Below are 144179 nucleotides of genomic sequence, written 5' to 3' on the forward strand. Positions count from 1 at the left end.
GCGTCACTACCCTCAGGAGTTTCCTTCAGAAAAAGTTTCATTGCTTTACGACTTTTGTAAAATAGTATGGTCCACTGAGGATTGTTGCGGGTCATGCCCTTAAAATAGCCGAACAAATAGACTTACAGAAGGATTGATCTTGGCTCTGTTTTAGCAATGAAGAGACAGATTCTCAAACAGAAACAGATCCCAGGAGCTGTAGGAATGAAATGAAAATTCCATTTTGAATGGAATTCAAATGGGATTCGTTCTTGACAAATAATCACCATCATATGTTATACCTTTTGTATAGGACTTTTTTCACCTATGGATTGCCTACAAACAGTATCACTATTGGTAGTGTTAGTGTACCATAGCCTTTGATCACTTTTCAAATTGGCTGTAATAACGTCAGCTTTGGAGAATTGAGTGAACTGAGTTGATGATTGTTGTCTCTAGTAAAGACTAGATTTAGGTAAGTTATTATTAATCATAAAAGGAATATAACAGGCAAAGTCAGCGTACCTAACCTTAAATAAGTAAAGAAAAAATATTAATGAACAAGAGTATGCAAAGTAAAGTGAGGCATAGAGAAGTCTCATATTCCAACAGTGTTGGTATATTAACCACATCTTTTTACTCAAATGTTTTGACATCTCAGGGTCTTTACCATCTCTGGCTAACTCCCAGAGATAGTAAAGACTCACTTGGAAGCACGTCTTTCAAATGCAAACCAACTAACATAGAGCCCATACTCCAAGAACCTGCTTTATCAGGCTGTCACTAGGCTCCTATATTCCAGCCACTATTCCCCTGCCCTAAGCATCCCGTGGTCAGGTACCAGGCAACTAGGGATAGTCCTGGCCTCAGAGCCCACTGAAATTATTCAATCTAGGCAATCCTAGTTTGGGAGAGAAGGAGTTATAAGAACAGAGAGCTCTCCCCTAGGAAGACTCTGTTTGGAACAGAACATCAGGAAGTCCAAGCCTTGAGGGTACTGTTGAAATGAATGAAGATTTTTGTGGTAAGCAATTAAGAGGAGGCTGGTAGCGCCACAAGAGCAGCAAGCTAAACCACAGATGACTACCTAAAAATCTAATAGAGAGAACCAGGAATAAAGACAGCTGGGAAGAGTCTTCCTGAGGTTATAAGAAGCTTCAAAGATTGACCTCAAAGATTACCTTTGCAAAGGGGCCTGAATTTAATTGAACCAGACTATGGAGAAATGTATGCCCCAGGGTGCCACTGAAAATCATAGAACAGTCAGTCAGCATCTCCTTAGTGGAGGCTCATGGCTAAGTGTGACACAAACAGAGGCAGGTAGCTTAACAGAAAAATCAGGGAGAAAGACAGTTAAAGAAAATATTGCTGAAATCACTGTCATATCAAGATGTCTGTGCACATACCAAAGACTGTCCTCTGAGGAATAACATCATAGGCTGCACCCTGCAGGAAAATGGACTTAACTGAAATAGTCAAGTAAAGTTGTTTAAATAAACAAGCAAGCAAGAACAAGCCCTGGACGGAGTAGAGACTCAATATCCAGAGTCACTATAATGTATGTGATAGCCTGAATAATCGTCCCCAAAGACAACCAGGCCCTAATGCCTGGTACCTGAAAATGGTACCTTATATGACAAAAATGTCTTTGAATACGTTATCAAGGATCTTGAGATGGGAAAATTATTTTGGATTATTTGAGTGGGCTCTAAATATAATCACAAGTGTTCTGATAAGAGGGAAACAGGGGAAGATGTGGCTCCAGAAAGAGAATGGAGATGTGATGATGGAAGCAAAAGTTTGGAGTGATTCGAGAAAGAGCATGAGCCATGAATTCGGGTGGATGGCAGAAGCTGGAAAAGGCAAGGAAGCAGATTTTCCCTGAGAGCCTCCAGAAGAAATCAGCCCTGCCAACCCTTGGACTGTAGCCCTGTGAAACTGGTTTCAGATTGCTTCCAGAACTGTAAGAGAATAAATTTGTTTGCTTTTAAGCTACCAAATTTGCAGTAATTTGGTACAGCAGCTTTATTAGTTTGCTGGAGCTATAACAAAGTACCACAAGTTAGGTGGCTTAAACAATAGGAACTTACCGTTTCACATTTCTGGAGAGTGGAAGTCTGAGAGACTGTCTGTGAGGGCTATGAGAATCTACTCCATTCCTCTTGCCCAGCTTCTCATGCTTTTCTGGCAATCTTTAGCATTCTTTGGCTTTTTTAAGTACCACCCTGATCTCTGCCTTCATCTTTAAATGGTGTTCTCCCTCTGTGTGTGTGTGTTTCCAAATTTTCCCTTTTTATGAGGACACCAGTCATATTAGATTAGTGTATTGATCAGAGTTATCCAGAACTAGTAGGATATGTGTGTGTGTGTGTGTGTGTGTGTCTGTGTATATGTGTGTGTGTATATCTGTGTGTGTACATACATATATGTACATATATACACACAGACACATACATATAAAACTTAGCCTTGTAATTGTGTGTGCCAATTCTCCCTAATAAACTTTATTTATTTATTTATTTATTTATTATGGTGAATTGGCTCACATAGTTACAAGGCCAAATTCCATGATAGGCCATCTGGAAGTTGGGGAAAAGAGAAGCTGGTAGTGGCTCAGTCCAAGCTCGAAAGCCTCAAACCAAAGAAGCCAGCAGTGCAGCATTCCATCTGTGGCGAAAGGCCCGAGAACCACCTGCAAGCCACTGGTGCAAGTCCCAGAGTCCACAGGCCAAAGAACCTGGAGTCTGATGTCCAAGTGTGGCAGGTCTCCGTAACAACTGTTTCAGCACTGACTGAGTGGTTAAGACAAATATTAAAAGCCAGTGCCCTTATACAAAGGCTGGAATGTAGCAAAAGCCCACCAAGAGTTTTGCCTAGGCCTTTCCTGGGCCTTAAAGCATGACAAAATAATGGAGTAATTCTTAACAGGACCACTTTAGGATTAAACAAGTTTTACTGGGAGTCTGAAGAAACTCCCCAGGCCTCCACAAACAAGTTTATTGGAGGTCTGAAGGAACTCCCCAAACCTCTGTGATTTAGCAGAAGACCAGATAAGGGTAATCACCCCAGCACCTAAACCCATTTAGATTAAGTAAACTTACTGAGGCTCTAAAAGAAGGTCTTCAGGACTCAGACCTTTGTTATAGATTAAAAGAAGTTAATCACTTATGATGTCTTTAAATGAAGGCACACTTACACATAGACTTAGAAGATATATAAAACTCTGAAAAACTTTGTAATTTTGAGTTGGTCTGGCAATAATTTCCAGGCCATGTCCCCGTAACTGACTACAGAAATAAAAACTCTCTTTCTCCCCAGTTCATCTGCATCTCGTTATACTGCCGTAAAAAATAGCAGCCCAAACCTCAGTTTGGTCCAGGAACACACGGACAGGAGAGGCAGAAGGAAGCCTCCAGTATGGGAGAAAGTAGGCAGCCAGAAGCCTCAGCGAGCAAGGTTATCCCACCTTCTTTCGCCTGCTTTGTTCTAGCTGCGCAGCCTATTGGATGGTGCCCACCCGCAAAGAGTGTCCCAGTTCACTGACTCAAATGTCAATCTCCTCTGGCAACACCCTCACAGACGCACCCAGAAACAATGCTTTACCAGTGATCTAGGCATCCTTCAGTCCAATCAAGATAACACCTAACATTAACCATCACAGTTAGGGTCCATTCTAATGACTTTATCTTAACTAATTGCATCTGCAATGACCCCATTTTCAAATAAGGTCACATTCTGAGGTACTAGGAGTTAGGATTTCATCTTGAATTTTGAGAAACACAATTCAACCAATAAGAGTAGTCATAGAAAGCTAATGCAATATGTTATCTAAAATGTCTAGTTTAAAACAAAAAAATTATAAGATATGCCCCAAACAGGAAAGTGTGATTCTTACACAAGAGAAATATTTTGGGTAATGGCAACTGCCTTTTCTATGACTTAGATGTTGGATTTCACAGACAAAAATTTCAAAATAGCTGTTTTAAGTATGCTCAAAGAAATAAAGCCATGCTTAGGGAAGTAAAAAAGATATGATGATGACTTCTTATGAGCCGGAGAATACCTATATAGTGGTAAAAAGTATGTTTTATGAAAGGAACAAAATAGAAATTTTAGAGTTGGAGAAGTGCAATAACCAAATAAAAAATTCACTGGAAGGTCAAACAGTAGGTTTGGGCTCCCTGAACAGGGAATCAGTGAACTTAAAGATACATCTATAGAGACTATGCCATCTGAAAAACAGACAGAAAAAAGAATAAAGAAAAATAAACAGGGACTCAGAGAAATGTGATACATCATTAAGCACACCAATATATGCATAGTGAGAGTACCAGAAAAAAAAAAAAAAAGAAAAGAAAAGAAAAAGGAACAAACAAATTTGAAGAAACAATGGCTGAGAATTCCCAGATTCAAAAAACATTAATCTGCTCATTTAAGAAGCTCAGTGAACTCCAAGTAAAATGAATGCAAAAGATCCACACTCAGACACATCATAGCAAAAATGTTGAAAGACAAATAGAATCTTCAAAGTAGAAAGAGAAAAACAAATATTTATGAGAGAAACTCAATAACATTAACAGCTGATTTCTCAACAAAAACAACAGAGCTAGAAGGCAGTGAGAAGATATATTCAAAGTGCTGAAAGAAATATACCGTCAATGAAGATCCTATATTCAGCAAAAGCATCTCATAAAGACATTCCTAGATAAATACAAAGTGAGAGAATTTGTTGTAAGCAGACCCACCTTCAAGCAATAATAAAGGAAGATCTTCAGGCTGGAAGCAAGGGACTTCAAACAGTAATTTGCATCCACACACATACTAAAAAGATGGTGTGACTGCATATTTAACCCCTTTCTACTATTAACTGATTTAAATAACTACTGTATAAAACAACATTATATAATTCTATTATTGGACTTATAGGAATGTAATATATTTGACAATAAAAGAACAAAGGAGGAAAGCAGACTGCAAAACTATATTGGAGTAAGACAATGACACCAGATGGCAACTTGAATCCACGGGAACAAATGATCACTTCTCAACCTCTTGGCTATGATTAAGTGCACAGGAACAAATGAAGAGAACCAGAAATGATAAGTAAGAAGGTTAACAACAAACGCTTCAACATATATTTGCTTTCCTTTTTTCCTTATCAGCTTATGAAACATAAAATTATATAAATAAATAATTATAAAAATTATATAAAGAAATACAATAATCTATTGTTTGTAACATATATACATATAATGTGAACAACAATAATAAAAGGAATAAGAACTAGACCTATATTTGGAATTAAGTTAGCATAAAATCTGAAGTGAATTCTGACAAGTTTAGATGTATATATATTGTAAGTACTAAAACATCCACCAAGAAAATAATTGCAAAAGCATAGTGAAAAAAATAAAGGAATTAAAATAATATACTATAAAATATTCACATAATGCAAAGGAAAGCAGTTAAGGAGGTACAGAGGAACAGAAAAGGCATAAGACAGAAAGAAAATAAAATTAAAATGCCAGATATATTCTGTATCAACGATAACATTAAATGTTAATGGATTAAACAATCCAATCAAAAAGCAGAGATTATCAGAATGTCTACATACACACACACACACACACACACACACACACACCCCTATACACTGTCAGAGACATACTTTAGATACAAAGATACAAATAAGTTGAAAGTAAAAGGATAGGAAAAGATATATCATTTAACAGCAACCATAAGAGAACTAGAGTAACTACGTTATTATTAGACAAAGTATACTTTAAACCAAAAAATGTTGCTAAAGACAAAAAGGGAAAGTTTATAATGTTAAAAAGGGCATCCATTAAGAATATATCAGTTATAAACATATATGAACCTAATGACATACCCCAAAATACATGATGCACGAAAACTGACAAAATTGAAGGGAAAAGCAGAAAATTCAAGAATAACAAGTGAAGACTCAATATCTCACTTTCAATAATAGATAGGACAAATAGAATACCAACAAGGAAATAGAAGATTTGAACAACACAAAAGCCAGGTAGACCTAACAGTCATCTATCTACCCAAGATCGAAAACACATTCTTCTCAAGCATGCATGGTTATATTTTCCAGGATAGATCATATTCTAGGTTATACAACAAGCCTGAAAAACACATATTGGACATAGTTGAGTGGAACATAACATTTTAAAGCTTTTTTCCACAGCTGTTTATCAATATGTTAATATTCAAAGTTTTACTTTGCTGCACTAGTGGGATAGGATGCAAATATTTGCCCTTGTCTGCTGGTACATAATGTAGTGAGGGAGACTTGTACGTGCTTGAGACACGCAACTAAGCTGGATCGTGGTCTAATGTATCTAACAACATGCTTAATGGAATGGTGTTTCTTTTCTTTTTATTCTTTTTACTTTACTCTTTTGGAGTCCTGCATACTGTCACTTAAATATTTATTTTGATTCTGTCCTCTCATCAGCTACTCTACTCCTTCCAAGCTCGATATTTATAGGGTAGGAGGAGGTGTGTATTGAAAAGGGAAAATAAAGACCAAAGTCTCAAACCTGTAGAGCCAAAAAGAATCTGTGGTTAAAACTCTACCTATGTACAAAAGGAATATTAAGCTGTGCAAATGCTGCTGTGGTGGCCTCATGATGTGGTTGTTGCTGGTAGAGGAACTGAGCCCAGCTGAGGGTTTGTGTACAGGCTGCAGGTGCCTGGGGAGCACTGTGACTCCACAGCACAGAAATAAATGCCTGAGTCTGTGTTCTGGGAAGAGGAAATGTGCAAAAAGCTGTAGCGTTCCGTAGTGACAGTCGTGGCGCTTAATCTTCCATTCTGTTTTGTCCCTGATGCTATGTAAAACAGGTTGATGAGCTGTCCCCAAGGGTTTTGGTGAAACCACTGCAAATTGTTCGCAGTGGCAGAATAATTGCATCGCAGCGTAGAATTGGCTCCCTCCTGAAGAATCAGGTCTGGAGGACTCTGCTCCACTTGAATTCCTATCACACCTGGTGAGAAATGGAGAAAAAGTCATAGGTGATGGGCAGCTTAACATCTGAAGAACCCTGAAAATGCTCCCACGGAATGCGTGAATAGAAAGATTGCAAGACTTATTAACTCCTTTCCAATCCTCCCTTCAACAAGGCTGCAGCTGCTAAATCCTATCAGATTCCCACCTTGGACAGCCCCAACTTACAGCAAACCTGGGCACTGAAGAGCCCCAGCAGAGCTCCCAATGTCCTCTTCATGATGCTTTGCCTTCTTGCTCCGGGCATTTTCACCACAAGATATATTTAACTAAACCTTGGGGAGGTGGGTGTCATGACTTGGTTCTGGAATTGTTGCTGCTCCTGCAACCAATCAACTTCACTCAACAAAGCCTGCTCACGCCCAGATGCTACTGAGTTTTTAAACAGCATTCTGTGACAGGAAGCCCCATTCGCCGGCTTAAACCTGGCTGAGAACCGGGGTGGAAAGGGGTGAAGTGAAAGGAAAAAAGAAAGGTCATTATTCCATAACCTGAGGGATGTTTTCTAATAATTCTAGATATAGTAAAGAATGTCAAAGATCCTGTGAGAAGGAAAGGGAGGGGCCTCCTCGGGACGACAACGTGCCTCAACTGTAATACTAATTCGAGCCTGGAGAGGATCACAGAATGAGCGTCCACATTTTAAACCCCCAAAACGAGAATGTGTTCTGACAAAAGAGTCTTTATTAACCAATGAATTAATTTAGGTGAAAGTCATTCCAGTCATGTAAAGTAATAAGAACATACATGTTACGTATTATAAATGTAATAATTTTTATTATTAGAATATATGAAATATGTGGATTAGGAATCTCCTGAAATAATCAAGAATTGTGGCAAATATTGTTATAAGAAATGACCCTCGTAAGACTAAATTGTGAGAGAAAAAATAAGATCAATTCAAATATTTTTTTCTACATATTACCCTGGATGGGCAACATGTTTTATTTTCCTAATTCCTGTTTTATACAAACTTCCTTTATAGCTCATCTTACAGTCCAGTAAATCCTTTTTTCTTTATTTTTTTCTGTCTCCCTCTTTTCCTTCCACTTTCTCCTATCATTACCTTTCGGTTCCATCTTCTTCCTTTTCAATCATTACCTTTTATTTCCGTGTTCTTCCTTTTCTCTCGCTCTCCTTTATTTATTTATTTATTTATTTATTTATTTATTTATTTATTTATTTATTTTTGGTTGAGGGTAAGGGGTTCTAGTTACAGGAAAGGGACAGAAGAATACTAAAGAGAAGATGGCTTTCAACAGTTTAGAAATAATTTTGGACCTGTGAAATGAAAGTTCATATTTTTTTCTTAGGAAATCTTAGGAAACAAAAATTTTTTAAAATCTGAATTCCCTTCTTTGGAATTGTGCACTTTCCCTTTCGCTGTATATGATTCTGTTTGACCCAGGAATATTTTCTGACAAATACAGATGAAGATAATGATAAAGATAAATATAAAAATTATAGATATATATATGTGCATTTCAAATATAACCTGAATTATATTGAATTATATTGAATATTCATATGTCATTTATCTTGTTTTAGAGGACAGAGCTACAATTGAAAAGAATACTCAGGAAAAATATATTTCTTATGTGCTGATAATGATTTAGTTTGTCCTTACACATAATTATTCTTCCCTCTTCACTATTACTGGCCTTCATCCTTATACTCAATATATTTCTCAAATCTTTCAACAATTATTCACTACTAGATCCTTCAGAGTCATCCCTCAATTTAAGAAAAGCCTATAGTGCCTCCTGATGTGCTAAAACCTTGACAAAGACCACATCTTCCTCAGCATATATGAACAGCTCAGCCCAGCTGTCTTTTCCTAGGGCTGTACTTGTGGGTTAACTTGAACCAACAGAAGTGTCCACAAAATGGAGAGTACCATAAATAGGACCATGAGACCCCACGGTGGCTTTTATGAAAATAAATACTTTAAGTGTAATTTTATGTAATTAGCACATCCATTTAATTCATACCTATGAACTGAAAAAATATGAACTCACCAATTTGATTCAGTATTGTTAAGCCAATATATTTAAGAGTGTTTGAGACCTTGGAAATTTTTTTAAAAAATGAATTGGATACAGTTTTTCCTTCAGAGAGCTTGTGATATAGTGAGGAGACAAACTTCTGTCTGAATGTAATAAAGGTTTACAGGATATCATTTTTGAAAAGCATCCTTAAACACCACATGAGCACCAAGACAGTAACAATTACATCAAACTTCTATTACAGGATGTGAGTTGATGGGGGATGTGATGCTACATGCCTTCTGTGGAGGTGACAAGACTGGAGAGCAACAAAAGCAAAGATGGCCAACTTTGAAAAATGACCCTTTGTATTAAATACAAGGAGGAGAGAAGATGAGCAAGGTTGTGGACAGTATGACCCTTAGACTCAGGCAAGAGTCCCGCCCAGAGCCTCATATTTTATAGGGCCATTCAATCACACACACACACACACACATGCACACACACACACACACACACACAAATGTACTGAAGAACACAGGCTCTCTCTGTCACTCAGGACCAGACACACTCTGTAACTTAAAAAACTACTAACACCATTTTTCAGGTTTGAGAAAAAGACCTCTTCACATACCTTGACCTTTGTCCTTTTCGAATATTAGAAATATTTGTGGGTTGTGCTGCTGCGGCCATAGGAGGCAGACTCTGTTTATATGAAAATAATTTGTTTGTGTTTTTTCCCCAGACTCCATAAATAATAATAATTACCTGTAGATGGATTTGGAGGCAAAGGGGATGAAAAATGAGAACGCCTATATTTTTACTGAAGTAGAAATAAAAGGTCTGCAGGCACAACATTGGATTAACTGCTCAAGAACGTTTCAGATAGTTACTATTGGCACTGTGAGGAATGGTATAGAAAAATGAGTAAATATGATCTTATAGTAGCTCAGGTTTTAGGTTTTTGAAGAACCTCTGTACTGTTCTCCATGGTGGCTATACGAATTTACACTCCTACCAACAGCGTACAAGGGTTCCCTTTTTTCCATGTCCTTGGCAGCATTAACACTCTTCGTTTTTATATTTTTTGGTTCCATACTTCTTAATTGACTTCATATGACTCTGATTTGGAATTGGGGTCGAGGGTGGAAGGGTTTCAGGGAAGAGAAGGAAAAAATTAATTAGCTAGCCCCATCTTTCCTCTCAGCATGGAGGCAATAGATTTGTACATAAAGAAATACTGTTTCCCAAGGATGCTGAGGATCTGTTTTCTTGCATCTCTTACGTACTCATTTGTGGTTCTTCAAGGTACTCATGAATCAGCATAGTATTCACTATAGTTGCTCATGATGGCTGGAACACTTTGTAATATTAAACAACATTACTTATAAATTGCATACATTTATCCTAGATTGAATCTGCATAAAGAGTAACACTGATTAGCTTCTTTATCAACTAGATGGATGTTGAAACTAGCATTTATTTTAAATACTGTAATCTAATTAAACTTAAAAAGAAATGAATTCTAATTTTATTTAAATATATTTTATTAAAACTATCCATTGTTAATTATTATTTATATTTTTCTTTTTAGGTTTAATAGATTATTCTAATGGTTTAAAAGAAAATTAGCTGTTTTTAAAAGTTATGAAAATAATTTGTTGGTGCTTTTGCCCCAGAATCCATAATTAATACTAATTATCTGTAGATAGATTTGGAGGTAAAGGGGGTGAAAAATGAGAACACCTATATTTTCACTGAAGTAGAAATAAAAGTTCTGCAGGCACAACATTGGAGTAACTGCTCAAGAACGTTGCAAATAGTTACTATTGGCACTATGAGGAATAGTGTAGAGAAATAATTAAATATGATTAAGGAATCAATAATAGTTATTGGACACTCAGCAAGTATTAGAGAAATTGAGTTGAAAGAGAGAAAAACAGGAGAGAGGTAATCTGGGTAGAACTGATAAAGGGCAGGTCATCCATAGAACAACCAACCCCAAGATTCCACATGGAACTTTGCCATGATGTTGTGTTTAATTTAGATTGCCCTTTGCTGGGGACCATCAGATTAAAAAAAAAAAAAGTCTTTTTTCCCCTTTCTACTTATATTGTCTTTGGAAAGATTGCCTTGCACACATCCTTAAATGTCAGTTTTAATTAAGTCTCCCTGTCTCCAATACTTTCATCAGTGAGCTGAAGTCTTTTGAAGAGGCTTCTTTCCTCAAAGGACTGTAGCTCACTGAAGTCAGGGTAGTAGGTAAAATAATCTGTAGATAATTCAACTTGAAATAAACTCTCATTCTGGGTTTCTGATTGCTTGAGAGATGAGATTAATAACTAAAAGCAAATTGATTTGCCTTATACCAATCCACATGGCCAAGCTTAAGTCATCTCATTCCATCAGTATCTCAAATAACATGGTGCAAATCACCTCCTCCAGCTTGTTACAAATCCTATAGTCTAGTTTCTTCTAGAATCAGGTACAAGCTCTTTCCTTTGCAAAATGGCAAATAAGAAAATAAATTAAAGAAACCTAAGATGTCCATAGAAACTAAATGCTAGACAGGATTCTACTTTCTTTGTACTGTTTGCTTTCACAGAACACGTCAACTTCCTGAAAATAACTGAGGCTGAGATCCTTAGGTGTTTAAGCTATATTTCTCAGCACTGAGGGAGCAGCATGCACCTTTCCAGGAGATTCCCCACAGACACAATCTGACCATGGGGTAACTTGATCCAGGTTGAAGCTATGGAGAAATGGCAGGGATTTAGATTTCTTCTTCTTAGGGATCTTGTAGAAACTGTTAGTAAGAGATGCTCCCCTAACAAACTTGCCTGCATCTGTTGTCTGAGATTCTTTATACATCGCTGTCTAAAAGAATGCTCAGTCAGAAAGGACACCTCTTTAACCTGTAGAGAAGGAAGAAGCTTATTCTAATCTTTTACGGAAAAGCCATTTCCAATTTAGGCAACAACGCCCTCCAGCGGACAAATAGAGGGCTAAAGAGAAATTCACAATTTTTGTGAACTTCCTCCACATCCTTCCTGCTCTTCCAGTGTTGAATGCAAAGATTTATAATAATTTACAAAGGAGGACTTATGTTTGTGAGCCTGAAACTTATAAGGTGGAGGATTTTTAAAAGAATAACATAAAAATAAGAATAAAACTGGGTACAAAAATAATTTCAGGTGAGAAATAAAATCACAGCAATCTATAAATTTTAAAACACAAATACCATAAATATAAAATTCAGAAATTTATGTATTTTATTACTTATTTATCTGACACACTTCTATAATACTTTATTTATTTTTAAAGTTTTAAATTTTCAATTTTTGTGGGTACATAGTAGGTGTATATATTTTTGGGGTACATGAACTGTTTTGATACAGGCGTGCAATGTGAAATAATCATATCACAGAGAATGGGGTATTCATCTCCTTAAGCACTTATCCTTTGTGTTACAAACAATCCAATTACACTTTTAGTGTAATTGTACATTATTTTAAAATGCACAATTAAATTATTTTGACTATAGTCACCTTGTTGTGCTATCAAATAATAGGTCTTACTCATTCTTTCTATATTTTTGTACTCATTAACCATCCCCACCTCCCCTCTCATCCCCCCACTACTCTTCTCAACCTCTGGTAACCATCCTTCTACTCTCTATGTCCATGAGTTCAATTGTTTTGATTTTCAGATCCCACAAATAATTGAGAACTTGAAATGTTTGTCTTTCTGTGCCTGGCTTATGTCACTTAATATAATGAGCTCCAATTCCATCTATGTTCTTGCAAATGACAGGATCTCGTTCTTTTTTATGACGCAATAATACTCCATTGTGTATATGCACCACATTTTATTTATTTATTCATCTGTTGATGGACACTTAGATTGCTTCTAAATCTTAGCTGTTGTAAACAATGCTGCAACAAACAGGAGTACGGGTACCTCTTCAATATACTGATTTCCTTTCTTCTGGGTATATACCCAGCAGTGGAATTGCTGAATCTTATGGTATCTCAGGTTTTAGTTTATTGAGGAAACTCCATACTGTTCTCCATAGTGGTTTTACTAATTTACACTCCTACTGACAGTGTACAAGGGTTCCCTTTTCTCCATGTCCTTGCCAGCATATTTTTTGTTTTTATATTTTTTGGTTCCATGCTTCTTAGTTGACTTCATATGACAATAAATTTGTAGTATTTCCTATATAGAAAAAATAAGATAATGCAGTCTTTACTCCAAAGATGTTTGATCAATTTTTTAAATTCACAGTGCATTATGCTAATGTCATGTAAATTTTTAGGAATATAGTCAAATTTGAGAAAGTTACTATCAAGTTACTATGTGCTATGAGACTTCACTACATTTTAAGTTTTTTTATTCTGTAATAAATCCTAAGTATTATGACTAATGACGCTCATTAACTAGTTTATTAAGTCTGTATTAGTTTTCTGTTGCTGTATAACAAATTGCCATGGACATAGCAACTTAGAATAACACCTATTAATTATCTTACAGTTTCTGCAAGGCACAGCTAAGCTGGATCTCATAAAGCTGTAATCAAAGAGTCAGCTAAGGTCAGAGTCTTGTCTGAGGCTTGGGAGTCCTCTTCCAAGCTCATTTAGTTATTGGCAGAATTCATTTTCTTGTAGCTGTAGAACTCATGGCAGCTTGACTCCTCTAGCAGGAGGCTCTCTGCTCAGAAGAAACCTAAGCCTTTTAAAAGCCTAACCCTTTTAAAGAACCCACTTGATTGGATAGGGCCCATCAAGGATAATCTCCCTGTTGATGAACTCAAAGGAAACTAATTAGGGACTTTAATTACATGAGCAAAATCCCTTCACCTTTGCCATATGACCTAATTAAAGAAGTGACATTCATCAAATTCTAGGTCCTGCCAACAATCAAGGGAGGAGATTATACAAGACGTGTACACCAGAGGGCAGACATCTTGGGTGCCATCTTAGAATTCTGCCTGCCACAGTTGTTAATGTCCTCATTGTATTGGTGTAGCAAGCGTGTTACTTTATCTTTATAAATGTAAACATTTTGTGACCAATTAGAAAGAAGTTAATAAAAACCTTAATGATTGGACAAGGTCTTTTCCTTCCAAAGGAAAAATATAACCAAAGGTAAAGAATCCAGTTTAGATAGCATAGAGTGTGCAGATACTGCAGAAGTGGGCAATGAAACTAGAAAAGTATATCAGAAGCCAGGCACGGTGGCTCACACTTATAATCCCAGCACTTTGGGAGTCTGAAGTGGGAGGATTGCTTGAGCCCAGGTGTTTGAGACCAGCTTGGGCAACATGGCGAAGGCTCATTTCTATTACAAATATAAAAATTAGCTGGGCATGGTGGCACCTGTAGTTCCAGCTACTCAGGAGGCTGAGTCAGGAGGATCACTTAAGCCAGGAGGCAAAGGTTGCAGTGAGCAATGATCATGCCACTGTACTTCAGCCTGGGCAACAGAGCAAGACTCTGTTTCAAAAAAGGAGCAAAAAAGTATATCAGAGCCAGTTATGGAGGTGGAATACAATTTTAAATACTGGAAAGTTGCTGATAATAGACTATCATGATATTAAGTTAAGGAAACAAAGGTTTGTGAATGAATCATTAGCAAAGAGAGGCTAAATAGTGTAATGTAAAGGTAGTTATCAAACATTTTTGTTCAAAGCCTGTGAAATATTTCTAACTAACATCTAAATATATAATAAAGTAACTATGAGTCATATAAATAAATCCAACTAAATCCAAATTAAATGCATCCCTAATTCAAATTCACTTTAGTCGGGTTCCAAATAAACTTATGGTCACTTTGTCACCAAAGTAGAAATTGGAGTAGGAAAACAAGGGTTTTAACTAATTGTGGTTAAAATATCCTACTTTTAGAAAAATATACAAAATATATGACAATGTGGGCACAGTGCTAAAGTCTTTCCCAGGGCCTTGAAAGGTACCTGTTCAAGAAAGAGACTCTGAAGCTTAAGCTTCATTAACTTTACATTAAATCTTTCTCCAATCATAAAGAAAGTATTTCAGAATGATTTATCAGCTATATGTCTCATAGAGAAGATCTTACCTAATATAAAAAGCTAATATGTTACTAATTTTATTTTACATATGAGAAAATTTAGCTTTAGAGATGCTAAATTAAATTATTCAAGTCCCAATGCTATTAAGAGACAGAGCAGGATTTAGAACCCAAGTCCGTATAACTCCAGAGCCTAGTTTTATCGTCTGTGGTCAACTCAGGTTGCTTAAATGATAATTGAAGCCTTTTGAGTAGATGAAATTTCCCATGGACCGTGTTCAGATTGAGTAGACAATAGGGCCTACAGCAGAAGGAATAGTGATAATATGAGATGGTTAAAGAATAACATCAAAAAGACATTGCAAAGGGGCTTCCAGAACTTGGATTTAAAGATGAGAGTTGCCCAACATACCTCTCAAAACATCCTTGTTTCAACAGAAAAATCACACATCGTATCAAGAACATGGAAAATCTCAAAATGAATGAGAAAACATGATCAACAGACACCAACACCTAGATGACCCAAGTGTTAAAATTATCTGACAAGAGTTTTAAAACAGGCATCATTTTCAAATGCCTCAACAAGCAATTATAAACATGTTCAAAGTAAATTTTTAAAGTAGAAAGTCTCACCAAAGAAATAGAGGATAGAAAATGAAAGGAAAGAAAATTTTAGAACTCAAAGTAAAATAACCGAAATTTAAAACTCATTGGATAAGCTCAACAGCAGAATGGATAGGTCAGAGAAAAGAAGCAGCGAATTAGAAAACAGAACAAGAGAAATTGTCCATCTGAGCAACGGAGCGAAAATAGACTGAAAAAGATGATCAGAGCCTCAGACGTCTGTAGTTCTATAATAAAAGTCTTAATATTTTTGTTATCAGAATTCTATATGAAGTATAAAAAGAAAATAGACCTAAAAAGTTCTCAAAGAAATAATGGCTGAAAACTTCTGAATTTGTGAAGTCATAACCCTACAGATACAGGAGGCTGACAGCATCCTATTCAGAATATACCTAAAAAAATTATGTCAATACACATCATAATGAAATCTGAAAATTAAAAAAAGAACAAATCTTGAAAGCAGCCTAAAGAAAATGGCAACTTACCCAAGGGAAATAAACAATTCCAATGACAGTATATTTCTCAATAGAAACCAGGAAGACCAGAAGGAAGTGGCCAGATATTTTTCAAGTGCTAAGAGAGAACTGTCAATCAGAATTATATACATATAAAACTATCATTCAGTGGGAGAAAATTTTTGCAATCTACTCATCTGACAAAGGGCTAATATCCAGAACCTATAAAGAACTCAAACAAATTTATAAGAAAAAAACCAAACAACCCCATCAAAAAGTGGGCAAAGGATATGAACAGACACTTCCCAAAAGAAGACATTCATACAGCCAACAGACACATGAAAAAATGCTCATCATCACTTGCCATCAGAGAAATGCAAATCAAAACCACAATGAGATACCATCTCACACCCGTTAGAATGGCAATCATTAAAAAGTCAGGAAACAACAGGTGCTGGAGAGGATGTGGAGAAATAGGAACACTTTTACACTGTTGGTGGGACTGTAAACTAGTTCAACCATTGTGGAAAACAGTGTGGCGATTCCTCAAGGATCTAGAACTAGAAATACCATTTGACCCAGCTATCCCATTACTGGGGATATACCCAAAGGATTATAAATCATGCTGCTATAAAGACACATGCACACGTATGTTTATTGCAGCACTATTCACAATAGCAAAGACTTGGAATCAACTCAAATGTCCATCAGTGACAGACTGGATTAAGAAAATGTGGCACATATACACCATGAAATACTATGCAGCCATAAAAAAGGATGAGTTTGTGTCCTTTGTAGGGACATGGATGCAGCTGGAAACCATCATTCTCAGCAAACTATCTCAAGAACAGAAAACCAAATACCGCATGTTCTCACTCGCAGGTGGGAATTGAACAATGAGATCACTTGGACACAGGAAGGGGAACACCACACACTGGGTCCTATTGTGGGGAGGGGGTAGTGGGGAGGGATTGCGTTAGGAGATATACCTAATGTAAATGACAAGTTAATGGGTGCAGCACACCAACATGGCACATGTATACATATGTAACAAACCTGAATGTTGTGTACATGTACCCTAGAACTTAAAGTATAAAAAAACAAAAACAAAACAAAAAAAACTATCATTCAGGAGTGAAGTGGAAACCATGACATTCTCCAATAAAGGAAAACTTAAAAAAAAATTGTCACCAGCAGAACTACCCTAAAAAAAAGTCTAAAGGAGCTCTCTAAGCATGAACAAAATTAAGAACCTTGGGACATCAGGAAATAAAAAGAACAAAATAACCAAAAATGTGGGCAAAAACAGTTGACTTTCCTTTTCCTTGTGAGTATCTTCAATTATGACTGATGGATCAAGCAAAAATAATAGCACTGTCTGATAAAGTTCTAAACATATATTGGGGAAAACATAAAGAAAACTGTATTATGAATTGGTGAGGACAACTGAATGTAAAGGGAGACAATGTTTTTATACTTCATTTAAATTGGTGGAATGATATCACCAATAGACAACTGTGTTCTCTGTTTATAATAGCCATTAGAGCAAACACTGAAGAAAGCTACACAAAAATATACATCCAAGGCATTATAGGTAAATTATATGGAATTTTAGAAAATGTCAAATAATCCACAAGAAGTTAAAACACAGGGGAACAAAAAACAGAACAAACAAACAAAAAATTAAATGGAAGATTAATCCCTAAAATATAAATTACATTAAATGCAAATGATGTACATATACCAATTAAGATACAGAGACTGGTCTACAAACAGTAATGAAAAAAGAGTTAAAATACAGAGAAAGTGAAAAGAGTGGAAATATGATCCAACTACAGCTGTCTACAAAAACCTCATTTCTAACTTAATGACATAGGCATGCTGAAAGTAAAATATATATCATGCAAACATTAATCAAAGGAAAGTCAAAATAATTATATTGATATCAGGTAAAGTAGACTTGTAAGCAAAGCAAATTACCAGAGACAGAAAGGAACATTATATATTATTGAAAGGGTCAGTCTATCAAGAAAGCATAGCAATGCTAAATGTGTATACACCAACCAAAAGAGCTGAAAAATACATGGAAGCAAAACTCATAGCAATGAAAGAAGAAACAGATGATTCTAGAATTATAGTTGGAAACTTCAACACCCCACTCTCAATAACTAATAGAACAGCTTGCCAGAAAATTAGCAAGGACATAGAAGAACTCAACAACTCCGATAACCAACAGGATCTAATAGCCATTTCTAGAACACGGCACCTACCAGTGTCAGAATAAACAATCTTTTCAAACACCTGTAGAATGTATACCAAGTAAGCCTTATCTTAGGCCACAAAACAAACCTCAACAAATTTAATGTAAAAGATTTGAAATAATAAAGACTATAACCACAATGGAAAACAATTATAAGTGAATATCAGAAAGATAGCAGAAAAATCTGCAAATATTTGAAAATTAAACAACATACTTCCTAATAATCCAAGGATCAAAGAAGTCTCAAGGGAAATCAATCATATACTGAACTGAGTAGAAATGAAAATACAGTATACCAAAATTTGTAGGACATAGTCAAAGCAGCATTAAGAGAAAAGGTATATCACTAAACGCAAATATTAGAAATGAAAAAAGGTATCCAATCAAAAATCTAAGTTCCCACCTCAAGAACCAAGAAAAAGAAGGAAAAAATTAACCCAAAGCAAGTTTAAGGAAGGAAATAATCAAGATAAAAGCAGAAATCAATAGAACTGAAAACAGAAAACAACTGGAAAAAAAAAAAAACATTAAACAGCCATTTTTAAAAAGATGGGTAAAACTGACAAACTTGTAATAAAACAAAGAAAAAAAAGACAAATTACTAATATTAGGAATGAAACAGAGAATGACAGACCCTGCAGACATAAAAAGGACATTTGGGCAAAAACTAAGGAACTAGGAATAAGGTGTGGGCTTTAGTTAATTTAAAAAAGAAAGAAAAACTGAAAATGTTTAACATCATTGGCTATTAGAAATATGCAAAGTAAAACTACAATGAATTCTCCATACCTCTTAGAGTTGCTGAAGTATTAACCAATGACAACATGAAATGCTAGCAGAAATGTGGAGAAATTAGATTACTCAAACATTGCTGGTGAGAATGCAAGATGGTACAGCAATCTAGAAAATACTTTGGCAATTTGTTATAAAACTAAACATACACTCACCCCATGTCTCATTAATTGTACTACTTGGTATATATTCCAGAGTATGAAGACTCACCTTCATACAAAAACCTGTACATGAACACTTATAGCAGCTTTAATCGTAATAGCTCAAAACTGGAAACAACCCACATGTCCTTCATTAAGTGATTGGTTAAACAAACTTGTATATCCATACTATGGAATTCTACTCAGTAATGAAAAGGAATGAAATATTAATATACACAACAACCTGTATGAATCTCCAGATAATTATGTAGAGTGAAAAAATAAATCCCAACATGTTCATTAACATCCTGAATGATTCCATTTATATAGCATTCTTGAAATGATAAAATTATGGAAATGGAGAAAAATTAGTGGTTGCCAGGCATTAAATAGTAGATGGTGGCATAATGTAAGTTGCTATTGCTATAAAAGGGAAACGGGATCGTTGTAGAGATGGAAATGTTCTGTATCTTGACTATACCGACATCCATATTCTGGCTGTAATGATATCATTGTTTTGCAAGATAATATATTATTAGAGGAAACTGGATAAAAGGTATGTGGAAAATCGCTGTATTACAATCCAGGTGTGTTGAAGACAGCTGCAAAACTGAGAATTCTCCAAAATAACTTTCATGTAGAAAACTGTTTATTACATGATAAGAAACAAAAATGTGATAATTTGAAGCATACATTTATTATTAAAACTCAGTTGTAACCTCTGCATTTGTTTAGAACTTAGGCCAACAAAATATTTTTTATCATTGACGTTGTTTAGAATTCCTGGCATATGGTAATAAAAATCAGATTGGCTATTAATCATTTTTATATTGTTTTTAAAAAGCTCTCTAAAGCACCCCTTTATTACCCGCAACTGGAGCAAACCACTCCCATTGCCTGACCGTTGGTATGCTTCTGCTAATGACAATTTCTGGGGTGTAAGTCATTGAGCTGATGGCAAAGTCAAATACAGTCATACCTCTGAAATATTGCTCATTATAGACCACCATAATGAGGTGAGTCATGCAAACTTTTTGGTTTCTCAGTGCTTGTAAAAACTATGTTTACACTACACCATAGTCTACTAAGTGGACAATAGCACTATGAAAAACAATGTACATACATTAATTAAAATGTACTTTATTACTAAAAAATGCTAACGATCATCTGATTCTTCAGCAAGTCATATCTTTTTGTTGGTGGAGGATCTTGCCTTAATGTTGATGGATGCTGACTGATCAGGATGTGGTTGCTGAAGGTTGGGGTGACTATAGCAATTTCTTAAAATGAGACAATGAAGTTTGCTGCATCAATTAATACTTCCTTTCATGAAAGGTTTCTCTGTAGCCTGCAATACTGTTTGATGGCATTTTACCCATAGTAGAACTTCTTTCAGAATTTTTGTCAAGCCTCTAAAACCCTGCTATGGCTTTATCAACTAAGTTTATATAATATTCTAAATCCTTCGTTGTTATCTTAACAATGTTCACAGCATCTTCACCAGGAGTAGATTCCATCTCAAGAAACTACTTTCTTTGCTCACCCATGAAAAGAAACTCCTTATTTGTTAGTTTTATCATGAGATTCAATCACATCTTCAGGTTCCACTTCTAATTCTAGTTCTCCTGCTATCTACCATTATATTTTTATTATCATCTGGATCTTTTAAAACTGACATTTAAAAATTCTGAGCTCCAGAGGGTTCCTTAAGAGCATTTCAACTCGTTCACTGCCTCCAGGAAAGAAAACAACTTAACCCTACCAAACCCATGATTTCCCTCCTATTCTTAAAAGCTTTCTACAGCAGTGTCCTAGATAATTAAAATAAACAAGAACCATCAATATCAAAATTATTTCAGTTACTTATTCTACAGAATTGTTTACTTCTGCAGTTACTTATTCCACTGAAGTCTTGAACCTTTCAAAGTCATCTATGAGTGTTGGAATCACCTTCTTCCAAACTCTTGTTAATATTGATATTTTGACCTTCTTCCATGAGTTACAAATGTTCTTAATGGCATTATGTAGAAGATATTCAATTTACTTTGCCGAGATCCATCAGAGGAATTACTATCTATGCCAATTATGGCCTTGTAAAATATATTTCTTAAATAGTAAGACTTGAAAGCCAAAATTATTCCTTGATCCATGGGCTACAGAATGGATGTTACATTAGCAGGCAAGAAAATATTAATCCCCTTGTACATCTCCATCAGAATTCTTGGGTGACCAAGTGCATTGTTAATCAGCAGTACTATTTTGAAAGGAATCTTTTTTTCCTGAGCAGTAGATCTCAACATTGGGCTTAAAATATTCAGTAAACCATGCTATAAACAGATGCGCTGTCATCCAGGCTTTGTTGTTCCGTTTATACAGCACAGGCAGAGTAGACTTAGCATAATTCTTAAGGGTCCTAGATTTTTCAGAATGGTAAATGAGCATTGGCTTTAACTTAAAGTCATCAGCTGCATTAGCACCTAACAAGAGAGTCAGGCTGTCCTTTGAAGTTTTGAAGTCAGGCATTGACTTCCTCTCTCTAGCTCTGAAAGTCCTACATGGCATCTTCTTCCAATAGAAAGCTGTTTTGTCTACAATGAAAATCTGCTGTTTAGTGTAGCCACCTTCATCAATGGTCTTAGTTAGATCTTCTGGATAACTCCCTGAAGCTTCTACATCAGCACTTCCTGCTTCACCTTGCACTTTTATGTCATGATGATGACTTCATTTCTTAAACCTCAGGAAACAACCTCTTCTAGCTTCAGACTTTCCTTTGGCAGCTTCCTCACCTCTATCAGCCTTTATAGAATTGAAGAGAGTTGGGGCCTTGCTGTGCATTAGGCTTCAGCTTAAGGGAATGTTGTAAGTAGTTTGATATTTTATCCAGAACACGAAAACTTTCTCCATGTCAGCAGTAAGGCTGTTTTACTGTCTTATCATTTATGTGTTTACCTGGAGTAGCACTTTTAATTTTCCTCAATAAATTTTCCTTTGCATTCACAACGTGGCTGTTTAGTTCAAGAGGTCTGTCAGCCTATTGATTTGGCTTTTGACATGCTTTTCTCACTAAGCTTAATCATTTCTAGCTTTTGACTTAAAATGAGTGTCCCATCATGATGGTTCATGCCTATAATCCCAGCTCTTTGGGAGGCCAAGGCAGGAGAATTGCTTGAGCCCAGGAGTTTGAGACCAGCCTGGGCAACAGAGTGAGACCCCATCTCCACAAAAAGAAAAATAAATAATATGAGAGATATGCAACTCTTCCTTCCACTTGAACAGTTAGAAGTCATTGTAGGGGCCAGGTGCGGTTGCTCACGCCTGTAATCCCAGCACTTTGGGAGGCCGAGGTAGGCAGATCACGAGGTCAGGAGATCAAGACCATCCTGGCTATCACGGTGAAACCCCATCTCTGCTAAAAATACAAATAATTAGCTGGGCATGGTGATGGGCACCTATAGTCCCAGCTACTCGGGAGGCTGAGGCAGGAGAATGGCCCTTGAACCTGGGAGGCAGAACTTGCAGTGAGCCGAGATGGTGCCACTGCACTCCAGCCTGGGAGACAGTGAGACGCTATCTCAAAAAAAAAAGAGGTCGTTGTAGGGTTATTAATTAGTCAATTTTCAATATTGTTATGTCTTAGGGAATAGAAAGGGCTGCAGAGAGAGAAAGAGAGGGGCAAACAGTCACTTGGTGGAGAAGTCAGAACACACACAAAACATTTATTGATTAAGTTCACTGTATCCTTAATCACCAGAAAGAAATGGTTCTCTCTGCCTATAGCTCTTTTTAGCAGGAACCTTAACTTTGCTATTGCCATCTTTCCGACATACCTCAATGTAACTATTTTCTCGAAAAGGGCTTCTCTGACCACCAGCGGCATAATCTCCACCCTGCCCAAGTAAACACAATTTTATCATCTTTCATATTCATTTTTAAAATTTATTGTCCTTTTCAAGTGTTGAATATTTGTTTTAATTGCTTTATTGTATGTATACATCTTCCCTGTTAAATTCTAACTGTTCACTGCTGTATTGCCAACAGGAAAGTGTTTGCCTACCTAAGATGCTGTTACCACATGTGTAGGAGAAAGTAACTTCTTTCAAGGGTGAACTCTCACATTTATTCTTGCAATGTAGTTCATTAATTTTCACTAACAATAGAAGTTCATTTATATCATGGAACATAATAGCTATTAAAGTAGCACTAATCAAGCACCTTTTTTCATAGCTATATCCAATTTTATTTTTAATTTTTTTACAATTTCAACTTTTATTTTAGGTTTGAGGGTATATGTGCAGGTCCATTACATGGGTATATTGCCTGACACTGAGGTATGGGGTATGAATGATCCTGTCATTCAGGTAGTGAGCATAGTATCCGATAGGTAGTTTTTCAGTCCTAGCCTCGTCAGAAGACCCCAGTATCTATTGTTCCCATTTTTATGTCCTTGTGTACCCAATGCTTAGCTCCCACTTGCAAGTGAGAAAATGTGGTATTTGGTTTTTCTGTTTCTGCATTAATTTACTTAGGAATTTGGCCTTTAGGTGCTTCCATGTTGCTGCAAATGCCATGAGTTCGTTCTTTTTTGTAGCTGCAGAGTATTCCATGGTGTACATGTGCCACGTTTTCTTTATTCAATCCACCTTTGACAGGTACCTAGGTTGATTCCATATTCTTGCTATGGTGAATAGCACTGCAGTGAACATGCGAGTTCATGTGTCTTTTTGGTAGAATGATTTATTTTCCTTTGATATATACCCAGTAATGGGAGTGCTGGGTTGCATGGTAGATCTGTTTCAAGTTTTTTGAGAAATCTCCAAACTGTTCTGCAAACTGTTCACAGAGGCTGAACTAATTTACATCCCCATCAACGGAGTGTGTGTTCCTTTTTCTCCACAGCCTAGCCAGCATCTGTTATTTTTTGACTTTTTAATAATAGCCATTCTGACTGGTGTGAGATAGCATCTCATTGTGGTTTTGATTTGCATTCCTCTGATGATTAGTGATGATGAGAATTGTTTTCATACAATTGTTGGCCACTTGGACATGTCTTCTTCTGAGAAGTGTCTGTTCTTGTCCTTTGTCGAACTTTTTTTTTTGAGACAAAGTCTCGCTCTGTGGCCCAGGCTGGAGTGCAGTGGCACAACCTCGGCTCGCTGCAAGCTCTGCCTCCCAGGTTCACGCCATTCTCCTGCCTCAGCCTCCCCAGTAACTGGGACTACAGGCGACTGCCAGCATGCCCGGCTAATTTTTTCTGTGTGTGTGTGTGTGTGTGTTTTTTTTTTTTTTCGGTAGAGATGAGGTTTCACTTTGTTAGCCAGGATGGTCTCGATCTCCTGACCTCGTGATCCGCCCGCCTCGGACTCCCAAAGTGCTGGGATTACAGGCGTGAGCCACCACGCCCAGCCTTTGTCCATCTTTTAATGCGGTTATTTGTGTTGTTCTTATTGACTTGTTTAAGTTCCTTGTAGATTCTGGATATAAGACCTTTGTTGGATGCATAGTGTGCAAATATTATCTCACGTTCTATAGGTTGTCTGTTTACTCTGTTGATAGCTTCTTCTGCTAGGCAGAAGCTCCTTATTTAGGTCCCTCTTGTCAATTTTTATTTTTGTTGCAATTACTTTTGGGGACTTAAGCCAAAAATCCTTTGCCAAGACTGATGTCAAGAAGGGTATTTCCTAGGTTTTATTCTGAAATTTTGATAGTTTGAGGTCTCACTGTAAATCTTTTGTTTTTAATTCCATTTATTTATTGAATAGGGAATCCTTTCCCCATTGCTTGTTTTCCTTGGCTTTGTGGAAGATTAAATGATTGTAGGTATATGGCTTTATTTCTCTGTTCTCTAGTCTGTTCCATTGGTCTGTCTGTTTTTGTACTGTTACCATTATCATTTTGGTTACTGTAGCATTATAGTGTAGATGGAAGTTGAGTAATGTACTGCCTCTGTCTTTGTTCTTTTTGCTTTGGTAATTTGGGCTCTTTTTTGGTTCCATATGAATTTTAGAATAGTTTTGTCTAATTATGTGAAAAATAGTGACGGGAGTTTGATAGGGATAGTATTGAATCTTTAGACTGCTTTTGGCACTATTGCCATTTTAACAATATTCATTCTTTCAATTCATGAGCATGGAATGGTTTTTCATTTATTTGTGTTGACTCTGATTTCTTTCAGCAGGTTTTGTAGTTATCCTTGTAGAGATCTTTCACTCTCATACCATTTACCATAGACACAAAAAAGTTAAATACCCAGGAATCCATCTAACCAAGGAAGTGAAAGATTGATCAGTTCCAGGAGTCTTTCGGCAGAGTCTTTAGGATTTTCTAGGTATAGAATCATACTGTCAGCAAAGGGAGATACTTCGACTTCCTTTTTTCTTACTTCAACATCTTTTATTTTTTTCTCTTGCCTGATTACTGTGGCTAGGACTTCCAATACTATGTTGACTAGGAGTGGTAAGAGGGGCACTGTTTTCCTGTTCCAGTTCTCAAGAGGAATGCTTTCAGTTTTTACCTGTTCAATATGATGTTGGCTGTGGGTTTGTCATAGGTGGCTGTTATTAATTTGAGGTATGTTTCTTCAGTGCCTAGTTTGTTAAAGGTTTTATTATGAAGGGATATTGGACTTTATCAAAAGTTTTTTCCGTGTCTATTGAGATGATCATATGGCTTTGTTTTTAATTATGTTTATGGGGTGAATCATATTTATTAATTTGCATATGTTGAACAAATCTTGCATCCCAGGAGTGAAGCCTGTTTGATTCTGGTGAATTAACTTTTTGATGTAGTACTGGTTTCGGTTTGCTAGTATTTTGTTGAGAATTTTCACATCTAGATGCATGAGGAATATTGGCCTGTAGTTTTCTTTTTTCTTTGTGTCTTTACCATGTTTTTGTTTCAGAGTGAGGCTGGCTTTATAGCATGAGTTAGGAAGGAGTCCGTCTTCCTCAATATTTTGGAATAATTTCAGCAGGATTGGTACAAGCTCTTCTTTGTACGTGTGGTACAATTTGGCTGTGAATCCTTCTTGCCCAGGACTTTTTTTGGTTGGTAGATTCTTAATGACTGATTTAATTTTTTTCTTGACTGAATCTTGGAAGATTGTGTGCTTCCAGGAATTCAAGCACTTTCTCTAGATTTTCTAGTTTATGTGCATAGAAATGTTTATAATAGTCTCCGAGCATCTTTTTTATTTCTGTGGTATCATTTGTAATGCTGCCTTTGTCATTTTTCATTGTGCTTATCTAGAACTTCTCTTTATTTCTTTGTTAATTTAGCTAGCAGTCTACACATCTTGTTGTTGTTGGTTTTTTTCAAAGAACCAACTTTCGGCTTTATTTATCCTTTGTATGGATTTTTGTGTCTTAATTTTATTTAGTTCTGCTCTGATTTTAGTTATTTATTTTCTTTGCTAGCTTTGGAGCTAGTTTGTCCTTTTTCTAGTTTCTCTACGTATGATGTTAGATTGTTAATTTAAGATCTTTCTTATTTTCTGATGTTGGCATTTAGAGCCATAAACTTTTCTCTTATCATCGATTTTGCTGTATCCCAGAGATTTTTGTATGTTGTGTGTCTGTTTTCATTTATTTTAAATAATTTTTTTGATGTCTGTCTTAATTTCATGGTTTATCTAAAATCATCCAGGAGCAAGTTATTTAATTTCCTTGTAATTTTGTGATCTTGAGAGATCTCCTTAGTATTGATTTCTATTTTTATTTCACCGTTGTCTAAGAGTATGATTGGTATAATTTCAAATTTTTAAAAAATTTATTGAGACTGCTTTATGGCCAATGAGAAGAATGTGTATTCTGTGGTTGATGAGTGAAATATTCTATAAAATTCTGTCGGATCCAATTGGTCAAGTTTAAGTCCAGAATTCCTTTTTTTTTTTTTTTTTTGAGATGGAGTCTAACTCTGTCACCAGGATGGAGTGCAGTGGCACAATCTTGGCTCACTGCAATCTCTGCTCACTGCAATCTCCATTTCTCAGGTTCAAGCGATTCCCCTGCCTCAGCCTCCCGAGTAGCTGGGACTACAGGCATGCACCACCACACCTGGCTATTTTTTTTTTTTTGTATTTTAGTAGAGACAGGGTTTCACCATGTTTGCCAGGATGGTCTCAATCTCCTGACCTCGTGATCTGCCCATCTCAGCCTCCCAAAGTGCTGGGATTACAGGCGTGAGCCACCGCGCTCAGCCCTAAATCCAGAATTTCTTTGTTAGTTTTCTGCCTTGATGATCTTCCTAATATAGTCAGCGGGGTGGTGAAGTCCCCCACTATTTAAGCTCCTTTATAGCTCATATATCTGAATGTGTTACTTACCCACGAGTTAGTTTGTGATGTCAAGAAAGAAAGCAGCTTTGTAGCCCAGATATGGCAGAGGTTGTGAATGCAAACTCCTCATCACACAATTTGGAGCCTGAATATTTAGTAAAAGAAATAGATGAGAACAAGAACTTGTTGATAAGAAAATCTTCCAGGAAGGCCAAGATATCTGTTTGGAGTTTCAAGCTTTTATTGATGACAGAGTTTGGGACATAAATATTGAGAACTGGGCTTTACATCAATGCATCTCTCTGACTTATCTAAGAAGTACTATCTGATTGATGTAGGCTTCAATGACCAATCTGAATGGAGAACAAGCTGCCCTCCAGCTTTAACATTTCTTATGGTGATTCATTAATTTTTCATGTGCAAAGTGACTCTTATGGTGAAGTGAGAACTTGGCAGGGAAGAAAAATTAAGTGTCTTTACAAGGGATCTGTGGAGATAAGTGAAGATCACCTAAATGAGAAAAGCAAAGGCAATTTATTCAAAGCTTGCTATACCAAAGGAGTCAGCTACCGTCCCTTGTGTTTGGCAGAGACTTAAAGATAGGCAGAGGAGTAGGGAAGCTTTAGAGTGGAAGAAGCTTCAGGTGTGCCCTGGTTGGAGGCTCTTGCATGGGGAAGATATAAGCAGGCTCACCAAAAATTGACGTATCCTATGCGATTGGTTAGTTGTGCATATTTAGCTTTCTCTGGTCCTTCCTACGTTGAATAAATCTCAGAAAATTATGCCATGTGAGAGAAGTCATACACAAAGGCCACTACCTACTGTATTATTCCATTTATATGAAATGTACAGAATAGGAAAATCCACAGAGACTGAAAATAGGTTGGTGGCTGCCAGGGGCTGGGAGGAGGGTGGGCAAGGTAACTGCTTAATGGTCATGTGGTTTCCTTTTGAGATGTTAAAAAGTTTTTGAAACTACACAGAGATAAAAGCTGCACAACATTGTGAATATATTAAATAACACTTACTTGTTCACTTTAAAAGACTGAACTGTGTAGCATGTAAATTAATTGAAATAAAACTATTATTTATATTAAAATTGATAAAAATCTGAAGATCAGAGAATCATAGTTTAACTTCAGATTATTACATCAAGTTTTGTGTATTTAATTGCTTCTATGTGGAGACAGTGTCAATTTAGAAGACCTCTTAATGCGAAAACATTCCTCAGTCTCAAGATAAAACTTGTGGTTAGAGCCCCAGCTATAGAGTTTGGGTACTGGTTGCAGGTGCCTGTTGTGCACTGTGTCTCACAGCACAGAGGTAGGTGGCTGAGTCACTAGGCTGAGAAGCTGTAATGTATAAAGTACTACGTCCTGATGATTTATCCAGCGAGGCATTAAGTCTTCCACTTGTTTGCTCTCTCTGACTTGACTGAATTAACAACAGAGATGTGAGACCTTTCCCAGGGTCCTGCCTAAACCACTGGAGGTTGTAAATAGCGCTATCAGTGAAACTGCAGTTGAGAACCAAGTTGTCTCCTTCTGGAACACTCAGAGCTGCAGGAATCTGTGTCACCTCCTGTTTACTGCTCACCCCTGTTCAGAAAAAGAGCAATGGACTGGTTAGTGGGTAATGATTCCTTAGAAATTACTTTTAAATTTATTTTTTCAATTTCCACAGAAACTCCCAGCAAATCATACAGGCATAACAACTCCCTTTCTTTCTCCCTCTTTCCTGAGAGAAATGTCCTGGAGTCGGCCTGTTCTTTGCTCATTTCCAGTTCCCTCTAACTCACATTGCAACTGCAGCCAAAGGATGAGCAGGCCCAAGAAGGTCTCCATTCCTTCTGTCATGTAGACTCACTGAAAACCGAAATCTTATGTCTGAAATATGGAGAATGACTCACCAGATAAACGCTCTGCTTTGTATCTCATATGTTCAAACATCTCTACAGGAAACAGAGTTGGCCCAGCCAATCTGAGACAAGTCTCTCTCTCTCTTTCTCTCTCTGTCTCTCGCTCTCACTCTCTCCTCTCTCTCTGCTTGCTCTCTCTCTCTCTCTCTCTCTCACACACACACACACACACAGATCTGCAAAATGTGGGAGGTGGAAATGGAATGAAAGGAATGAAAACACTGCCACTTCAGGACCAAGCACAGTACTGCTAGAGAAATGCTTCTTTCTCCTCCGCTTTCACTTCCTCCTCCTTCTCCTAAAGAAACAAAAATGTTTGAATATCAGATTTGTAGAATGCAGCCAAATCAGTGCATAGAGAGAAATATATATTCTTAAATGCTTATATTAGAAATGAGAAAATATATAAATGTTTTCCATACTGTTACAGCAACTTTCTCCAGATTCCTATGACTGCTGTCTCTTCTTGCCATTTCAGTGCTTAAGGACTGGTTTCCTGTAACTCGTATTTTTGTGAAAAGGCCCTTTCTATCATCTCTTACTTGTCAAATTGCAAAGAGAGTTCAGAATCATAATGTTAATATTCAGTTTTGTTGGTAATGTCAGGAAATGGAAGCTCTGATATTCTGATAACTGTAATATAATTAACAAATGTCTACCTATGCTGTTTACATATTATTGAATGCAAAATTTCCATTTGGCCTGGAATTTTTCTTAAGAGATACTCTTATAAATACACTTATAGCATTGTATGTTGCATGCAATGGTTAAAAAATGTGGAAAAAATTTAAATATTCTTTCCATATAGATAGTCAATACATTATGGTAGATCTGTCTTGTGAGTTACTATACTTGCAAAAAAGTACAAGGTGGGTTACATTTTCTGAGTTGCAAATGCTTCTCTCTCTTATTCGATTGAATCACAGCATTTTACATATAGTGTGATCCTATTTATGATTTTTAAAAGTATGTTTATTGTGAGTTTGTATTTAAATGTATAGAAACAGTGGACATGTGATGAAACTTTTAACAGTGATTAGGAACTCGTCAGGAGCAAATCAATGAAGTATCACGTTTTATTCTATATTGCCTAGATATTTAAATAATTACATCTTGATTTACAAAGTGATTCGTCGTAAAAATGGACTACAGGTGCATAGAAAACTAGGGAAATGTTGAAATAAAAATATTAATATAATGATTTCATGTTAGCAAACTTTCAAGATTCATTTATTTTTCAATGTATTGTGCTACAGTTGAAAAAAATTGAGAGAGCCCAGACATTTCTCAGAAAAATAATGCTCAATTTATGAACTTGACACTGGACCTTTACCAAGAATGAAAATGTTAGATTGGAGAAAGATCCAGGATCTTCTCTCTCCGTGTCTTGTCTTTACTGGTGCAGTTCTTGATTTCATGTACCTTTTCCTTATTTTTCCCCTTTCCTTCTTCTCATTTCATTTTCTACCTTTGTCCATTAATCTCACATTTTCTTGTGCAATGCCCTCTTTAAATGGAGGTTATCTCCCCTCTTCACCAGGGAGACAAGTGTGGTCCAATCTGCCCACAGTGTAGTAACACATGGTGGTGCCTTTGAGGGTTATCTGGTGCAGGTCCAGGGTACTAGACTTGTTGTCCGCAGGGATGGGCAGTGATGTGGTTTGGGTCTGTGTCCCCCAGCAAATCTCATTTCAAATTGTAATCCCCAATGTTGGAGGTCGGGCCTGGTGGGAGGTGTTTGGATCATGGGGGTGAATTTTCCCTTTGGTGCTTTTCCTGTGATGGTGAGTGCGTTCTTGTGAGATCTGGTCATTTAAAAGTGTGTGGCACTTTCCCTGTCCTCTCTCTCTTCCTCCTACTCCAACCATGTGAAGTGCTGGCTCTGCCTTCAACTTCCGCCGTGAGTGAGAGTTTCGTGAGGCCTCCCCAGAAGCCAGACAGATGCCAACAACATGTTTTCTGTACAGTGGTCAGAACCGTCAGCAAATGAAACCTCTTTCCTTTGTAAATTACCCCATCTCAAGTGTTTCTTTATCGCAATGCAAGAACAGACTAATACAGGCAGTGAAGTCATTTGATTGATCATCTCGTTCTTTAAACCTCCAATCAGCTACTGTGGGCAATGGTTATCAAACTGTTGATACCAGAGATTGTGTCCTCATTTACTCCAGTGATAGAGTGGGAACAGGGGATATTCACTTCTTGTTTCAGCACTGCCCTACTCTTGTGGCTTTAACATTACACATAATCCCTGAGGAGAAAAACGAGATTATCTCCAGACCCTCAAATAAAGGCAGATTTTTAAGATCAAGGTACAAGGGGGCTTCAAAAAGTTTATAGAAATATGGAATTAAAAGGTAACAATTAAAAAATATAAACTTTATTTCTCAACGTAAGCTCCAATAAATTCAAGACAATTTTTTTTTTAGCAGAAATAGTTAGCCTTGGCTAACTTTCTCAAAACACTCTAATAATAAGTAGATGTTGTCAATGCAGGGTTTTTTTAATATTAATTGAAGAAAAAATAAGTGCCCATTAAAGATTTTTTTGAGATTAGGAAACAAAAATAAGTCAGAAGAAAACAAGTCAGTATTGTGAGATGGAGGCCTAATGATTTCCCATTGAAACTCTCACAAAATTGCCCTTGTTTGATAAGAGGAATGAGCAGGAACATTGTCGTGGTGAACTCTCTGGTGAGCTTTTCCTGGGCATATTTCTGCTAAAGCCTTGGCTAACTTTCTTAAAACACTCTAATAATAAGTAGATGTTGTCATTCTTCACCTCTCCAGAAAGTCAAGAAGCAACAAGCCTTCAGCAAAAAAACAAAAACAAAACAACAAAACAACAAAAAACAAACAAACAAACAAAAAAACCTGTTGCTACAACCTTTGCTCTTGACCAGTCCACTTTTGCTTTGACTGGACCACTTCCACTTCTTGGCAGTCACTGCTTTGATTGTACTTTGTACTCAGTATTATACTGGTGAAGCCGTGTTCATTTTCTGTTAAAATCCTTTGAAGAAATCTTTAGGATCTTGATCCCACTTGTTTAAAATTCCATTGAAATATCTGCTTTTGTCTACAGCTGATATGGGTGCAACAATTTTGGCACCCACTGAGTGGAAAATTTGCTCAACTTTAATTCTCAAGTCAGAATTATGTAAGCTGAACAAGTTGAGGTGTCTATGGTGTTGGCTATTGTTTCCACTGTTAATCGTTAGTCCTCTTCAATCAGGGCATGAACAAGATGAATTTTTTCCTCACAATCAATGTGTATGGTCTGCCGCTGCATGCTTCATTTTCAACATCATCTTGTCTCTTCGTAAAATGAGTTATTCATTTGTAAACTACTAATTTCTTTGGGGAATTGCCCCCATAAACTTTTCAATGATTTCACCATTCTTCAACCCCAGCTTTACCTTAAATTTGGTGCTTGGTTTTGTTTCAATATTGGCAGAATTCACGTTGCTCTGATAGGAGCTCTTTCCAAACTGTTTTGTCCTTCATCCTTCTTAGTGCCTCAAATTCGATACTGTGCGCAATGTCATAACAAGTTAGCAGGAGTTTATTTTGATGCAAAAATTTAAAAGTTATGCATAAGTTTTTTGTAATATGCACTTTTCATGAACTTGTTGAAGACCCCTGGTATAGTACTGAGAAGTAATTTTATCTATGACTCCTTTCCCCTAGAAAGAGCCAAATATGGCTAGGGTTATGTAGACTCACTAGTTAAGAGACAGGACTCCCTGGATCTGTCTCTTATTTTCCCTCGGATTCAGTAATATAGGAAATTCTATAGCAAAGTAAACTCTTCTGTGAGCTTTCACTGAGGGTTATAAGCTAAAATTTGTCCCTCTAAAATTTATGTGTTGAACTCCTAACCCCAAGTACTTCAGAATGTGACCTTACTTGGAGTTGGGTTCAAGATTATTTCTTGATTATAGAGGTATCTAAGTAAAATGAGGTGGGCTCTAATGCAATATAAAGGGAGAAATTTGGACACAGATATACATAGAGGGAAGATGATATGAAGACACAGGGGTTTGATGGCCATCTACAAGCCAAAGAGAGAAACCTGAAACAGATCCTCCTTTCCTTTATTCTGTTGGCATCTTGACTTCAGACATTGCCTCCAGAACCATGAGACAATAAATTTCTGATTTTTAAGTCCCCAGCCTGTGGCACAAACTGATACACTGGGTATGATATAGTGCCTCACACTGAGGATGTAACCTCCTCAAAAAGTAAACAGCTGTTCTCTGATCAGTTGCCCTTAGCATCTTGGGTGAAGGAGAGTAAGACAGTGCAGGCAGCAGGTTTCTCTTCTGATTTCTTGGTTTAGAACACCATCCTTTCTTAGGCCTAAAACTCTTACCCATGGTAAGAGTCAGACAGTCAACTCTGTCATGAGCTTCTTTATATTCAGGAAAACCCCTCCAAGGCTTATACCATCATAAGAAGATGGAGAAAGCCCATCTAAATAACAATAAAGAGCAAATGAGGCTCAGATGCAGAGAGTAATGTGTCCAAAGTGACCAGAAAAGTATAATCAGAGCCTGATCAGGAAGCCATGTCTCCAGATGCCCGAAATGCCTCTAGATATCATCTGTCTCTAGGAGAGCATTTATAGACTGCATGTCTTGGTACAAAGGAAACAAGAGACTTGGGATCACACTCATCCTTACACCCCAGAAACCCTATCCCTGACCCACTTTTCCCCATTCTCCATGAGTGTGCCTGGTGGTGACACATACTAAGAATTGACATGCAGAGAAGAGAAAAGAGAAAAGAAAGGAGGGGACTGTAAGAAGGAAGGGAGCAGCCTAGAAGACTTTTTCACATTATCTTCTCAAGTTCAAGAGAAATGAAATAGATTGAGAAAAAAACAGTATCTTCCCCAAAAATATCTACTTTTCTCTATTCCAAAAACTTGAGAAAAATACATCAATTCAACTTGAAAGTTGTATAGCTACTTCCTGTCTCCATCTTTCTGTATTGTCCTATTTTGAGCAGAAACAAAACTTTTCATAATGGATTGAGACAAGGCCAGGAATTATTGAATGTTGGAAGCTATGCACAGACTTCTCTGCTTAGAACAAAGAGAATAAAATGTATAATTTGTCACAGTTTCTGCATGACTTCACTACCGACTGTGAGCCAAACACTCTTTCCCCAACTGAACAGGCATCTTATTGACAGACGCAGCAACCCCCTCTTGTGACTAAATACATGAATGCTTTTGTTCAGGTCCTGGGCAAGTCTTCCACTTGCTTTTGTAAAGTTACTTTACAGATATGGAAAAGAATCACTTAGATGTGCCTGTGATGTTACAGGAAGGACCTCACCAATTTTGGTCATTTGTGGTTTCAGAATGATCATCACGTGTGACAAGCCATTTTTGCAATATTAAGTGTTTGCCTTTTTGTATTATTATCTTTAACTACATAATTTTTCCTTCATTCAGGCAGTTGGGTGATTCTCTGCTTATTACTTTCAGGAAAGGAGGTATAGCTGGATGCAGCAAAAGATTAACCGCGGTCATTAAACAATTATGAATATTTGCATGGTCTATTCCGGAATTATTATGAGCATGTTAAAGGCAGAGTTTAGAGCACTATAGTGCTATCTTCTGTAATAAACAGAGTTTTAACAGTATTGGAACCAACTTTCTTTAATAGGAAGTTAAAATGTTGTAAAGAATCCAGAGAAAGTAAAAAGAGTAAATAAAACAATTAGATAAAACATGTCTAAATTTTAGAACATTGAAGGAAACACTAAGATAATTGGCTTATGGCCTTTAAAAATATATAGAAGTTTTATTTTTTAATTGACTAAAGAATGAAAAGGCTTTTATTCATAGTGGAGAGTCTCATATATTGTTTTAGCCTATTTTCTTCTTGGAAAGTCTGCAACTAAAAGTCTTGTCTACCCCTAATCCTCTCTGCTGCCTTTCAAATCATAGATAAATTTCCTTCTGTTGTTGAAACAAAAATCATTGCCTTCTTTATCATCAAAACACAGTATTTTCTACTAATTATGATAAGATATAGTTTAATCAGAATAGGCATAACCCACATTAAGGCGTTCCTAGGTGTGTTTCCTGGTTCCCTTAGCACTGTTATCTAAGTTAACACAAAATCGATTGCCTGTCTATATCATCCATCCTCCTGAAATGCAGTACTCTCCCAATTGCAGTGTTTTTCAAAGTTAGATCTCTCGATCTAATGATCAAAATCATTAGACAACTTTCTAAAAAAAAAAAAGCAGACTCTTGACTCTGTGTCAGACCTATAGAATCAGAATCTATGGAAATAAAGCATTTTTAAAATAAAGTCTTCATGTGCTTCTTAAATGTACAGTAAAATTAGAGAAGTGCTGTCTAGTTGGTTAACTCTGGAGTTTTATGTGTTTTTCTTCATCTTATTTTATGATACCTACAGCATTTACTTTATCTCAGAAATGCCTTCATCTCAAAACTTATGTAAACCTCGGTTTCCCAATCTGAGAAATGGGTTAATATTACCTCATAGTTTGTGTGACAATAAAGATGATGATGAGTATGACAAAATTGGCACCAGGTAAAGCAGGAATCCTTCGGTGATTTTTGTATCCCTTCACCTGAATACGCTGGGCAAACTGTAAGGCTGTAAACCCAAAGGGTTAAATACAACAAAACCAGATGATGTGGGTTAAAGAACACTTGGGTCTCTCTTCCTAAATCAGGAAGCTTCTACTTTTGCTCTCTTGTTTCCAGGCCTCCCTGCCTTTCTTCTCCACAAAGCGGGGAAGGGAAGAGCTGATTCTGTTTTTTAGAGTCCATTTATAATTAGGGCATTAGTCATTACTTTGACTCAATAGCTAGAACTCCATAATCCACTCTCTCAAAATTATATCTCTTACATTTTTAAGTCCCTGCCTCCCTGGAATAATAAGCAGATTTAAATAGAGTGGCCAACTCTGCCACTAAGTCTGGCCAATAAGGCAAGGAAAATAAATAAGACATAAAGATTATAATGCAAGAAACAAAATTTTCTTCATTTGCAGATGCCATAATTTGTGGACTTAGAAAATCCAAAATAATTTATGACCAAATGATTAATATTAGTAAGTGTAGCAAGTTCAATAAACATAAGGTCAATATGTAAAAACCAATTGTATTTCTATACACTAGCAACAATTAGAAAATAAAATTTTTAAATCTTCATGAAATGTCTATACATGGAAGTAAATCTAATACAGGATATGCAAATCACTACATTGAGAACTAAAATCATTGCTTAAGACATTAGATGACATTAGCAAATGGATAGTCTATAATTTTGACACAATGACTCAGTATTTTTGAGGTAGCAATTCTCCCCCAAATTATCCATAGGCTTAATGTAATACCAATCAAAACTGCAAGGGAAATTTTGTAGATTTGGAAAGGATTTAGAATTTAGAAACTAATTCTAAAATATGTATGGAATCAGAAAGGACATAGAATGGATAAAATAATAAGGGGAAGAACACAAATGAAGAAAAAACACTGATGAGTTTCAAATTCTACTCTAAAGCTATATTAATAAGCACATTATGAGATAGTTGGGAGGCTGAATTAACAGAAGAAACAAAATATAGTGCAGAAATAGATCTGTACGTGTAGGATCACTTGATTTATGATCCAAACACCACTGCAATTCAATGGGGGAAAGGAAGATCTTTCCACTAAATGGTCATGGGGCAATAGGAACCTTGACACCTTTTGCATAGCATCATGAAAACTGATTTGAGGTGGAAAATGGGCCTACATGAAAAAAGTGTGTGTATTACTTTAAGCAGGCAAAGATTTCTCAACAGGGCACAAAATATACTAACCAATAAAGAAAAATAAATAGTTATTTGGACTTTATCAAAGCTAGGAATTTCTGTATCTCAAAGAAAATCATTATGAAAGTGAGGAGTCAAGTAATGGATTAGTAGAGAATTCACAATACATGGTTTCGACAGGGGCTTATATCCAGAATCTATGAAGAATGCCTACATGTGAACAATAAAACAAGCAAACGACTTGAACAGGTACTAGACAGAAAAGAAAATCCAGATGGACAATGAGCATATGAAAAGGTGTTCAGCATCATTACTCTTCAGGAAAAGCAAATTAAAACCACAGTTTTATAAGATACCACTGCATGTCACCATAATGGCTTAAATTAAAAGACAAACAAAAAGAAATCTGATACCATTTTTTGGTGAAGACAAGGAGTAACTAAAACTTCCATATATTGTTCATAAGAGCATACAACTTGGTAACCTTTCGAAATACATTTGATAATAACCACTAAAGCTAAATATATGCCTATTTTATGGCCTAGTTAAGTCCATTCCAGTGGAATTATCCAAGAATAGTGAGTTTATATGTCCACCAAATAAAATTTAAATAAATGCTTATAGCAGCCTTTTCCATGACGGCACAAAACTGTAAACAATCTAAAAAACTCAAATGTCTATTTCAAGAAGAATGGAAAAATAAATTATTACATATTTATACAGGGGAATTTTACATATAAACTTAAGAATAACTTATGCATACAGCAATATTAATGAATTTCAAAGACATGACATTGAGAGAAGAAATTGAGACAGTAGGATATAGGCTGTACAATATAATTCCAGTCACACAAAGTTTAAAATCAAGTGATGAAAGCCAGAATCGTGGTTACTCCAGGTGGGGAGTTGGGGAAGGGCTGTCGGATTGGAAGGGGCAGGTGGGAATCTTCTGGAGTAACGGAAAATTTCAGTATGTAGGTCTGGATGGTGTTACCCAGATACAAAGAAGTGTAATATTCCATTGAGCTGTAAGCTAAGGTTTTATTCACCTCATTATGTGTTGTACCTCAATTTCAAAAAGAAAGAGACGAAAGCAAAGAAACAGCATTTTTAAATGTTCAGATAAATGTGAGTACCATCACCTGAGAATGGGGAGACCTGACTGGGGTGTCAGACAGTGCTGTTGGGTTTTGTAAATATATGTGAGCATTATTTGGATTAAAATAACATTTATTTTAACGAGAAGGGAGGAAACACTGCTGAAAATCCTAGACAAGATGAGTACTGAAAAATATCTGATAGCCTTATCAATACCAAAACCGCTGGTGTTAAAGTGAGAACTTCCCTTGGAGTGACCTTAACAGGGGCCAGATTTGAGTGAGACTGAAGAATGGAAATTAAGAGAATGAGTACAGACAATTCTTTCAGGTAATTTGATGACAAAGGGATGAGAAATATAGAGATGTGACTGGTGGAGATGTGGGCTTCAGGAATACTATATTAAAATGAAAAAGATTTACTTATATTAATGTGACCAGATTATTGTAAGACAACACAGACACATACACACATTTTTTTCAGCAGAGAGTATATGCACCTGTGCAGTCTTTTTCCAGGTGGTCCACAACTGGAATCCAGGACTCTGGCGCTTCTGAATTTATGTGAGGGAAGTTCTGGGATGTTAATAAGAGTAGACTGACCCATGAACATGCACAAGGGACTGTCTAGGATGCCTCGACAGAGTGAACAGTAGTCCCTGCCCTCTGGCTTTGTCTCATGACTTCATTCTCCAAAGGACCATTTGGAAAAATGTCCTGGGTATTAAATAAATACTCATTCAGGAGGAAGAGCAGCAGAGATGCCTCTGCCATCATTCCAGATCCCCAGCTGCAGGGTTTTGATACAAGTTGCAGGTGCCTGGGGAACACTGTGCTTGCACAGCACAGAGATAAGTGGCTGAGTCTTCAGGTTTGGGGCCTGTGATGTGCAGAAAGCTTTCCTTCTTCGTTAATGTGGCTTTTAGCCTTTCTTTTTCCTTTTCTTCCCCAGCTGAATACAGGCTGAAGAGGAATTCAGGGCCTTTCCCAGGATCTTGCCTATACCAGAACAGCCCTCTTAAGCCGCTGACTGTGTAACTGCAGTTGAGACTGCTACTCTCTCCCTCCTGGAGGCTCAGGGCCTCAGGACTCTGCGTCACCTGGTCTTCTCCACTCAACCCTGTTCAGGAAAACAAAATCAGAAATTATACAAAGCTTTTAGTTTAGCAGCTTTGAAAACTTCCCACAGGAAAACTGAATGAGCTGAGATTAAATCTTCATCTCTCTTCCTCAGCTTTTCATGAATGGTTCTCATTTCTTAACCTCCAACTTACAGCCAAGCTGAAGCCACAAGACTATGAATGCACACTCCAACATTTTCTCCATGCTGGTATCTCAGCGTAGAGACAAATTATGATAATTTCAACCTTCTTTTCTCAGAGGAGCTGCTTCTGTATCTTAGTTCATATTCTCGAATGCAGGAAAGAACCTTTCTGTTGGCTGCTCAACCAATCAAATGCAAGTCCTCTAGTAATTTTCATGCTTTTGAAATTAAAGGCAGTTGTAGGATGAGAGTAAACTGAGCCACTGCCACCTTGTGGCCACAGTACAGTCCCACAGTATCCACTTCATGCCACCTCCTAAGAAAAAGATTCTTCATATTTGGTGGGCATAGTGTATATGAGGTTTAAAGTGGCAATAAGAAAAGCCTTATTTTATTTGGACTCTTAATTGTCTAGATTGTTTTTTGAATGGTCTTTAAGGCTAAGCTGCAACCAGAGGTTATAAAGGAGTTGAACCCAACTGGTAAGTGTAATTCTGTGTCTCACTAAAAAATATTTCTCACTAAAATACACAAGAACCTCAGCAGGTGAAACCTTAAAAATACTGGAGCTCTGAAAATAAAAGATGGGGTTGAGGGGATCAAATAGCTTGTGGATATGTCTAGAAACCTCTCTGATGCAATGTGCAGAGAATTTGGAACATAAATTAAGAAGTCTATGTCTTCAAATAATTTTCTGTGTGACTACAGGATTGAGACCAACTGTGACCGAAATTCAGGGTCACAAAATTGGTAGATCTTAAAAGGAAGGAAGTTTTGAAAAAGCATGGCAGAGAGAAAAAAGAGGTCTCCATTTCTGGACCTCAGAGAGACCTGAAAGTCACTGTGTGTGTGTGTGTGTGTGTGTGTGTGTGTGTGTGTGTGTGTGTGTGTGTTGCGAGGGAGATTATTCCATGCAAATTATAAATATTTTACACAATATAAATAATACACAGCAAAAGTAAGTCTTTCCTCCTCATCTGTCCTTCAGTATCACAGTTCTCATTACAGAGGCATCTATGCATCTGTTCTTTCAAACACTCTCATACATGTACATACTCAATATTTTCAGACAAACATACATATCATTCTGTGCCTTGTTTTTTGTCCACGCAAAATGGCCACATAATATTCCATTGTTTGGCTGTCCTGTATTATATTTAAACAGTTTTGCATTTTTGTATTTTCATTTCCAATCTTTTACTACCAAAGATGATGCTGAAATGATTATCCTCATAAAAAGATGCTTGCCAACATGGACAAATATGTTAATAAAAATTATTGAAAATATGTAAATGACAACAGAGAACCCATGCATTTTTCATTTACTAAATATTGCCAAAATGCCTCTAACAAGCAGTAGCATTATACACATTTACGATGTGCGAGTGTCAGCTTCACTTCCTTGACAACACAATGTATTATTAAATATTTTTATCTTTCTGAAGCTAATAGGTGAAAAATGCTAATTCAGAATACCACTTCAAAATTTTCTCTATTATTACTGAAGCTTGGATTGAAAAAATAATTTTAAAATCCATTTGTATGTCTCTCTTTCAATAGTCTATTGAAAATTATGTTTAAGTGTTAGTTTTGGAGGCAGAATACCCGTGATCAAACTCTAGCTCTATGATTTACTTTCTATGAAAAATTTGCTCAGAGATTTTCTGTGACTTAGTTTTATCATTGAACTTAGTTTTATCATTGGATGGTGGAGAAAGAACAGTACACACCTTAAAGAATTACTGTGAGAATCATTTGAAATATGTATTGAAACCAACGGATATATATTGATAATGATAGATACATAGGTAGATAGGTAGATTACACACTACCTAGATAAAAATTAAAATAGTGGCTAAGGCATAACAAATAAGTAACATTAGCTATTATAGTATTAGCACAATTTTCTTTTGGAAAGTTAATTTTTTGTTGGTTTACTAAAGCTTTTTATATATTAAAGTCACATTTTATGTGACTTTATATTTTGAAGCTTTTTATTCCATTTTGGCATTTGGTTTTTGCTTTTTTATTGTATTTTTGCCATGCAGAAATATTTGCTTTCATATACTCTTACTTATGGTATATTCAAATGTATTCACCTTTATAATGTCTTCTGAAGTTTTGGTCTTGCTTAGAAAATCTGACCCACTCTAAGCTTACTTTTTTAAATCCTGAAAATTTCTGGTATATTTTTTATTTAATCTTTTTAAGCCTATCATTTGGAGTTATTTTGATCTAAGGAATAAGGTAAGGGGTTATTTTTTTCAAGTCGCTAGACAATTGACTCAACATTATGTGCTGAACAATCTATTATTTTCTCCCTGATTAATAATACCTTTGCAATATAGTAATTTTCTCTATGTAATTTGTTTCTGTCTTCTGATCTGTCAATCTATCTAGTTATGCTTTCACTATTGTCAAAATTTTTTAATTATTTCGGCTATATTATTTAATGTATGATTGAACTTGTCTCCACTCTATTGCCCTTCTGTTTTAAGATTGTTTCTTATTTTCTACATGTTTAGTCTCCATTTAAATTTTTGAATGAGCATGTCTAATTTCAAATAAATGTATGAAAATTCCAAGGTAGTCATAATTTAAACATACCCACTACTATAGAAATAAGAGTTGCTGAATTAAAAGAGTAGTTACCTAATGAAAATTAACCTCAAAATATTCTGACATAAATCCTAAACTGTTTTTCCAAGAATATTGAAATTAGCAATACTAGGCTAAGACATCATGGCAAAACTAGTATTCCCTAATTAGTTTGATTCTATAACACACCACTGGATTTTATAATTGAGGTATGTTTATCATATGCCAATAATTTTGTAAGTAAATTTTGTCATTAAATATGTGGTCATCTTGTTGAATTATCCATCACTTATATGAATTCTCTTTGGATTTGTACCAATAGCAGTCTGCTCCTAGTCCCCATTAACTTTGATGCCCCTCCAACCCTTCTTCCACTCGGCAGAAAAAAAACGGTTACACAGAACATGCTGTACTAACAGTATAAACACGTTGTTCTTTGACTTTTTTTGAGAATAAGATAATTTCTCAGTTATCTACAAATCATTACACTAGTTTGCATATAATTCATCATTCACTGATTTGATTTATTTTACTCACATTAGCAAACTCTGACTCTTACAAATCATTTTCAATAGGCAGTTTTTCTCTGTTTCTGAATATATGTACCTAAGAAAAAAGTTGAAAAGACCAAAGATAAACGCAAGATCAGGGCAGGGCTATTTATAGTGCAAGGACAATTTATATTTATTAGTGCAGGAACTAAGAGAACCTAGACTGAATGTGTGATAGATGGGTAACAGAGCCACAGAAGGTGATTTAGAAATGTGAGTTTTACACAAAGTCTTGTTTAATTTTTAAAAATATTTTTATTTTTTCTTTTGAAACAATTTTAGAATTAGAGTTTCAAAAAATGTACAGAGAAGTCTCACATATTCTTCACTTAGCCTACCCAATGATAACAACTTGTGTAGCTATAGAACAGTATCTAAACCAAGACATTAACATTGGTATAATCTGTAGAGTTTATTTAGGTTTCTGAAGTTTCACATGCACTAATTTTTATGTGTATGGTTCTATGCAATTTTATCATATGTATAGATTCATGTAACCACTGCCACAATCAAGAATCACAACGGTTTCACAATCACAGCTTTCCTCATGCTACTCCTTCACACAGCCACACCCTTTCGCTCCCCACATCATTAATCCCTGACAATCACTAATCTGTTACTTACCCCTACAATTTTGTTATTTCAATAATGTCATATAAATGGAATAGTACAGTAGCAACGTTTTAAAATGGGCTTTTCTCACTCTGCATGAGGGATAAAAGCATGATATCTATGCAAGTTATTATGTTTATAAACATTTTTGTTCCTCTGTATTGCTATATTGTTATGAATGTGCCACAGTTTGCTTAACCATTCACTCCCTGGAAGACATCTGGGTTGTTTCCAGATTCCAGATTTGGGCTGCGATGAATAAAGCTGCTATGAATATTCATGTACAGGTTTTGGTGTGAATATAAGTTTTTGTTTCTCTAGGATAAATCCCAAAGAGTGTAATTGCTGGGTCATGTGGTAAGGCATGCATAATTTTATAAGAAATTGCTGAACTATTTTCCAGAGTGCCTATATCATTTTATATCCCTACCAGCAACATATTAGTGATCCAACTTCTCTCAATTTTCAACAGCATTTGATGTTATCTTTATTTTTTATTTCAGCCATTCTGATAGGTATATAATAATATCTCATTGTGGCTTAATTTGCATTTCACTGATAAATGATAATGTTGATCATCTTCTCATATGCTTATTTGCAATATGTATATCCTCAAAGTGAAATATTTGTTTAATGCTTTTTTCCCTATTTTCTAACCGGTTTTTTTTTCTGTTACATTTTGGGAATTCTTTATATATTCTAGCTACAACTCTGTGTCAGATACCTGGTTTTTAAACATTTACTCCCAGTCTGTAGTTTATTATTTGATCTTCTTAACAGGATCTTTTACAGAGCAAAAGTTTTAAATTTTGATGAAATCCAATTTGTGTGTGTATGTGTGTGTGTGTATGTGTGTGTGTATGTGTGTGTGTGTGTATGTGTGTGTATGTGTGTGTGTATGTGTGTGTATGTGTGTGTGTATGTGTGTGTGTGTATGTGTGTGTGTATGTGTGTGTTTGTGTGTGTATGTGTGTGTGTGTGTATGTGTGTGTGTGTGTGTGTGTGTGTGTGTGTGTGTGTGTGTGTGTATGTGTGTGTGTTGTGCTTTTGGTGTCAAATCTAAGAACTCTTTGCTTGGCTCTGCATCTTGAAGATTATCTTTATTTTTTCCAAAAGTTTCAGAGTTTTACATTTTACATTTAATTTCATGATTCTCTTTGAATTTATCTTTTATGATGTTTATTTTAAAATAGATTTTTGGAAAGGTGGAATGGGTCATTATTTTCATCTTAATAACCACAGCTATTCCTTCTCCCCAGTCATAACCCCTGACAATCACTAATCTGTTATTAATCCCTACAATTTTATTTCATGAATGTTATATAAATGGAATTGTAGAGTGGTTATTCTGCTTTGAATAACCAAAATGTACATCAAAGACTTTTAATAGTTAAAAGTTTAAAACCTTTTATATTTTGAGGCTGAAAAATTTCCTTTTTATCTCACTATGATTACTCTACCTGAAAAGTTAATTTAAAAATATAGGACCCACATCAAAGCCTTTTCAACCCATCATCTTTGGAAACTTCTTGTAATTTATTACAGGGCAATTTTTTATTATAGATTTGGAAAATAGTTTTATATCTGTCTTATTACTGAGAATAACTGGAAACTTTTCCTAAAATTTATGTTCTTTTAAACCTTAATATTCCCCGGGAAAATTGCCCATCCATTTTGGTCATCAAAATGAACTGAAAACTAGATTTTCTTTCTTCATCTATGACTTCTTTTCTGATATTTAGGCACATGTTTCCTGAAGAAAAGACTAATTCTCTCCAAATTATCCCAAGAATGAGAAATCGCTCTTTTTGTCATTACTTTTTGTGAAAGTCATATGCTTTCATCTATTTCTTTCCACAATCACAGTTTCAAGGCCAAATGGCCTGGCTCCCTGGGATGTAGTCATGCTTCTTCCCCAAACAGGGTCCTGATTTTGCTCTCATGGGTGAATTTTGAAAAGGCCAATATTACAATTGAGGATAATACTTTCTAAAAGTCTCCTTAAGGGTTAAGAATCAAGAAGTTTTTATTTCAATTGAAATAATTCAGCCTTTGGAACCAGAGACAGGAAATTAGAAAAGCAAGCTCATTTTCCTTAAGTCTTAGGCTAGGACTTGTAATGGAAGGAATATCTACCCAGAAATTAAGTAAATCAAGTAGGTCACTCAATGGGAAAGAAAAAAATATAAAAAGAAGATGAGCAAGTCATGGCAATATACAGACAAATGGCAACTGACGGTGTGACCCCATCCAGTTGTACACAAGGGCAGCAGATGCTGTTTGAGAACACCCGCATGCAAGAATAATTTTGTTTGTTCCACAGAATTTAAGATGGAAGAGAAAAGTATGGGGACACAGAGAGAACTGAGACAATTGTGATTTTCTTTCAGCTTAGCCCCTATATGATTGCTCTTAGTTTTATAGAACTCATATCTCCAGCCGTAGTAAGTAAATATTTGATGCTCAAATTCTAAAACTCCTAGAATAAACCAGAAAAGAGATAAGACAGAGGGATGCCATCAATGGCCAAAGCCAAGAAGAATCAGCATGCATATATAGGACAAACTTCCAAGTCTGCAAGAAACCAAATCAGTTATAAACCTTTGTATAGAATCACTCAAGTGATCATGATGCCACTGTCTATGCCAACAAGGTGGAGACCATCTAAATTGCAAACCTAGAAATAGTACCTCATGAGAAAAATGTGTAAAAATGGAAAGGAGACATATGACACATGTAAATATAAGGGATGTTCTCACGGTGATGAGAAAAGGACAAATTCGTAAAATAATTGATCTATACTTGTCTAGCAGCATCCAAAGGATAAAACACTCTACCTGTTAATGCTATCAATCCATTTGATCTTCAATCAACAAATATTTAATGTGCAATCACTACATGGCAAGACCTAGCTAATGGTGTACAATACATACATATTTCCTGACTCTGTGGTGCTCACTTTTATAAGCATAACAGGAATTTTTTGAATCTATACATAAATGTAGACATAGACATAGATGTGTAAAAGACATTAACTGCAATGTTTCCTATTGAATTGGACTTTGGAAAGAACCAACAAAGGCTTACAGACCAGAATATATGTTTGGAGATTTTTGCAAAATGTGTGTAAAACAAATATATTGGAAATACCTCTTAAACAAGATAGGTAATTTATTGTTTCAGGTCTTGTATTTTTAAATTTCTACTAAATGTTGAGAATCCTCTTTTGAGTATCTCTCATTATTATTGTTTCCTGTACCAGATTCTAGGGTTTATTTTTCTTGTTTCAAATCTTTGATTTATTCATTTGTAAACTACTTAAACATCTATTTTCTTTAATAGAATATTTCTCTGGAACACTCTACTTACTTTCCTCCCATATGTTTTACAAAATTTAACTGTTTGGATAGTTTATTACTTGATGACTTGGCTACATAATTTACATAATTCCATCCTTCTCTATCTCTGACTCTCTCTCTCTGTCTATTTCTTTCTCCCTGTCTCCATTTTCCCCCTCCTCTTTCTCTCTAACACACACACACACACACACACACACACACACACACACCATTATGCTCTCTTTTTTAGTATTATTTGCACATCGAGGATAGGGATTCCTTTCAAAAGGAAGAATGTCTTTCCATTTGGAGTTCTAGATGAAAACAGATCCACCAGGTTTATTTCTATCTAATATCATCAAACAACAGCAAAAGGGCATGACTGTTAAGTAGTTTTGTGACAGTTAATCTGCACGTGAACTTAATGCAGGATTATAGGAAGTAGAGGCCACATGGAGTCATCAGCAGTTACATAGTAAGGAAGTTCCTAGTGATAGCTTACTGATGACAGGAAAGTTGCTAAGAGGTAGGAAAAAAAGCTGGATAGTCATTAGTAGCTAGATAGATAGAGAAAATTTTGTGATTCGGGGCACTTACAAGAGTGTTTAGTGGTTGCAGAAGAAAAATGTGCTATATTCCAGGGTCACAAAAATGGTCAGGGAGCAATACTTGAAAAATTTAAGGGTAAGTATCAGGTATTCAACTCCTGGAAATAATCTAGGAAATCATATAATAACTGTATGTGTGTGTTCATCTCAGCATTATTTGTTACAGTAAATAAGATAATCTAAATAGTCAACAAAATGAAATCACTTAAAGAATTACTAAAATCATACATTACAATATCATCATTAGAATGTATAATGTTAATCTATAAATAACATTCTGTAAGTAATTATTTCACAATATACTGTTGGGTAAAAATGTATAATAGAAAACATCCTATACGACATGATTCCATAATATAGTTTTTTTCTGAAAGGTAGAATTTTGGAGCTATCTTATTTTTAGCTTTCCTTCCTTGGATATTTTATTTTTTTACCTGAAACATGAATAACTCTGTAATTGCATATAGAGAATGTGACCAGGTAGTGAAGTTAGTTCTGAGCAAAATGAAGAGCTTCGTTTCTCCTTGGTGTTAAGATTTGTAGTAATGTTTATCCTATGCGTAGCATTCCAAGTCACTCATGGCGCAGCACGAGTTGAAGGAAGAGCGAGGGTCCAAGAGGTGTGATTTCCAGCTCTAGATATTCCAGCTCTAGAACAGCGATCAGCCTTAGTAAGCAATGCATAAATACTTGTGGAATGAACCTAAATCATCTAATAATTTGCATACAGATTCGGCCAAGTGTTTCTTAACTTTTTAAGAGTCAGTTTCACACTTTAATGTAGTCACGACAAATTTCTAAAAACATCTTTTGCTGGCTGGGCACGGTGGCTCATGCCTGTAATCCCAGAACTTTGGGAGGCTAAGGCTGGTGGATCACCTGACATCAGAAGTTCGAGACCAGCCTGGCCAACATGGTGAAACTCCATCTCTGCTTAACAACAACAAGAAAAAAATACAAAAATACAAAAATTAGCCGGGCATGGTGGTGTGCACCTGTAATCGCAGCTACTTGAGAGGCTGAGGCAGGAGAATGGCTTGAACCCAGGAGATGGAGGTTGCAGTGAGCCGAGATAGTGCCATTGCACTCCAGCCTGGGCGACAAGAGTGAAACTCCATCTCAAAAAAATATATATATAGCCAAACAATCTACTTCAAGATAAAGAACTGGAGATAAACATGCTGTTGATGAATGACAATTTCAGATATGTTCTCTGAGCCAGAGAGAACATTTTCCTTAGAGTGAAGTTTCTTCTAAATCTCCCTCTCTGTTGACAGTGCCTCCCTGCCTCTTCCTGTTCGCACTGTGACTCTTGCCCAGGTGTTTATATCGGGGGACACTGAGATATGAAATATTTTAAGGCCCCCTAAGGTGAATATTTCACTGTAGTTTCACCTAGGGGACGAAAGTACATTGCTGGAACCTCAAGCTGTGAAGCTATGATGATACAACTGATGAAACTGTCTGATTTCTGGAAGTTCAGAGAATACCATCCCTTTGTTCCATTCTGATCGTTAAAAGACTCCTGATTAATAAGGAAAATAATTCTCCCACGTGGTGGATGTCTGTACAGAGTAAATAATAACTAAGTTTTAACTTCATATACACAATCCAAGGTCACAGCCTCTTTCTGCAGCATAGAAATTGCAGCCTGGATTTGAGTTACCTTCTGGGATTGGCTAGATCTTGAAAAAGAGAGAAAAGAGAGGAGAGGAGAGGAGAGGAGAAGAGAGGAGAGGAGAGAGGAGAGGAAAAGAAAGGTGAGAAAATTATAGTGATTCTCCTGGTAGTATAGAACTTCACATCAGAACACACAAGCAATGGGGAAAAGATTCCCCATTTAATAGATGGTGTTGGGTAAACAAGCTAGTCATATGCAGAAAACTGAAACTGGACCCCTTCCATACACCTTATACAAAAATCAACTCAAGATGGCTCAAAGACTTAAACCTAAGACCTAGGACCATAAAAATCCTAGAAGAAAACCTGGCAACACCATTCTGGACGTAGGCATGGGCAAAGACTTCGTGACTAAAACACCAAAAGCAACGGCAACAAAAGCCAAAATTGACAAATGGGATCTAATAAAACTAAAGAGCTTCTGCACAGCAAAAGAAACTATCATCAGAGTGAACAGGCAACCTACAAAATGGGAGAAAATTTTTGCAGTCTATCCCTCTGACAAAGGGCTGATATCCAGAATCTACAAAGAACTTAAACAAATTTACAAGAAAAAAGCAAACAGCCCCATCAAAAAATGGGCAAAGGATATGAACAGACACTTCTCAAAAGAAGACATTTATGCAACCAACAGACATATGAAAAAATGCTCATCATCACTGGTCATTAGAGAAATGCAAATGAAAACCACAATGAGATATCATCTCATGTCAGTTAGAATGGTGATCTTTAAAAAGTCAGGAAACAACAGATGCCGGAGAGGTTGTGGAAAAATAGGAACGCTTTTACACTGTTGGTGGGGGTGTAAATTAGTTCAACCATTGTGGAAGATGTGTGGTGATTGCTCAAGGATCTAGAACTAGAAATACCATTTGGCCCAGTAGTCGCATTACTGGGCATATACCAAAAGGATTATAAAACATTCTACGATAAAGACACATGCGCATGTATGTTTATTGTGGCACTATTCACAATAGCAAAGACTTGAAACCAACCCAAATGTCCATCAATGATAGACTAGATTAAGAAAATATGGCACATATATACCATGGAATACTATGCAGCCATATAAAAGGATGAGTTCATGTCCTTTGCAGGGACATGGATGAAGCGGGAAACCATCATTCTCAGCAAACTGTCACAAGATCAGAAAACCAAACACCGCATGTTCTCACTCATAAGTGGGAGTTGAACAATAAGAACACATGGACACAGGGAGGGGAACATCACACACTGGGGCTTGTTGGGGGTGAGGGGCTAGGGGAGGGATAACATTAGGAGAAATACCTAATGTAGGTGACAGGTTGATGGGTGCAGCAAACCACCAGGGTATGTGTATACCTACGTAACAAAACTGCAAGTTCTGCCCACGTAACCCATAACTTAAAGTATAATTTTAAAAAAAAGAAGAAGAAGAAATTGTGGTTGGGGCTTGAGTTACCCTCTGGAACTAGCTAGATCCTGAAAAAGAGAGAGAAAAGAGATAAGAGGAGAAGAAGGGAGAGAGAATTATGCTGATTCTCCTGGTGGTACCCGTGAGCTTGTAAGGAACTAATGTAGGACAGGATTCTGACTCCCTGTGCATTACCTTTTTCTCCTAAACCCCATCAGGCAACAACAACCTGCTGCTGCCCCCAGATTTTAAAGCTGAGAAAAGCCAGAGTCCTGCATTTGTGGCCATCTTTACCATGCTTTGTCAGAAAGAGGCTATGACTATCCTCAGTAGGCAGGGGAGCAGAATGTTGCAAGTTCTTTGGAGTATCAAGCTGTAAGATGTTCCTGTGCCAGAAGAGAAAATGTGATTTGCTGATATCAGTTTGCCTGTGTTATACCATAGCTTTTTGACACGGTTGGAAATTTTAACCTATTTGGTCTTATTGTAATTTAATAGACAGAAATTATATCCATATATGTACATGAGTTAAATTAAATTGAAGGGTTTTAATGATTCAACCATTTACTATATTCAGCCAATGCATCAGAGATGGACTCATAAGTTTCCTAAGAAATAAAAATTTATTATGGGTTATGATGACTACTGAGAACAAATTATCATCCATCTTTTTGCATTTTCATTTTGGTCTGTGGCTGAAATCTACAGTGAAATATATTCACAGATTTTTCTTCTGGACAGGGAGATAAAACATTTTCACTCTCAATCATTATAACTCTTTCTTCCTATGCACCAAGGCATTGGATTCTGGGAAAATTTATATTAGATAAAGTTTCTTGTTTGCTTAATGGCATTACAGCAAGTTTCTTGATTGACAAAATTTGTCCCATTGCATGTGGCCAATAGCAATCAATAGTAAGTCTGTGGTAGGAAAAATCTGTCTTTCAAACGTTGCACCCGACAATCTAAATGAGTGCAGCCAAACTCATCAGGGCAAGCATTCTTATTCTCTTATATCATAAATAAAGCAATTGGAACATTACAAATCCCTCTGTCAGCCACTGCTGTGGCAGATGTGGCTGAAAGACTTTTTTCACTGGGGACAACTCTATAGTTTTACCTTTCAGCAGCATGAAAGTTGGTGACTGATTTACGTGGTGTCAATGTGTAGATTTACGAGTGTGATTCAGTTGACCACAGCTTTTAATTGTCTACTTATGTTCTCTTCTTTGAGTCAATATAATTGAATATAATATAATGACCTATAGTCTTTCTTATTAGAAAATACAGCTTTTTAAAGTCCACGATGATTTAACTAGTGATACAATTATCAGAAAGTGGTTGTCTCTAGGAGGAAAAATTAGACTGGAAAGAGACACAAGGGGACTTTAAGGATGTAGGGAATGTTCTATATATTGTCTTGTTACATGGGTGTATACGGTTCTCAAAACACATTAAACTAAACATGTAAGTGCATTTCATTGTAGAAAAAATTATACCTCATAAAAAGAACCAAAATGAAATAATATATACACAGAGAAAATTAATGTTTTTAGCTTTCTACAGTTGTTGCAGGAATTTGTTTATACTTTTCTAATTGCTACAGAGCAGCTGTGGTCTGTCGTGATTATGGTCTACTCTGATAACTGTCTGAGACTTGGAATCAACAAAGACTAGCTGGTCGTTAATATGTCCTGGGATGCTAAATATACACAAATGAAATGACTAAAGAAAATAAAACGCCCCAGAGTCTGAGAATGAAGATTTATGGCTACACATAATAATACAAATACATCTCATAAGGTTATGACTGTGTAAAATTAGCTAGAAACCAGAGTACGTACTAAATGATCCCATTTAATTAAAGTGCAAAACTAATCTGTACAGCTAGATGTCAGGATAATTGTTACTTGGGCTGGTAGAGACAGGAAGCAGGTACAAGAGTGGCCTGCCATGTGGGTAATGCCCTTTTTGTTGATATGGGTCCTGGTTACATGGGCTTTTCCAAATTGTGAAAACTTACCTAACTTTACAATTGTGCGGGGGCACATTTATTTCTACATAGGTTATTTTATTTTATTCTGGTTTCTTTTTTATTGAACTATGGTTGACATAATAAAAAGCACAGATACAATATATTCATTTTAATAAGTTTGACAATTTTATACGCCTGTGTAACTATCACCTAAAACAATACGCAGAACATTTTCATGATCACAGAAAAATCCCTTTGTGCTCCTTTTTAGTCAAACCCTCCTTCCCAGAGGAAACCACATTTTTACTTCTATCACCATAGTTTAGTTTTTTTTCTTGAATTTTATATAAATGGTATCATGCAGTGTTTTGGGGGAAGGGCCTGGTTTCCATTTGCTCAACATAAGGCTTTAGAGATCCATTAATATTGTCATGTGTACCAGTCAGTAGTTCCCTTTTATCTCCTGTTGATGGACATTTAAGTTGTTTCCAATTACAGCAAATATAAATGAGGTGCATACACAATTTTTTGTATGGATCATTTATGGGCCTATATTTTCACTTATCTTTGCTAAATATCTGTGAGTGTTCTTGCTGGGCCACTGCAAGACCCCAGAGTGATTGTGCCATTTTACATTCTCACCAGAACTGCATGAAATGTCTAGTTGTTCCACGTATTTGCCAATACTGGGGTTGTCAGATGGCTTGTTTTTAGTGCTTCTAGTGGGGATGAATGACACCAGAATGTAGGTTTTATTTGCATCTCCCTAATGACTTATGATGTTTAACATATTTTATGAATTTGTCTTAGTCTGTTTGGGCCTCTATAACAAAATATGATAGATAAGTGACTTGTAAACAATAGAAACTTATTTCTCACAATTCTGGAGGAAGCAAAGTCCAAGATCACGTTCCCAGAAGATTCAGTGCCTAGTGAGGGCCTGCTTTCAGGTTGGTAGTCATCTTTCCAGTGTCCTTACATTGCCAAAAAAGCAAGGAAACTCTCTGTGATCTCTTTTACATGGGCATTATTCTCATTACCTAATCACCTCTTGAAGGCCGCACCTCCAAATACCATCACACTGGTAATTAAGTTCTGTCATAAGTTTGTTTAATGTGGTTGCTGCCTTGGCGTCCATTTTCAGGCCTGACATAAGTCATACTTCATCTCCCTTGGCCTAGTTAGAACTTCTCCTCCCTTTGTGGTTGTTCCTCATCCCACTGACCAACACTTTCCACAGCTGTTAACCAAGATAAATTTAACAGCCAATGCCAGAGTCATGTTCACAATTTCTCCCCTTTTTATGTGTTTTCTCTAAACTAGACAGTCCTCAATACCCGTGGATAAGCCTAAGGGATAATACCCATGAACCTTAATAAAGGTATATTCCTACAGGCCTCTCTCTCCCTCTGTTTTTCTCTCTCTCTCCACCTACTAGTTGAGCTCCCTGCTGCCTCCAAACTTCCCATCAGCCTCCCATTGGCACCTATAACCTCTCTGGGACCTGTGAGTAATAAATTCCTTCTATTTTATGCATTTTCGCTGGGAAAAGGGCCTGGTTTCTATTGCTCAACATTAAGTTTTAAAGATCCATTCCATTTTACCTGACCCACACACCTAAACCTAATTTTTCCCCTAGTCAGGGCTCTCCTAGGCAGTGGTTATCTTGGCTTATGGTCATTCTCAGGAGAGAGACCTCAAGTCCAAATTAAAAAGACATAACAAATTGGTCAGGTGAGGTGACTCAAGCCTGTAATCCCAGCACTTTGGGAGGCTGAGGCAGGTAGATCATGAGGTCAGGAGATCGAGATCATCCTGGCCAACATGATGAAACCCTGTTTTTACTAAAATACAAAAACTTAGCCAGGCATGGTGGCGCACATCTGTACTCCCAGCTACTCAGGAGGCTGAGGTAGGGGAATTGCTTGAACCCAGGAGGCAGAAGACACAGTGAGCCGAGATTGCATCACTGCACTCCGACCTGGCAACAGAGCAAGACTCCACCAAAAAAAAAAAAAGACATAACAAATTAAAATCACAACAGATTTCAACACATGAATTTTGGGGGACACAAACATTCAATCTATAGTAGTACTCATTCGTTACAACATTTATGTGTTTTATTATTGTGTAATTTTTAATTGTTAATTTATGGGAGGTTTTAAATATATTCTGGAAATAATATTTCTTCAGCTGTGTCTTTCTTGAATATTTTTTCAGACTTTAGGTTGCTAATTGACTTTCTTAATACTGTCTTTTGATGAGCACCATTTTAAAATTTTATTCATGTCCTATTTGTCAATCTATCTTTTTGGTTAGCGTATTTTGTATACATATTTTTAAATACACTGGTCAATCTATTCCATATATATATGTATTTATTGTATATATTCCATATATATATATTTGTTCTCTCTCTCTGAAACTTACATCTCTCAGCATGCATATTGTCTACAATTTCTATTAAATCCATTGGTATTTTATTATATTTATTTCAAAGTACGTCCGATAAATCCAACACCTGGATAGTCTCTTTTTGGGTTTGTTTTATTAACTGTTTTCTCTTTTGACCATGGGTCACATTTTTGTGTGTATGGTTTAATCTCCCAGTGGTTCTTTGCACTTCTTGTATTTGGATAAACCATTTCTTCTAATTATTTTTTAATTTATTTTTTATTCATTTGTGGGTTTTTATTCCTTTTTTGCCCTCTTGAGGATATGACTTTGATTATAGTTTATTGCAATCTGGTTTGGCTCCGGGTGCTTTCAGAGATGGATTCTGTATGAGTACCTTCGTTATAGAGAGTCTGTATGACAGCTTTCTTGGCTGCTGGTTGTAGTAGCAATGGACTCAGTACGTGAGCAGGTTCATTGTCTCCTGTGGGGCTTGAATGGCAGAGATATCTAGATGCTTGTCTCATTCTCCAGTGGTGTGCACCCTTTTATTTATTTACTTTTTTTCCCCAGTATTTTATTCACTGGGTGGAATAGTTCGAGCTTCAGACCAGTAAGAGATGTCCAAGGGGAACAACAACAACAACAAAAAAAACTGTGGCTAAAGCAGATGGGTAAATGCAATATTTAGTGGTGGGCAGAGGTCCCAGTCTTGACAGAAGCAGCTGGGGGAACTCTCAGTGAAACGCACTGAGTCCTTTTCAAGGGGAAGGGAGAGAGCCACCTCAGCTACCCTGCCAGTCCAGCAGGAAAGTGATCCACCTCCCAGTCATACTCCTGGCCCAGTGTCCTGCTATACGGATCATATAGGCACCTCTTCTTCACCTGCAAGAGTGCTGATGTTCCATGTAGACAGGGATTGTGACTCTCCCTCTTGTGTAAGCCTGAACTTGGAAGGCATTTTTCCCGTGGGGATGCACTTACCTTGAAGTATTCCAGAAAGGTTGTCTACAGATGCACCCACACTGAGCTTCTGTGGGAGAAGCTCCAGCTGTGTCTACAGTGGTGGATGAGGGGGAAAAAGAATTCTATTTTTCAAGATGCTTCTCTAACACCAGGGCTGACTGACTGTTGAGTTAGAGCTACAAGCTTTCCCTGCTGAGCCCAGCACTGTACCTGTGCCTCCGTTGAAAGAAACTTCCCCAAAGCAGAAAATTCTGGGACTCAAGACCAGCCATCTGGATTCTTTTGTCCCACAGGGTGCTCCCTTGATGTGGTGCACTCCTTTTACCCCTAGAAGTAGGAGTCCCTGAGAGCCAGACTACTGTGAATGCTGCTGCTCCTCTGGATCTGGCCACTCAGTGGGACTGATGCCTCCAGGCTGGTGCTGCAGAATGTCTGCAGGTGATCTGGTGATGTGACCTGTTGTCAAGTCTCCCAGAAGTGGCTACCAGCACCAGCTCTGATGGGAGTGGCAGGAGAGTGACTTAGACTCTGAGAGATTGCTTGGTTATGAATAGCTTTAGCGTGTTGGCTTTCTCAAATGCCGGTTATACTAGTAAATGAACTGATCATGTGGACAGGCTGAGGACCTCCTGGTTAGCCAGGGTGCTGCAGGCAATGGTGATAGTTGAGGTCACACTCAAGTTACCTCTTTCTTGGTGCTGTTTTATTCTGTCTACAAATGCTGTAAAGGATTGCGTTGGTTGGCCTCCAGCCAGGAGATAGTGCTTGCAAAGGAGCACCAACTATGGTAATAATGGTGGGATCTGTGCTTGCGTTATGCTACCGGGAGAGGTACTCTGTTGTCTCAAGCAACAGGAAGGGCGATATAGCTCCCAAAAGACTCAGTCTTTGTGTTAAGCAACCAGAGCTGGTGGAGGGGCAAAGCTAGGTGGGGCTAAGTTAGGGAAGTCCATGTTCTGTGTGCTGGCACAAGCAGAGGCACAAGCTGGCACAAGCAGAGGAGCGGAGCTGCCTCTGTTGCACAGAAGGCACTTCCCCATGTGTACTCTTCCACATGGGGAGTGGGGAGTAGCAGGCAGCAGTAAGCCTCCCTCAGCCCCCACACACTTGGCAAGGCAGGTCTCACACCTGCAGTGTTTCACTATCAGCAGCTAGCTAGATTCCAAGCAGTCTGCACTCAGAACTCATAGCTTCTCCAGCCATAACCCTTCCCCACAGAGACAGAAATTGTGGTTTTCAGGCCATGCCCCTCCTGATCCACCTGAAAAGCAGGGGCATTTAGCTCCTGTGCTAATGGTTATAGTACACTTTCCGCTTGTCCCTGAGTTCGGGCCAAGGGGGTTTATCCCCACTTGAGATTATATTTGCAAATCTCAGTTGGTAGCGTCTCTCAACCACCGCCTGAGCTAGCTGGCAGACGTCTGTGAGGTCCCCTGTGAGGATCAGAAATGGTTTCCCTCTGTCCCCACTGGAGACTGGGAATGCATGCAAAGCACACCCCGATGCTGCTCCTTCTCACGTATCCCCTGCAGCTCACTAAATCAGCTCTATGGCTTGGTTGGATTAAGGCTTTCCCTATAGCCTGGATTGCCAGGTTCCCCAGTGGGCATGTATATCCCAGAAGCAGTTTCTAACCTTCTCACACTCTGGGGACTTACAGTTTTCCAAGTAGCTTACAGTGCAGGCTGCAACCTGCTGCTGCTTTTTTTTTTTTTTTTTTTTTTTTTTTTTGAGATGGAGTCTTGCTCTGTCACCAAGTTGGAGTGCAGTGGTATGATCTCAGCTCACTGCCTTCCAGGTTCAAGCGATTCTCCTGCCTCAGCCTCTCGAGTATCTGGGACTACAGGCACGCACCACCATGCCCAGCTAAGTTTTGTATTTTTAGTAGAGATAGGGTTTCACCATGTTGGCCGGGATGGTCTTGATCTCTTGACCTCGTGATCCACCCACCTCGACCTCCCACTCCCAATGTGCTGGGATTACTGGCATGAGCCACCGCACCCGGCCTACCTGCGGCATCTTTTAAAGGGTATGTGGTTACTTTCAGTTTTCTTGTTAAGTTCCTGTGTTGCTTCTTGGAAGAAAGTTCACGGTGCGAGTCTCTACACACTATTTTGTCTTCCCAAGTGGGAGAGGCATGTTGACGATGCCTCCAGTCCACCATCTTGGAGAAAACGAAAACCAAAAAGAACCTTGACCCTGTTTTTAATGAAATAGCTTGAAGGGAAGGTAGATAACTAAGAAGAATGGAATAGGTCTCTAAGAAGAAAGCGCTAAACATTCGTATTTTATAGATTCATAGCAATAATTGGGGCAATGTTCAATTATTACTTGCATCATTTTCTCCTTGGGTACAGTTAATAATCCCTAATAATTCCAGACACAACTTTTTTTTTTTTTTTTTTTTTTTTTTTTTTTTTTTTTTTTTTTTTTTTTTGAGACGGAGTCTCGCTCTGTCACCCAGGCTGGAGTGCAGTGGCCAGATCTCAGCTCACTGCAAGCTCCGCGTCCCGGGTTTACGCCATTCTCCTGCCTCAGCCTCCTGAGTAGCTGGGACTACAGGCGCCCGCCACCTCGCCCGGCTAGTTTTTTGTATTTTTTAGTAGAGACGGGGTTTCACCGGGTTAGCCAGGATGGTCTCGATCTCCTGACCTCGTGATCCACCCGTCTCGGCCTCCCAAAGTGCTGGGATTACAGGCTTAAGCCACCGCGCCCGGCCTCAGGCACAACTTTTAAGTAGAAAAATCTGAGGTCTCTTCCTTGCGCATGTCTTCATAGTTCTCATGGGACAGAGAACATCTGCCTAGAAAGTCCTCTCTACTCTCCTTTATTCCTTTGTCTGAATCAGTTCTATTAAGCCCCCAAGACACAATTAGTATGCCATCTTATAAACATGATAATGCATGTTAGAAACGTTATCTGATGTGGCTTTTTTCAAATAATCTGTGATAAATAATTAGTGTTTTCACCAACTTATCATGGACCACTACAACTGTAAAATACAACACAAATAAATTACTTTGACTTTTGTTTCCTTGATAAATGTATACTGCTACAGAAATTGATCTTCAAATTTAAAAGCTGGACAAAATAAAGGAAATTTTCAGACCTTGGACTGCAGATAATACAGAGATAATGGAAATAAATGAAGTGAGTCCTAACATTGCTTCCACTTATTTCCTGGAGGCAGTTTCTAGGCAACAGCACAGGGAGGATTAACCACAACACAGCACAGCTGCCTCATTGCATTGAGGAATGGAATAGGACAGTGGGGATCCTAAAGCACCTAGAAGGTATGAATAAGTGTACCAGAGAGGAGGAATTTGGGGAGAGAGAAAAAGAGAGACAGACAAAGAGAAAGAGGAGGAGAGAGAGATTCAGAAGATAACTGGCTCTGGAGGGGTCACTCTCTGTCTTTGGATGATCTGTATATGTATGAGAGGAAACTCAGACAAAGAGAAGCAACAGGCCAAATAACTTCCAGAGTTCACACAGTGCTGGGCATAGTTTGTACTACTAGCATCCAAGATTCAAAGGATATTGTAATGCATGGGACAGGCACTAGAATCCTCAGAAAGGTGATAAATTAGTAGTGAGTTAAATTAGTCCCAGAATAAAGGCTGTTCAGATAAAAATTAAAAGAAGTCTCAAAAAATCAAAATGATACACAAATTATTTTAATGATGAGTACAATGTCCAATTGTGTTTAAAGTAATATAACAAAATTGTGCATCCAACAACGTAAAATACATAATATCTAGCACCCAATCAAAATTATCAAGCAGGTGAAGAACCAGGAAAAAAAAGTCTATAACCAGGAGAAAGAAATGGAATTTAAAATGATGCAGATTATATAATTATTATAAAAGGACTTTAAAACAGTGCATATAAACTACATATATACAATAAAAATGAATTCAAGGATGTAAAGAAATGCAGAAACGTAAGGAGGAGGAAAATGGAAGACATGAAAAGATCCAAGCGGAACTTGTAGAAATAAAAACCAATTAAATAAATAAAATGAAAAATAAGTTGGACAAGATTAACAGCAGATTAGAAATCACAGGAAAAAAAGCTTAGAGAACTTGAAGAAAAAGCAGTAGAAATGATCTAAACTGAAGCAAAGAAAAAAGATTTAAAAAAAAGAAATAGTGCTCCTGAACTCTATGAAATCAAATAGTCTAAAATAGGTGTAACTGAGGCCTCAGAGGAAGAGAGGGAGAGAAAGAAAGATACTTAAAGAAATACTGGCTGAAAATTTTTCATAGATACAAAGAAGAAATATGGAGAAAATTACCCCAAGCCTCATTGTAATCAAATTTCTGAAAACCAGTAATAAAAGGGAAAATTTTAACAGCAATTGGGGTGACAGGATAGAAAGATGAGGAAAGACAGTTTAGGTACCAGGAGTCAAAGCTAAGAATAACAGCCAGCTTTTCATCGAAACAATGTATGTCAGAACAGAACTTTAAAGTGCCAAAAAAAAAAAAAAACTTTAAAAGATAATATTTTAAGGAAAAACCATAAAACTGCATTGTGGGGCTTTTAACTTATGTAGAATAAAAATGTGTTGACAACAATAGCACAAAGAATGGAAGTGAAATGCTGTAAATTTATTGTGAAATGTGTGTGAAATGGTAAAATATTATTCAAAGTCATATTGTGATAAATTGAATTTGTAGTCTGTAAACCATCAGTTCTCAAATGTGTTGGTCTCAGGATCCCTTTATAATTTTACTGAGAGATTCCAAGAAGACTCTAAAGAGGTTTTGTTTGTGTGGAATAGAGATAGAGGTAGAAATATATTCCATTAACCATCAGAGGGATGACCTTATCACATATCTTGTAGACCGGAAACCTTGCATATACGCCTGCGAGACTCTGAAAGTAAAAAAGGAGAGTAATGTGTTTTGGAATGCCAGACTCCCTAAAAGGTCTGTCTAGGGTTCCCTGGACCATACTTGGATGACAGCAGTCTTACACCTTTAGCCTTATGAGAAATAGGTAACCTTACTTTAGTAACTTGGCCTTTGAGATGCCATCTTTTTACTTTTTGTTTCTTTTACAATGCCATGTTTACATACTTACTACTACACACTTCTCTTCGTTACAGAGGCATTTATTTTATTATAGCTGTCTCCTGTTTATTTGTTTTATTAGGGATTTCAGGAATCTCAATTAAAGGTTCTGGTTGCTCGACATCTGTTGGCCTATTTGTCTAGCGCTTTTAAAATTATTTGTGCTAATGAAACAAGACCAGCAGAATTCATAGCTTGTAATTTCTCTAGGATTGGATTTACTTTATGCAAGGTATGGTTGTAGTATAGTAAGAAGCCAAAGCATAGTTCTTTGCTTACACAAACCATTTTAAAGCTTTAGGACTGTGTTACTGAGGACCGCTATAGTATTTTTTTACACAGGCTCTGATGGGAAGTGCTGTCAATATGATAACAATAGCTATGGCAAAAATAAAGTGAACATAAAAATAATCTTCAAATAATAAATATTGATCCTAAATGAATTTTCTCACCAATTAAAATTGCCTACACACTTCAATTCTTAGTAAAATTATGGTCTTGAGTACAGTTACCATGCTGACAAGATTCTCTGGCTGGACAGATCATCTAGCCGCTCTTAAATCACTATGCATGCTCAGGAATCCCCAGGCTCAAGTACTCATTCCAGAAATTCAGACTTACATGATATGCAAAGCTCTGCAAAAAAAAACACATAAACCAAAACAAAACACGATTTCTGCCTCAAATTGCTTTCATTTGAGTGAAGAGCAGATAGTAAAGCAAATTCTAATCGCTGTCTGTACTCCTGTTAGCCCAGGCACAGGCTTTTGGAATGAAGGGTCAGACTAGGAACAGATACTGGATGTATTTAGCACTAGGCAAATAAAGACTGTGTGAATACCTTCTTTACAATGTTCAGATTTATTTTGGTCCTTCTATCTCCCTCTTCTTTTCCTAGTCTTCATATCTAGATGTTTAACTTCCAGTGCTCAGGTGTCTAACACCTGAGTTTGTGGAAGTCAACAATGTAAGGATAGAAGGTAGCACTTACCTTCAGTTTGGTAGCACTTACCTTCAGTGTCCAGACATCCACCTAGTCTGTTCCCCATTCTTTCAATTTCATCACACTAGTTCTGTGGCTAGCTTCCAGAAAGATTTAGTATAATAGAGCCTTTGGAATAAAAAGTTAAGTTTTACATTAATATAGTTAAATTATATTAAACTGGGCTTCAAAATCAAAAAGTTCTCCATTTTGCTTAACAGTTAAATTACTTGAGTAGTGGTTTCTGGAATTTGATCAATTTGAAACTTATTTCATTGTGATTCATTTGTAGTTCTTGAAGCCCATTGTTCCCCATTACCTCTTATAGCCTTCTTTGAAACTTTTCAATATGGAGTCTAGGATATAAAGGTAAAATTAAGGCTGCCTGACCTTTAAAAGACTGTTTTTCTTGTCTCTTTCTTACTTCCAAAAGCAGATTTTTTGGAGATGCAGTGATTATTTTCTTCTACAATTCAGTTTTTGCTCCAGAAGTCCCATAGAGCAGAGGCAGTACAGCTTTGTCAGTCCTTGAGCTTGCTAGGAACAATGTTGAAATAAAATCACTCAACTCTACATAGCCCCATAAATGTCTTGTCTGGTATTGTGAGAGACACAAAAGTGTAAGCACATTTAGAAAAAAAATTTATATTTGGGAGGAGATAACGTATATACTTATAATAAGGTAATTGGGTATAAAGAGCTTGGACGAGAACAGTGAGCTTTACCCTTGGCTAAGCACCCTGGCTTAGGTCCCCTCACTTCTCTGAACCTCAGTTTTTAATCTACAAAATGAGATTAGTTCTTTGTACCTTGCCTTGTTCATAATGTTATTATAAAGAGTGAATGAGATAGTGCTTATGAAAGTGCACCGTAAAATTAAGTCAGCTATATTTTAAAACATACATAAAACATATAAAACTATATTTCAAAAATTTTTTTTTGAAAAAAGTCTTTTTGAAATATATTTAAAACATTTTTTTGGTAATTTATCAGAAGGGAGAGATCACTGTGAGCTGGGGTGACCAGAAAATTCTTCACAAGATAATAATGATCAGAGATAGCCTCTAGGATCGGGAGAAATAATTATGGTAAGCATTCAGACAGGTGTAATGATGGGAGCAAAGGACTATGAGCAGAGCTGTTAATGGAGGACAGTAAATGTCTCCCAACCTCATTCACAAGTTAGACTTAATCTGATGAAGCAGAAATTTCGTGACTACTGTAGAGGCCATCGAGAGCTACACCATGAGTTTTAATTAACCGTACTCCTATAGGCAAACGATGGTCATTGAAGGTTGTTAAACAGAGGACTGATGTTACTGATGCTGTGTTTCTTAAAAGAATAAGTCATTTGTAGGGTATGAGAGCAGATTATGGGGAGGAAATGCTGGAAGGAGGGAGGCCAGTTAAAAGCCTGTCACAGAAAACCATGTGTAACATGCTTGTATTAGACCATTCTCACACTGCTATAAAGAACTACTTGAGATCGGGTATTATGAAGAAAAGAGGTTTAATTGACTCACAGTTCTGTAGGCTATACTGAAGGCATGGCTGGGGAGGCCTTAGGAAACTCAGAAAATCATGGCAGAAGGTGAAGGAGAAGCAAGTACATTTTCACATGCCCAACAGGAGACAGAGAGAGAGGGAGCAAAGAGGGAGGTGCCACACACCTTAAAACAACCAGATCTCTTGACAACTCTATCATGAGAGAGCACTAGGGGGGTGGTGCTAAACCATTAGAAGCCACCTCCATGATCCAGTCACCTCCCACCAGACCCCGCCTCCAACACTGGGAATTACAATTCAACATTAGATTTGAGTGGAGACAAAGAGAAAAACCATGTAAATATCAAAGATCTAATCTCAGAGCAGTAATTAGTAAGCTACACAGGAAAGTTCAAGTCCATCTAATAACACACTAGATCCTAGGACCTGGGACCAGAGCATCTTTTTAAACATGTAGCTCAGTCCTTTGTTGAGAAAACAATTACGAAGCATCTTTTAAATAAAGGCTAATGTGAAGGGCAGTGGGGCGATGAAGATGGATTGAATAAGAATTATGTTCTCAAAATTTAGGCAATGGGATGGATAAGGTTTCTTTTAAAAACTTTTAAAGTATAATATAGATTCAGTAAAGTGCACAGAACTTAAATGTAGAGCTTGGTGAATTTTCACAAAGTGAAATCGCCTATGTAACCAGCACCCAAATTGAGAACCAGCGTTGCCAACATCCAAAAACCTCCCTTGTACTCTTTCCAAGTCACTATCTCCTTATAAAGATAGCTCCTATCTTCACTCTCCTGACTTACAACTTCATAGCTTAGTCTTGCCTTTTTTTTTGAATTTCTTTTGCTTTCATTTTTCACTCAGTAATATTTGTGTGATTCAATCTGCCTTGAGCATATGGCAAATTTATTCATTCTCATTGCTGGGTAGTATTTCATTATCATAATTCATTTATCTTTGAAATTGTTGATGTGCATCTGAGTTGTTTTCCATTTTTAGGATATTATAATCACTGATGTAATACATGTTCTTATTCTTGTACATGTTTTACAAATGAATATATGTAACTTTTTACTGGGCATATAGGTAGAAATGGAATTTCTGCATCACAGGGAATGCACATGTTCAGCTGTAGTAAATATTGCCAAATGTTTTTTGAAATTGTGCCAGTTGACATTCCTTCCAACTGAATACATGAATTTCTGTTGCTCCATGTTCTTGTCAACATTTAGTGTAGTCTTTTTCACTTTAGCCATTCTGATCATGGTATAGTTATAGATATGAATTTTCGGAACCATAATGCAACATATCAAGTGGTAAGCAGGAACAAAGGTTAAAGAGTGATTGAGAAGTTTAGAGAAGGAAAGATTACACACGTTGTATCTTTGCATCAGGACAGCTGTGTCTTGTAAGATAAGAATGGTGACTGTACGTTATCCAGGACCACTCTGCATTTTAATAGTTGTTCTTATAAATTATGAAATGACAATATTCAATGTCTAGGCCACATCTTCTAGACTATCAACCAGCAAAACAGATGTCTTTTCTCACCTACTGTGTTCTACACTTTCCTTTCCGAAAGCACAGTCATAGAAGGTTGAGACAGAAGTTTAGCCTGTGGAGATGGAGAAAGGACATTCTGTGCAATGGGAACAATTTAAGCAGAGACACAGATCCATATCCAGACACAGTGGCATCCATATTACTATTAACAAGCAGAAGAGTGAGGAGGTGTCTGTGCTCTGCTGGTGAATGAAACCTTCTCCTAGCTTCCTGGAGCAGGTTATAAATCTCCTCTCTTTTGTATGACAGCTTGCATTTAAACTGAACACAGGATGAGAATATCTTCTTTGTCAATAATTACCTCATCTTACAAAATATATTAATTCAGCAATCAGTAATATTTCAAGTACATTTTAAAAGTGTTTATGTACTCTTAAGAGAGGAAAATCTCCATAACCTATATTTATTGCTTCACGAGTCATCTTTTAGGTGTATATTTGCTCAAGGGAAAAATGTCATTTCTTTGTTAGCTTTTATCTTGATGTGTGGGACTTCACTGGGTTGTTTATTTCAATATTGTGAAAGACTGAAACCAAATTGGTTTGAAGGCTGATGTGAATATTGATTACATCTTAGAGCATTTCTTCTTTGGTCTGTTGGCAAATATGAGAAAATGTACCTTAAATTACCTAGTTAGGGCAATTAAAGCAGCCCTGCCTGCCCCCTGAAAACACTTTTATGTTAAACATCCCTCATGTGCTGTTTCTCTACAGGGCCTGGGGCCTATCAGCAGGGTGGGTACTGGTGGGGGAGCAGCTGCAAATGGGTTTATTTACCGGAGCTGCAAATAGGGATATAGGGCCCTGTTGGGGTGATTTTCAAGCAGAGCCAAGATGTCCTTGCCTTATCAATAAGTTTTGGCTCTTTCCTTTGAAAAATGCGTCAAGGAACAGTGTGGTGTTTTGAAACTAGCACATGATTGAAAATCTGATTTAGGTCCTGAACAAATTCCACCCTTTCCATTAACATTGGCTGTCACAAACCGAGTCTCCACTGTGTCGACATGCCATGCTAGGCACTGTGTGAAAACTGTGTCTGTATAAAATCATGTATAGTTTAATTTAAACATATAGGTGTAATGCAAATATGTATAATTTTAATTCTCAACTCGACTTCAAGAGGTAAATTCTATTATCACCATTTAATGGATGAGGAAATTGAGACATCAATGGGCTAAAGAATCAAAAGTCACGCTGCACTGGAGATGACAGGATTTGAATCTAGCCAATTTCTATTTTTAATTTTATTAAAGAAAATTTCTCAAATGTATAGAAAAGTACACAGTATGGAACAATGAAACTCCATGTACCCATCACCCATGTTCATCAAATATTGATTCTTGGTCAATCTTGTTTTATTTATGCCCCAATTGCATTTAGCCATTCAATTATTTTTTTAAACCCATTCATACATTTTTAAAATATCATATTATTTTGCTTTTGCTTATTTTAGTACTATCACTAAATTTTGACTTTTTAAAAACACAACCAAATTAGTAAATGTGTTCATATTTTCAATTATTTTACAGCTTGTCTGATTCAGAATTCATCTAAGAGTCACATATTGCGATTTGTGGACACGTTTTCCAAAGAGAAACCATTCAAAATTTATTTTCCAACAGATAACAGTAGCAGCTACAGGAGTTTCTCCAAAGATCATACATTGACAAGGCATTATTAGCTCAACAGTGAAAAAGTCACTGGTGTGTTCTCTGTAACAATATCCACTTCACAGGATAAACAGATACCATTATTGTGTTCACTTACAATACCAGAAGAAAAGGCACAAATGGCAAAAAAAAAAAAAAAAAAGGGCGGGGTGTGGTTAGGGGGAAGCCTAAAATCAGGTACAATAACCAACAGGCAAAACATTAGCTAACAGTCTCCATCTACATTTCAATCAGGGCCTTCCACATACAGGGGACAGACTTCTCCCAGAAGTTAGGATTTTTCTTTCTCCTTTTTTGTTAAACCATTACAGAGATGTTTCATTTGCTCAATATCATTACATATACAAAAGGAGATTACAAATAAAGGAATCACAAAACACCTTGAACATCCAACTCTGTCCACCAATACATTGACTTTTAGGTTTAAGACAGAACCTGGGAATTCTTCAGCAGTCTTAAAATAGGAAAATAGAGACTATGGCTAATAAACAGATAAATAAAGTAGATAAAGTAAAAGCTTTCCTATCCAGGACTCACCTGTTCCAACTTCATAGCCTTCATAAAATCCTCAAGAAAAAATAATTTTCCTAAGTTGTACCAAATAAACAAAACAAAAAAATAGTATGTAAACCTATGGCAGGAAACACACCCTTCCATGAGTTTCTTCTTAAGAATGAAAACCCAGTTTTTCAATAGGGTAGGCACTGGCAAACTAAATTAAGTCACCTGAGATTCCCCGTTCAGGTGTCCACCTCAGGTTCGGGAAGAAAAAGGCGTTTGGGAAGTATGAAGAGGACATTGGCACTCTTGTGGCTCTGACTGAACTGCATTTGAATAAGCAGCAACACACACAATGAATCCCTAAGCACTAACATAAGTCCATCTGAGGGCATCCTACTTAAGGTTCTAAGGTTGAAGCAATTTTATAATTGTACAACTTTAGTTTTTTGTTCTTTTTAAAGTATATTTAAAAAAAAAAGATGTGAACAGGGTTGGGGGAATATAAAACAGTTTCCTAAATAGATGACAGATCATGTCTGTTTACCTGCATACAGTTACCAGTACCCTTTGCCCCAATTAGGCTAAGTAGTGTGTCTTCCACTGTGGTTCAATAAGTTCCAATGGTTCCACCTTGAAATAGATAATGGTCTTAGAAAAAGTCACCCTAGGTTGTACGAAAGTCTTATGTATACAGTTTGTTACAAGTAACAAGGCTACTTTGCAAGACCTGCTGCTTTCAAAAAAAAAAAAAAAAATCTAGCGTATATTTGTTTGGGTATAATTTTTTTCATTTTCATTTCAGTCGTGCTTGAGGTGGTGGTCATGACCTTCATAAACATCATTTGCATACCCTTCAGAAAAAGAAGGCCAGGCGCAGGAAGCTCATGCCTGTAATCCCAGCACTCTGGGAGGCCGAGGCAGGCAGATCATGAGGTCAGGAGTTCGAGACCAGCCTGGCCAATATGATGAAACCCCATCTCTACTAAAAATACAAAACTTAGCTGCATGCAGTGGCACATGCCTGTAGTCCCAGCTACTCGGGAGGCTGAGGCAGGAGAATTGCTTGAACCTGGGAGGCAGAGATTGCAGTGAGCTGAGATCGTGCCACTGCACTCCAGCCTCCAGAGCAAGACTCCATCTCAAAAATAAAAATAAAATTAAAAAAGAAGGAAAAGAGGAGGAGATGGGTCTTTACAAAAAAAAAAAAAAAGGCAGATTCTAGAGATTTAACTCTGTCTGTATTTATCCTTCCAGGCAAGTTAAGCTAAGCTAAAAAAAAATTAAGAAAAAGAAAAAGAAAAACGAAATAAAAGAAAAAAAAAGAAGACTGCAAGCTTGTTTTCTTCCAGGAAGTGAGGGAACTGGTGTTTGGGAATGCTGTCAATTGCACCTGGTTTTTCCACATCCACACTGACTCCTGATTGGGAGCCATCATCTTGCAGATGGTGGTGTTATTCATGATTGAGACAGCCCCCAAGGAAACCAGGAAGGTAGGAATACAGCTACTCTGGATCACAAAATTGCTCACTGGTTTTCACTGCCAGACCACCGTCAAGTGTAGGGGTATACTGGTTCCTTACAACAGGGTCCACATTCACCAAAGGATTTCCTTAGGGGCTGGAATTTCCTTAGGAAACATTTTTGAGACTCTTTTTCATTTTGTGCCTAATAGAGCCATGGTGTTCTTCAGGACCAGGTTCCTCCCATGGTGTGCTGAGTTATTGTTCACCCCATGTGTCATATAGTAGACCCTCAAGTTGCCTTTGGTGGTAAAAACTGTCCCACAAATGTCGCATGCAAAAGGCTTCTCTCAGGTGTGAGTCTGTCCATGAGTCTGAAAAGACTAGTGGACAAGAAGTTCTTCCCACACTGGGTGCAGCCGTGTTGCTTGACCTGATGGTGTAGCTGGGCATCTAACAAAGGGGTCATCAATGGAGACAAGATTGAGGGTCCTACAAATATACCTGGAACTTCAAGTTTGACATATGTTGGCTGGGCTCAGATAAAGTTGAAGGGAGATTGCTCTGACCTTCCATCTCTGCATCTGTTCTCAAAGCGCTCTGATTTGCCCCCAGCATCAGGAGACATTGACTTGATGATTTGTGCCTCACTATTGACCGGAGACAGTGCTTGGAAGGACCTGGTTTTCATGGTGTCTGAACTTGGTTCTCACACTCCTGGTCTCGTTTCAGTGAGGATGAGTTTTTGGTCAAGACATTGCTCTCCACTGAACCATTTTTCGGCTGCTCTGGCACTGCAAGTCAAAAGGAATAGGACCCAATCCCCCCACCTGGGGCATCCAAGGAAGTCATCGTGGAAAGAGGTACAGTGATCTTTGAGGAGCTGCTTGGGCCCTCCTGGGAGCTGACTTCTACATCAGTGCTTTTGAGGACATCATCATAGCAGATGGCACTGGTACTGCCATCCTCACTGACTGTCATTGGATCAGGACCATAAGGTCACAGGGACCCTCTGGCAAGGGAATATTTGGAATCTGACTGCCCATGTGCATCCGAATATGCTGCTGCAATATCACAGCATTGGTAACTCTGGCAGATGGGGCATGAATGCTGCCTCTTTATAAGTGGGTTGGTTCAGTGAACCCCAAGGTGTGTCTGCAAGTTGCCTTTGGTAGAAAAAGCTCAGCCACAAATCTTATACTGGAATGGTCACTCCCTGGTGTGTGGGTGCCTGTGCAGTAATATACTTTGAGAGCGCTTAGGAATCAGTAGAAAATGAAGCCAGTGGTGGCCTTGTGGATGTTCTCAAACAGCTACAGTAATTTTAGGGTCTCTGGTCCTGGCTAGGGGTCCCACTCACTTAGAAGCCACCAATCCTTGGTGAATTATTGTTTGTCCATAACTCAGGGAGGGTAAGCCTGCCCTCACTTACTGCAGAAGGACTAGGATGCAGGTCATTGGGCAACAGGCCATCCATGAGGTTCTTGGGGTTAGTCTTTGAAGAGAGATTCTGAGGTAGCCTTAGAGAGGAAGTTACAAGGACAAGTTTGCTGTCTAAAGAGACACTTGATTCATCGATGGGGGCAGGTACAGAGTGCATATGGGTTGCCATTGCCTGTTGCCATTTTGTCCTGAAACTCAGAAAACAGCTGAGGGTTCACCTTCTCTTGGAGATGTTTGTGAACGTGTACGCTGAGGTTACCCTTGGTGGTGAAGCGATGACTACAGAGCACACGAAGGGTCTCTCTCCAGTGCTGGAGCAGAGGTGGATCTACGAGAAGCTATCAGTCCCCAAAACCTTGCTAGAGTACTTACACTTGTGCTTGGAGATGTTCTGTAGCTTTCCTTTCCCTTTCTTGGAGGGGTCTAATGCCATAGTGGAGAAAGGACCCTGGAAGAGCACCAAGCCCAGAGCCTGAGGGAGCAAAGCACTCAGTATGGGAGACACGATGTTTTCCCAAACAGGGAAAGGGAAGAGAGTACCCTTTTCCCATCTGGCTTCAGAGCAAATGGCATCAGTCCTGGGGCAGAGTGGTGAAGGTAGAAGGGATGCTGGCATGTGGTATCTTGGCTTGTTTCAAGGCATCCAGAGACAGACCTTGGTTTCCAGCCTTCTGGCTGAGCAAAACCACAGCTGCAGAAACTTGCTGGACATGCCCAAAGTCTTCAGGGTGTCAGCCCCTGCCCTGCCACAGTGGAGGACATGGGAGGCCCACATGTTCATCTCAATGTAGATCTTCTCGGTTAGCTGGATCTGCTATAGCTGCTGTTGCAGATGCAAGATCTGCTCCAGGACCCATGGGATGCTGTTGGTGCTGGGCACAGGCTGGCAGTGCACCTGCACTCCACTGATTCACTGCCAACTTGGTGTCCCAGAGAGCTTGCATGGGCACCTTAGTGTTGGCTGCTTTGCCTGTGGGTAAATAGCTTATGTCCTTAGGTGTGGGTGCAGGGCCATCTCTGTAAGTGCACCACAGACTCCACACCCGGCTTCTCTTTCATGTCCCCTAAGCTGCCACTGTTCTACTTCTGGCCATCTTTATTGCTTGGACTGGGTGGCTGGTGGCTCAGTCTGGCTCCAGAGAGCTGCCATGGCCTCTATCTGTCATTCCTGATGAGGACAGGGGGGTTTTTAGTGCAATTTTTCTTATGTTCTAAGAACTCAGAGATGCTAAAGAACTGCACAGTATTTCTCACAGGTGTCCAGTTCCTCCCGATGAAGCCATTTTACCATGTGGCTTTGTCCTTATTTGCTTCATCATCATTCCCTTGGTGATCCATGGGAGAGCACCCCAGGCCCCCACCACTGGTGCCATTCAGGCTGCATCTGTGAACTCTGGATTCAGTTGCTGCTCGCCCTGATCCCCCTCCAAGCTGGCATGCTGGAGTTTCATCTGCTTGCACTTCTATATGGTGTGAGCATGGGGCACTGGGAAAGCCACAGTTCTGGCTGATATGTTTTTTAAAGGCTCTTTTAATCCATAGATCCCCTCACTCATTCTTTGTAGTTTATGGGAAGAAAAAAAAGAACCAAGATGTTTGTCTTGCAGAGTTTTTCACACCATAAATTTTGCTTACCGTATACTTGTGATGGGTTTAATATGTTCTGCTGTCCTTTGTACTTACTATAAATTGGCGATGGGATCTAGAGGGCAGTATTTTGTTTAATACAGTGAACAGAAAACAAAGCTATTTTTCACTTCTGGGGAAGTCTATTGGATTGAGTTACTATTTCAAGTCCACCTAATATTTTCCCTCTGTTTGGAAATTCTGAAAGACACTGGAGGTTGTGGAATAACAATTGTGTGAAACATTAAGAATTCCACTCTACTTCTGGGAGAGTACACATTTGACAATTTACTGTTCGCTCCCAAGGGTATCCAATTCTGATGGGGAAATTTCCTTGTTTCCAAAGAAAGGAAATTTTAGTTATGAAATCAGGTGGAAAGGTTCCTAATGCTACCATTTGGGGTTGAAGCAGCACCGAGCTGTTGAACTTGTATCTTATTGTCTATTAGAAGATGGAAATGAGGGCAAACACACAAAGGATGTAGGTGCTAAGCAGGTTGTACTAGGGGTCAGACGGAAGGCAACTACTACCTGTAATAAAGAGGGATGAGAGTTAAGGTTCAGAGATTCTTTGTATCACACATAATACGTCCCTAATATTTGCTTTCATTCTTTAAATTAATTTTAAAAAGCTTACGACAGTGGATCAGGTCCAGAACAGAAGTTTCCTAAGTCAAGTGATTAGGGACCCTGTACAGCTCATTAGCTTGACCAGCTCTCTCTGTGTGTGATACACTTTATCTGAACTCAGTCAAACTCTAGCCCAGGGATACTGGAACAATTCTGCAATGAAGACATCCATCATATGCAAGATTGGAGGCTCTGAGATGTGGGATATGAGGGTGACTAATTTCAGGGAACACCTGAAGAGGTTCCCTGATGAGGATCATTAGGAAGTAGCAGGGGCTGAAGCCTAGTGGTCATTATCATTGACTTTATTCACAGAGGCTGGAATAAGCCTCAGCTGTCTTGCAGGCTGTGATGGCTTCATCTCCCCAGCCCCTCATAAAGAGACTTCCTGTATTATAGCTCTTGTGGATTGGCCTGTCTACATCTAACAGCTTGTAGCCTGACTTAGATAGGACTCAGGAACAAACAACAAAGCTTCAATCTCTGGATAACCTTTCGGGACACCCACTCTACTTAGGAGAAGAATAGGGTTTACTGCGTCATTTTTGTTTATCCTCTGATGCCAAGGCCCAGTGCCTAGTGACACATCATCAAGCCTGTACCTTTTTAAAACACTTGGACAATCATACTCATTTCATTCTACTCCAGGCACCTACGAGCATTTGCATTTGCTACTCAGCTCTAGAGACAACTCTAATATTGAATGAACCTTTCCCAGTTACAATGTACTTAGTTCCTTTAGGAACAGATGAATTATATTAATTTTACAAGAGACAACCAGAATTACTAGAAAATCTGTCTCTCAACCTGCCTTAGAACTTAACAGGAGGAGCTGTGTCCTCTGGAGTTTCAGCCAGCTAGTCCAAGTTCAGTGTGACCTCATGCTTGTCAAATGGGAATCTTCTAGTTTTTCTCATTCTCTCATGCTGAGGAAAGAAACTATGTCTAATGCCTTGTGGGAAAAAAACAATAAATTCAAATTCAAATAAAAATATTCACTTTTGAATTAGTACCTGTTCTGTCCCTTCCTCCTTCTCTCTTCCTCCCTTGTTCTTTCCTTCTTTGTCGCTCTTTCTTCCCTCCTCCTCTCCCCTTCCTCCTTCTCCTCTTCTTCCTTCTTTTCTCCCTCTTCTTCCATCTCCTCCTTTTCCTCTCCCTCTTCTGCTGCTGCCTGGCTACATAGAATAGCAGTTTCTGTGTATGGAGAGCAGGTGACTTCACAAGCCACTCTCCTCTCTGCCTGCTTCCTTTGGCTTCTTGTTACTACTGTTACATTATCATGCAACATGTGGAACAATACGAATATGTCTATAACAACTAATTGTCCTTTCGCAAAAAAGAAGGGCAGCTAATAAGTGTTAGGAACTCAAAAAGGTAGTGGACTATGTGCTCTTGTGAGGCTAGTAAAATTTTGGAACTGCCTAATTAAATCTCTACATTTTACAAATGATAGAACAGGTTCAGGGGAGTTATAACTTTCTCAAGGTCACATAGATTGTTTGTGTAAAACTTTAATTCCCTCTGCCTACCATTCTATACTGGATATAGCCTCCTAAAACATGGCCTTCATAAAGGCAGGAACCATGTCTGTCTTATGAACTAATGTTTCTCCAATGCTTACTATAGCTAAAAATACCTCCTAAATTAGGAATAAACTACACTTGAGTTTCTCAAGCTGGAATATACCCATGGTACATGAAATCATGGGGGAAAAACAGGCGTAGTTTCATGAGATGGTATTTCAGATTTGTTTGTCTTGAAGATGAGTTTATGTCTTGTAACTAATAATTTAAATTTTTACTTTTAAATTAGTTCATACTGTGAAATGAATGGTAAATTTTTGTAAATTTTAAAAATAAAATACATATACATCAAAGCCATTATGTGTCCAAAGAGAACTTTTGACCTCTACGCCAGGGAGTGGAGTGTTTCCCAGATCTTCCCATGTTTATAGCTAAGCTAGAAATCCAGTTTTTAATGTGATATCTGTTTTCTTTTAATGTTAAAAACTCAGGTTTCTAAAAACTTGTGTGGAGCAAAAGAAATAAAAATCCCTGTTCCTGAGCACCTGCTGTAATATCCAAGGAAAATATATGTTTAGACAGGAAGTAGACACTGGACACACCATCTGGGTTCTGTTTGCCATAGCAGTTGTAATTCTGGCCCTAACCACTTCTCAGCTTCAAACTGGCCAGAACTCAGAGGGGAAAGGGTGAAGGCAAGATATTCAATAGGTTAGGACCAATTCCCACCTTACACATCTCTCTTTGTAGGCAGCCTCTAAATGAAAGCAAAATACTTAGATACTTTTAAAATATCATAATCATGTCACAAAAAGAGAGGAGCCAGAGAAAGGAAATTTGAGGAACATTTCACATCTATTCTGATGTATAAGAGGTTGCTGGTATGATTATGGAAAGAAGTCTAAATTTAATTATTCTACCTCATTTAGTAATGATACCATTATTAAGAAAAATCAATGGAAAGCATTTCTATTACACTTGGATTAAAGCATTCTACGTAATAATTAATGCATAAATGTATGAATCATTCTGAAAACTTAACAGCTTATGAATGGAATCATCCATTTGGTCTGAAGATAATTGGATAGTTTCCCACCCTCAATAAAACCAACACGAGATTAATATATTTTGTTTTTGCACTTTTTGTTGCATAATTCTATATATGATATAAAAATATGTGCTATATATTCTGTCTCAATCTATTCTAAAGAATAGAAGACACCCATGCTTCTAATAAATGATATATCTAGACACTGTACATGAATTGAACTCAGGTTTCCTTGCCAAACCACCTGTGCTGACACAGCCCCAACTTGCTTCTTCCTGTCTGTGATGGAGTCTCTCCCCAGGAGCCCTGTCTCTTGTTGAGGTTTTTGTAGGGCTCCCACCGACACCCATCTCACTGTGGCTTCATTCAGAGCACAGAAGTATACTGCTGAGTCCACGACCTGTGAGGCTGTGATGGTGAGGTTGAAGGAACTGGTGGATTTCTGGAAGTTCGAATAATATCGACCATTTATTTCATTTTGCTCATCAAAAGAGTTCTGACGAATAAGGAAAACCAATTCTCCACTTGGTGGTTGCTTGTACCAGAATAAGTAATAAGTATTCTCACGGGTTTCATACACACAGTCCAAGGTCACATCCTCCTTCTCCACCACAGAAATTTCAGTCTGAGCTTGAGTTACCTTCTGAGCCATGCTGGATCCTGCAGAAAAGAGGAAAAATAGACTGATCCCTTATTTGCAACACTGGGGATAAAATGGATTAAGTGGCTTAGGACCTAGTGCTCTGATTTCATTGCCTGTTACCCCTTCTTTCTAAGCCTCATTAGACTACAAAGGTCTGCCTCCCTCCACATCCTTCTGAGCTAACAGGAGTCTGAGTTCTGTGCTGGTGGTCCTGCTTACCAACACAGATGGAGGTTATGACTGCCCTCAGCAGGCTGGCAGTCAGCATGTTCATAGCTCTTCCCCTGAGTGAAATGTTCTGTGCTCCGTCTCAAATCCAGATCTTAATTCTCCACCTTGCACTCAAGAGGTACTAGCAAAGTTACTGGGCTGTGTGAGGCTTCTGCCTTTTACAGGAAGTATGGTTAACAGATGTATGATGAGTTTGACTGTGCCATGTCACATGCTTCCTGTATAGATGGAAGATCCTAGACTGTCCTAAGTACCAATTTTGTCTCAATATAACTTACTGGACTGTAAATATACAGTGGTAAAATTGAATCATGGTTAGTTAATTCATCTTTGGTGGAAAATGTGAGGCTTACAATTTATTATGAGCTATAGTGAATACATGGGATGATATAATTATGCACCTTTTGGTCTTACATATGTCTTTTTCTTCAGATGGAATCAAAGTGCAAACTAACCACACAGAGTTTTCACTCTCTAGCAGGAAGGCAAAACTTTTAGTCTCAATCTTTGTTACTACTTTGCCAGTCACAGAATCCAGCAAAGGTTATGTAAGAAATAGTTTATTGTTAATAAATGATTTTACATCATACCTCTTGAGTCACCAAATCTGTTCAGTGTTTGCCATGTCAAGTAACAGCAGAGAAAAATATATACATGTTTATTTGCACATATATTTGTGTGTGTGTGTAAACAAAAATAAATTCCAAAAATTCTACTCACTGTTCAAATGCAGGAGTTTCTGTTATAACTCAATATGTGTGCTCCTGAAAATGCCCCTGCTATTCCAATCCTCACACATTAATTGTAGTGGAGATTAGGATAGGAAAAAAACTAAAAATATATAATTTATAACCAGAGCATTACCAAAAATCATAGGAATCCTATTAAAATACCAGCAGAGTTCAATCTCCACTGGCTTTTGTCCCTTGCAGCACAGTCATTAAACTCTTTGCAGTGTTAAATATTGGGACTTATGTTTCACCCCTTAGATATAGGTTCATAAGAGGTCCTATATTTACAATAAGAGTGGGTTCATCAAAGTTTTGTGTTATTATTCTTCATTAAAAATATATTTTATTTGATTTATGGCTAGGGTAAGAAAAGAATGGGGGTGAGTGCTAGTGGGCACACATTTTCTTTGTGAGGCAGTGAAGATATTCTGGAATTAGATCACGATAATGATTGATAACTGTGAATATACTAAAACCACTGAATTGCAGACTTAAAAGGATGAAGTTTAAGGTATGCGAATTGTATCTCGATAAAGCTGTTTTTTTTAATGATAGAAGTGAAAATACTCATATTAATGATAGCTAAAGTGATTTTAGTGCTGCCGTGGAAAAGAGGACTGGGGGTTAGGGAACCTCCCAGTATCAGGACAAGCTAAGACTATTATAATATTTCAGTCTTAAAGAAGATGATCTCTATGGAACCCTAAATGCAGATTTACCATGAAGTATATTAGGCTTTGATTTTAGAGCCCCTTTCTACCCCAGAACCTAGAAACTTAAATTTATAATTTAATTTTCTTTTTCTTGAAGAGCACCCCAGAAATCAAAGAAAAAACTTTGGGGTCTGCAAAACCTGTACCTTTTTATGTGTAAACCTCACAGGATCATGCAGGATAGAAAAAGGACAAACAAGTCTCACAGAACTCCGAATATTAGGAAAAATTTCTCGTGGTGAGCTACATCCTGAGAGTTTCGGTGAGGGGCCCACATTTCTGTTTTATGCTCTTTGATGTAGAGAAATATGAGATTATTTTCTCCATTTCGGGTCCCAGTGAACAAAACTCCATGTTCATTCACCTCTTTTTTATAAAGTCTTTCTTGGCTGCTAAATTTGATGCAATTTAGAAGGATCATGGGCATAAATGCAATGATAAAAATGTTAGTTCCCAAGTTAAAGTAATGTCCCAAATCCAGAATTTCTCATAACACAGATCCTCAAGTCAAAAATCCAGGTCATGATTTAGTGTTACAATAAACAGCTGCCAGGCCAACAGGAAGATCAGTGTGGAGAGGTGTAAACAGTGTGGGCAAGACATGCCATGGATGCAGCCTTTACTGACTGGGCTGCTCTGAAACCACAGTGCTGATAACACAAGGAAAGCCTCTCATCAGCACACTCTCCTCATAGAACTTACTCAGGTAGCAGAATTTCTTAGCAACCACAAGAGAAGGAAAAGTCAAGGGAAGAGAGGACAAATGCCGCAGTCCCTGGAGATGGAGTTTCTGCAGGTGAAACTCAGCAAGACAAACCACCTTGGTCTCAATTGTAAACACAAGGGAGTAGATTCAAGGTGATCATTAGTCCATGAACTGTTTTCCCTTAGAGTTTTTACTGACAGGTTATGAAGTATTTCAGCATAGACCAACTGAACTGTCACATAGCAAAGTTAATGTCACTTCTCAGGAATGTATGCCATCTGAGGGGAAGAAGAGACATCTGGACTGAGGACAGAAGCATTTCTAGAAAACAGAGCTTAGGTTCCGCTTTAGACTGTTCCTCCCCCAATTCCTCTGTGTGGTGTAATGTAAAATCTCCATGGCTTCTTGGCACCAAAGAATCAGAGCTGGAATTACATGGAGGAAGGCTCCAGCCTAGAACCCTGGAGACAGAAAATAACGCCCCCTCCCAAAGCCGCTCACACCCAGGCCCCACCTGCGGCCCCCGGGGTTTGTGCTGGGCTCTCGCTGCAGTCCCTCCCACTGTGTCTCTCAGAACGCAGTAGTACACGGCAGAGTCTGACAGCTGCACCGAGGGTTTCTCCAGATGGAAGGAACTGTCACTCTTGACATGACTGGCCTGAAAACCTCTGCTGTCCGTCTCCTGGCTTTCTGAACTTTTCAGGAGGAGCTCAGGCTCTTTGTTTGGATACTGGACATACCAGAATATAAAAGCTGAATAGCTGGTCTGATAAGTGCAGTTTAATGTTAGAGCTGCCCTCTCAGGGAGCGTAACTGGACCTTCTGTCTGGGTCACTGAGTCTCCATTGGTCCTTCCTAAGAAAAAGGAAAGACGTTATTATACTGGCAATAGACAGTATGGTCTCCAGTTTGGAAGGGGTTAAAGGTCATCCTAAAGCTAAGGAATAGAACATCTCAGAAGTTCTGAGTAAACATTACTCACTGATTATCAACAAGATCACAAGTCCTGAGCAGGAAGCAAACAGCATGGCTGGCTGAGAAGCAGTAGAAGGTTTTGTTGAGAAATATCCAAACCGAGAGGTATATTTCTTTATGTTGTTGATTCTTTGGCAGAATCTTCTACAAAATCTTGACTCACGTGTTAAGCATGGCAAACTGCTCTACAAATCAGGCCACAGGCAGAACAAAGAGATGTGTGCGGAAAGGAAAGATGAAATTTGTGTCAAACCACAAGCTGAAGGGAGCAGCGCCCTCTTGCGGCTCCTCTCTGTCCCTGAAGCCTGCTCTGAGTCTTGGAATGTTGTTCATTTTCTCCCTGGGGTGCGGCTTAACGGGCAGACATAGAAGGAAAACGGTGTCCGAGGTGAAGGGTGGTGGGACTCAAGGAAGGAGCATCAAACGCTCTGCTGACTTCACCGTGTGGGTGAGTCCTGTCAACTTCTTCAAGGTGCAGAGCAATATGACTCCCTTAAATCTCCACAGTCCCGGCATCTAATGTGTTCGCAAGTGGTAATTTAGTTTTAGGCGTCTTAGGATATCCTGAGAATATCGATAAAGAAAAAAAATTGTGAGATTTATTCTTGGTATATTTCCCACTGGTCCCCGGAAACCAGGGGGTGAGCACTTCTGCATAGAATGTCCTTCCTTCTCCCCACTCCGCTTCACTTGGACGACTCCTCTTCATTCTTTGAAACCAGTGCATCACCTCCATGTGAAGACATTCTCCCAACTCTCCTTTTTTCTAAGTTAGTGCTCTCCTTTTTTCCCACCATACTTTCTGTCCTTATCACATCATGTTAGAATCATTTCTGTCCTGTTTCTCAAGCCGCACTTGGTGCTCCTGAGATCAGAAGTTGAATCCTGTTACTATCAGCAGCCCTTTTCCTAGGCCCTTAGCTCATTGGAAATGCTCAAAAAAAAAAAAAAAACCCTTAAAAATTGGTGAAAAAATGAATGAATGGCTGTGTCTGGTAGGCAAAATTATCTTTGATGGACAGTCTGTGGAAAGATGTGTCTTAGGCCCCTGGCATGACTGACTTCATTTAGGAGTAGATCCAGGACCTGGTAGCAGGTGCATTCCATGTTCTTCAAAATCGAGTAAGGTGCAGGACTTCTTAAAAGGGGCCGCTCTCATACTAACTTTTTTTTAATATTATGGTGTTTTCATATACCCAACAATAAAATTTGGTATCAAATTTTTAGGCTCATAGGTTTTATACAATTACCAAATCAGACAAAAAATGCAAACAAAATATGAAGTCGATAAAATTCAAATTAAAACATTAGTGTGAGAAATGATTTTTCACTGAAACTAAAGGGTTAGTGTAGGCTTATTAAAAGAAAGCTATGGATGTGTATAGTTGAATAACTGACTTGATTAAAGTTGTTTGGAGCTTGATGTACTATTGTCTGAGTTATTGTGATTAGTGATTACTAGGATTTTTTCTTCACTTTTCCTATTCAGCAATACTCGAGTCAGTCACTATTATACAATTTTATTATTTAATGAAGCACCCAAGAATTCAGCACTGAAAAAAATATGTTTTTTATTTACTGCTGCTTTTGTGTCTATTGAATTGTATGTTGATACATACAAACAATGAATGTTTGCAATACATCCTCTTTCAATGGAAAGATGCAGGTTCTTGGGAGTTTATGGCCCATCTGTAGTGCGATGCAATATACCTGTAGTGCTATGTGCTATGTTCTATATCATAACCAAAATTTTCCAAAAACTTTTCACCATTTAAACAGCTGCAATGTCTTCATTTGTAGAATATTATTATCCCACTTATCCTTAATTTGGTAAAAACGACATAAATCAAAATCAAGAAGGCTATTCTATTAGTCATCTAGATGATTAGAAATATTCCTTTGTTATGATGAGTTCATGTCCTTTGCAGGGACATGGATGAAGCTGAAAACCATCATTCTGAGCAAACTATCACAAGGACAGAAAACCAAACACTGCATGTTCTCACTCATAGGTGGGAACTGAACAATGAGAACACTTGGACACAGGGCAGGGAACATCACACACCAGGCCCTGTCATGGGGTGGGGGCAGGGGGAGGGATAGCATTAGGAGAAATGCCTAATGTAAATGATGAGTTAATGGGTGCAGCAAACCAACATGGCACGTGTATACCTATGCAACAAACCTGCACGTTGTGCACATGTACCCTAGAACTTAAAGTATAATAAAAAATTTAGAAATAAATAAAGAAGAAATTTTCCGTTATTATTTTATTTTGTCCTAATCACACAGAAAACTGCAAATCTAAAAATTCTCATTTAATTTCTATACCTCAGGGACTGGTGAACTTTTCTCTATAAAAGGACAAACAGTATATATTTTAGACTTTGAAATCATACACTCCCTGTTGCAAATACTAAACTCTGCTGTTAGAGCCCAGAAGCCATCATAAGCAATGTGTAAATACATGGGCAGCCTATTTTGCAATAAAACTTTACAAAAACAGGTGGCAGGTTGTTTTGAATGCTAGGCCGTCGTTTTCTGACCCCCATTATACACCAACAATTTGTTCATACAATTCCAAATACCCATGGACTATATAGTTTGAAAAACTCAGCCCTATTTTCTTGTGTGTTCTTTCACTACAACATTATTGTAACTCTTAGAGGAGGCTTAAAATAAAGTATATTATTTAAATATATTATATTAAATAAATTAAAAGGAAGAAAGAAGAGGAAAATTTGATTATCTTAGTGCTTAAGATATTTTGGTGTTACGGATTCAAGGCTGAGCTCACAGATAATGGTCCCTGCTCTTACAGAGCACATAGAGTAATAATAGAGACAATTATTAATCAGATAAAGAAATAAAAGGAGAAACTATACATTAAAAAAGGCAGAGGTCGACAATTCAAAGACAGCATATTGAGCTGTCTTCTATTACTGACTCTTGAACAGATGTACAAGAACAAGTAGGCATTTACTGGGTTCTACTCTCAAGGGAAGAGAAAAGAATTATTTAAAAAGAGTAAGAATGTATCCTAACATTGCTTTGAGGGGGTTATGTAAGATGAACAAAGTGCATTCAAGAAACGTAGATAGGCTTCCTGAGCAAGATGGCTGAATAGGAACAGCTCCAGCCTCCTGCTCCCAGCGTGAGTGATACAGAAGACGGGTGATTTCTGCATTTTCAACTGAGGTACCTGGTTCATCTCACTGGGGAGTGCTGGACAATCGGTGCTGGTCTGTGGGTACAGCTCGACCAGTGAGAGCTGAAGCAGGGCAAGGCATCACCTCACCTGGGAAGCGCAGGGGGAAGTGAATCCCTTTTCCTAGCCAAGGGAAACTGAGACACACAACACCTGGAAAATCGGGTAACTCCCACCCTAATACTGCGCTTTACCAAGGGTCTTAGCAAATGGCACACAAGGAGATTATATCCCACACCTGGCCCAGAGGGTCCCACGCCCATTGAGCCTCCCTCATTGCTAGCACAGCACTCTGAGATCTAACTGCAAGGCGGCAGCAAGGCTGGGGGAGGGGCACCTGCCATTGCTGAGGCTTAAGTAGATAAACAAAGCCACAGGGAAGCTCGAACTGGGTGGAGCCCACTGCAGCTCAAGGAGGCCTGCCTGCCTCTGTAGACTCCACCTCTGGTGACATGGCATAGCTAAATAAAAAGCAACAGAAACCTATGCCGATGTAAATGACCCTGTCTGACAGCTTTGAAGAGAGCAGTGGGTCTCCCAGCATGGAGGTTGATATCTGAGAACAGACAGACTGCATGCTCAAGTCAGTCCCTGACCCTTGAGTAACCTAACTGGGAGACATACTCCACTAGGTGCAGACCAACACCTCACACCTCACATGGTTGGGCACACCATGAAATGAAGTTTCCAGAGCAAGAATCAGACAGCAACACCCACTGTTCAGCAATATTCTATCTTCTGCAGCCTCTGCTGCTGACACCCAGGCAAACAGGGTCTGGAGTAGACCTCAAGCAAACTCCAACAGACCTGCAGCTGAGAGTCCTGACTGTTAGAAGGAAAACTAACAAACAGAAAGGACACCCACATCAAAACCCCATCAGTGCGTCACCATCATCAAAGACCACAGGCAGATAAAACCACAAAGATGGGGAAAAAGCAGGGCAGAAAAGCTGGAAATTCAAAAAATAAGAGCGTATCTCTCCCTCTAAAGGAATGCAGCTCATTGCCAGCAATGGACGAAAGCTGGACAGAGAATGATTTTGACGAGTTGAGAGAAGAAGCCTTCAGTCAATCAAACTTCTCAGAGCTAAAGGAGGAACTACGTACCCAGTGCAAAGAAACTAAAAATCTTGAAAAAAGAATGGAAGAATGGATAACTAGAATAATCAATGCAGAGAAGGCCATAAACGAACTGATAATGATAAAAACCATGACACGAGAATTGCGTGACAAATGCACAAGCTTCAGTAACCGACTCGATCAACTGGAAGAAAGAGTATCAATGATTGTAGATCAAATGAATGAAATGAAGCGAGAAGAGGAGTCTAGAGAAAAAAGAGGAAAAAGAAATGAACAAAGCCTCCAAGAAATATGGGATTATGTGAAAAGACCAAATCTACATCTGATTGGTGTGCCTGAAAGTGAGGGGGAAAATGGAACCAAGTTGGAAAACACTCTTCAGGATATCATCCAGGAGAACTCCCCCAACCTAGTAAGGCAGGCCAACATTCAAATTCAGGAAATACAGAGAACGCCACAAAGATACTCCTCAAGAAGAGCAACTCCAAGACACATAATTGTCAGATTCACCAAAGTTGAAATGAAGGAAAAAATGTTAAGGACAGCCAGAGGGAAAGGTTGGGTTACCCCATCAGACTAACAGCAGATCTCTCAGCAGAAACTCTACAAGCCAGAAGAGAGTGGGGGCCAATATTCAACATTCTTAAAGAAAAGAATTTTCAACCCAGAATTTCATATCCAGCCAAACTAAGTTTCATAAGTGAAGGAGAAATAAAATCCTTTATAGACAAGCAAATGCTTAGAGATTGTGTCACCACCAGGCCTGCCCTACAAGAGACTCTGAAGGAAGCACTAAACATGGAAAGGACAACTGGTACCAGTCATTGCAAAAACATGCCAAAATGTAAAGAGCATCGATGCTATGAAGAAACTGCGTCAACTAACGAGCAAAATAACCAGCTAATATCATAATGACAGGATCAAGTTCACACATGACAATATTAACCTTAAATGAAAATAGACTAAATAGTCCAATTAAAAGATACAGACTGGCAAATTGGATAGAGTCAAGACCCATCAATTTGCTGTATTCAGGAGACCCATCTCACATGCAGAGACACACATAAGCTCAAAATAAAGGGATGGAGGCAGATCTACCAAGCAAATGGAAAACACAAAAAAGCAGGGGTTGCAATCCTAGTCTCTGATAAAACAGACTTTAAACCATCAAAGATCAAAAGAGACAAAGAAGGCTATTACATAATGGTAAAGGGATCAATTCAACAGGAAGAGCTAACTATCCTAAATATATATGCACCCAATACAGGAGCACCCAGATTCATAAAGCAAGTCCTTAGAGACTTACAAAGAGACATAGACTCCCATACAATAATAATGGGAGACTTCAACACCCCACTGTCAACATTAGACAGGTCAACGAGACAGAAAGTTAACAAGGATATCCAGGAATTGAACTCAACTCTGCACCAAGCAGACCTAATAGACATCTACAGAACTCTCCACCCCAAATCAACAGAATATACATTCTTCTCAGCACCACATCGCACTTATTCCAAAATTGACCACATAGTTGGAAGTAAAACACTCCTCAGCAAATGTAAAAGAACAGAAATTATAACAAACTGTCTCTCAGACCACAGTGCAATCAAACTAGAACTCAGGACTAAGAAACTCAATCAAAACCGCTCAACTACATGGAAACTGAACAACCTGCTCCTGAATGACTACTGGGTACATAATGAAATGAAGGCAGAAATAAAGATGTTCTTTGAAACCAATGAGAACAAAGATACAACATACCAGAATCTCTGGGACACAGTTAAAGCAGTGTGTAGAGGGAAATTTATGGCACTAAATGCCCACAAGAGAAAGCAGGAAAGATCTAAAATTGACACTCTAACATCACAATTAAAAGAACTAGAGAAGCAAGAGCAAACACATCCAAAGGCTAGCAGAAGGCAAGAAATAACAAAGATCAGAGCAGAACTGAAGGAGAAAGAGACACAAAAACCCTCCAAAAAATCAATGAATCCAGGAGCTGGTTTTTTGAAAAGATCAACAAAATTGATAGACTGCTAGCAAGACTAATAAAGAAGAAAAGAGAGAAGAATCAAATAGACACAATAAGAAATGATAAAGGGGATATCACCACCGACCCCACAGAAATACAAACTACCATCAGAGAATACTATAAACACCTCTACACAAATAAACTAGAAAACCTAGAAGAAATGGATAATTTCCTGGACACTTACACTAAACCAGGAAGAAGTTGAATCTCTGAATAGACCAATAGCAGGCTCTGAAATTGAGGCCATAATTAATAGCCTACCAACCAAAAAAAGTCCAGGACCAGATGGATTCACAGCCGAATTCCACCAGAGGTACAAGGAGGAGCTGGTACCATTCCTTCTGAAACAATTTCAATCAATAGAAAAAGAGGGAATCCTCCCTAACTCATTTTATGAGGCCAACATCATCCTGATACCAAAGCCTGACAGCGACACAACAAAAAAAGAGAATTTTAGACCAATATCCCTGATGAACATCGATGCAAAAATCCTCAATAAAATACTGGCAAACCAAATCCAGCAGCATATCAAAAAGTTTATCCACCATGATCAAGTGCGCTTCATCCCTGGGATGCAAGGCTGGTTCAACATACGCAAATCAATAAACGTAATCCAGCATATAAACAGAACCAAAGACAAAAACCACATGATTATCTCAATAGATGCAGAAAAGGCCTTTGACGAAATTCAACAGACCTTCATGCTAAAACCTCTCAGTAAACTCGGTATTGATGGAACATATCTCAAAATAATAAGAGCTATTTAGGACAAACCCACAGCCAATATCATACTGAATGGGCAAAAACTAGAAGCATTTCCTTTGAAAACCGGCACAAGACAGGGATGCCCTCTCCCCCCACTCCTATTCAACATAGTGTTGGAAGTTCTGGCTAGGGCAATCAGGCAAGAGAAAGAAATCAAGGGTATTCACTTAGGAAAAGATGAAGTCAAATTGTCCCTGTTTGCAGATGGCATGATTGTATATTTAGAAAACCCCATCATCTCAGCCCAAAATCTCCTTAAGCTGATAAGAAACTTCAGCAAAGTCTCAGGATACAAAATTAATGTGCAAAAATCACAAGCATTCTTATACACCAGTAACAGACAAGCAGAGAGCCAAATCATCAATGAAATCCCATTCACAATTGCTTCAAAGAGAATAAAATACCTAGGAATCCAATCTACAAGGTATGTAAAGGACTTCTTCAACGAGAACTACAAACCACTGCTCAGTGAAATAAAAGAGGACACAAACAAATGGAAGAACATACCATGCTCATGGATAGGAAGAATCAATATCGTGAAAATGGCCATACTGCCCAAGGTAATTTATAGATTCAATGCCATCCCCATCAAGTTACCAATGACTTTCTTCACAGAATTGGAAAAAACTGCTTTAAAGTTCATACGGAACCAAAAAAGAGCCCGCATCTCCAAGACAATCCTAAGTCAAAAGAACAAAACTGGAGGTATCACGCTACCTGACTTCAAACTATACTACAAGGCTACAGTAACCAAAACAGCATGGTACTGGTACCGAAACAGAGATATAGACCAATGGAACAGAACAGAGTCCTCAGAAATAATACCACACATCTACACCCATCTGATCTTTGACAAACCTGAGAAAAACAAGAATTGGGGAAAGGATTCCCTATTTAATAAATGGTGCTGGGAAAATTGGCTAGCCATATGTAGAAAGCTGATACTGTCCTTATACGAAAATTAATTCAAGATGGATTAGAGACTTAAATGTTAGACCTAATACCATAAAAACCCTAGAAGAAAACCTAGGTAATGCCATTCAGGACGTAGGCATGGGCAAGGACTTCATGTCTAAAACACCAAAAGCAATGGCAACAAAAGCCAAAATTGACAAATGGGATCTAATTAAACTAAACAGCTTCTGCACAGCAAAAGAAACTACCATCAGAGTGAACAGGCAACCTACAGAATGGGAGAAAATTTTTGCAATCTACTCATCTAACAAAGGGCTAATATCCAGAACCTACAAAGAACTCAAACAAATTTACAAGAAAAAAACAAACAACCCCATCAAAAAGTGGGCAAAGGATATGAACACACATTTTTCAAAAGAAGACATTCATACAGCCAACAGACACATGAAAAAATGCTCATCATCACTCGCCATCAGAGAAATGCAAATCAAAACCACAATGAGATACCATCTCACACCAGTTAGAATGGCAATCATTAAAAAGTCAGGAAACAACAGGTGCTGGAGAGGATGTGGAGCAATAGGAACACTTTTACACTGTTGGTGGGATTGTAAACTAGTTCAACCATTATGGAAAACACTATGGCGATTCCTCAAGGATCTAGAACTAGAAGTACCGTATGACCCAGCCATCCCATTACTGGGGATATACCCAAAGGATTATAAGTCATGCTGCTATAAAGACACATGCACACATATGTTTATTGCGGCACTATTCACAATAGCAAAGACTTGGAATCAACCCAAATGTCCATCAGTGACAGACTGGATTAAGAAAGCGTGGCACATATACACCATGGAATACTACGCAGCCATAAAAAAGGATGAATTCGTGTCCTTTGTAGGGACACGGATGCAGCTGGAAACCATCATTCTCAGCAAACTATCACAAGAACAGAAAACCAAACACCGCATATTCTCACTCATAGGTGGGAATTGAACAATGAGATCACTTGGACACGGGAAGGGGAACATCACACACTGGGGCCTATTGTGGGGAGGGGGGAAGGGGGAGGGATTGCATTGGGAGTTATACCTGATGTAAATGACGAGTTGATGGGTGTTGACGAGTTGATGGGTGCAGCACACCAACATGGCGCATGTATACAAACCTGCACGTTGTGCACATGTACCCTAGAACTTAAAGTATAATAAAAAAAAAAAAAAAGAAAGAAAAGAAAAAAGAGAAACGTAGATAGGACCAGTATTGAAGAAAAGGATAAATTAGGAGTTTATTGTGGAAAGATACTGGAGAGGTATTAAGAGTCTAAATTATGCAGGGTTTTATAAATCACAAGAAGCAATTTTTTTTCTACTCTAAGAACCAGTGAGGACCCAGGTGGTTGACATGGTCAAATTTGCACTCTGAAAAGGTCACCCTCACTGTGTACAAAGCACTATATTGAGAAGTGATGGGGTCTGTCAAGTTTGCTAAGGGTAGAGGAGCAAGGGATTAGGGAGGAGTTTAAATTTGGATGTGGAGGTGAATTAGGTTATAGAGGTTGCGATGTCTTCTGGAAAACTTGGTAGGTGGTACACTCAATAGAACTTGGAAATACATTGGATATGGTAATTCAAAAATAACTATGAACCAAAAATATTATGAGTCCTAATATGTCCTAAACTGAGGGTCTGGAAGAAACTTCTAATTGTCTGTAAAATGTCCATTATCACCTATTTTTTTACTAATAGAACCAGAATTTTGCTGTGAATGGAAACATACTTAGATAATAATCCTGATATCCTAGCATCCCTTGCAGATGGGAGGAGGTGGGAACATCGAACAGCACTCTAGTAAATGAGTGTAAGGAGAAGCCATTGGGCGGAGCTTCTGGTAAAGACTGACTCAGCCAGCATGTACACGTGCCCTTGACTTTCTCCTTCTTTCAGTCTGGAAGGTGTATAAAGTGGAAGGATCTCTATCAGTCTCTTGAAAGTATGAAAACGAGAGTGGCACATTAAGAGTGAAAAACAGTAAGCTAGAAAACCCTGGTTCCTTTGTAACATGATGAAGGTACTGCACCAGCCCTGATTATTACAGAGCTCCTTTGTATGGGAAAAAAAACCCTCAATCTTGTTAAAAACATTATTGTTTGGGTTTTTTAAATGTGAACCTGAGCCAGTCTCTTACATATATAGAAGATATTCATTAAAAATTGAAATTCGTCACTTTATCGGAGGCTGATGGAGTAAGTCAGAATTGAGCTTAATAGTCCAGATCTTCAAAGATGCTCTAGTGATTCTGGTACAGCTAATATTGATGGGTTAAGGTCTGACTTGTGGGAACCACTGTCCTATACAACCTTTCCCTGCCCTCCCCCACTTTTCTCACCAAAGCATGCATCTAAATACAAATGCTCAAATTTTCTCCACAAACACATTTTCAGTACTATCTAAACTGTGTCAAGAAAACTATAGTCAGCATTTATTTCTCAGTAGAAGCAAGAATAAATAGCTGAAAAACTGTTACGTATTTGATACTAAAAACACTGCTTTCAAAACACAGCATTTTAGGACCTGGTAGTGGCAAACACCTGTCTCTCGTTTGGATGGGGAAAAGTTGTTACTTTCTTATAAATTCCCAATTTACCTAATAGAGACATTGAAGCTTGGGAATCATATGACTAATAAATGGTGAAATCAGATCCAGATATTTGTCACTATCACTCCAAAGATTCAGATAATTGTCTGTCTTACTATGCAATGGTTTTACTCCTCAGCTCTAATGAAAAGCTTGGTTGAGAGTCCTAGGACCCCTTCCAATTCTAATGCCTAATGAATCTACTGCTTCTTATACAATCAGAGGAATGCAAGAGCCACCTAATGCATCTCAAAGACCCACTGACATCTTGGGAGGGCTGCACATAGGACAAATGAGACCTTCTAAAACTGAGCAGCCTTCCTCCTCTTCCACAAGTGCCCAGTGACTGTTTCTTTTTTTCCTAATAAAATTAGAGATTAAGTAATATTTTGGGCTCATTGATCCAAATCCTTTATTTCAAGTGAGGAAATTGAAGACTGCTGCACTGACAATGTCCCTATGTAGCCAGGATTAGCAGAACTGAGCCTGGTATTTCCATTTCCTGTTCCAAATTTCATGCCTTTTCCCCTAGTCCAAGATGCTTTTTTAAAAAATCATGAATTTGAAAGGGTTCCCCTTTTACTTTGCCAGCTGTTTGCAGATTCTTCTTCACTGAAAGACATAACCACCAGTTCTGCCCACTGTTAGGGCTTCTAAGAAGCTGCTTTGGCAGGGTTTGTGTAGAGGCTGCAGGTTCCTGGGGAACACTGTGCATCCGTAGCACAGAAGTAAGAAGCAGTGTCTGCTGCCCGGGAAGCTGTGATCAACAAGGAACTGCTTTTCTTCGAAGTGTCAAGAGTGACTCTTAATCTTCCACTATTTTTCTCTCTTTCATTTGAACGTATTAAAACTAGCTGTACAAGGCTTCTACCTGAATCTTGTCTATACCACTGTAAATTGTTTATACTAGTTTTGTAACTGCAGTTCATGGTGGCATTTTCACCTTCCTGGATGCTCAAGGTCTGAGGATCCTCTTCTCCTTGTTGACTGTTCACCCCTAGGCAGAAACACAGGTCCGGGACCAGGAATCACTCATTGCATTTTCAAATTACATTTCCAAATTAATAAGAACACTTTACCCCTCAGTCCTGTGGGCTCTAAAGTTTGGTCTTGCCATTCCCATCACCAAAAACCCCAACTCACTGGCCAGTTGAAGCCATAGAATCACCAAAGACACTCCCAGGAGAGTTTCCATTCTTCTTTCTTATTGAAATCACAAAAGACCTGAAATGGAGCCAGGCTCCTCAGTCACAGGTGAGCTCTCTTTACTGGATGAATCTCTAGTCCTTCTGTCCCCTAGTCTCAGGTTCCTACCTAGCCAGTCAGAGGCAAGCTCAGTCCTTTGCTTTCAACGCAAGACAGGCTGATTTAAAGCCAAGTTAGTCTGAGAAGAGGGAGGCACTGCCCTCTTGTGACGGCGACATCATCCTGCTGCTAGAATGTACTCTGGAACGGCGATGCAAGTTCAGAGCTGACTCAGAAGAAATTATAAAGCTATTCCAGTCTCTGCTTTTATTGAATTCTAGTTCTAACTTAGAATAGGAACAGATGCATTTCAATTCAGGTAAGAACTCAACTACGAAAGTTGGTGCTCAATATTTGCAGACTACCTCTGAGAAGCACTGTTAAATTCCCTGTAGTTACTATGACCTCTGATCATGTACCTATGAGCTTCCTTTTAAAATATTTCCCTGGAATGAGATTATATACAAGTCAGGGTTTTTATTGATGGGCAACAGAAATGGACTCTGCCTGAATTAAGTAGAAAAGGAATAAATTAATGAATACTGGATTTGCCTCAGAATCTCCAATAGGGTCAGAGAATTGAACTCAAAAGCTATTAAGTCAGCAGTACAGAAAATCACCCTGGAGAACCACTCCTCTGAATATCCCACTGGCTCCTCTCCTGAGCTCCAGATACTGCATGTAGTTTATTCAAGACTGTTCATGCAGGACAATGTATGTAGCTACAATTCCACTGCCTTGTAGCTCTGTAATCTCTCATGTCCAGCTTGCTGTAATTACCACCAGTCTCAAAAAGCAAATTCTTACTTTTTCTTTTTTTTTTTTTTTTTTTTTTGCGCAAGTAATTCTTGAGTGAAAGTTAGGACCAATTCATCTAACTGTTAGAGCCCAAGCCGTGTGCCCACATCAAGCCTAACCAGAAGGCAGGTTACGAGTGTACTGTATTAGTTTACCAGGACTCCCATAACAAAGTGTCACAGACTGCATGGCTTAAACCACAAACATTTATTTTCTCATGATTTTAGGGACTACAAGTTCAAGGTCAAAGTGCTGGCAGGTTTAGTTTCTTTTGAGGTCTTTCTCCATGACTCATAGATGGCTGTCTTCTTGATGTGTCTTCACATGGTCATCCCTTTGCCTGTGCTGTCTGTCCTAATCTCCTCTTAAGGATACCAGTCTTATTGAATTAGGGGTTACCCTCAGGACCACCTTTTAACTTTACCTCTAAAAGTTGTGTCTCCAAATATAGTCACGTTCTGAGGTACTGGGGGTTAGGGCGTCTACATACATATTTTGTGGAAACACAATTCAGCCCACGGCAATGAATACCTACAAGTTTTAGTTTCTATGGCAGGAGGCAGGCAGGTCCAGGAAGAGAGGAAGTTTTGTAGTCAGGCCATCGAAGTCAGGTTTACATCTATCAATTCAGTAGCTGTTTTTGTCTTCTGTGCCTACATTCTCTTGGCTATACAACATGGATCATGAGTAAATAATAATACTACTTTTCAGAGCTGTTGAAGGTTAATGATGAGATAATAAAATGTCATTTAGCACAGTGCCTGACATTCATTAGTGACTGAAAAATTATTATTGTTATAAGAAAATGGGTCCTGATGCAGAGCAGTGAAAAAGAAGAGTAAGAATCTTCTAGAGTATTTTATAAATGTTCTCAAAAATTGATTTTAAGATATTTTGTGTGTAAAATAGAGGGAGAGATGGGAAAGAGAAGAGAGGAAAACAGAGAAAGGAAAAAAGAAATGATGAGAAGAAGAGATTGCTGACTGGAGCAATATGTAGATTGGAGAGTTCCACGAGATAAGTCTAGAAGAATGGTCTGGGTCAGATGACTGCCAAAATAAATCTGTATGTATTTCTGTGCGAAATGAAGACATATGAAAGCTTTTTGAGCAATGAACCAGTGTTATTTAACAAACTGAAATTTTAATCTGTCTGCTCTCTTCCAGATAATTTTGGAAAAGTCTGTGAGGAAATTTAGAATAGTAGTTAAAGGATGTATGCTGGTTCTAAGAAATTAAATGCTGTGTCTAATGTCTCACAATGAGGAGGTTAAGAATATAGTACTTTTAATACTTGTATGTATTTAGCTGTATCTGCAAAAAGTAACCAGAAATATTGCTGGCCTCTTGGGAAAACTGTGAGACAGAGTGTGAGGCAGAATAAAACTATTTTTACAATAGTGCTGATATTATTTGAGTCTTTCACTGTGTTGACATTTACACTGATGGAGCAAATGCAGTTGCTTGCATTTTAAAACAGGTAAAATAAATGAACCAAAAATGTTCTAGTAGTCATTGTATGTAATTATTACCACCACACTGGTGAGAGAAAAAGATTTTACTCAAGAATGTCCTAGATGTAGAAGCAAAAATTTTTAAATTAACCCTTGAGACTACAGCTTTTTAATATTCTGTGTGATGACATAGCACATATGCACAAAGCTCATCTGGGGTGTACTAACACAGTGGTGTCTTGAGAGTGGAAGGCACTGGAACATTGTTTGAGTTGTGAGCTAAATTAGCTGTTTTTCATAGAACTTTTTTTTTTTTTTTACTTGAAGGCATGAGTGACAGAACAGCAGATTTGGGTAGTTGGAAGAAATGTTCTTGAAAATGATAAAGTGTGAACCTGCCACTTTGAGGAAAACACTGAATAGTGGTTGTTGCCAATGATAATATTTGAGCTTCCAAGTGAAAATTAGAATTTTGGAAAATTTGCATCCACTACCATCGGCTTCACAGCTTCCCAATTCTTAGTGGTTTTGCTGATAAGATTGGTGGTGACAGTAAAGAATGCAATTTTTGAACTGTAGTCCTGTATTTGTTTTGAAATTATTATAAATCCATGGGAAGTTGCCAAAATAGTTTATAGAACCCTGTGTACTCTTCACATAGCCTTTTCCAGTAGAGATATCTTATATAACTGAAATGCAGTATAAATACCAGGAAATTGACATTGTTCAAATACCACTAACTAGACTACAGGTATTATTCAATTTTCACCATTTTCCTGCTTTTCTCTGTGTGTGTGCATGCGTACATATGTGTGGTTCTTGATTTTATCTCATGTAACCACCAACATAATAAAGATTCAGACTGTTCCATCAACACAGAATTCTCTCATCCTAACCCTCTATATGCACGAACACCCTCCCATCCCCAATCTCTGTCCCCTAGCAACCATCTCTTATAGTTCTGTTATTTTGAAAATGTTATATATATGGAATCAAACTGTATGTAACCTTTGGGAATTGACCCATACAGGTTGTTTCATGTATTAATAGTTTGTTCCTTTTTTGTCATATTATTCCATGGTATGAATTACTATAGTTTATTTAACCATTTACCCCTTGAAAAATCTCTAGGTTGATTCCAGTTTTTGGCAATTATGAATAAAGTTACTATGAATGTTGTATCAGACTTTATGTGAATGTTGCTGGGATAGATGTCCAATTCACAATGGCATGGTCATATTTAGTTTATGTTTTAATATTCTGTGTGATGACATAGCACGTATGCATAAAGCTCATCTGGGGTTTAGTGCATGTTTAGTTTCATAAAAAACTGCCAAATTATTTTCCAGAATGGCTGTACGATTTTACAATCCCATCAGCAATGTATAAAAGCGTCCATTTCTCTACATACTCACCAACATTTAGTATTATTATTATTTTGTATTTTAGTTGTTCTAATATGTTTATAGTGATATCTCACTGTAATTTTTGTTTTCATTTTGCTAGTGAAGAATGATACTGAATATCTTTTTATTTGCTTATTTTTCACCCGTATTTTTACTTTGGTGAAATATCTGTTCTATTTCTAATTGGATTATTTATATGTTTCTTTTTTACACTGAGATTTGAGTGCTCTTTATTCTAGATATAAGACTTCTGTCTGATGTGTGATTTATAAACATTTTCTCTCTGTCTATAGGTTGCCTTTTATTCTATTAAGGTGGTCTTTCTACAATGCCAAAGGTTTCAATTTTATTTAAGGCCAATTTAACATTTTTCTCTTTTATAGATTGCGCTTTTTGGGTGGATGTCCAAGAACTCACTATCTAGCTCTAGTTCTCAGATATTTTCTCTAGTTCATGATACATGAGTTTAGGATTGGTAGAATGATGTGCCGAAGGTCTTGAGGTGAGTTTTATTGATAAAACTATTGTTTTCATAAGCAAGCTATTTTTCCAATTAAGGAAACTCTTATCCTGATTAGGCATCTGTTTGCCCAGATGAACATACTGTTTGCCTATATTAATTGGTTTGACACGGTTCCCTGAAGAAACCAGTGAAATCACATTAGTGGAGGTTGACTCACATGCTCACAGGAAAGGATTGCTAATTTTCATATTTGTTTAAATGAATTTAATATTCCTTTCCTGTGTACATATTGTGTGCTCCATATTGTGTTAGAAGGTTAGGTAAAAGCCAGAGAGAACATAATAGCTCTTCTCTGGAACATTCAGCTCAATAGGAAGAGGAGATAAGATAAAGTTTTAATATACTGTGATAGTTACCAGAACATATTGCAGAGTTGTCAGGAAGGGGGCGAGTCGCTCCAGAAGCCATAACATGCTTAAAATATAAGAAGCTCTTGAGCTGGAAGTTGAAGATCAATACCTTTAATGATAAACTCCGCAAAAATTCAAGGACTTGTCACTTCAGTGAAGTTTCCAGAGGTTCAACCGTCCAGAGAATATTGAGGCATCTCTTCCAAGGTGAAAGACATGTTGCTGCACCCCACACCACCTACCACAGAAAAAGAGGCACACATTTGATTGACTATTTTACATTTGGAGGCAATCTATGCCACATGGGGGTGTGCTATTTTGGCCTATTTACAGAGTCATCTGTAAAGCTGCCAATTTTCAGAGGAAACCAGAGCAACAGGAGACTCTACAATTTCAGGCTTCAGTACAATCGCATTGGTCTTTTGATTCAGCAGATCCAACAATGATATTCAAAGTTTCCATGGCAAGTAATAATGCTCTATAGAGACTCTGGGAAACACCAATAGGAGAATCACAGCATAGTCTTCTAGTAGTTGGGAGAATATGTTCCATTTTCTACAGATAACAAGGTAGCTATTGCCAGTTTACCTTGGTAAAGTCTGAATGTCTCATTTAGGAAAAATAGATGACCAAGAACCAACTGCTGTCTGACCTAATCAGCCATAATGTTGGGCATGCCCAGAAGCAATCATCAAGCGGAAATTGTACATAAGAGACCACATTGAGGCAGATCCATAAGGTGCAAGTTAGCTGCATGAGCAGGTGGCTCAGATTCCTTTGATGCCAACTTCTCTTACATTGTCTCTTTTTCTGTAATCCATGACTGTATCCTCCTGGGGAGTTCCTTACTCCTTCAAGTGGTACATTTTGGTTATCCACATTATCTGGTAAAAGATGGCCAGAGGTGCTCATCTACACTGATTCATGATTTCACTGCCATTTCACTGTTGTGTAATTTCACTGTTGTTTGGAAGTTGAAATGTGCATATAGGAATGCATGTGAACCAGGTGCAGTGGCTCACACCTGTAATCCCAGGTATGATTCATGGGAAGTTGTTAAAGGTTTGGCCAGATGGCAAAAGACCTAGAAGGAATAGGCTTGAAAGATGATGACAAGAAAATCTAGGAAAGAAGTATCTTGATGGACCTCTCAGAATGAACAAAGACTGTCAAGATAATTTTGCTCAATGTGAATACTGACCAAGAGAAAACAAATGCGGTAGAAACTATTGTAATGGACAAAATGATGCCTTCTATGGATGTGTCAACATTTTTCCCAGCCATCCCAGTGCTTGCTCAATGGTCACATGAAATAAGTGGCCCTGCTGGCAGTGATGAATGCCATGCATGAGCTCAAAAGCATGGATTTCCCCTTATTAAGGCTAACTTAGCTAATGCTACTGCTGAATGCCTAATCTGTAAATCACAGAGACTAATACTGAGCTCCTCATATGGTGTCATGCCCCAAGGGACCAACCAGACACCGGTTGATTGCTCTTCTATCATAGAGATGACTGAGATATGTCCTTACTAGAATAGACACATATACTTGCCTATGAATTTGTCTTGTCTTCCTTGTATGCAATGCTTCTGCTGGCCTCCTCTTCATAAACTTACAGAATGCCTAATTCACCATCAAAATAATCCTCACAGCATTTACTCCAATGAAGGAACTATTTTTACTGCAAAGTAGTGCATCTGTGGACACATGCCTATGGAATCATATAGACTTATCACATATCTTACAATGCACAAGTGTTTGTTGAAATGTGGAATGGCTTGTTGATTGAGCTATAGCACCAGTTTGAAGACACCCTGAAAAGATCAGGTTCTATCTTACAAGATGCAGTATCTGCTTTACATCAAAAACCATTATATGGTATTGCCCCCCAGCCCCCACCCGCCATAGCCAGAATGCATGGGTCAAGACATCAAGGAAGTGGTCCTGAGAATGGATTGTCTCACTCTTATTACCAGTAGCCCACTATCATAATTTTTGCTTCCTGTCTTTGTGACTTTGAGCTGCGTTGGTTTGAAGGTCTTATTCTCTAAATGGAAGAATGTGTCTACCAGGAGACCCAAAAAAATGGTTCAATTGCATTGAAAGATGACACTGCTATGTGGCCATTTTAGCCGATGTATGCCTCTGAACCAATAAGTAGGAAAAGAAATTACTGGCTGGAGTGATCGATACCGATTACTAAGGAGAATTGAGATGTTGCTATACAACACATATAGAGAGAGCTACATCTGAAACCCAGGGGATTTTTTAAGGAGCCTAATGGCACTTCCATGCCCAATAGTAAAAGTTAAGGGAAACCTACAGTAACAAATTGAAAGCCATGACTATTGAGAACTCAGACTCTTTGAGAATGAAGATTTTTGTCATTCCACCAGGTAAGTAACCCCAATCCACCAATGATGTGGCTGAGGGCAGAAGAATATATAATAGGTAACAAGAGAAGGAAGTTGTCTATGTCAATTGAAGCCCAGGACCAAGTCTGGAATCAAGGAATGTAGTAGCTTTATGCATTTTCTCTTTGCTCATTTTATGTAGGTGTTTCTTTGTATGTGTTGCCATTTTATTCTCTCTCTTTCTTATCATAATTATTTTACATGTAAATTGTTGGAGATTAACTTTATAATTTAGTCTGTATATAACAGCATATTCAGTAGAACTTCCTCTGAACTTGAGATGTGGCTGATATAGTCAGAGATTCATACAGCAGTTGTTGGGACTATGGATCGTCTCATTTGGGAAAAGTAATGAAAACGTCACTTGTTCAAGGACAGCTTTAGCTTGTTAGGTAGAAACATAGTGTCATTTCACTGTTGTCTGGAAGTTGAAATGTGCATATAGGAATGCATACAGGCCAGGTGCAGTGACTCATGCGTGTAATCTCAGCACTTTGGGAGGCCGAAGTGGGTGGATCACCTGAGGTCAGGAGTTCAAGGCCAGCCTGGCCAAAATGGTGAAACTCCACCTCCACTAAAAAAACAAAAATTAGCCGGGCATGGTGGCAGGCACCTGTAGTCCTAGCTACTCAAGAGGCTGAGGCAGAAGAATCACTTGAACCTGGGAGGCGGAGATTGCAGTGAGCAGAGATTGCGCCACTGCACTCCAGCCTGGACGACAGAACAAGACTCCGTCTCAAAAAAAGAAAGAAAGAAAAAAAGAATGGATGTGAAAGATCAGTAGCCCGAGGGACAGGCTGTGACAGTTATCAATGTATTACCTCTCAGCTCCAAATCCACCCTCATTACCCTATTTGTGAACTGGATCTGGACCCTCTAAATATTTGATATTAAGCTTTGTCAGTAGAGGGGGCTGGAAGGACCCTGCAGAAGGATGATGCTGCTCTTCCTGGTTCTGGTATGTTTTCCACACTTCTTGTCCACTATGCTTGGTTGGCCTGTGGGACACCAGCGGCAAGCCTGACAGGTGGTTTCTTGGCAAGTTTCACAGCCACCACAAACAAGTTCAGCAGCACTCCTTTGCGGGCTTCCCATGAATTGTGGTGTAATCCTGGTAGGTATTTTTCTGCTTGTCAGTATTTTCCTCTGGCACCTCCGCAAACTTCTCCACCATCCAGCAGGCTCCAGCTACACACTCCCAATGAGATCTGAATTATAGCCTTGGCAGAGGGGTTCATGCTTATGCCAATCTGTTCCTTTCCTGGAATTCTACGTTAGCCCTAGAGATGGGAACTTCTGCTTACATGTGCATTCCTACATTCTTTAGAGTTAATTACTCATTATTATTTAATAAATCTTTATATTAAACTTCATTGGATTTCTTTTTTCCTGGCTGGACCCTAACTGAGATAGGAAAAGTCTATGAAACTCATGGAAAGAAAGGTAATAGATACAGAAAGATGAACAACCACAAGCCATGAAACAGCAGAGCACTTTAAGGAACTGTGCTTAGGTATGTGGTGACAACCACATGTGCGGATCATGTGGGGCAGCAGAGGAGTTGGAGAGGTAGGACTGTGCCATGGAAGCCTGGACAGTACCTCTGAACCAAGAAAAGAATACTTTTTATGCCGTGCAATATAGTTTTTATTTCAAAAGTATGTTTCCTGTACTACTAGACAAAATAAATACATTTACTATTTTTAAAATTAGTTTAAGCAGAGTAAATAATGAGAATTTTTTTGGACAAAATTGTGAGGTTAATCTATAGCTAAATGACTACTGATGATATAATATTTAGGAGACAAACTCAATATTAATTTCTGGAGAAAGAATGCCCCGCTGTGGCCATACAGAGAGTTTACAAAGAAATATTTCCTGTGACTAAAGGGTTTGTGTTCTGCTTCCTTGCAAAACCAGCTACTGTGCCACTTAGAGCACAGTAATACGTGGCTGAGTCTTCCTCTTGAGCGAATAGTTTCTTCAGATGGAAAGATGTATCGCTTTTGTTAAGGTCAGCAGTGAAGCCTTTGATGCTCTCTCTAGAGATGTGTCTCAAGAGTAACTGGAGGCGTTGTTTGGGGTACTGGACATACCAGAAGAGATTAGGACTCCCAGAATATGAATAGTAGCACTTCAGTTCCACTGGGGCCCCTTTAAAGACAGAGAGGAGCTTCTCGGGCTGAGTCACACTCTGGGCTCTTGTTCCTCCTATAAGACCAATTCTGGATCAGGAAGAGCCTTACAGACTGGGGATAATATTCATTAAAGTTATTCTAAATCAGAATACCATAGAAAAATAGAACAAAAAGAGGTTTTACTCACTGAGTATAAATATTATCACAAGCACTGAGATGAGGGTGGGCTTCATGTCTGAGCGGTGGAGAAACAGGAAGCTATTTTCTGGAGGTCTTTTCTGGAAACAATTCGGCCACATAGACACTGTGATAGAGAAGTGGATGAGTTTGCCCAGCATGTACAGCAAAAAGCTGTTCTTCAAAAAGATCAGGTTGTTTTTGGCTATCAAATTCAATTTGTGTAACATCTCCCTCTAGAGGCCAAATACAATACTGCAGCTAACTCAGGCTTCAGGAAGTCTTCAAATTCAGAGGAGAATTTCCTCCTCAGTTAGTAAGACAAAGTGTGATGCTATACTAATTGAAATAGAATGTTATTTTAAAAATCCACATATGGGGCTTAATGAAGTAGAATATAAAGTTCAAATATACAAATACATATGGAAATTTAGTTAAAAATGGAGAAACTGTGTAATCCTACCAATCATTTGGAAGTTAACAGATAAGTTAGGATGCCTACCTTAATACCTGTTATAAAATAAAGTTCAAAGACATAACATTTAATATTTTAAGTAAAATAAAAAACTTTTAAAATAAATTTAGAATGGTCATGGATTTTCTAAGCATGACAGTCAAAAAACATAAGAAAAAATATAGATAGATTACACTTCATAGAAATTTAAATTTCTATACAGATATTTTAGTGAAATGTTTAAACATTATCAGATCAAGTTATTTTATTTTCCATCCACCATCATTGATTCTGACCTTCCCCACACAGGAAATGGCCCTTTGGGATTTTAGTTCTATACGCTTTAAAAAAAAAAAAAAAGCCCATAATAAAAGGAACAATCATTTGACTTAGAAAGAGGGAAATTCTAGAAAAATGGTAGAATGAAAGTGTCCCCAATCCCTGTTCCTTAACCAAAGATTTTCTCCGGCTCCCAGTCAACCTATGTTGAGAGAGCTCAAGTGAGGTGTCCCATTTTGGGGTCAGATATAAATCTGGGGTCAAGTAGGCAGAAGCTCCAGGATTAAGAGTAGAAAACTATGGGTCATGCAGATAGCTTCTCCTGCAGATATCTTGTTTTTCTAAAAAGAAAACTAATTCCCTTGAGAAAGTCTCTCCTCTGACCTCCAAATAGCTCAGAAAAAAGTAACAGATATGCTGTTACTTAAATGAGGTGGGATACAATGAGATCAGGGAGCAAAGAGATTTTCTCTAGTTTCTCTGCAGTGTACTAGCATAATTGCTGATGTCAGTACCCCGCTGAGTGCTGTGCTGCTGACTAGAGACACAGAAATGTCTAGGTTTTTTATGCCCTGAGGATGCCTCCACTTAAAGTGATCAGTAACCGGACATGTCAGGAGGGGAGTGAAGAAAGGGAAAAGATACCTCAGAGACAAATGGGAGCCTCATCTGGATCAAGCATAGCCTGAAAAAATTATCAGGGTCAGTGGCCCAATTTCCTCAGCCAAAAAAAATCAGGACTCGTGATTTGAAAAATGATCACAATTTCATTTATAAGAAAGTTCTCACAAAGAAAGAATATCTCATCGAATGCATTGTTTATTAAGCACCCTTAAAGGAGTGAATACAACACAATTAAATTAAGAGAATTCTGTTAACATAGACATATAGTCATCATGAACATATAAAATGTCTCCAACGAGACTGTGGTTGATAGAGAAATAGCACGTGTGTATGATGGCCACCCCGACTTATTTCCATCTCTCTTCTCCTATCCAACACTTTCTCCATTCACTTTGCAGCCCCACCTGGTCAATTCTGCTCTGTGAACAAGAGGTAGAGGTCACATTTTTTATTGTGGTAAAAAACACATTACATTAAATTTACCATCTTGACTATTTTAAAGTGTACAGTTCAGTAGTGGTAAGTATCTTCACATTGTCGTGCATCAGATCTCTAGAACTTTTTAACTTTGCAACACAGAAATTATATGAGGCATAGACCACATTTTGAAATTCAATTAAATGTGTCATCTTTTTCCCCTCCAACCTCTTATTTCTTTTTCTCTCTTTTATCCTCTCTCTGAATATTTTCATTATTTTTTCTCATTTCTTCTCATTTCCTTTTTCCTGTTTTTCTAGTTTCAAAGGAGGTATAAAAGAAGGTGGAAACTATTGAAATAATTTCAAAGTCAAAATAGAGACTCATATTTTAGAAGTTTTAGTCATAAAAATTAAACCTGTAAAGTTTCCAGCTTTATCATTTCCCTTGCTGATTTCTACGATCAATCTTCTTGGGAGACTGTCTCTGTGACACCCATCACAGCCACAGAACATCTTTGCAGATGAATAAATGGAGACTCCTCCTGTCTGTTTCATATATGACTAGTTCAGATGTTTTGCTAACTGATGCTAACTCTCAATTTTTCACTAAGTCAGCTATCTCAGAACTTGAGGGAAAAGTTCCTCATTTAGAGTAAAGCCTAGAGAGCCTCCTAGTGGTCTGAAACCACCAAGCCAACTAAGTCATCTGTGGAGTCCCAGAGCCTTCATCCCAATTCCTTCCTGAGGAACCACCCAGATTGTCAAGAGCAAAAAAAAACTGTCAGGCTTATGGTGATTTTTTTTTTTTAAGGAAACTGGTTTCTTCCTCCAAATTCCATGTACAAGAGATTACCATATGAAAATATTTTGTCAAATTGCATCTTCAAGGTTTAATGTGATTTCTCCAACTTATTTCAAAGTAAGTCCCTAGTAATTTATTGAGGTCTATGATAAGCTAGATCTTGTGCTAGGTCTTAAGAAATTAAAAAATTAGTAAGACATTTTCTCTACTCACAAGACATTGCAGTTTGGTGGGAAAGACAAACGTGTATATGTGTGTGTTTTCATATATATCAAGTAACACCTCAAAAAGTACAAAATGAACGCAGAAATAAGGAGATATTTCTTACAACAAAGGATGGTTATACAAAAATTTAAAGAAAATATGATCATTGTTGTCTGTTCCTAGAAAAGATAAAACAGAATGCAATCAAGAAGCTAAATAAGCTTTGGAGTTGAATAGAGACCGTTACTAAATGAAAATATAAGAAGAGCAAATGGACAAAGATGTAGAAAGAAATTGGAACCTATTTCTACAAAGATGTAGAAAGAAATTGGAGCCTATTTTTTATTATTAATTTTAAAATATTGCAGAACACATGGATGAATACATACTCTCTCTATATATATAATTTACATTTTTATCTGACTAACTTTCAAGCACACAGCAGTTTGCAATTTGTTTGGAAACCAATTATATGTCCTGATAATCTAGTGATGTTAACATGTTTGCTTCCTAATATTCCATAGTATAGATTTATTACAGTTACTGTAGCCATTCTCTGAGAAACACCTTGTGCTTTAATTTTCACTATTACAAAAAGAATCTGCAGTAAATATTTTGTGCATGGTTATTTGGCAGAATAAAGTGTAGAAATAAGGCATGTGGTTACCTAGAGTACTAGTACACAAGGCAGAGAAATGAGCAGCTGCAAAGACGTTGGGGCAGGAAAATAATTGGTATGTTAGAGCAACAATAAGTGAAGTGAGGCTGGAGAGAGGGAGTAAGTAGGAAGGTGGTAGCTGATGTCAAATGCCAAAGATGTGGCAGGGAGCTAGATGGACTTGCTTATTACAGTAAAGAATGTGGTTTTCATTTGAGTTAGATAGTAAGACATTATATAGTTGTGAGCAGAGAAATGAAATAATCTGAATTATGTTTTAAAGAGATTACTTATCCTGCTGCATGGAGAACAGACAGAAGAGGAACAATGGTGAAAGAAAGAAGTTAAGTTAGGTTTCTTTCAATCAACCAGGCAAGAGATTACTGTGGCTTGGATCAGGATGGTAGCAGTAAAGGTCATGAGAACTGGTTGATTATGGGGATATTTTGAAGAAATGGCTAATAGGAATTTCTAATGGATCAAGTGGGGATGTGAGAAAAGTAATAAGTCAAGGATTATTTCAAAGTTTTTGGCTAAGGGGATTAGAAGATTTGGTAAATGGAATTGTCTTTTACCAAAATGAAGAAACGTTCATAAGAAGCGAGTGGGATGTAAAGAAGGTTTAGTGAGTATAGAGGTCAAATTCAGTAGACTATTTTCAGATATATTAAGTGGAGGATGTCAGAAAGATGTCAAATAGATTATTTGATACTCGAATCCAGAAGCCAGATGAGTTACCTGGGATTCAGTTATAAATTTGGGTATTTAAATGGGATTTAAAGCCAAGAGACTGAATAAAACCAACTCTTTATTTACAGAGGAAAAAGACTTCCAAGGATAAATTTCTGAGGCATGCCAATGTTTAAAGATTAGATAAATGAGGGGGAAAACAGCAAAAAAGACTGAAAAGGAACAACTGACAATACTGAAGAAGAATGAAAAAAAGGGTGGAATTTCTAAAAAACAACAAAGAAAGCATTCCAGGAAGGAAGTGTTCTACAATGTCAAATGTCACTATGCCGAGTAAGATAAGTCAAAAATACTAGTTGTAGCAATAAATGCATGTATATATAAGTTTAAAAGGCTCAATTTTTCTATTAAGATATGAAAATGATCTGAATGATTTTCATATCCAGCCTTCTACTGCTTAAGAGGCACAGCTAAAAGAAACGTCAAGGAAAGTTTAAAGTGTATGATTGGGCTGTCATTGCAGGGCAGCATACTGGCAGTCAGGCAGCACCACCATGCCCACAGTGAACACCGCATTCAACTAGATGCCCAAGAGGAGGTCAGCTCTGGTGAAGGGCAAACAAAGAAGCCCATGAGGAGAACAGTAAGAATTCTGTCCCTGAAAGGTATGACATCAGCAAGATAGCAGAACAGAAATCCCTGGACCCTCTTTTCCCCAATGGACACACCAATTCAGTAGCAATAAATAAATCAATTCACTTGTGAAAAATCCCAGTAACTGGTTTAGAGTCTCCAGTACCTTGAATGAGCAAGCAACCAGCCACATCAAAGATGACAGGAGGGTTTGTGACATCTTCCTACCCCCAGCACAGTGAACCATAAATGAGAGGAAAGCCCCAGTTTCAGCCTCTCCCTGGGGAGGGAAAGAGTTGGACATTACATCCAACATTCTAGCTTTTCCATAGGCTGCCTGAGAGACTGGCTTCCATCACACTTGTCAAGGATCACTGATAGGACCCAGTGTATTCCTGATGCATAGGGTCACTGAGAACAAAGAGGGAAGTTTTCATTGTTTCATTTTTTGAGACAGGATGTCACTGTGTTGTCCAGGCTGGAGTGCAATGACACCGTCATGACTCACTGCAGCCTCAAACTCCTGGACTCAAGCGATCATCCCATCTCAGCCTCCTGAGTAGCTGAGACTACAGATATATGCACACCACCCCACTGGGCCAATATTTTTATTTTTTGTGGAGAAGGAGTCTCACTATTACCCAGACTGGTCTCAAACTCTTGACCTCAAGCATTCCCACCTCAGCCTCCTAAAGTGCTGAGATTACAGGTGTGAGCCACCATGCCCGACCACAAAACAAGTCTCGACAAATTTAAGAAAGTGAAATCATACCATGTATTTTTTCTAATGAGAATGGAATAACACTAGAAATAAATAGCAGATGCAAAACTAGAACATTCAACAATATATGGAAATTAAACAACATATTCTTTTTTTTTATTATTATACTTTAAGTTCTAGGGTACATGTGCATAACGTACAGGTTTGTTACATATGTATACTTGTGCCATGTTGGTGTGCTGCACCCATCAACTCGTCAGCACCCATCAACTCGTCATTTACATCAGGTATAACTCCCAATGCAATCCCTCCCCCCTCCCCCTCCCCATGATAGGCCCCGGTGTGTGATATTCCCCTTCCCAAGTCCAAATGATCTCATTGTTCAGTTCCCACCTATGAGTGAGAATATGCGGTGTTTGGTTTTCTGTTCTTGTGATAGTTTGCTAAGAATGATGGTTTCCAGCTGCATCCATGTCCCTACAAAGGACACAAACTCAACCTTTTTTATGGTTGCATAGTATTCCATGGTGTATATGTGCCACATTTTCTTAATCCAGTATGTCACTGATGGACATTTGGGTTGATTCCAGGTCTTTGCTATTGTGAATAGTGCTGCAATAAACATACGTGTGCATGTGTCTTTATAGCAGCATGATTTAGAATCCTTTGGGTATATCCCCAGTAATGGGATGGCTGGGTCATACGGTACATCTAGTTCTAGATCCTTGAGGAATCGCCATACTGTTTTCCATAATGGTTGAACTAGTTTACAATCCCACCAACAGTGTAAAAGTGTTCCTATTGCTCCACATCCTCTCCAGCACCTGTTGTTTCCTGACTTTTTAGTGATTGCCATTCTAACTGGTGTGAGATGGTATCTCATTGTGGTTTTGATTTGCATTTCTCTGATGGCCAGTGATGATGAGCATTTTTTCATGTGTCAGTTGGCTGTATGAATGTCTTCTTTTGAGAAATGTCTGTTCATATCCTTTGCCCACTTTTTGATGGGGTTGTTTGTTTTTTTCTTGTAAATTTGTTTGAGTTCTTTGTAGGTTCTGGATATTAGCCCTTTGTCAGATGAGTAGATTGCAAAAATTTTCTCCCATTCTGTAGGTTGCCTGTTCACTCTGATGGTAGTTTCTTTTGCTGTGCAGAAGCTCTTTAGTTTAATGAGATCCCATTTGTCAATTTTGGCTTTTGCCGCCGTTGCTTTTGGTGTTTTAGACATGAAGTCTTTGCCCATGCCTATGTCCTGAATGGTACTACCTAGGTTTTCTTCTAGGGTTTTTATGGTATTAGGTCTAACATTTAAGTCTCTAATCCATCTTGATTCACAGCTGAATTCTACCAGAGGTACAAGGAGGAGCTGGTACCATTCCTTCTGAAACTATTCCTATCAATAGAAAAAGAGGGAATTCTCCCTAACTCATTTTATGAGGCCAACATCATCCTGATACAAAGCCTGGCAGAGACACAACAAAAAAAGAGAATTTTAGACCAATATGCCTGATGAACATCGATGCAAAAATCCTCAATAAAATACTGGCAAACTGGATTCAGCAGCACATCAAAAAGCTTATCCACCATGATCAAATGGGCTTCATCCCTGGGATGCAAGGCTGGTTCAACATTCGCAAATCAATAAACATAATCCAGCATATAAACAGAACCAAAGACAAGAACCACATGATTATCTCAATAGATGCAGAAAAGGCTTTTGACAAAATTCAACAGCCCTTCATGCTAAAAATGCTCAATAAATTCGGTATTGATGGAACGTACCTCAAAATAATAAGAGCTATTTATGACAAACCCACAGCCTATATCATACTGAATGGGCAAAAACTGGAAAAATTCCCTTTGAAAACTGGCACAAGACAGGGATGCCCTCTCTCACCACTCCTATTCAACATAGTGTTGGATGTTCTGGCTAGGGCAATCAGGCAAGAGAAAGAAATCAAGGGTATTTAGTTAGGAAAAGAAGAAGTCAAATTGTCCCTCTTTGCAGATGACATGATTGTATATTTAGAAAACCCCATTGTCTCAACGTCATATTCTTGAGCAACAAATTGGTCAAAGAAATCAAAAGGGACATTAGAAAATGTTTTGAGATATAAACACAAAAACACAACATATCAAAATTTATAGAGTGAGCAAAAGCAGTACTAATAGGGAAGTTTATAGCAATAAATGCCTAAATTCAAAAAGAAGATCTCAAAAAACATAACTTCACATCTCAAAGAACTAGAAAAAAAGAACAAATGAAGTCCAAATTTAGTAGAAAGAAGGAAATAATAAATATTAGAGCAGAAATAAATAAAACATAGAGTAGAAAATTGCATAAAATAAACAAAACTAAGTTTTGAAAACATAAGCTAAATTGACAAACTTTTAGTTAGACTGAAAAAGAAGAGAGAAGATTCAAATAAAGTAAAAATGTAAGAGAAGACATTACAATTGATGCCACAGAAATAAGAAGAATCTGAAGAAACTATTAAAAAAATTATACACCAACAAATTGGATAACCAAGAAGAAATGCATAAATTTATATAAACATACAACCTACCAAGAGTGAATCACGAAGAAACAGAAAAATCTAAACAGATTTATAACTGGTAAGGAAATTGATCAGGTAATCCAAAACCTCCTAACAAAGAAAAGCAAAGGACCTGACAGCTTCACTAATGAGTTCTACCAACCATTTAAAGAAGAATTAACTCTAATCCTTCTTAAATTATTCCAAAAAACTGAAAGGGGAATACCTCTAAACTTATTTTATGAAGCCATTATTACCCTGATACCAAAGCCAGACAAGGACACTACAAGAAGGTATACAGACCAATATTCCTGATGAACATAGATGCAAAAATCCTCAGTGAAATACTAGCAAACCAAATTCAATAGCTCACTAATAGGATCATATACAATAATTAAGTGGAAGTTATCCCTGGGATGCAAGGATGTTTTAACATATAAAAATAAATTAATGTGACACACTACATAACAAAATGAGGGATAAAAATCACATGATCATCTCAATAGATGCAGAAAAAGAATCTGACAACATTCAACATCCTTTCATGCAGGATGGTTCTCCGGGTGGTCTTGGACCAACCCAGTTCTCTCCACTTTCTTGTTTGTGGTTCTCAAGAATAACCATAGAACATACTGGGAATGTAACATCTTCAGATAGGAATGAAATGGCTGGAACAGGCTGGCTGTATTTCAGATACCCCCTAGAAACAGTGTCCTTCAGTACTTTTTAGCCCAGGGTGTCACATCATCCTGGGGTCTAAAACCTAGGGCATGGTAATTTCTCAGGTCCCTCAGGTGTGGTACAATTGGACCACGTGCAGATGATACCCCATCCACCCTAGGCAACTTTCCTGAGCCTTGAGGGACCTGTTTGCAATGAAACCTATGCTTCCGCTGTCCCTTGCTTATTTGTAATTAATAAACCTGTTTCATGTTGTTGTATGCAATAAACCTTGTTGTATGCATGCGTGTTCTGTCTCACTGGACTCAGACAAGTTAGTAGCCAGTGCACAGTGAACCTGCTTCACATTTCACGATAAAAATATTCAACAAATTAGGAAATTACCCCAATATAATAAAGGCCATATATAAAAAGCCCACGGCTAACATCACACTCAATGGTGAAACACAAAAAAACTTTTCCTCTAAGAGCAGAACAAGAGTATCCACACTCATCATGTCTATTCAGCATGATACTAGAAATCCTAGCTAGAGTAGATAGACAGAGAAAAGAAATTAAAAGTACTCAAACCAGAAAAGAAGTAAAATTATTTCTGTTTGTGGATGACATAAATTCATTAAAAACCCTGAAGACTCCACCAAAAAAAGCCTATTAGAAATAAGAAATGAATCCAGTAAAGTTGTAGGATATAAAAATCAACACACAACAATCAGTGCCACTTCTTTTTCTTTTCTTTTCTTTTTTTTTTTTTTTTTTTTTTTTGGAGATGGAGTCTCACACTGTTGCCTGGGCTGGAGCGCAGTGGCGCAATCTCAGCTCACTGCACTCTCCGCTTCCCGAGTTCAAGCAGTTCTCCTGTCTCAGGAATATTGCTCCTGAGTAGCTGGGATTATAGGCTCCTGCCACCATGCCCAGCTAATTTTTTGTATTTTAGTAGAGACAGGGTTTCACCACGTTGGCTAGGTTGGTCTCGAACTCCTGACCTCATGATTCACCTGCCTTAGCCTCCCAAAGTGCTGGCATTACAGGCGCAAGCCACCGCGCCAGGCCCATCAGTGCCATTTCTATACATTAACAATAACTTATCTGAAAAAAAAATCCAGAAAGGTATCCCATTTATAATAGCTACAAAATATTAAAATGTTTAGAAGTAAAATTAACTAATTAGGCTAAAGGCTTGTACACAGAAAACTACAAAACATCTATAAGAAAAATTAAAGAAGGCACAAATAAATGAAAGATAGTCTATGTTCATGAATTGAAAGATTTAATAGTGTTAAGATGTTTATACTACCCAAAGCAATCTACAATGCTATCCTTAACAAAATCCCAAAGAAATTTTTACAGAAATAGAAAAAAACTAAAATTTTAATTCTAAAATTTCTATGGAACCACAGAAGGCCCAGAATAGCTCAAACAATCCTGAGAAAGAAAAACAAAGCTAAAAGCACACCACTTCTTGGTTTCAGAATATATTACAAAGCTACAGTAATTAAAACATCATAGTACTATCATAAAGACAAACATAGAACCAATGGAACAGAATAGAGAGCTGAAGAATAGACCGACACATATGCACTCAGCTGATGTTTGACGAGGGCATCAAGAATACATAATGCGGAAAGAGTAGTTCTTCAACAAATGGTGCTGTGGAAACTGGATATCCACTTGCAAAAGAATGAAATTGGACTTCTAGCTAACATAATACACAAAAATCAACTCAATATTAATTAAAAACGTAAAACCTGAAACTGTAAAACTATTGGAAAAATATATGGGAAACTCTCCATGACTGTGGTCTAAACAACAGCCAATTCTTGTATGTGACACCACAGCCACTGGCAACAAAACCAAAAGTAGGTAAGCAGGACTTTATAAAATTTAAAAGATTCAGCCCATCAAAGAAGATAATCAATAGGAAAAAAAGCCAATATATGGAACGAAAGAAATAGTTGCAAACCATATGTCTGATAAGGTGCTAATCTTCAAAATATATAGAGAACTCCTATAACTATCAATGTTTTAATAACTTGATTAAAACATTGGCAAAGGATTTGAGTAGATATTTCTCCAGAGGAGACATACAAATGGCCAAAGTTATACGAAAATATGTTCAACATCATTAATCATCAGAGAATTTAGATATCACAATGAGTTATTACATCTCACCTTTTAGGTTGGCTATTATAAAACAACAACAACAATGTTGATAAGAATGTGGAGAAGTTGGAATCCTTGCTGCAAAATGGTGCAGTAATTATGAAAACAGTAAGGAGTTTCCCCCTAGAATTAAAAATAGTACCATATGATTCAGCCATCCCACTACTGGTTATTTATCCAAAAAAGTTAAATTCAGGATTTTGAAGAAACACTTTCCCTTTCATGGTCACTGCAGCATTATTCACATTAGCCAAGGTACAGGAACAACCTAAATATCTACTGATGGATGAATGGATAAAGAAAATGTGATACATGCATAAAATGGAATATTCTTCAACCTTTAAAAAAAGGAGATTCTGGGCTGGGCATGGTGACTCACGCCTGTAATCCCAGCATTTTGGGAGGCTGAGGTGGGCGGATCACAAGGTCAGGAGATCAAGACCATCCTGGCTAACATGGTGAAACCCCGTCTCTACTAAAAATACAAAAAAAAATTAGCCGGGCATGGTGGCAGGTGCCTGTAGTTCCAGCTACTCGGGAGACTGAGGCAGGAGAATGGCGTAAACCCAGGAGACCGAGGTTGCAGTGAGCCAAGATCACGCCACCGCACTCCAGCCTGGGTGACAGAGCGAGACTCCATCTCAAAAAAAAAAAAAGAGAGAGAGATTCTGCCACATGCACCAACATGAACAACATGGATGAACCCTAAGGACATTATGCTAAGTGAAATAAGCCAGTCATAAAAGGCCTGCATGATTCCACTTACATGAGATATCTAAAATAGTCAAACTAATAGAAGTGGAGAGTAGAATGGTGGTTACCATTCTTGGGGCTGGGGGAAGAAGTGGGAGGATGTTGATGAAGGGGTACAAAGTTTCCATTAGATAAGATGAAGAATTACTAGAGATCTGCTACACAACATTGGACCAATAGCTGACTGAGTTGTACACTTAAAAAAATTGTTAAAATAGACATCATGTGAAGTGTTCTTGGCCTGTAAAATTTGAACATAATCAAAATAAAGGGCCATAAAATGCACAATGGAAGGACAAATCTGTAAGAAAAACTACAAACAAAAATGAAACGAAGATGAAAGTAAAACTGGAAGAGGTTGCACACTAAGAAGCAACTAAAGAATGTCAGCAGCCAAAGAAACCATAAGCAAGAACCTGAGTCTTTGGTGCAAGAGAAGAAGCCAACTCTAAACAGCTTTGATTATAAATCCTCTACCCTCTTTTAGCTCAATTCATAGGAATATTTTTAAACTACTTTAAAGGCATGTTTTATAATAAGGGAAGAATATGACTTCATCTCATTTTAAAAGAGGAGATTTAGGCAATTATAAATATTTTTAAGAAGCAAGATAATTCACTTCATAATTTTTGTCATCAAAAATTATAAAAAGTAAAATTAAGGAAGACTTAATTTCTGTGTGAACATTTTATAATACTTTGAGAGGCATTTTTTAATTCTACCATGTGATCAAACTATAAATAAAAATTTGGAGTAATAATCATGTACATAAAATCTCTTAGACATGTTGGTTTTTTGATATAATTATTTCAGAGTAAATAATAGTGTACCCTGGTCTTGGAGACACCCATTAGAATTAATATATGCTCTGATAATGTAACCGGAAATTTTTGTTGTGTAATTTTGTAAAATAAATCTGTGTAATCTCTTAAAATGAAGTGCCTCAGAGTTTTAAAGTAGTTTTTAAAGTAGTTGAATCTAGTGTATTTGATATCTTTATATTGGTTACATTTTTATCCCTCAGATTTGGAACTTGAAAATCACTGGAATAGCTGTTTTAAAAATGATCACAACTTGATGGCTTAGTTTTTCAATATTGTATTAAGATTCATGTTTAATTTCCTGCTTTGCATAATGCTTACAAGATTAAAAATCTTGATATTATGTCTAATTTACTTTAAACATGTCAATACCACACAGTGGGATACTATGTATGTGCTGGAAGTTAAGCTTCAAATCTAGGTTGAGAATCTGCAGTACACTGATTGAGAATCTGTGCTGCATGGGTTGCCCTAATTGAGAATCCATCCTGCACAGCTTTTAGCTAACATTCTAATCAGATTATTACATCAGTTATTCACAAGTTAACTCCTGAGGCAATACTAATCATGATGAATGCTAGAAATAATTTTTTATAAAAATGTTGTTGCCTTTTATTTAGGAGCTCTGACACCTTAGGATGTACTTTCTTCAGAGTGTGGAGGAGGTCCCCACTGAAGAAATTCATCAGTAAACCTCCATGTGGGACAAAGCGTATCTGAATGTGGCACGACATTGACATTGGAGCAATTATTCAGGAGACAAATCCTACCAAGGGCTCAGCCTACCCTGCCCTATGTGCCTTCAAAAGGGGCACAGAAAAAAAAGAGACCTTCTTGAAAGCTCCACAGGTTGAGTTCTTGAGTCACAGAAAGTCTCAGCATCTCAGGAGGTTTGTGTTCAGCTCCTCTGCAGTCTCAGGCACTGTGTCACTCACAGCACAGAAGTACTCAGCCGTGTCGCTTATATGGGCTGAGGGTTTCCTCAAGTGGAAGGAAGTTTCACTCTTCTTAAATTCAGCCTCAAAACCATTGATGCCTTTAACCAGGGTGGGTCCTGATAAATACTTCAGGAGAAGCTGAAGTCCTTGGTTGGGGTATTGCACATACCAGAAGAGATACACTGAAACAGACGATGATGAGTAGTTGCACCTCAGCAGCACAGGGGCTTCTTCAAAGACAGGGACTTGGCTGTCAAGCTGGGTCACAGACTGGGCTCTGGTTCCTCCTGCAACATCAATGCTATGTGAATAAAAAATGTGTCTCAATTTAGATTCAATTACAACACAGTCACTTCTGTGGAAGGAAAAAGAGTGGAATGTTACTCACCCAGGGTAAAAATCACCTCGAGCACAGGGACGAGCAGCAGGAGCATGGCTGAGCAGTGGCAACGCTGCAGGACCTTGAGCAGGGCGGACAGAAGCCAAGGGCGCTGAGCCTCAGGACCTAGGAGCAGTGGGGAGGTTGGACTGGACAAGTCCCTGGCTTTGAAAAGTGTCAGAAACAGAAAAAGAACTTCCCTTAAGGAGTCTGGATGTGTTCTGACCTCTTGCTCTTGTCACAGCTCCCTGTCTACACAGATATCAGTGAGCTACATCAGCCAGCTGCAGGAAGGAGGCTCAGTTGATGAGGATGGTCTGTGATGAAAACAGGTGCTTCAACATCGCCCTCTGGAGGCCACAGGCGGAACCACGGATCCAAGGGAGCAAGCTGTTTCCTTCTCATTTCAGACATGATATCAAAACTGCAACAGTGTTTCTTTCTTCCTAAATCTGTGATGACGTCACCTTCTGTATAGTACATGCTGTTACTCTCAAAATACATGAGAAATTGCAGCCATAAAGCAAATCTCAATAAATTCAAAAATACCAAAATCTTGGACCACAGTGTAATAAAAACAGAAATCATTACCAAGAAGATGTCTCAAAACCACACAATTATGCGGAAGTTAAACAACTTGCTCCTGAATGACTTTTGGGTAAACAACAAAGCAGAGCAGAAATTAAGGAAAACAGTCAGACAAAATTCCAGAATCTTCGGTTTGCAGCTAAAGCTGTTAATAGGAAAGCTTATAGTGCTAAATACCTACATCAAGAAATTAGAAAGATCCCAAGTGAACATTCTAGCATCACAATTAGAGGGACTAGAAAAAGAAGAACAACCAAAGCTCAAAGCTAGCAGAAGAAAATAAATAAACAAAATCAGAAAAGAACTGAACAAAATTGAGACTTGAAAACCCATACAAAGGATCAATAAAACCAAAAGTTGTTTTTCTGGAAGAATAAACAAGATTGATACACCACGAAGTCGGTTAATGAAGAAAATAAAAGAGAAGATCCAAATAAGCACAATCAGAAATTACAAAGGAGACGTTACAATTGATCCTATAGAAATACAAAAGACCCTAAGAGAATAGTAGGAACACCAGCATTCATAAAAATTAGAAAACCTGGAGAAAATTAATAAATTCCTGGAAACAAATAACCTCTAAATATTCAACCAAGAAGAAATTGAAAACCTGAACAGACTAATAATGAGTTCTGGAAATGAGTCAGTAATAATAATTTTTTAAAAGCTGCCAACCAAATACAACCCCTGGACCAGATGGATTCACAACAGAATTCAGCCAGTTGTACAAAGAAGAACTGGTACCAATCCTACTGAAGCTATTCTCAAAACATTGAGGAGAAGGGTTCCTTCCTAACTGATTCTATGAAGTCAACATCATTCTGATACCAAAATCCAGCAGAAACACAATGAAAAAAGAAAATATCAGTCAATATCCATGACAAACTTAAATGTAAAAATCCTCCACAAAAATACTAGCAAACTGAATCCAGCAGTACATCAAAAAGTTAATTCAAGGTCAAGTAGTCTTCATTCCTGGAATGCAAGTTTGGTTCAACATAGACAAATCAATAAATGTGATTCACTACAGAAACAGAATTAAAAGCAAAATCATGTGATCATGTCAATAGATGCAGATTCAGCTTTCAATAAAGTCCAATATCGCTTTATGATAAAAATCCTCAACAAACTAAGCATTGAAGGAATATACCACAAAATAATAAGAGCCACCTATGACAAACAGCCAACATCATACTCAATGGGAAAAAGCTGGAACCATCCTCCTTAGGAACTGGAACAATTGGAAGTCCTAGCTAGAACACTCAAGAAAGAGAAAAAAATAAAATGTACCCAAATAGAGAAAGAAGCAGTCAAATTATCTGTCTTTGCTGACAGTATGATTTGATATCTAGAAAAACCCTAAAGGTTCTGCCAAAAGGCTCCTAGACTTGATAAAAGATTTCAGTCAAGTTTCAGGATGTAAAACCAATTTGCAAAAATCAGTAGCATTTCTATACACCAATAATGTTCAAGCTGACAGCCAACTAAAGAACAAAATTACATGTGCAATAAGCACAAAAAGAATAGATACCTAGGAATACAGCTAAGCAAGGATGTGAAAGATCTCTACAAAGAGAACTACAAAACACTACTGAGAGAAATCAGAGACGGCACAAAAAAAAATGGAAAAACATTGCATACCCTGGATTAGGAGAATCAATATCATTAAAATGTCCATACTGCTCAAAGCAATTTACAGATTCAATGATATTCCTATCAAACTACTAATGCCATTTTTCACAGAATCAGGAAAAAAACTATTCTAAAATTCATATGGAACCAGAAAGAGCCTAAATAGTGAAAGCAATCTAAGCACCAAGCACAAAGCCAGAGGCATCACACTACCCAATTTCAAACTACACTACAAGGCTACAGTAACCAAAACAGCATAGTACAAAAATGGACACATAAACCATGGAACAGAATAGCAAACTCTGAAATAAAGTAACACACCTACAACCATCTGATCTTTGACAAAGTCAATAAAAATAAGAAATTGGCAAAAACTCTCTAGTCAATAAATGATGCCGGGGATAACTGGCTAGCCACATGCAGAAGAATGAAGCTAGACCACAACCAGTCACTATACACAAAAATTAATTCCAGATGGATTAAAGACTTAACTGAAATACCCAAAACTATAAAAATCTTAGGAAAAAAAACAGATAAATACCCTTTTGCCATCGGCATTGGCAAAGAATTTATGGTTAAGTCCTGGAAAGCAATTGCAACCAAAACAACACTTGAAAAGTGTGACCTACGTAGAGTTTGTGCACAGGAAAATAAACTATCAATATAGTAAACAGGCAACCTACAGAATGGAAGAAATTATTTGCAAACTAGGTATCTGACAAAAGTCTTATATCCAGAATCCGTAAGTAACAGGCTGGATGCAGTGGCTCATACCTGTAATCCCTACACTTTGTGTGGCTGAAGCTGGAAGATTGCTTGAAGCCAGGGGTTCAAGACCAGCCCGGGCAACACAGCAAGAATCTGACTCCAAAAAATAGAGAGAGAAAGAAGGAAAGAAAGGAGGAAGGAAGGAAGGAGGGAAGGAAGGAAGGAAGGAAGGAAGGAAGGAAGGAAGGAAGGAAGGAAGGAAGGAAGGAAGGAAGGAGAAATAAAGGAAGAAAGAAAGAAAAAAGAAAGAAAGGAAGGAAGGAAGGAAAGAGAGAGAAAGAAAGAAAGAAAGAAAGAAAGAAAGAAAGAAAGAAAGAAAGAAAGAAAGAAAGAAAGAAAGAAAGAAAGAAAGAAAAAGGAAGAAGGGAGGGAAGGAAGGAAGAAGGAAGGAAAGAAAAGAAGGAAAAGAAAAAATCAGCTGGGCATAATGGCATGTGCCTGTAGTCCCAGCTACTCAGTAGGCTAAAGCAGGAGGATCCCTTGAGCCCAGGAATTTGAGGATAGAGTGAGCTAGGATCATGCTACTGGACTCCAGTCTGGGCAACAGAGGGAGACCCTGTCTTTCCAAAAAATAAAGAAAGAAAAGTAACTTCAACAAATCAACAAGCAAAAAGCAACCCCATTAAAATGTAGGCAAAGGACAAGAACAGACACTTCTTAAAAAAAGACATACATACAGCCAACAAACATGAAAAAATGCTCATCATCACTTAACATGAGAGAAATGTAAATCAAAACCATAATAAGATACCATCTCACACCAATCAAAATGGCTTCTGTTAAAAAGTCAAAGAATAATAGATATTGGCTAGGCTGTGGAGAAAAGGGAACACTTACATACTGTTGGTGGAAATATAAATTAGTCCAGCCACTGTGGAGATTAGTTTTGAGATTTCTCAAAGAACTTAAAACAGAGCTAACATTCAACCCAGCAATCTCATTACTGGGTATATACCCAAAGGCAAATAAAATTTTCTACCAAAAAGGCACATTTACCCATATATTCATCACAGCATTATTCACAATAGCAAAGAAATTGAATCAAATCAGGTGCCAATCAGTGGTGGATTGGATGAAGAAAATGCGGCACATATACACCATGGACTTCTATGAAACTACAGAAAAATGAAATCCTGTCCTTTGCAGCAACAAGTATGCAGCTAGAGGCCATTATCTGAAAGGAATTAATGCAGAAGCAGAAAACGAAACACTGCATGTTCTCACTTACTGGTGGGAGCTAAACACTAGCTACACATGAACATAAAGACAGTAACAATAGACACTGGGTACTACTAGAGTGGGGAGAGAGGGAGGGGGAAAAGGACTGAAAAACTATGAGGGGGGAAAAGGACTGAAAAACTATTAGGTACTATGCTCACAACCTGAGTGAAAAGGCATTCCTAGTCCAAACCTCAGCATCATGCAGTATGCCTTTGTTACAAACCTGCACATGTACTCCTGATTCTAAAATAAAAGTTGAAAGAAATAAAATTTAAAAATTAGAAAATAAAAATGTTTTTCTCCTCAAAAAATACACAAGAAATTGGTGTTACGTAAAAATAGAAGAGTAATTTACTTCACTGAGAAATTAGTCACAGATGACAATATTTTAGACTTTGGAATGCCATTAAGATGCTCTATGTTATTTTTTAGAGCCACTCATCAAGGAGAGGGGAGAAGATCAGTTGCCTCAGGCTTAGCTAGGCTTCATGTGGCCCTGTGCTAGTGGATTCACATGAGCATTAGAGTGGATGAAAGAGACTTCTCGTTTATTAGGTGCTAAAGGAAAAAAAAATGACTACAGACTCACACTTAAGATCAGCCTGGATCACATGTCATTAGCTAATCAATCAATGCAAACTAATAGGCAATAATTTTCTTCGTGAAGCAGAAAGTGTGAAAAAGATTTCTTGGTTTCAAATCAAGTTTGACGTTTGTAAGGCTAGGAGAAAAAAACTTACAGAAAAGTCCCATTTGAATTATCAATGCTCAGAATAGACTGATACATTATGCCAAATTATGGTATCTCACCTTAAAAAGAACATTAACAGAAGCCCATTTATGGAGAAATTTGAGCAGAATAATGAAGGTAATAAAATATAACATATAAATAAGTAATTCTGGGAAGAATTAAAGAGATCAAAAGAAAAGTAAGCCTACATGAACTTAGTAAACCTGGGAGGAGTGCAGCCAGCAGAGAAGAAATGAGAAGACCTTGTGGGAGGTATAGAAGACTTAGGATAGGTTGACAATGACACTCAACAGAGCTAAGCAAGCAGCAGTCCCCGTGGGTGGGAGATAGAGTGTATTGAACCAGAGCGGTCAACTCTATGGCCTAAGACGATGAGATTCTTGAATGATAAGCCTTTCTCACCCAACTTATTTTAGCATAGAGATCATTGGATCCTAAAATTGAAAAAATCAAATAAAGAGAAAAATCTCAGGTGAAATAAGAATCTGGCCAACAAGAATTCTTTTCAAAGGTCAAAACAAACTCCCTCCTTTCTGTGTACTCTGTTTCACTCGTGCCAGCCTGAAATCAGTTCTCCCTTGCACTTCTGATCTATTCCTTGATTCTGCCTGTAGATTTTCTTTTCAAATGTAAGACAACAAAATACATTTCATTTGAAATATTAAACTTTACTAGGGTAGGCTATTGCTATTATAAATAGTGCTTCAATAAACACACGTGTGCATGTGTCTTCATAGTAGAATGATTTATAATCCTTTGAGTATATACCCAGTAATGGGATCGCTAGATCAAATGGTATTTCTGGTTCTAGATCTCAAGGATCAAGGAATCACCACACTGTCTTCCACAACGGTTGAACTAATTTACACTCCCACCAACAGTATAAAAGTGTTCTTATTTCTCTGCATCCTCACTGGCATCTGTTGTTTCCTGACTTTTTAAAATCGCCATTCTAACTGGTGTAAGATGGTATCTCATTGTGGTTTTGATTTGCATTTCTCTAATGACCAGTGATGATGAGCTTTTTCCATATGTTTTTGGTCGCATAAATGTCTTCTTTTGAGAAGTGTCCATATCCTTATCCCACTTTTTGATGGGGTTGTTTGTTTCTTTGTTTGTTTTTTCTTGTAAATTTGTTTAAGTTCCTTGTAGATTCTGGATATTAAACCTTTGACAGATGGATAGATTGCAGAAATTTTCTCCCATTCTGTAGGTTGCCTATTCATTCTGACGATAGTTTCTTTTGCTGTGCAGAAGCTCTTTAGTTTTATTAGATCCCATTTGTCAATTTTGCCTTTTGTTGCAATTGCTTTTAGTGTTTTAGTCATGAAGACTTTGCCAATGCCTATGTCCTGAATGGTATTGCCTAAGTATTCTGCTAGAGGTTTTATGGTTTTGGGTTTTACATTTTAGTCTTTAATCCATCTTGAGTTAATTTTATATAAGGTATAAGGAAGGGTTCCAGTTTCTGTTTTCTGCATATGGCTAGCTAGTTTTCCCAGCATGATTTATTAAGTAAGGAATTATTTCCCCTTTTCCTATTGCTTGCTTTTGTCAGCTTTGTCAAAAACCAGATGGTTGTAGATGTGTGGTGTTATTTCTGAGGTTTCTATTCTATTCTATTGGTCTATATATCTGTTTTGGTACCAGTACCATGCTGTTTTGGTTACTGTAGGCTTGTAGTATAGTTTGAAGTCAGGTAGCATGATGCCTCCAGCTTCGTTCTTTTTGCTTAGGATTGTCTTGGCTATATGGACTCTTTTTTTGGTTCCGTATGAAATTTAAAGTAGTTTTTTCTAATTCAGCGAAGAAAGTCACTGGTAACTTGATAGGAATAGCATTGAATCTATAAATTACTTTGGGCACTAACGCCATTTTCATGATATTGATTCTTCCTGTGCATGGAAGCATGGAATTATTTTCTTTTTTTTATTGTGCCCTCTCTTATTTCCTTGAGCAGTAGTTTGTAGTTCTCCTTGAAGAGATCTTTCACATCCCTCGTATGTTGTATTCCTATATATTTTATTTCCTTTCTAGCAATGGTGACTGGGAGTTCACTCATGCTTTGGCTCTCTGCTTGTCTATCGTTAGTGTATAGGAATGCTTGTGATTTTTGCACATTGATTTTGTATCCTGAGACTTTGCTGAAGTTGCTTATCAGCTTAAGGAGTTTTGGGACTGAGACTATGGGGTTTTCTAAATATACAATTATGTCATCTGTAAACAGAGACAATTTGACTTCCTCTCTTCCTATTTGAATACTCTCTATTTCTTTCTCTTGCCTGATTGCCCTGGCTAGAACTTCCAGTACTATATTGAATAGGAGTGGTAAGAGAGGGCATCCTTTTCTTGTGCCAGTTTTCGAAGGGAAAGCCTCCAGGTTTCACCCATTCAGTATGATATTGGCTATGGGTTTGGCATAAATAGTTCCTATTATTTTGAGATATGTTCCATTAATACCTAGTTTATTGAGAGTTTTTAGCATAAGGGGATGTTGAATTTTATCAAAGGCCTTTTCTGCATCTATTGAAATAATCGTGTGGTTTTTGTCATTGGTTCTGTTTATGTGATGGATTGTGTTTATTGATTTGTATTTGTTGAACCAGCCTTGCATCCCAGGGATAAAGCCAACTTGGTAGTAGTGGATAAGCTTTTTGATGTGCTACTGGATTCAGTTTGCCAATATTTTACTGAGGATTTTTGCATGGATGTTCATCAGGGATATTGGCCTGAAATTTTCTTTTTGTTGTTGTTGTTGTTGTGTCTCTGTCAGGTTTTCATATCAGAATGATGCTGGTCTCATAAAATGAGTTAGGGAGTATTCCCTCTTTTTCTATTGTTTGGAATACTTTCAGAAGGAATGGTACCAGCTTTGTACCTCTGGTAGAATTTGGCTGTGAATCCATCTGGTCCTGGGCTTTTTTGGTTGGTAGGCTATTAATTACTGCCTCAATTTCAGAACGTGTTATTGGTCTACTTCTTCCTGGTTTAGTCTTCGGAGGGCATATGCGTCCAGGAATTTATTCATTTCTTCTAGATTTTCTAGTTTGTGTGTAGAAGTGTTCATAGTACTCTCTGATGGTAGTTTGTATTTCTGTGGGCTCAGGGGTGATATCCCCTTTATAATTTTGTATTATGTCTATTTGATTCTTCTGTCTTCTTTATTAGTCTGACTAGTGATCCATCTATTTTGTTGATCTTTACAAAGAAAACAGCTCCTGGATTCATTGATTTTTTGAAGGGTTTTTTGTCTCTATCTCATTCAGTTCTGCTCTGATCTTAGTTATTTCTTGTCTTCTGCTAGCTTTTGAATTTTGTTTGCTCTTGCTTCTCTAGTTATTTTAATTGCCTTGTTAGAGTGTTGATTTTAGATCTTTCCCACTTTCTGATGTGGGCATTTACTGCTATAAATTTCCCTCTCACCCCTGTTTTAGCTGTGTCCCAGAGATTCTGGTATGTTGTGTCCTTGTTCTCATTGGTTTCAAAGAACTTATTTATTTTTGCCTTAATTTTGTTATTTACCCAGTAGTCATTCAGGAGCAGGTTGTTCAATTTCCATGTAGTTGTGTGGTTTTGAGTGAGTTTCTTAATCCTGAGTGCTAATTTGATTGCACTGTGGCCTGAAAGACTGTTTGCTATGATTTCTGTTCTTTTGCATTTGCTGAGGAGTGGTTTATTTCCAATTATGTGGTTTATTTTAGAATACATGCTATGTGGTGCTGAGAAGAATGTATATTCTGTTGATGTGGGGCAGAGAGTTCTGTAAATGTCTGTTAGGTCCACTTGGTCCAGAGCTAAGTTCAAGTCCTTAATATGTTTGTTAATTTTCTGTCTCCTTGGTCTGTCTAATATTGACAGTGGGGAGTTAAAGTCTGCCACTATTATTGTATGGGAGTCTAAGTTTCTTCATAGGTCTCTAAGAACTTGCTTTATGAATATGGGTGCTCCTGTATTGGCTGCATATATGTTTAGGATACTTAGCTCTTCTTGTTGTATTGATCCCTTTACCATTATGTAATGCCCTTCTTTGTCTTTTTTTGTTCTCTGTTGGTTTAAAGTCTGTTTTATCAGAAACTAGGATTGCAACCCCTGCTTTTTTTTTTTAATCTTTCCATTTACTTGGTAAATATTCCTTCATCCCTTTATTTTGAGCCTATGTGTGTCTTTGCATGTGAGATGGGTCTGCTGAATACAGCACACTGATGGGTCTTGACTCTATCCAATTTGCCAGTCTGTGACTCTTACTTGGGGCATTTAGTCCATTTACATTTAAGGTTAATATTGTTATGTGTGAATTTGATCCTGTCATCATGATGTTAAGTGGTTATTTTGCACATTAGTTGATGCAGTTTCTTCATAGTGTCATTGGTCTTTATATTTTGGTGTGTTTTTGCAGTGGTTGGTACCAGTTTTTCCTTTCCATATTTAGTGCTTCCTTCAGGAGCTCTTGTAAGGCAGGCCTGGTGGTGACAAAATCCCTCAGCATTTACTTCTGTGTAAAGGATTTTATTTCTCCTTCACTTATGAAGCTTAGTTTGGCTAGATATGAAATTCTGTGTCAAAAATTCTTTTCTTTATGAATGTTGGCCCTTGCTATCTTCTGGCTTGTAGGATTTCCACGCAGAGATTCACTGTTAGTCTGATGGGCTTCCCTTTGTAGGTAACCTGACCTTTCTGTCTCACTGCCCTTAACATTTTTTCCTTCATTTCAATCTTGGAGAATCTGACAATTATGTGTCTTGGGGTTGCTCTTCTCGAGGAGTATCTTAATGGTGTTCTCTGTATTTCCTAAATTTGAATATTGGCCTGTCTTGCTAGGTTGGGGATGTTCTCCTGAATAATATTCTAAAGTGTGTTTTCCATCTTGGTTCCATTCTCCCTGTCATGTTCAGGTACACCAATCAAACGTAGATTTGATCTTTTCACATAGTCCCATATATCTTGGAGACATTGTTCATTTCTTTTCATTCTTTTTTCTCTAATCTTGTCTTCACATCTTATATCAGTAAGTTGATCTTCAATCTCTGATATCATTTATTCTGATCAAAGTCTATTATTTCTTAAATGCTGCCCACATACCAGGCAAGTTCCATGTTCACAATGAACACTGCTGGTCCCCAAGCTAGACCTTCTTTCCCAGGACAGTGTAGCCATCCCCAGCTACTGTGAATGTTGGCTACTCTTGGCTCACAGTTGCCTCTTTCCCTAGAAAATCGACCTTAGGCAATGAGAGTTACCATTGTCCAGTAGAATACACCTCTACCACAAGAAACACCGCAACCAATGACAACTTTAGTCTTACCCACAATAGGTCTAGGCAGTCTGGTCCCCTTGCCTCAGGGAGGGAGGGATCAACCCTGTGATACAGTTCAAGCTTCAGAGGTCCCCATGATGTCAGGCTTGATCAAGACCTCTGCTGGACCATGTCCATGCTTAGCCTTTCCCCCATCTCAACCTGGTTTCCCAAATAAATTATAGAGAGAGAATTCCAAATGCAGTCTCTGCTTTTAAGGAACTCATCCCACGACAATATTTTATCTCATTGAATCCTGAAACCAATCCTGAAATATATGTAATAGTATAACTTAATATGAAAAAGGCCATAAGTAACATAATCAATGTTCAAACCAGTACCACAGCCTGAGTTCTTTCCAGAATACCATGATGCCAGAAGGCAAATCATAAAAATGGACAAAAATTTAAGTTCCTTGATTTCAGCACAACTGTTTGCTCTTCCTCATTGCTTTTTAAATCTTTCTTCCATGACTGGGAAATATTTGTTCAGAGTCTTCACTTCTGCAGGGTAAGAAGTTGTAGCAAATTCTGACTTGGCTTCATCATTTTCATCAGTGACTGTCAATAAAATGGACAGAAATCTTTATTCTTCATTTCCAAGCTTTTCCCACCTTCTGGGCCACATAAATAATGTCATGCCTCTCAGACCACAACTTCATTTTTACAGTAAATGTGATTCTCAAATGTTTTGCCTGTACTTCAAAGTAATATCGACTAAAAGGCCTTATTTGATCAGGTTACAAATACTTTCCCCGTACTTGACATACACTGCAGGGCAAATCTGTGGTGCCTCGTAATCAGGGGATGGAGATATTCATATGATGTTTAGTGTTTCCAACTCTCCAGACAAACATTTCCTGAAGCATTCTCAATTCCACATGGTCTTTGGTATCTTATTCATACAGGTCTTTACTCATCATAACAAAGGCCTTTGGTGTCTGGATCTCTTTTAGATACTTAGAGACCCTTCTCAAAAAAATGTTAAGTCCTTCTGTGCTGTCATGCCCTGCTGGGGAGATAAGGCACTCTATAACTAAAGCCAGTGCTCCCTCCCATCTCCAGGCCACACTCAAGTACATAGGCATCTATAAACTGTCCCATCAGGCTCAAGCTGGGAGTTTTGAATTTGATTAAAACTTCACCCCAAAATGACAACATAGACCCTCTCTAATCTTTAGTCTGTGCAACTAATTAGACTTTTTTTAACCAGTTCTCACCATCTGACTCTAGATCTTGTAGCTATCCATCAGGTGTACCCTTACATAACTCAAGAGTGAGGTTGCAGTTGAGGCTGGAGATGGAGTTAGGGTTCTATAACTAAAAAAATTTATGAGTTATGGGATTTTCAAAGTAGTCTGCTTATGATTTTTCTTCTCTTTTCACTTCTGCTTTGCTGTTTCATTCCAAAAGCAATGTCTGTCAAACGCCTTTGGGAAAGAGCGTTTGTCTTAGGAACCATGAGAGCATATCTGTTATTGTATGGAAATATTTTCTTGTCCTTGATAAAAAGAATCATAAAACCAATCTCATAAAGTAAAGATGTGGCATAAAAGTAGACTGGGCATAGATTAAATAAATGTACCTTTTTGCGTAGCAATAATAATTTAATAAAAAGAAAAAAGGGAGGAAGTAAATTTTTAGAAATGCTATATATGTTTATGGCATGATTATATTGTCTGTATAAAGTGAATATGTGCACCTTTTGGTATGTCAATAATACCTCAATTAAAATATTTTGGATTTCTTTTGTTGTTGTTTTGTGTTTTGTTTTTGTTTGGTTTTTTGAGACAGGGTCTCACTGCATTGTCCAGGCTGGAGTGCAGTTCTGTGATCGCAGCTCACCTCAGCCGCCACCTCTCTGACTCAAGAAATCCTCCGACCTCTTCCCTCCGAAGTTTCTGGGACTACAGGCACATGTCACCACTCTTGGTGATTTTTTTTTTTTTTTAGACAAGGTCTCCCTATGTTGCCCAGGCTAGTCTCAAACTCTCGGGCTTAAGGAATCCTCTTCCCTATGCCTCCAAAAGTGTTGGGATTACAGACATGAGCCACCAAGCTCAGCCAAAAAAATATTTAAAAACTAAAGTGGAAAGAGAACACTAGAAAATATTTCAAATAGACCAAATGGTGTCTTTTATTTTCCTTTGGGGTCTCAATTATTTTCAGAATTATGAAAATATTTCCCAAATTAATCAAACCTTCAATACTATTGCTCTTGGTTTTCATTTGCATCCAGAGAGCAAACAGAACTTCATTGCCTTGCAATCTAAGCTCTATATCAGGCATTCCTGGGGTCCAGCAGGTTTGGGTACAGACTGCAGGTGTCTGGGGAGCACTGTGCGCTCATTGCACAGAAGTAGGTGGCTGAATCACTGGGCTGTGAGTCTCTGATGAACAAGGAAATATACTTGCTGGATTTATCGACCAGTGCTGTAAACCTTCCATCTTCTTTGTTACCACTGGAGTATATGTAAATCAGCAACTGAGGGCCTTTTCTGGAATACTGTCTGTACCACATGAAGTATTGAAAAGCACTGTTGCTGTAAGTGCAGTTGAGAGAGGCAGTGGCTCCCTCTGGAACACTGAGGGATCCAGGATTCTGCTCCACCTCCTTCTGTTGGCTCCAAACCCCTGTGAAAAAAGACAGTGGTCAGACAGAGAAGACAGATTGGGTAGTGGACACTTAGTCCCCAGAATTTAAATCATCTTTTCATGGACCCCCCACTCTCCACAGTCTCCCTTTGTTAGCGGAAAAAAACCACTCATGTTTCTACCCACAGGCCTAGAATACACAATAATTGCAAACAATATACATTATATTCCTATACAGATGCCCAAAACTCACAGCTTAACTGAAGCCACAGGATCACCAGTAAAATTCTCAAGGATTTGATCATTCTTTTCTGCCCTGGTTCACCAAGGATTCAAACCTTAAACACACACACATACACATACACACAGAGAGAAGAAGTAATCCAAATGTTTCTCATTTTTCTGCTGTAAGAATCATAAAAGAAATCTGTCCTACCAATTAGAGAAAAGATGTTCTTTTTAACACCTCTGCTCCATCAGTAAGCTCCTCCCTCATCTCTCCCTCTGTCTCGCTCGTATTCATGTGTGTGTGCACTTGCAAGTGCACATGCATCCCCCTCCCCTCCCCCCACCCACAGAAGCACATGAGAGCTTTCCTCAAGGTCCCTGAGAAGACACTGCCATCTTGAGGACTCACAAAAGTGTTCAAAGATGTATTCCAACTACAGACCTGTGTTATATGAACTGTTAAAAGTGAAAATAAGACACTTTCGTTAAATTCAAAATATACAAGGAACTCAAACAACTCAACAGCAAAAAATAAAAAATCAAACAATCCCATTTAAAAATGGGCAGTGGATCTAAACTGACAATTCTCAAAAGAAGACAAATGACCAGTAGGTATTTAAAACATGCTCAACATCACTAATCATTACAGAAATGCAAATCAAAACCACAATGAGATATCATCCTATCCTAGTTAGAATCGCTATTATTAAAAATACAGAAAATGATACATGTGATGAGGATGCATAGAAAAGGGATCTCTCAAACATTGTTGGTAGGAATGTAAATTAGTACAGCCACTCTGGAAAACAGTAGGGAAATTTCTCAAAAATCTAGTAATAAAACTACCATACAATCCAGCAATCCATCTACTGAGTATTTATCCAAACGAAAGGAAATAGGTGTATTGAAGGCATACCTGCCTCCCCATGTTTATTGCAGCACTATTCACAATAGCAAAGATATTAAATCAACAAAGTGTCTATCTACTGGTGAACGGATGAAGAAAATGTTGTATAGTTACACGGTGGAATACTATTCACGTATAAAAATGAATGAAATCATGTCCTTTGCAGCAACATGGATGGAACTGGAAGTCATTATGTTAAATGAAATAAGCCAGGCACAGAAAGATAAATATTGCATGAACTCACTCAGAGGTGGGAGCTAAAAAAAAGAGTTGATCTCAGGAGACAGAGACTAGAATGTTGGTTATCAGAGACTGGGAAGGATGTGGATGTGGTTGCAGGGAATAAAAAGAGGTTGGTTAATGGGTACAAACAGAAGGAATACATTCTAATGTTCAATAGCAGAGTAGAGTGACTAAAGTTAACAACAACACATCGTACTTTCAAAATAGCTAGAAGTGAGGACTTGAAATATTCTCAACACACAGAAATAATAAATGATGCTCTTGGTAATAGATATCCTAAACACCCTGACTTGATTATTGTATATTCTATGCACGTAACAAAATATCACATGAACTACATAAATATGTACAAATATTACATATCAATTAAAAATAAAAAGTTTTAATAAAGCTTTTAAGCTATATTAAGAGTCAAAGTTAATGTATGTGTGAGAGAAGCAGAGGGATATGTATGTGTGTATGAGTTTCCATCAAATGGCAATTCTTATCTAAGTAAGACCACTTATATCTAATAGCCACTTTCCTGAAATAAAAAATCAGACATAACAGATTCTATTATAGAAATCTGAGTGATGTTCTTGCAATTCAAGGAGAATTTCACACCGTATAGCTCTTCTTAATGTCAGGCCACATATTCCTATACTACTCTGTCATATACAAGTTTTAAAGAAATTTCTTGTAACTCAAAATAAGTCTTCCAAGATGAAATGACCTAAAATCTAGCTGAACAAACATGGTTACAGCCCACAGCCTAAGCAATATTTTTTTTTAGCAAGGCCAGGAACTGGAGGAGCTTGAACTTTGTCATTCCATTTTGCACCAGTGATGCATCTGTGCCTAAACAGCACTTGCTTGGGTTGGTGCAATTGAGATGAACCTGCCTTTAGTACCTAAAAACTGTCAATAAACCCAATCTGCCTGTTTATTTGTCCTGTCCCTCTTATTGCCTTTCTTGTACAAAGCTGATATCTAGGAATCAGTCTCTAAAAGTTACAGGTTTTGTTCATCCTGACATAACCAACAAACCAAATCTATCAGGGAGCTATCTATGCAAGGAACTCAGTTGAGTCTATAAATAAACAAGGACAGACAACTACTGTTCTTTTCTGTTCCACAATGTGTTTTGTGTCCTTTAAGAGGCCAACAATGAAGCAGGCTCTTTTCCACTCATGAGCCACGTAATCAGTATTCACCAAAGATGGCTGAGGCTAACCTTTCCCATTCCCACCAACAACTGCCTAGGAAATAGAATGAGGGAGAAGATGCTAATATTGAAATTTGTTTCTCCAAGGGTACATTGCACTTGACAGAAACCATGACCATTTCTCGATAAATACAAAAACCAGAGGAAAAGTGAAAGCAACACAAGCTGGCAGCCACTAGTCTTGGATAATGTACTAAAACAAATATAACGTCTGAAGCAAAGTCTGTAAGAAGCACCCTTCTTTGTAAGATTTGTAACAAAACATGATACAAATGGGTCAACAGATCTAACGCTGTGGTGGACCCAAGAGCCATATCAGTGCTAGCAAAATGACAGACTTTATACAGCATCAAACCTGTCCTAAGGACCCTTGTTTGCCTAATTATGTCTAAAGACTATATAAAACTCTTTCATATCCCCAAAGGACAATGTTATGATAATCAACAAATAAGAAAAACCACTGACCTCTACTCCATTGATTTTACACCGTCTTCACCTTCCACAACAGTAAATTTTCTAGATATGCCTTGTGAACCTCAGAGTATTGCAAAACAAGACTTCATTTAAAAGCGATTTATCTTAAAATAAATGCTTCTGAAATGGTACTAATTTTGCGTCTATTTTTAGACATTTTAGCTTATGTTTTAGGTACAAGGGGTACATGTGCAGGTTTGTTACATGTGTATATTACACTCAGATGGTGAGCATAGTACTCGATAGGTACTATTTAATACACCCCCCAGTCCCTGCTCCCTTTGGTAATCCACAGTTGTTGCCATGTTTACATAGGTTCTGTGTTTGGCTCCCACTTATAAGTGAGAACATGTGATATTTGGTTTAACATTTCTGCATTAATTCACTTAGGATAATGGCCTCCAGATCCATTCATGTTGCTGCAAAGAACATTATTTCATTCCTTTTTATGACAACATAGTATTCCATGGTATATATGTACCACATTTTCTTTATCCAATCCACTATCGATGGGCACAGAATTTTATTTCACATGTTTGCTATTGTGCATAGCATGGCAATAATAATAAGAAGCCATGTGTCTTTTTGGTACAATAGTCTATTTTCCTTTGCATATATATCCAACAATGGGATTGCTGGGTAAAATGATAGCTCCATTTTATGTTCTTTGGGATATTTGCAAACTGCTATCCACAGGGACTGAACTAATTTACATTCCCATCAACAGCATATAAGTGTTCCCTTTTCTCTGCAGCCTCATCAGTATCTGTTGTTTTATAATTTTTTAATAATAGCCATTCTGACTGGTGTGAGATGATAACTCATTGTGGTTTTGATGGATATTTCTCTGATGATTAGTGATGATGAGCACATAGCAAGAGAAACTCTTAGACCCTGGCCAGTGGGGAGAGGTGAGGGTCTAATACTCTCTTTGTATGCTAAAAGAAGTATAGAAAAACAACCATATTGTCTTCTGAAACCAAGCAGCAACTCTCTGACCTGCTATTGGTTTGTTATCTCCTTCCACATTCCATGAACACAGGAAAACTCCTATGAATATGGCTTCCGGACTATTCTGTTATATCAGTGGCAACTTTCCAATATAGATTCCCCATCTTCATAAGTATCCAAACACAAGAATCAACACAACCTTGTCTCAAACGGACAGATACAAATTTATATGCTTCCCCTGATATCTTGACAGTTGGGTTATGTCATGAATGGCTACAGAGGTTGCAAATATTGCAAATACTCACTGACACTGCTCATGTAGTTTAACCAAAGTGATGCCATGCTTATCCAAATCAAGTTTAATAATAAATCCCAAATTTGATTAACCTGTGCATTTAGGGTTATGCCTGGGGAAAGGCCATATAACATCTCTGTATTGGGAATGGTAGGGTTTTTTTCTTTGTGGCAATTCAGAGATCAAAATTTCAGTCTAAACTTTCATGTATGAGTTATAACAGATAAAATACTACATGCTAGCTGTCTGTACTTTGGAACTTACTCACATTTGGCTGGATCAAGCATAATTAAGGTTAATACTGCAGGTTGGTCTCATTCTGCTTCTTAGAGTTCTGCTGATAGTAGCCTTAATTAAGTGTTATTTGAGACAAATGTAATGCGTTTCGTCATGACATTTCTCAGTTACATAAATCAGAATGACTGACACAGTGGCATACTCATAAAATAAATTTCTAGCAACTAACCCAGTGTAGGGCCATGGAGTGGATATTATTGAAAGACAGTCCACCATGAGTCTCTTGTACTCTTACATGACCTGATCAGTGTGCCAACAGTGTAACGACATGAGCATTCTATCTGGGTCACTTCTCAGGGTTATGCCAGCAAGCAACCTTGGGAGATGAGGTAATGTCTCCCTCTAAGACAAAAAGCAACCTGGCTAAGTGCTTGTTATAAAAGCAATGAACTTCCTAAGCTCAGAGTTCCTCAGCTGTGACACAATACCACTTCATGCATAGCATCCCTTACTACACATTATATCATCTTCTGAGGACTTAAAGGAAGGAGAAACTGATGGAAATACATCAATGTTCATGCTGTTTGTTGTACCATAAATAATAAAATCCTTTGTCTCTTACTAAGAAGCCCTGTGTTTTTATTGATAGACTCAATGAAATAAGCTTATTAGCTTGTAAGAAGGGACAAAATCCAAGACCTGACAACTCCTTACTAAAGGAGTTATAAAGATTTGTAAAGTAAAGACTTAAATTACATATGAGAAAGGTAAGTTTCTCCAAACTGGTATGAAACAGGCCTTTTATGGAGGATATAACATACATAGCTGACAAAGGTAAGTTTCTCCAATCTGGTATGAAGTAGGCATTTTTTGGAAGATATAATATACATAGCCCCATATGGTAATTAACCATCACTTCCAATAAAATGCTTGAGCAATTTTCTAATATCCTTTAATGAAATAAAGATTCCTTCTGGGAAATTAGTGTTACAAACTCAAATGACCATTAATCTTGTGAGAAGCTTAATAGCCACTACACAGGCAGTCAAAAGCAGGGTAATTATGCAACTGTCATTTGAAAGTAATAATGATCTTTAGCCAGATTTTTAAAAATCTGGCTTCCCGTAACAATATACAAAGGCTACTTATTTGAATTTGTTTCTTGAGGAGCTTTTTCTTTTGCAGTAATTTGAAATAAAACTTTGATATGTGTTCATAATTATTAGGCTTGAGAGGTTACTTTTATACTTGCCAAACTTCTTTTAGGTATGTCTTTTTTCTTTTAGATATTTCGCTATGGGTTAGTAGTCTTAAGAGTTGACTCAGTCCTTCACATCACATCTGATAAGGTGAGGTCAATTAAGTGAGGAAAGGCTAAGGTCCTGAGTGAATCTATTTGATAGAAGCCACTAAGTACAAAAAGACTGGGTTCTGAGTCTTGGGGTGAGGGCCAGAGAAAACTGAGTTGCTCCACATAATGAAGTAGAGATAATATTCATAAAGGTCAAAGTTGCTAGAGTGGGAATGAGAGAGGAAGGGAAAAGGGAGAAAGAGAGGAGGGCCAAACAAATTTCATTCTTTCATTCATTCAGTAGATTTTTTGACTGACTACTATGGACTAGTCATTATTCTAGGCACTAAGAATAAAGCCAGGAAGAGAAACTCCAAGATGATCGATTAGACTCAGCCAGAGCTTCTCCTACCAATAAATCAGACCATCAGAAAGAATGGCATTTTCTGAGTGTATCTTCAGAAAGAATGCATTGAGAATGGGTGGAGAGAAGACTCAGACCCTGGACCAAAGTGAGAGGAACCTGGGAACCCTGCACAGGGTTGCCAAGCACTGGGACTCATTCATGATGCCCAGTGTCTCCTGAGGAAAGGCTGAATCAGATAGGCGAGCATTTATTAACTCCTCCCATGGACCTCTCGAATCCTGACTGCAGGAGACCCCATGAAGCCCATCGAAATTTGAGCTGGCAGGGAGAACTACTTGGAATGCTAGAAGTGACAGGACTCTAGCCTGTGTGAAGCCCAGAATGTTTAGCATGGGAATAGCAGCAGTGAGCACAGCGAGAGACGCCCATTCCCCAAGGTGCACCATGCTCTTCTAGATGGCTCTGGCCTTTGTTGACTGTTAGACCTGGACAGAGTAGGGTTGTCTTGCCCATGGGTCAGGACTAGTCTGATCTGAGCACCCTCTTGTCTGCCGACCTCTCCTGGGGTCCCTACCTGACCATGCCTGCTTGAAGCTCTGCCTTAGGTGTCAAACCAGAGCACTTCCTGGCTACTGGTGCCATAGCTACTTCACCAGCAAACTCTGCCTAACCATCAAAGAGCTTATGCAGACAGGCCACTCCTGACACACATCCTTCCACAGCCTCACCCCATTGCCACTGGCACATGTGTACATGAGTGCTAATACTGCTGCCATGAGTTCAATGAAGTGCTTTTGCCGGCACCCCCAAGTGGAGTGTTGATGTCAGCAAACCAGTAATACCTCAGTCCCTCTGGCTCAGCAGGTACTTAACCTAAAGGGGCCAGAGAACAAAGCAGTGGGCCTGGTCCCAGCCCCATAGGGTTAGAGCATGCAGCCCAGGAATGCTCATCTGAATCCGGGACTCCTGAAATTATCCAGAAATGAAGTCAGTTGACTGAACCCAATTTATTCCACAGTCAAATCCCTCAAGGGCATAAAGTAATATAAAAGTTTTAAAAACCCATTCAAAGGACAGAAACTTCAAATATTAAAGGGTCATCAGCCTACACAGATGCTAAATAACCAACACAACAACTTTGGCACTTCAAGAAGCTAGAGTGTCTCCTTACTTCCAAACAACCACGCTAGCTCCCAGGCAATGATTATTAACCAGGCTGAAATAGCTGAAATGACAAACAGAGAAGTCACTATTTGGATGTAAGAACATCGAGATTCCCAAGAAAATTGAAACTCAATCCAAAGAATCTAAACAATCTAAAGAAATAAAATAATATGAGAGCTGAAAAACAAAATAGCCATTTTAAGAAAGAACCAAACTGTTCTGATAGAGTGGGAAAGAAAACTATTAAAGGCCACTACAGGGAAGGGGCTGGTCATCCACTAAGGAAACCCCATCAATCTCACTGTGAACTTTTCAGTAGAAACCCCATAAACCAGAGGAGATTAGGGGCTTACATTCAGCATCCTTAAAGAAAATAAATTCCAAACAAGAATTTCATAGCCAACCACACTAAGCTTCATCAGCAAAGGAAATGTAAAATTCTTTTCAGACAAGCAAATGCTAAAGAAATTTGTAACCTCCAGACCTGCCTTATAGGAGGTCCCTAAAGGAGTGCTCAAACATGGAAATAAAAGACTGCTACAAGCCACCACAAAAACACAATTAGGACAGACCATTGATACTATGAAACAGCTCTACCATCTATTTTCTTTCTCTCTTTCTTTCTCTCTTTCTCTTTCTCTCTTTCTTTCTCTCTTTCTCTTTCTGTCTTTCTTCCTTCCTTCCTTCCTTCCTTTCTTTCTTTCTTCCTTCCTTCCTTCCTTTCTTTCTTTCTTCCTTTCTTTTCTTCCTGAGTCAGAGTCTCATTCTATCACCCAAGCTGGAGTGCAATGGTACAATCATGGCTCACGGCAGCACTGACCAGTCAGGCTCAATCAATCCTCCTGCCTCAGCCTGCTGGGACTACAAGCACACATCATCACACTCAGCTAATTTTTGTATTTTTTTGCAGGGACAGGGTTTTGCCATGTTACCCAGGCTGGTCTCAAACTACTGGGCTCAAGCAATTTGCCCACCTTGTCCTGCCAAAGCATTGGAATTACAGGCATCAGCCACCACACTGGCACAATTGTACAATCAGGTCTACATAACGACCAACTAACAACATGAAGACAGGATCAAATCCATACATATCAATATTAAACTTAAACATGAACAGAGTAAATGCCCCACTCAAAAGGCAGAGGGTGGCAATTTGGATAAAGAGGCAAGACAACTGTATGCCATCTTCAAGAGACCCATTTCACAAGCAGTGACACATATAGGCTCAAAGTAAAGAGACAGTGAAAGATCTACAAAGTAAATAGAAAACCAAAAAGAGCAGGGGTTGTTTTTTCTAATTTCAGTTAGAACAGACTTTCTAAAAAAATAATGAAAAAGCACAAAGAAGGGCATTAAATAATGAATAATGATAAGTGTTCAGTTTAACAAGAAGACCTAATTATCCTAAATAGGTATGCAACTAACACTGGAGCACCCAGATTCATAAAGCAAATTCTTAGAGACCTATGAAGAGACCTAGATAACCATGCAATAATACTGGTAGACTTCAACTCCCCACTGACAGTATTTGACAGATTATTGAAATACAAACATAAGAAAGATACTTGGGATGTAAACTCGACACATGACAAAATGGACTTAACAGACATCTATAGTATACTCCACCCAACAACCTCAGAATACGCATTCTTCTTACCTGCACATGCTTGACTATGAAATCAGCCACATGCTTGACTATAAAATCAACCACATGCTTGACTATAAAGCAATTCTCAAAAAATTCAAAAAGACTGCAAATTATACCAACCACACTCTTGGACTATAGTGCAATAAAAATAAAAATCAATAACAAGAAGATCTCTCAAGACCATACAATTATATGGAAATTAAACAACCTGTCCCTGAATGACTTTTGAGTAAACAATGAAACTAAGGAAAAAACAAAAGATTCATTGGAACTAATGAAAACAAAGATACAATATATCAGAATCACTGAGACACAGCTAAAATAGTGTTGAAAAGAAAGTTCATAGTACTAAACATCCACATCAAAAAGTTAGAAAGATCCCAAATTAACAACCTAACATCACACCTAGAGTAACTAAAAAAACCCAAGAGCAAACCCACCCCAAAGCTAGCAGAAGAAGAGAAATAACAAAATTCAGAGCTGAACTGAATGAAATGGAAATGAAAAAACCATACAAAAGATGAATAAAACCAAATGGTTTTTTTGAGAGAATAAAAATGATTGATAGACTGCTAGCTAGATTAATAAAGAAAAAAACAGAGAAGAGCCAAATAAATACAATCAGAAATGACACAGTGGCAGTACAAAAAACCCTCAGAGACTATTATGAGCACCTCTATGCAGACAAACCAGAAAACCTAGAAGAAATGGATAAATACCTGGAAAAATACAACCTCCCAAGATTGAATCAGGAAGAAATAAATTTTCTGAACTGACTGATAAGGAGTTCTGAAATTGAATTAGTAATAAAAACCTACAACAAGAAAAAGCCCTGAACTGGAAAGATTCATAGCCAAAATCTACCAGACATATAAAGAAGAGCTGGTACTTTTTGAAACTATTCCAGAATATTGACGAATAGGAACTTCTCCCTACCTCATTCTATGAGATCAGCATTATTCTGATACCAAAGCCTAGAAGAAACACAACCAAAAAAGAAAACTTCAGGCCAATATCCTTGATGAATATACATGCAAAAATCCTAAACAAAATACTACCAAACCAAATCCCGCAGCTAATCCAGCAGAATCAAGTAGTCTTTATTTCTGAAATGCAAGGTTGCATATACAAATCAATAAATGTGATTCATCACATAAACAGAATGAAAAAAACTACATACCTCAATAGACATAAAAATATTTAATCATTTTATTTGATTTATGAAAATCATTTAATGAAATTTAAAATCTCTTCAGGTTAAAACTCCTCAACAAAGTAGGCATTGAGGAAACATACCTCAAAATAATAAGAGCCATCTATGACAAATCCACAGCCAATATAATAGTGAACAAGCAAAAGCTGGAAGCATTCCCTTTGAGAACCAAAACATGACAAAGATGCTCACTCTCACCACTCCTATTCAACATAGTACTGGATGTCCTAGCCAGAACATTCAGTCAAGAGAGAGAAATAAATGGCATCCAAATAGGAAGTGAGGAAGTCAAACTCTCTTTCCTCACAGACTATATGACATTTTACCTAGAAAACCCCATAGCCTCTGCTAAAAGGTTCCTAGATTTAATAAACAACTTCACCAAAGTTTTAGGATATAAAATCAATGTACAAGAATAAGTAGCATTTCTATAAACTGAAAACATCCAAGCTGAGAGCAAAATCAAGAACACAATCCCATTCACTATAGCCACACAGAAAAAGTTATCTAGGAATGCAGCGAACCAGGGGTGTGAAAGATACCTAAAATAAGAATTACAAAACACAGCTGAAAGAAATCATAGACCACACAAACAAATAAAAACACATTTCAGGCTCATAGATTGGAAGAATCAATGTCATCAAAATGTCCACACCGCCCAAAGCAATCTACAGATTCAGTACTACTCCTTTCAAATTATCAGTGTCATTTTTCACAGAATTAGTAGAAACCATTCTAAAATTCATATGGAACCAAAAAAGGAACCTGAATAGCCAAAGCAATACTTAGCAAAAGAAAGAACAAAACTGGAGGCATCATATTATCTAACCTTAAATTGTAGTACAAGGCTAAGTAACCAAAACTTAGCCTTAGTAATAATAGAAAACTGGACACATAAACAAATGGAGCAGAATAGAGAACCAATAAACAAAGTCACACACCTAGGATCACCTGATCTTCAACACAGCCAACAAAAATGACCAATGGGGAAAGGACTCCCTATTCAATAAATGGTACTGGAGTAACTGTCTAGCCATGTGCAGAAGATTGAAACTGGATCTCTTTGTTTTACCATATACAAAAATAAACTCATGATGGACTAAAGATTTAAATGTAAAACTTAAAACTAAAAACACCCTAGAAGAAAACTTATGAAATTCTATTCTGGACATAGGCCTGGCAAAGATTTCATGACCAAGACTCCAAAAGCAATTGCAAAAAAAAACCCCAAACATTGACAAATGGGACCTAATTATGCCATGGGATAATTAAGGAATCAGACCAAGAGGTTGAGGAGGAATTATCAAATTATTTAGATGCACCGACCAAGTTGGATTAACATCCAAAGGTCTGAGCCCTGAACAAAGAGTTGAGCTACCTTTTAAGCATTTCGTGGGGTCGGGGGAGATCTGTGCAGGGAGAAGTGTATTACAGAAGTGAACAACAAAGACAGTTATTCAATTGAGACATGCATATTTCTTACTTTTCAAGGAACAACATGTTTTACAACTTGAGATTATCTGTCTAGTGACCTTGCAGCTGTACAGTTAGAGAAACAGAGTTTTCACAATGCCTGGGAAAGGGAGAGATAAGGCTCACTAGCCACAGAGAGAGAAACAGGCAGTTAATTTTAAAGGACTCCAGCCCTTTCTCTTCCTCAGAGGGAATTGGGTTTTCTTACATATAACTGAGTTTTTGCTTACACAGTCTTTAATTTCTTTTAATTCCTGTTCCAATTACACTACAGAACTTTTACACAGCAAAGGAAACTATCAACAGAGTAAACAGGCAACCTACAGAATGTGAGAAAATATTTGCAAACTATGTATCAGACAAAGATATAATATCCAGAATCTCTAAGAAACTTAAGCAAATTAACAAGTAAAAAACAAACAACATGGACAGACAAAATGGGAAAACAACACGAACAGATACTTCTCAAAAGAAGACATCAATGCAACCACCACACATATAAAAAATGCTCAAAATCATTAATCATTAGAGAAATGCAAATCAAAACCACAATGAGATACCATCTCATACCAATCAAAAAGGCTACTACTAAAAAGTAAAAAAATAACAGATGCTGGCAAAGTTGCAGAGAAAAGGGAATGCTTTTACACCACTGGTGGCAATGTAACTTAGTTCAGCCACTGTGGAAAGCCATTTGGAGATTTATCAAATAACATAAAACAAATACTATCAGACCCATCAATCCCATTACTGGGCATATACTCAAAGAAATAGAAATCACTCTACCGTAAAGACACTCGCACACACATGTTCATTGCAGCACTATTCACAATAGCAAAGATATGGAAACAATCTAGATGCATATCAATGGTGTACTGGAAAAAGAAAATGTGGTACATATATACCATGGAATACTATGCAGTCATAAAAATGAATGAAATCATGTCCTATGCACCAACATTGATACAGTTAAAGGCCATTATCCTAAGCAAATTAATACAGGACAGAAAATCAAACACTACATGTTCTCACTTATAAGTGGGAGGTAAACATTGATTATACATGAAGACAAAGAAGAAAATAACAGACACTGGGGACTACTTGAAGGTGGAGAGTAAGAAGAGGGTGAAGATCCAAACACTACCTACCAAGTACTATGCTCATTACCTGGGTGATGGAATAATCTTTACACCAAGTTCCCGTGACATGCAATTTACCCATATAACAAATCTGTACATGTACCCTCAGAACCTAAAATAAAAGTTGGAAAAAAAAAAAAAAAGGAAAAGCAAACATAAAGAATCAAGCCATGAACTAAACCAACAATACCCCTGACATCATAAAGATTGTATTCTAGTAGAAATTATGGGTAATGAACATATTGGCAAATAAACCAAGAATGTAACTGCATGTTGTGATAATTAACATAAGAGAAATAACTAGAGTGTTCTGATAGAGTTAGGGGGAGGATTAGGAATGGCTACATTAGTCAGGAAGAGCAGCGAAGGTCAGTAGGTTTTTTCCTACAGCAGTAACACTTGAGCTGAGACCTGAAGGATGACTCTTTTTGAGTCAGGCTCAACAAGATTTAGGGGAAGAACATTTCAAATGGACAAAAGAGAGCCTACGTGTGGGAAAGGACATGGCAAGTCCAGAAAATTAAAAGAGAATCAGAAGTTTTGCTGCACAGAGAGCCAGGAAAAGGGACAAGGGAGGTTCGAATTATATAGATCCTTTTCTATCACAGCCTGAAAGCCACCACACTATTCCAGGAGCAATAGAAAGCCACTGAAGCATGTTTGACAGATGGAGAATGCTCTTTACTTATACTTTAAAAAATCATTCTGACAACTCATCAGATGGGTGCTTCTTAAACTTTGATGTGATAGAATGGCCTGGAAATCTTTCTTTTGAAAGGGAGTCTCTCTGTGTCGCCCAGGCTGGAGTGCAATGGCCCGATCTCAGCTCACTGCAAGCTCCGCCTCCCGGGTTTACGTCATTCTCCAGCCTCAGCCTCCCGAGTAGCTGGGACTACAGGCACCCGCCACCTCGCCTAGCTAGTTTTTTGTATTTTTTTAGTAGAGACGGGGTTTCACCGTGTTAGCCAGGATGGTCTCGATCTCCTGACCTCGTGATCCGCCCGTCTCGGCCTCCCAAAGTGCTGGCTTGAGCCACCGCGCCCGGCCTTGCCTGGAAATCTTGATAAAATTCAGATTCAAATTCAATGAGCCTAGGGTGGAGCCTGAGAATCAGCATAAGTTCAGACAATGGTGGTTCCCACTTCGATGCTGGTTCACACTTCGAGAGCAAGATCATAGAGAATTGATTGCCTTGAGAAAAGAGAGACCAGTTAGAAGGTAGCTTGGATCAGAACAGTATTTTTCACACTTTCGAAAAATACATGTTACTGCATAAAAGGATACTTATTCTGTGTGGTGGAATCTGATGTTTTCTCATCTCATTTTATTTATTTATTTTAATAATAAAAGGTATAAAATCACAAATTAAAAGAAAAGAATAATTAAAAAGTGAATATTTTACTTAACAAAATGGAAGCTAATTATATTGGAAAATTAGCATCATCATGTGCTACTGCTGAAATTACAGTTTGGTGAGAACCAGCTTCATGGAAATTAGGGATTCAGTATCATGTGTTTTTCTTTATTCAAGCAACTCCACCTCCATTAAAGCTACAACTGTAATGATGTTAATAAAAACATTGTCTATAATACTGTATAAGTGGAAACAATACCAAAAAAAGATTTTTTATAAAAGCATATTTATATAATGGAAACTAGGCAATAATTTAAAATTATTTCAAAATATATACTTCCTGAGTTGAAAATACCTAAATATAAAGTTGAAAGAAAAGTGTGTTAATAAATACTTGATATATTATAAACCACATTTATACAAAAATATAGCCTTATACGTGCACCAAACATTTTTTTACATGCAAATAGCTATCATTTCTAGGTTATGAAATTATATGAGTGTTCTATCTTTTCTAGGTGTTTATATCTCCTAATTTATTCTAATGAACATATAATTAAGTAATAAAAGTATAATTTAGTTTAAAATTACAACATACCACTCCTTTTTTCAAACACTGAAACCTACTTTACACACTTCATGGAAAAAGCAAGTGACAAGGGGCCAGAATGTCTGTGTTCCACTCCTAGCTTCCATTTTGCTATAATTCACGCTTTGAGTAAGTAATGCTGTCCCTGTTGATTGTACCTTTTTCATCTATTAAATGAGGATCAGCATCTTCTAAATTGTGGTTAACATAGGAGGTCATGTTAGGCAGTACACAGATGGTCTTTTTAATTGTTATACATGTAATGTTATTTTAATTTGTATCAAGAACAAATATAGCCTGCATATCAGATATATAGTTTATATACAAATATGGTTTCACTGATAGTATTCATTAAAATAAGAACAATGTTTTACAGAGTTTTGAAGTCTACTCAACATTAAAGTTCATTTAATATTAAATTAAGTAAATAATAGATGATACAAATACAAGAAACATCATGAATTTACAAGCAAATGGGTAAAATACTGTTGGTGAGAGTACAGCATGGAGAAAACTTGCCTCTTGGCCTCAGAGCCTGTGCCATAGAAGTCTGCCCCTTTAGAGTAAAGGACAGAGCAGTGGAAGGGATCTGTGGGCAAACAGGCCCAGAACCAGCACAGCACAATCTACATTGAAGAATGAAATTTCAATAATAACAAAATGAAATTTAATTTAATATAAATTCAGCTTCATCAAATAAGAAAGATTCTGCATTATCCTTCACTTCTGTTTGGAGACAGAGGTTATAAAGAAGTTCCCTCTACATATAAAGATGATACCTTCACTCCCACCTGCAAGGCAAGACCTGTGTCCAGGGTCCCAGCTGCAGGTTGTAGTACACTTTGCAGGTGCTTGGGGACCCTGTGCTGCAAAGCACAGAAGTAGGTGCCTGAATCTCTGACCAGCATATTCAAAGCACTATAATACTTCTCTTTTCCCAGCGCTTCTTTAAAATGTTTGTCTCCCTGCTCCATATGGCTTGACTGAATTAAGGTCAAAGACACAAGTCCTTTTCCAGACCCTGCCAGAACCAGTAGAAATTAGAGAACATTCTCTCCTCATAAGTACAATTAAGAATGGTGTGCATTCCCTCCTGGATACTCAGGAATGAAGGACTCTGCTCCAAAATATGGAGGCTGTTCGCCCCTATTTAAACAGAGAAGCACAGACAGAGGGCATTCATTCATGGCTAACTACTTTTGGAAGATATACTTTCTTTTCAAGTCCCCATAGGTGAGCATAGAGGCCCTAACCACCCTTCTGTAATTTTCAGACTTTTAAAGAAGATACTACAAACTGCTCTTTTCAATGATATTTCCAGAGCCCCAAAATTCACAGCACAGCTGCCAAGAGAAAATCAAGAACAAAACTCCCAAGGGCTTCTCCACTTTATCCATGAGACTTACTGCGGGCTCTGGTTGGGGTCTGGGAGCCCTCAAACACTACCAAGCCAATACCTTGCTTATCTGAGTGAATATTCATAGTTCTGTTATTACAGGAAGCTGAGAGTTCCCCCAGCCAACCAGAAACAAGATCCATTCTCCCATGCACAGATCACACGGCTCCTCCTGATCTCTGAAGAGGTGACATGGAAAAGGACCTTGGTAGGACCAGGTGCTGATTTGTTGGAGAGCGATACTTGTTTATCTGCTAGATTGTTGTCCTTCCTTTTTTTCTTCTGTGATACTTCCTGAGCATCTGCCATGTATATATACAAGTTATAAATTGAATACCCAAAAAGCATTCCTCCTCGAGGAAAGCCTAGAAAGCTTATTTTCTCTCCTTTCCAATGCAGAAAGCTGTTAAATGACCCCCCAAATACAGATCTAATTGTCGGCACCGTAGCTCAATGTAATAGTATTATATCTGAGACCCGCTCCATAAGGCTCATGCGAATTCATCTTAGAATTTACACTAAGTTACACCAGGAGCAAAAGTGTTTCATTCTGTGCATAAAACCTGTGAACTAAAGAAACCAAACAAGAAAGCCATTACAGTCAGTTCAAATAATTGGATGGAATAAGGTCAATGTGAAATAAAGGGTGACTCAGCCTTAACCATAGTAAAATAACATAATCAATAGCAGGAGAGTGGAAAACTAAACCTTAATCTATACTTAAATTTTCTAGTTATTTTATCTTATGTTCTGTTTTATTCACATTTCATCTGCATTCCAGAATAACTATCATCAGTTGAAAAATTATTTTTGGTTAAATTCAATCATGTAGTTAAATTCATTTAATTTAATTCAATCTTTACAGTGATGTGGTAAGTTGTATGTTATTAAAATTGATGATGTGTAGATGCTTTAAATTAAGTAATGTGTCCATGGCCACATAATTTAGTAAGTGACAGATACAGCAGTTAAATACCTAGACCTTGGCCAGGTGTGGTAGTGTGGGCTTATAGTCCCAGCTACTCGGTTGGCTGAGACAGGTGGATCATTTGAGCCCAGGAGTTTGTGACCAGCCTGGGCAACATAGTGATACCTGTTTCCAAAAACAAAACAAAACAAAACAAAAAAACTTTACCTTTTGATCATCACGTAAAACAGGCCAATTGTTATAGGAAGCAAGAGAAAGATCTATGTTAAAACAAAAACTTCACAGGATATTTCTCTAAGAGAAAGTTGAACACTGTAGACAAAGCCAGATGCAAACCCCATGAGCGAAGCTCCTTTGGTCTCTGAATTTGTCTATTTTGTTTATTATTCTATTCATCAAACCTACAAAAACACCGGTTGCTTATTTAACAAATAATTGTATAATCAACAAATTTAATGTGTGTCTGCCTTTTAAAGCTTAATTAAATTTTCTATTTCCCCATGATGTCTCCC

At 37.8% G+C, this 144179-nt stretch overlaps 1 long non-coding RNA gene, 2 pseudogenes and 5 gene segments (V, D, J or C); 1 reads left to right on the plus strand and 7 right to left on the minus strand.

Moving 5' to 3' along the window:
- Positions 1–6595: 6595 nt before the first annotated feature.
- LOC139364110 (T cell receptor alpha variable 22-like) lies at positions 6596–7381 on the minus strand. The segment is given in 2 exon segments: positions 6596–6995; positions 7184–7381. Coding segments are annotated over 2 exon segments (441 nt in total).
- A 21451-nt stretch (positions 7382–28832) lies between these two features.
- LOC105496632 (T cell receptor alpha variable 21-like) lies at positions 28833–29484 on the minus strand. The segment is given in 2 exon segments: positions 28833–29189; positions 29390–29484. Coding segments are annotated over 2 exon segments (393 nt in total).
- Positions 29485–39088: 9604 nt separating this feature from the next.
- LOC105496616 (T cell receptor alpha variable 20-like) lies at positions 39089–39873 on the minus strand. The segment is given in 2 exon segments: positions 39089–39534; positions 39689–39873. Coding segments are annotated over 2 exon segments (399 nt in total).
- A 17210-nt stretch (positions 39874–57083) lies between these two features.
- LOC139364014 (sal-like protein 4 pseudogene) lies at positions 57084–69243 on the minus strand (annotated as a pseudogene).
- A 147-nt stretch (positions 69244–69390) lies between these two features.
- LOC105496631 (sal-like protein 4 pseudogene) lies at positions 69391–73539 on the minus strand (annotated as a pseudogene).
- A 1796-nt stretch (positions 73540–75335) lies between these two features.
- Positions 75336–100042, minus strand: LOC105496615 (T cell receptor alpha variable 18-like). The segment is given in 6 exon segments: positions 75336–75482; positions 78361–78701; positions 78829–79385; positions 90405–90458; positions 95346–95474; positions 99977–100042. Coding segments are annotated over 3 exon segments (411 nt in total).
- On the plus strand, positions 79164–104882 carry LOC112429310 (uncharacterized). 2 transcript variants are annotated; one of them, XR_011626020.1, is made up of 5 exons: positions 79164–79269; positions 94747–94865; positions 102554–102661; positions 104225–104429; positions 104620–104882. It is a non-coding gene; the product is annotated as an uncharacterized lncRNA (long non-coding RNA). The 2 variants fall into 2 exon arrangements; XR_011626019.1 differs by lacking the exon at positions 102554–102661 and having other exon boundaries at positions 104620–104878.
- A 6620-nt stretch (positions 104883–111502) lies between these two features.
- On the minus strand, positions 111503–113943 carry LOC105496612 (T cell receptor alpha variable 8-6-like). The segment is given in 2 exon segments: positions 111503–113627; positions 113729–113943. Coding segments are annotated over 2 exon segments (396 nt in total).
- Positions 113944–144179: the final 30236 nt, after the last annotated feature.

The sequence above is a fragment of the Macaca nemestrina genome, chromosome 7 (genome assembly GCF_043159975.1).
Source record: "Macaca nemestrina isolate mMacNem1 chromosome 7, mMacNem.hap1, whole genome shotgun sequence".
Lineage (NCBI taxonomy): Eukaryota > Metazoa > Chordata > Mammalia > Primates > Cercopithecidae > Macaca > Macaca nemestrina.